This window comes from Passer montanus, unplaced genomic scaffold (assembly GCF_014805655.1).
Source record: "Passer montanus isolate IOZ18808 unplaced genomic scaffold, ASM1480565v1 scaffold10, whole genome shotgun sequence".
Classification (NCBI taxonomy): Eukaryota; Metazoa; Chordata; class Aves; order Passeriformes; family Passeridae; genus Passer; species Passer montanus.
This window is the reverse complement of record NW_024356505.1, coordinates 29,970,578-30,095,498: the sequence shown is the minus strand read 5'-3', so window position 1 is coordinate 30,095,498 and position 124,921 is coordinate 29,970,578. Positions and strand designations below refer to the sequence as shown.

Here is a 124,921-nt window from a genome sequence, read left to right as displayed (position 1 = left end):
TCCCCTGAGCTGCACCCTGGGAGAGGAGATAAGCATCGGGAATACACGCAGCGAGGCGCTGGCAGGGCTTTGACACAGCAGGATGCTCGCTGCTGCTCTGGGTTTCTGCTGGAGCAGGGCACCTCCCTGCCGGGACAGGCCCTTCCTCGCTGCTCCAACACTTCGGAATCCGGGGAGGTGAGGCCAGGAGAAAGCACCAATCTGCCACACAGTTAAGGCTGGGCCCCGTGGGGCTTTGCTTTCTGCTCAGTCAAGTGCATCACTGGGAAGAGTCAGTGCTTTTACATGGTGAGAGAGAACGTGGAAGAATAAAGTAGGCCCATAAGAGTAGAGAAAACCAATGCCTGAAGAGAATTTCAAAGGCAAAATAGCTCATGTGGTTGGGGAAAGTCAAGGGAACTTCTTCAAAAAATGAGTGTGGTGTTGTACTTGAAAGGAATAAAGGGGTACAGATTCTTCCGCTGCCTTGTACTTGAAAGGAATAAAGGGGTACAGAGTGTTTCTTTGCTCGATTTAATTTCTTCCGCTGCTTTTACATTTCCTGAATGCTATCCCAGGAAACACCTTTCACCTAACCCAGAGGTTTTGCTGCATTATCATAGCTGAGGGCCTCTGGCAGGTCAGTGCTGGAAGAGTTTGCCTGGTGCTGCTGCTAGCAGTGGGCAGCATCACTGACAGGATCATCAGCAGAGAATTGAGCACCCACTGGGAAGTTCTGAACTCATACAGACCTGAGATATTTTAGAAAATATTAATGAGGCCAACTTCTGTTTTAATTCCCTTTGAGTCTTTATAGCTGTGCAGATTGCATACCACCCACATCTAAGAGGAGCTTCAGACAAAATCATAACCCAAAATTTAGGTGCATCACAGCAGCCTGCCCTGACCCAGGGGGGTTCTAGTTCTGTTGTCTCCTCCTGTTCCACACTTGCAGACATCAAAGTCCCTGCATGTCTGTCACCTCCTGGGACACCACAGCTGGGGAGAGGGGAGGAGCTGACCCCTGGCACCCAGATTAGGGCTCAGTGTCCCAGAATGTGCTGCAGGCTACTTACAGGTTACTTTATCTGGTATTCAGCATTTTCAGGAGTGAGGATGGGAAAGGGCTTTTCAACATCTGCTGATGAGTGGTGACCTCTAGGCCAGGGACTCACACTGACCAGAAATATTTATGGACTCCATACTGAAGTGGAGAACTTCCACCGGTGGAGCTGAGAGGGCAACAAGAGCTTGCCACTGCCCTTGGGCAGAGGAAGGACCAGACCAGGAGTTCCCATGTCTTGGCTGTTTTAACCACAAAAAACTCCTAAACCAGAGGGTGAGTGTAGCAGCAATGAAAACCAAACCCAGAAGCTAAATGAACTGAAACAGAAAGTCATGACTCATGTATGGTGTATGGGCATGCACAGAATTTCCTACTCTCACTTCCTATATACCCTCAAAGAGCTGTAAAAACCCTCCTCCCTTTTTTTTTTTTTTTTAAGCTGAGTTTAGAAAGAATATTTGCAAAAAACTCTTGCTTAAGCTCTCATGAGGAGCAGGGCTGGGCTCTACCCTCAGCAGCTATTTCAGCTCCTGCCTGGGGCATGCTGCTCTCCCTGCACTGGCTTTTCATCCTGTGGGTACTTCCCTATCTCTTCTGCATCCCCTGAGTGGTTGTGATATTATGAACACTAGTCAAAAATGAAATATCACAGGGTGCTATTGCAGCCTAAATCATCCCCGTGACTCTGGTCTGTGCTTGTAGCTAGTTGTGTGTGATTATTGGAGTACGAATGTTTTCTGGGCTTGGAGCTTGTAAATGCCAGCTGGAGAAGGAGAGCAGGGAAATTAATTTAGCTGAGGCCTTGGGTTTACCTTCTGTACATGTTACTGATATGATCATTTGTGTTTGACTCAGTCAGCCGTCATTTAGTACACAGGCATTAACAAACACTCATTAAAGTCAGGTAGAAGCTGACTGCTGATTAATATACCAAATACCTCAGGCTTCTTGCAGCAGCACTACAAAATGATTGCACTATTTATTCACATATATATGTGTGTGTGTAAATATATATATATATATAGATATATGTATACACCATGTGTATATACACAAAGCTGTGTGTAGATGCATGCATGTGCACGTATGTTTGGAGACTGTTTTGTTCTGCTGATCCTTCAATAGAGACTCATCCCTGTGGGTGCTCTCCAGCTGAAATTACCTCACTCAGTTTACACCACGAGTGTGGGGTGAGGCAGGGCTGTTCTCACTGTCAGTGCAGCCCCAGCCCACGCAGCCTGAAGTCAGCAGCAGCCCCAGCAGTGCCTGTGGCCAGAGTTCCTCCCACTCCAGGGAGCAGAGCAGCTGTGGATGAGCATCCCCCTGGAAGGTGGGAAGGAGCAGCTACTCTGCCCCAGCAGGGCATTGGCTGCATGGACCAGCCTGGGGCAGCCTGGGCTGGGTACTAAGTGCCAGAAGAGCTCACATTTTATTTAGTGTCTGTTTCCAAGGCAGAGCCTGAGCTGGCTGTAGCCCTGCACTGAGAGCTCTTTGCTGCCCACTCCACGGGGCACAGTGAGCCTTCACCAAGGAGCAAAACTGCCCTGAATTTGCAGTGTGGCTCTTCAAAGTGTGGTCACACCACCAGTGCTGGCAGCAGCAACCCACCAGCTGCTCTGCAGGGCAGACCAAGGGGGCACCTGCACTTGGGCAGCAGGGCAGGGGGGTAGGGAGCTGTTTTGTGCCACCTCTCCTCTGCACAAGCACCCCCAGAGCATCAGCAAAGTGGGAGATCTTGTCCTGCACTCTGATTTACTTGGAAAAAGATATGTCACAAAATATTGACTCATTCTGCAAAGAGACTAATACTTTCCAAACAGCTGCAGGTCTCTCCTACCCTCTGAAATATTCTTGTGGGGGAGTGACGTGGAATATGTTCCCCTCTGAAATATTAATTTCATTTGATGTGTGTTCTAATGCGTGTGCAATACTGTCAGTGAGATTACCCCAGACTGTCACGTGTTGAAGTCTCTGTGCAATTTGTTTCTATAATGGCACTTCTTACTGCTGAACATTTTAAACTTTTTTTATAAGCAGACAAATAAGTATTGGGAAAGTCTCTCTTGAAATAGGGAAAACAGCTCCTGGGGGAAAACAATTTTTATTGTTCTTGGTTTATGAAACACTTAGCAGAGGTCAGACTTCTTTTCTGTGTAAAGATTGCACATGTGGGTACAGAATAATTTTTTGAGTCTCGCAGTGTGCCAGTAGCAGCAGTAGAATGCCATTATTAAGCATTAAATAATTAATGTTAATAACTAAGATGCTGATGGAAGGGATGAGGTGGTAGGGCTGTGTTCAGGCTACAGCTCCTTGCTCCTGGTCTGCCTCTCAAGCTGCTCCAAAGCGGGTGCACACAGCATCCATCTTTCCCCTGCCTGTGACTTCAGCTGCCCTGAGCGAGCTCTGCCCTGACCTTCCCTTGCAAAGGGCAGGCTTTTACCCACAGGGAAAGGCGGATTAAATGGAAACAAAACCAAACCAAAGGCAAGCCCCAAACCCCAGGAGAGGGCAGTTGCTTTGAAGGGAAGCAGCCTGCTCCCCCGTGCCCGTGACTCACACCCTCGGTGCTGCCGGAGCCGGGATGAGCTGGGTGCCAGGGGCAGCCATGGACACCTCGGAGGGAATGGCAGGTTCGGGGACACAGGGCCCTTCCTGTCACAGACACAGGCAGGCACAGCCCGGGCTCAGCACAGGCAGGGGCACTGTGTGCTGGAGCCATGCCCTGGCTGGCTGGGTGGCTCAGCAGGGAGGAGCTGGCTGCCCTGAGGCACAGTGACTCCATCCTGCTGCCCCCGGTGCCCTGGAGCTGCCCCAGGCAGGTGTGGGTGCCCCAGCTGCCATGGTCCTTCCTGGAAGGAGCCTCTGCTGCTGCTCCTCCTTAAAAATTAGGAGATTAGCTTGTGTGAAGTATTATTCATGGTCATATTTCACTACATACACCTCCAAGCTGGCTGTGATGCCAGGCAAGACGTGAGGTTAACAAATCAGGGAGTCAAAATCTGCTCTTCCCACTTGGTGAAGGAGTGTATGAATTTCACCCTCACACTGTGACTTGGGAATGTACCTCCAGCTGGCCCTCAGCTTTTGCTGCCACTGCTTGCCTAAGATTCACTGCAATTTTATTATTTTTTAATGGCTGGCTTGAGCAGAGCAAATCTCTGATGTATTCCTACCAGCCCTGTGTATGTGAATAAGATGAAGTATAGAAGCACTCACCAGGACAACAGTAATTAGCTGCAACTCATGAATCAAAATGCATAATTAATGCTGTGTCACATACTGAGTATCAGTCATGCAATGAGGGGGTTGTGATGGCAATTAGAAATTCCTGAGCTTTAGGCCCATTGCTGTGTCAAAACTCCTGCTCCACTCATACAAATTGTCTGGGCAGTATCAAGCCTTTGTGCAGCATCAGGCTGAGGAGCTGCTTCCACCCCACAGGAGCCCTGTTGCAGCTCCATCTCTGAAGAAATGGCAATTTTTCTGTCCTGGAGCACAGCTCTGAGTGATGAGTAATGCTGGGCCCAGGTGAGAGCCAGCTCTCCCCCTGCAAAAGGGGAATATTGAAGGTCCTCCTACTCACTTTCCTTGAAGCCTCCTCTTACACAAACACCAAGAGCTCCCTCCCTCTCACATGAGCTTCTCCCATTCCATGGAGCATGGGGAATGCTCATGCCACAGCCCAGGGCTTCAGCCTGACGTGTGAATAAAACTGGTCTGTGCCTGCCTCAGTGCCCTGGCACAGCAGAGCTGGGCTCTGAAACCAGTGGGTGATGCAGCCTGTCCATGGTGTCCTACCTCCAGTGCTCCACATCCAAAATACCTGTCCAAGAGCTCAGACACCTTGGCAATGACTCAGCTCACGTGTTACCTGTCAATAACATTTGTTGTTTCAAAAGACAACATCCTGGGCTGGTGTCACCGTGTTTGTCCTCTGGCCCTGTCAAATGCTTCCAGCACCACAGAGGCACTGTCAGGTGTGTTTGGTTTGGGGACCCAACTGAGGATTTCCCAGTATTTGGGTTTTCTCAGTCGAGATGAATATTGGGGAATTTTCATGGTCACATCTGGACACATGGAAAGGAAGGACAGGGGGGACAAAGAAGAGGTGTCCCCACTGAGGCTGAAATTTAAAATCAGACTGTTTGTAATATGCTCTTATTGAAAGAGGGAGGTTGGTGCTGGTGCAGACAGCGCAGAGTCCCGTGCCTGCCAGAGGGAGGAGGGAAGGGTGGAAGGGTGATCTCCCCAGCTTCCCCCTTAGCACCACTCCCACTCTTTCTTACTGGTTTTTAGGAAACAAATTTCGTTCTGTATCAAACACCTCTCGCCTCTGTACCCCACACTCCTCATGGCCTGTTACTGTTTTCCCAAAAGCATTTTGAACTGAATGCTGCTTTCAAAGGTGTCCCCAAGCCCTCCTGGTACTGCTGGATCATCTTTTTTAGCCTTCCACCCTTTAATAGCCCTCTTGCAATATTAATGGTTCACAGTTCTTATAATATGAGATTAATCTAACTCTGCATTTTTTACATAGTAATTGTTATTAAATCTCTGTGTCCTGATGAAATATTATGGAGGGGCTTCTACCAGCTGCTACAGTGGGCAGGCTGGATGCACAGATCACTGGTTTCTTTTGTTTTGTGGAAGATGTACAGGACTGAAGAAGGACCACTTATTATTTTTACTGCAGACTTTCCACAGGTCACTAAACTGACACCTACAGTAAGCACACCACCATTATTATTCTGAACAGGGAGGCAGCCCCATCCCAGCATTATGAACTGGTTTGAGAAAATTACTGATTTTTTTTTTCAGTTCAGCAGCTGAACCAAAATGTTAATAAAAGAAACAAAGAAACAATTACCAGAGTGAGCAGTATGTAAAATTTGCAGGTGTTTCTTTTAGCTAAAAAAAAAACCTTGCCCACAAAAACCGTTCTATCTAACCCACATTAAAACATTTTATTTCCTTGCATTTGTAAAAAAAAGAAAAGAAAAAGAAAAAAAGGAGAGGCTCCATACACAGATCAGTTCCTACACATTCAGGATGCCAGCCAGCATCAGCTGAGAAATCCTCCCTCAGAGAGCAGCTGTGCCCCCTGCACTGGGTGAATTACAAGGATCTCACACCGACCCAAAACGCTGCTGCTGTGACCAATCGACCAATAAATAATATTTTAAATAATGTCTTGTTCAGGGACGATCTCCTGAAGAGCCAGGCAATCGCTGCTCCTGGGCTAAGTGCTCCCTGATGGGTGGGGATTCATTGGGAAGGATGTGAGTCCCTGCTGCTTTTGGGTGAGGGGTTTTCAGTGCAAACTGAAACTCTCCAAGGGCGTGGGGCCAGGAGCATCCTGCAGTGTCCTCTCTGTTTAGTGGGGTGAATTGTCACCAACAATTACTCACATTTTTGTTTGCTTGCTTGTTATTTTCCCCCACAAATTTGGGTCAAATTGATGAACAGTTTTGGGATAACTGAATTAGTTTTTAGGGAGAATTTCCTAAAGTAGTTTCCTTCTGAGAAACTGCTGAGTTCTCCCTCAGCAGATTATTACTATTAGCAACTCTGAGAATCCTTTGGGCAGCTGGAGACCATGTAGAAGAGACAGAAGTGAGACTAAACATTTTCCAAGCAAAGATATAATTAGGGATTAGAGAGACTGATCCCACTGCATAGTGTAATTAGGAGATTATGGCGTGGCATTGACTGGGATTAGATTTGACAGAAAAATCTGTGCCTTACTATATAAAACCTTCCAGGTTTTGAAATGGAAACCTATTAACAAAAAAAAAAAAATCTTCACTGTCTTAAATCTATGTTCTGCAGCAGCCTGGCTGTTGAGGAGTGAAGGGAAACTTGTGTGGTCTCCTGGGCAGAGGTAAAGAAACCCCTGACAGGAGCTGACCACAGCTCTGCCCCTTCCCTGCACAGAAACTGGTCCCATCTGAGCCTCCCCTGGTGTCCCCAGCACCCCAAGGAAAGCAAAGCCTTTCTTTGGGCACCTCCTGGGTGGGGCAGAGACTCGAGCACCCCCTGGTTCTCCTCTGGCTTCTGGGCAGATTCCTGCTGGGATCTCCCCTGGGGTGTGGGAAGAGCCTTGAGGTGCCCCTGCCACCTCCCCAGCCCTGGGCACTGCATGGGAGGACAGAACCACTCTGCTACTCAGCAAGAGGGGCCAGTGAAGGCACCCTGAGGGCTGGAGGGCAGGGAGAGAGGGAGGAGCTCAGCTGAGCACAGGCCTGGTGTTGCAGTGCTCTGCATCAGCCAAGCCAGCCCCTAAACCCAATGAGCACCAGGAAAATTGTGAGAACCAGCTACATGGATCACATTCCCTTATCTCCCACCCCAAAGCAGTTCTAAAATCAATAACTCAAAAAAATCCCTAAATTGTACCACTAGATGAACCACCAGCAGCACAGGCTCGGTGTGCTCACAGTAAATTAATTCCTGTTAAAAGTCAATAAAATACTCCAGTGAAGCATCCCCCAAAAGAAGCATTAAGACCAATTCTGCCGTTCTGCTGCAGTATCTTTTGTGTTGCCCAGAGACACAGATTCCCTGGGGAGAAGAGGGAAATTGGGAACTGCAGAGCTCCCCTGCAACTCCCAGAACTTTGCCATGGGTTTCTTTATCACACATTACAGCTGCAGCACCAAGACTCTCCAAATCCCACAGCATTTTCTTCTCTCTTTTATGCAGTATTAATTCTTCAGCACAGGAGACACCTTTTTACTGTGTTATATCTATTACCACTATTCCTGGCAGAGAAGATTGTAAATGTGAACAACGAGTACTCCACTTGCCTCATTATATTCCAACAGGAGTTGGATAATAAAACAACAACTTCATCCTGTGGTCAATTAAGAGGAATAAATCTGGAGATGAAATACATGTGGCAAACCCCCAGTGTGAGAAGGCACTGCAGCCTCTGCAGATACATTTTTTATTTTATCAAAAATCAATGTATTGCAAAGTTTCAACAGCCTTCACAAGAAGATCTTGACCAAATCAAAGGCTTCTTTTACTTTGGGGAGCATTGATTTTAGCAAGGTCAGTTGCCTTTCTCTTGCTGTGCAATCACAGAATGAAAAATTGCAGAATTTACAGAAAATGGAGAGTCATCAGCACATCATCTTGTCAGAGTCTGATTTGTCTGGAGACAAGTGACTGTCAGATTTCCTCAGCCTAGGAAATTAATCTGAGCACTATCTGTCATCTAGTAATTGTGCTAAACTTTCCAGCACTTACATCAAGCCAAACATTTAGGATACTAAAATGAAGATTAAACATGTGATTTAAAATAAAACTTATTCCAGAGCAAGTGCTTGGATTTTCAAATATTTTAAATTACTGTTTTGAATTGTTTTGCAATTTTATCTCTCATGTGAACTAAATCTTCCCATACACTGTAGGCTTGTCTAGTAAATATGGTTGTTTCTCCCCTACATTGTATTTTCCTTGGTCAGGATTATTACCCACTGGAGTACCTTACTTAGCCTTTTTTGCTATCTGACAAGATAATTAAAAAGTTCCTTGAAGTTGCAATTAAAGAAGTAAAAGATTTAGAACTATAAAAAGTAATCTGTATGCTTCTATAAAAGCATGTCTCTGGGGGATATAAAATGACTGCAATGTACAGTCAGGAATAAATGGTAACACAGCAAATCGGAGCTGCAATTTCAGCTCCTATTAAGAGATTAAATAATTTTCCTTTGACAGTGATTGCAGTTGAGCCTCACCATAGCTGAGCTTCACAGCTGAAGGACGGGACGTCACCCAGAGGGACCTGGCCAGGCTCGAGCAGTGGGGCCATGGGAACACCATGGGGGTTGGTAAGAACAAGCACCAGGGGCTGCCCTGGGCTGGGGCAGCCCCAGGTATCAGCACGGGCTGGAGAGATTGAGAGCAGCCCTGCTGAGAAGAGCTTGGGCTGGATGAGAGGCTGGACGTGCCCAGCCATGGGCACCCACAGCCCAGAGAGCCAAACGTGTCCTGGGCTGCATCCAGAGCAGGGGGGGCTCCAGGGGAGGGATCCTGCCTGAGACCCACCTGGAGCACGGCATCGGCTCTGGGTTTCCAGCATGGGAAGGACACTCTTGGAGCAAGTCCAGAGGAGGCCACCAAGATGATTAGAGGCAAGGAGCACCTCTCCTGTGAACAAAGGCTGGGAGAATTTGATTTGTTCAGTCTGGAAAAGTGAAGGCTTTGGAGTGACCCAATTTCAGCTTTTCAGTATCTGAAGGGAGCCCACAAGAAAAATAGAGAGGGACTTTTTACAAGAGCATGTGGTGACAGAACAAGGGGGAATTGATCCAAACCAAAAGAGAATAGATTTAGATTACATATTAGGAAGAAATTCTTTACTGTGAGAGTGGCCAGGCTCTGGCACAGGTTGCCCAGAGAAGCTGTGGATGCCCCATGCCTGGAAGAGTTCCAGGCAAGGCTGGAGGGAGCTCTGAGCAACCTGGTTTAGTGGAAAACATCTGCCCATGGCAGGGGGCTGGAACTAGATGATCTTTAAGGTGCCTTATAAGAACATATACTATGGAAGCATGAGAACTTGTTTTAAAAGTGTGTTGACAAGGTACAGTAGACTTTTCCTCCCACATTTGGCCCAGCAGGACCATTAGGTCATTTGTCAGAAGCTGGAGAAATGTTCAGGAGCTCCTGAAATAGGAATTTCATTCCTTTTTTCCAGACAAGGGTTTTTGTCTTTTGTAAGATCTTGAAGATCTTACTGTTCCTAAAATACCTGCTTACTTAGGGGAATTTTAAATGTGAGTCTTCTCACTTGTGTTTATTTATTGAACCCTTGGGAGAAAGAAGTCTTCTTGTATATCTAACAAAGTACCCTGAAAAGAACTATATTTAAAGCAAGCCTACTCACCTGCCTGACAGCTCACTTCTGTGGAATAATCTCATTGCTTGGGGTTCACCCAGAGCCCTGGGGGCAACTTCTTCCCCCAAAACCCCAAAGATGCCACTTGCACTGCAGTGAACCCCAGGTCACCCACCCGGCTTGGGGCCCTGGTGCTGGGGTGGTTTTCCTGGCACCGGGATGGTTTTCCTGGTGCTGGGATGATTTCCCTGGCAGTGCCCACTGGTTTTCCAGCAGATGGCAATAACCCACAGTGGCTGAGTGGCAGGGTCTGTGCAGCTGGGCCAGGAGTGCCCCAGCAGCCCTGCAGATCCCTGCGGTGTGGGGAGAGGGAAAGGCAGGGAGGAGAGAGCAAGCAATGAATAATAGATGACTAAAATCTAGCCAGCGAGAAAGTGCATACACAGGAGAGGGATAGAGTGCATAATTCATCTATAATTGCTTGGAGGGGGGTTTAAATAAAGAAGAGAGCTGGGTTTTGTTTCCCTTTGTTTCTCTTCTGAGTTTTCCAGCAGTGCAAATGTGTTTTCATTCACCTGTCTTGGCCTTAGGGCTCAAAGGTGACCCAGCTACCATCCTGCCATCTGTCAGGTGATGGGGCTGGTCACACATGAGATGCCAAGGTGTGACTGAAGCATGTCCTAAAAATGAATGTAGCCTATAATACTGCAGGCCCAAAGAGGTGAGCGTTGAGGATACACCTTTAAAAAGAACAGGACAAAATGCTGATACCATCTTGTCAATGGCTATTTCACAGCTCCTGAAAATACCCCGAAGGAATTTCTATCTTGTGATTCATGGTTAATCATCCTGCTCACTTTGCAAGCCATAAAATGTAGTGAGGTTGACTTTTGTCACAGCAAATGAAAACTTGTTTCACTTTCTCGTGTTCCTGCAGAATAAACAAGGGAGCACAGACTGGCTAAATTGGAGTCTGTAAAGGATGTTTCCTTGGGAATTGAGTATGTTTGTGTCTGAAAGTGATGATTCTATGTGATAACTTACACTCTGCAGCTGTAAAGATTAAACACCACTAATTCTTTTTTGCGTTACAGGAAGTCACATAAATATAGACCCATGGTCTCCACTCAGAGTTCTGTTTGTGCCAATATCCTGTCTCTGAAAGTCAAAAAAATTAAGCTCTTCTGGAGGAATAGCAAGTGAGACAACCTGCCCTGGTTTCTTAATCACCGGGGGCAGGGATAGAAGGCTGTGGTTTCTGCTGTAAAACCTGAGCATTTGTGACTGCTGCTGCTCCAGGGCTCCCTGTGTAAAGTGCCTTTTGTTTTCTCATCTTGCTACACTCTTGGCCTTGGTGAAAGGCTTTGGCAGTCAGTTCCATGTTCTAGTTTGTGTGAAAACCTTTATCAGTTTCTGCTTTGTAGCATTTCAGTATCTGGATGTTCCCTTCTTTTTTCTTTTCTTATTATGAATAAATGTACTTCGAAAATTTTGATCTGAGTTGTCCTTACCACGATGACTGAAATCCTTCTTTCAGAGGATTTCAGTCCTCTGAAATTTTTTTCAGAGCTGGATGTTCCCTTCTTTTTTCTTTTCTTATTATGAATAAATGTACTTCGAAACTTTTGATCTGAGTTGTCCTTACCACAATGACTTTTTTTTCAGAGTTTCCTGGTACTGATATTTTCCAAAGAAGAAAGTTTTCAACGTCTTAAAAAAAAAGGCACAATAAGGTGGGAAGAATGGGTAATGCCCACTCAGAAAACATGCAGAAAACTACAGCAGTACTCACATAAGAGAAAGCAACACTTCAGTTTCTATGTTTCCCCTGTCCTCTTTCGAGAAGCAAATGCAAAGGGCTTAGAAAGGTAATGGTTTTGTGGGGATATCTGATTGCAGGAGCAATAGCTGAAGACCTAGAACTGTTAGAAATTAGTAGCTGTTTATTATTTCCTCATTGCTGCATTAGCAGAAGTGTTTTAACTTCTGCTGTCATGGCAGCTTCTCAGCCTCCACAGCAATAACTTGCCTCATGCTTATTGCTGAATTATGGTGTGTCCAGCACCTCACAAAACACTCAATTTGTGGCATGCACAGAGTACCTGCTCCAGCCACCAGCTCTGCCTTTCTGTTGCTATTCTGTTAAGATGGAGCTGATGCAGTGAGTGCCAGATGGACTGGCACAGGAAACTGCACTTCGAGAGATTTGCTCAGAAGTGACTGTCCTGCCCTTTATTTTCTGACCAAGAGATGACTGTAGATACTGTGGTTCTTTTGAGGCTAACTTGTGGTTATTACTGCACAAAACAGTTTCCATTAACAGGACTGGAAACGGGTGATTATATTTCCCAGAGAATAGTAAATTAACAAGAAATTTGGTTTCAGTCATTCAAAAAATTCAGATTTGATCTGAATTCATTTGAACGATGCCGCCTAGGGAGAGCAAAGGAAAGGCGATGCCATTGTATTCCTATCACAGAGCTGGGGGAGGAGAATGCCTCTTTTGAACATTCAGGCTTGGCATGAAAAATGCAGGTTCAGTATCTGCTTGAGGGGATTTAAGCCCCTCTACCACCTATTTCTAGTCCTTCATCACTAACAGCCACACCATTTAGTATTCTGGGGTGCCTGCAATCCTGTTGCTGCTGTTCCACTTAGCATTAATAATTAAATCTTCAATGCAGAGGGACTGAGCTTGAGAAATCTTCCATCCTCGAGGAGTGCTCCAGGCTGAGGAGCATTCATACCCTTTGTTTAAATGACTGCTCAGATATTTTCCATGCACCAAAACTGTGGCAGTCAGAGGGACCAAAGGTGGCCCATTTAGAGTGACTCTTGTGGTTAGCAGGCTAATCTGGAAGAGATTACAACCATTATTTTAAAAGCAGTTTCTGCTTCATTTGAACTAAACTACAAGGTCATTGTTTTGGTATAAGAACTCTAACATTTAAATTTGTTTTGACCCTGGTCAGGACCTGCTTTTAATTTCGTAATTTTTTTCCCCTCCCCCCACCCTCCTTGGTTTTTTTTGTCTCGGCAGGAAGCCCGAGAACTCTCCCTCCCTTTTCATTAATTGCAAACATAATGCTAACAAACTCTGAGCCAGTGAACACTTCTCACTTGGCTTTGGAGTTTATTCATCCCTAAGGTAGAGCTATTATTTCATAATTGGAAGCACCTTCAAGGGACTCTTTTATCAGTAGTTTAATAGATACTTACAGCTCTGCCACTGCTTCCTTGTGAATCTTTCTTGGTGTTAACAGCTTTTATCTTGGCTCAGCTGTTTGCAACTGCTCTGGGCTCCCCCCTTCCAGGACATAGTTTCATCCTGACCGAAACCAGCATCCTACACAGCTTCACTCCGGCGCTGCCGCAGACAGGTGCTCACCATATTCCTTCCCATCCTGCAGGAAGGGATCATGACCTCAGTTATGCAAAACAGCGGATGGACAGAGCATATTATGTACCGGTGAAGTCATGACCTGGTATGCACAAGGCCTCTAGACTTTCTAATTAGGGACTGAGCTAATTAGAACTGGCTAAAATGCCCATGTAGTGCACACGTTTTTATTTCATGGGCTTCAAAAGAGATATAAGCCTCTAAAAGGTTTAGCATTTATTAAATTGAAACCTGAGTTTTCAAATGAAGTCTGTGATTACATGAATCAACAATTTTTATGAGAGTTTGGGGATTGCTTTCATGACTTTGATAAGGGTAAGGCGTTTTCACAAACATTTTAGGGAGTGCCAGCTCAGTGGATGGCTGAGCCTGGGGAAAAGGCATTGGACCACAGCTATGGCAGAGAGGTGCAGTGCAGTGTCACAGCCAACACAGCCTCTGGTTTCTCCCTTTCTTTATCACTGAGCAATTGTAGTGGTCAAACCATGATCTACATGAAACATTCCAGGGGATCCTTCACATCAGCTTGGCATGTAAAACTAGGCTGGCTGAGCCAAAATACAAAAAATTTCCATTCTTTCTAATGAAACTTCTATTTTACTATTTTAAAACCACATGACAAAATAAGAGACCCAGCCAATCCCCTTTTATCACTTTCGCCCATGGTTTCCTCTCTAGTGAAAAGCTGGAATGACTCATTTCTGGCTAGAAGCAGGTGAGACAGCAGCAGCATTGACTGTGTCACCTATGGCATTACTGCTAGGCCAGCCTTCGAGCAATGAAATTCTTTATAAGGGTTTCTGTTCACTTTTAGGTGGAAAGAGGAAGGAAAACCAGCAGAGAAACTTGCAAGAAAGCAAACATAAGACAAAATGTACACTTGGATTCCTTAAGATATCTCTGTTTGAAGGATTAACGGATTGGAAAGCTTTGGGCCCTGAACTCCAGTGACTCCTTGGGAATGGCTATGATATACTGAAATTACTAAGAACTCTGAGCCAGCACATAGTTTCCTTCATACCAGCCCACTCAGGGACTTGAAATAACTTTTTTTTTTTCAGAAGCAAAACTCAGAAATGAAAGATAGAAACACAGCTTGTCATGGAAATGTCGTGACCTTCCACCTGACTCTTTCTGCAGTAGCTATTGGTACAGGAGGATTGGTTTTTTTCTTTCATGAAGCAGAATGAAATTTAGAAGAGTTGGTGAGGGGCTCTGATGGAACAGAGGAAGTGGAGAAGGAAGAATAAAAGGTGGCATCTGTACTAGTCAATTAAACACAGTCACAGGTGCTGGAACTTGATCATCCATACTGTGAAATTGTGAAAGCAGTCCTCCCCATGGCTTTGGTGAGAGGCTAGCTTGCCATCTCCCACACACGTTCAGCAATGGGACCATTCCCAGCCAAGATTCAGACTGTGATTTGCAAGAATGTTTACTCAGTCGAATATCACAATTAGCAGATTAGGTATTTTTCTGAGTCACTGGAATGCACAGAGTGAAATCTCTTCCACCAGGATAGCTCTCTAGTTCAGTTTTCAAGAACAGCCCCATGATGACCAGGCAATACCTTTAAGAGAAAATATCATGCTTATATAACAAAAGAATTTGGAGAACATCTGAAATAAAACATATGTGTCTATTTTTCTTATGATTTCAGGCAGCTGAAAATTAAAGTCTAAGTCACTCATTTTTCTCTCATGAATTTGTCTAATTCTTTATGAGCATGAAAACTTTTGGCATTCACCATTTCCAGTGGCAGTGATTTCCACAAGTACATGAACAGACTGTAGAGTGCAATTGATCTGATCACGTATGGGTGTCTACCTTAAGATGAGATGAATTACTCCCCAGACTCCTTTGATTGTGATAAATAGAAGTCCACTGAGTCTGAAGGGAGATTTGTCATCCATCTTTAATGTAGATACGCACTAAGAGTTCCAAAAACTTGGGCAGGATGAACCTCTCCTCTGACTTTTAGCTCTGTTTGTGAAGCTGAGGGGGAACCTATCCAGGCTGTCAGTTTCTGCTGTTCCTCAGAAAAAACACCCAGTATTGACCAGACAACCTCACATAACTTCACTTTGACCATCCTCTGGGAGCTTTGCTGGACCTTGAGGAGCCTCTGTGGTTGCATGGGACCAGCAATGTGCAGTATGGGTTGGAGCTTCCAGTTTCAGAGTACCCACCAGTGACTGGGTTTTTTTATCAAGTCACACCAGACCCTTGTACTGAAGTAAATCCTGAGCTTCTGTGATTTGAGGAATTAGAAACTCCTCTGTGAATCTTCTCTAAGCCTGAATTTGGTGCAGAATAATAAAATCTACTTCAACATGATTAAAACATTTATCACACTAGGTTTTATTTAATTCTTCTTGCAAAGCCATGTATTATTTAGATTCTGCTTATCAGTGGTTGATAAACAACACTTGCTTTTCATTAGAAAACATACAAGGTGCATAAAAATTGAAGACACTTTTGTGGGGCTATCCTTAATTCTCCAATGTATAAATGGACATTTACTTTGTGCCTTTGAATGTGAGCACTTTTTATCATAGAATAGATATTACTATTAGAAGGATTAATTGCCTGTTAGCTCCAACCATGATGAGATCGAGGCACGACTAGCTGTGCAGAGATGACTAAGATTTAACTTAGGCAGAGATCTTAGGTCAAGGTAGCACAAAGAAGTGTCCGCCTTCATCTACTGTAGGCTTTAGCTATTCAGTCAGAAAATTATTCATTACTTTTCTCCACTTTTAATTCTGTGCTGTGACTCAGAGGTATATTTTAGTGCTCCACACAGAAGTGGCACAGTTTGGAATACTGTGCTCGATAAGAGAAAGGTGATAAACAGTTTAACTACCCAGGTAATAGGGAACCAGCTCTTGGCAAGGGCAGAATCAAAAGATCTGTTCAACCAAAACAAATCTCACTTTGTTCCACAGTTTGGAATACTGTGCTCGATAAGAGAAAGGTGATAAACCTTTAGTAAAGGTTTAGTAAAGCTGACAATCAGATAGCTGCAAAAAAATGTCCTTCACTTGCAAATTGAGGCTGCAAATACAAACAATACCTATGCTTGAATTTTTGTTACAGCCTCCAGTGGATGCTCTGAGAGAGATGTGATTATTGAAGATCACAGTGGTGATGAGGCTAACAAACAGAGCAGAGTGAAAAAGCATGTGTTGGCCACTGTCCACTCTGCCTAATACAATTTGTAAAAACAATCTGCAGGCAAAATGGAAAACATTTTACAAATTCCTTGCTTATTTTTCACAGTAAAACAAATCATCTTCTCTGAACTGTGGATAAAAGTTCCTCCTTAAGGCAGCAAATTCCTTTGTAGTGTCATGGTGAAAGAAGTTCTTTACTGAACTCATGAGAAATCTGGGTTCCTTTTCCTATAGTCTTTACTTTAGTTGTTCCCTCATCAATTGATTTTCCTTATAATGCACAGTTATATAAATAAAAATGGCTCATCTATTAGTTGAGTCAGGAGATGGGGAGTAAATTGACAAGTTCATGCAAAAAGCCCACAGCATCTGCACTTTGTGAAAAAAAGCTTTTGTAGTACAGAGAAAGAACAGAAAGAAGGAATTGATTGTATGTCTATGTGTAGGTGGTAAGAGTATTTTTAGATAGAGGTGAGAGGCTGGAAGCTGTCAAAAAACTGAGAGTAGGAGCAGAGTACACAGTAGATGCCCCAGGTAATGTGTTTTAGATTAGGCAAGCTGAGCCACTGTGTAAAATACATTTGAAAGTAGGATTAAAAATAAAATAAAATATGTTCTATTTGTATAAAAAATATTTGCTGAAATAAGTGCCTTTGTCTAAATTCAGAATGTTTTTTCTAGAGCATATCACTGCTAAGGTTATAAGACCAAAAAGAGAAAAGGTCTCTAAAAGGGAGTGAAAACTTGAGGAAACAACAAAGTGAGCAAGGTGGATATTTGCAGTATCTGCCTGTTAGAAGTGACAAAGCTTTTTGTATTTGCCTTCTTGGTCATTTCCGAAAGAAAGAATCAACAGAGTTCATAATGAGATTGTTTGGTAAGGAGGGGTGGCAAACAATGAATAAACAACCCAGATTTAATACCAATCACGTTTTCAGCAGCACATTTCTGCTGGTTACCTAACACCAGTTCTGGCACTGTGAGTAACAGGATGGCAGCAGCCACTCTCAGATACGCATTTCTAATTAATTAAAACATGACACACTTCTAGAATTACTGTGACTGAGGCATAAAATAATGCACAGCTGAACTTGCAGAGATTTGATATAGACTCAGAAGAAAAAAAATAGAACAGAAAAATATGGCAATTTCACCTTCAAAATTAATAGGCTCAGCTTTTTATACATATAACACTAGTACTTGAGAACTTTGAATCTGGGAAGTGAAAGCAACATTTCAATGTCTAATTCAAACACCTGAAATTGATTTTTTTCAAGACTGGATTTTCAGAACTGTGAAGTTTTTTTCTATGCATATGTGTTTTATCACAGATAGTAACTATCATCTTTTTTTTCCACAGTTGCAGCACTTATAAAGTCACTTTCTTATGTGGATTCTTCTCCACCTCTATATGGCTGACCGCTTCCTCAGACCTTGTGGGAGTTTAACCACCTTTAAGGGAACTCCCTTTTGGCAAACACAGCTAAGTTTGGACAAAGGTTTTGAAGGTTTGGCATAATAAAACAGATAAATGCTTCAAACACTGATGTTTCATAAGGAATCAGTTTACAAAGAGAGAGATTGATGTTGTTGTATGCAAGGTATGACAGAGAATAGCCAGAACACAATAGATACATGAACTGAGTCCTGCACTCTCTACTATAGCTTGCATGTACTACATAAAGCAATTATAGTTGGCAGTTCTTTCAATCCGGGATTTGCGAGGTCAGTACATGTACTGGATGTTTCCAACTAATATACACATGCAGTCCCTTCTGAGGTATGAGTATGGCAGCATTCCTACATCTCTGGGAAAAACAACTCACAGGGAGAAAAGGTTGTGAACTTTAGCTCTTTCTACTCCAGTGAAATAGCAGAGAAATCCTTATAGGCAGAATACGCAACAGATACTAAAATTGGAACTTGGGCTGGACAGTTTATTTGTAATGTGGAATCTTTCATGACTGCACTTGGGCAGGGACTCAAAATTACATATCTTCTGGCACCTTCAGCTCTATTATGCCTGCTGATCTTATGTGGGACCATTGGTTCAACCCTGACTCAGAGGGAAGAGTGCCTCAGACTGAATCACTAATGCCATATCCTGCAGCACTCTAGTGGAGCCTTGGCAGTAAGGAAGGATAATTACAGTGTGGTTACTGTGACTGATTTTTGGGATGCTTTTATATACACCTCAGGCATGTCAGCAGGTAAAAGGCAGTCAGTTTGTTCAGAAGAACCCAAGTGTCCCAAGTACATTATTTTTTACCACAAAACTGGGCATGCAGATAGAATCCTACTGGACAGAAACATACAGGAATTATTCTATATCTTTTTCATGAATGTGTAATTTACAAAAGAGTGAGCATGAATTAAAAAACTACTGTCCTTTTACATATTTCTTTTGCCTTTTAAAGGTAAATAATGGACATCTATGTACAACATGTTGTTTCCCTTACAATAGAAATGCTGGTGCCTAGTCTGTTTTTTCCAGACCCTGTGAATAACTGCTGAATGCATGGGTGTGACAATGTTATCAGTCTTACAACACCAACAGAATTTTAAATAATTATGTTTTGTGAACAGAGATCCCAAAGTCAAATGATCCTTGGTGTCAAGGCAACATTCTCACCAGTATCCAGGTTTGAGAAGGAGAAGCTTGAAGGTGTATGCAGTGTTTTCTACTTGTCTTGCAAGTTTGTTGCATAACACACATGAGATTTCAAGGAACTATCAATATTGAAAGTTCAAGATGGACTGCAATTCCATATGAAAATATGTCCACATGTTCAAGTAAACATATTGATGCTGTTTGCATCTTTTCCTCAGTTAAAGTCTGTTTCTTACTGGCACTTCTCAGGTCTTTTCCTACTGCTTGTCCTTCCCTCAGCAAACCAGTTCTTTCCACCTTTTGATGGTTTTACTGTCTCCTTCCTCCTTCCGTGTGTTAAAATAGTCAAAGAAGAAGCTAGACCAGCATTACCCTTCATTAGATTAATAGAGTGCAGACAGTTTACACATCTCCATGCCATTGTTTCAGGCTGCTTGCAGATTCATTCAGATACCGCCGTATCAGTTACAGTCAGTTCATGTTTTCAAGGTTATCTTTGCAACCAGGAGAACTAGATACTGCTTTTTCAAAGAGAAAGATAAGATTACTTACAATTTGAAAATGCCGTGAAGGCCACCTAAATATTTTCAAACAATGTTTGAAAAGTTTTTTAATATAGTAAGAGACACCAAGCGAGTTAACTCGAAATAAACGTCACGGACTATTCCTTATTATTTCTCTTTGGACAACTATTTAAAAAAAGGGGTTTCTTCAGGTATGGTCTGTTAAGCAGTCAGACCGACCCCTGTTTGCAGCGAGGAAGGTGCGTGGTTTTTGCTTTCCCTCTGTCCGTTTCACGGGGGCAGCAAGGCCAGGGTATTTCACGCAGCGCATCACCCGGGCGCTGCTGGCGCGGCTGCAGCAGCCCCGGAGCGCTCCGGGCGCGCTCCCCGATTCCCCACCGGGGGCCGGGCGGGCCCGGGCGCCGCCCCCGCCCCACCCCCGCCGGGCGGCGGGGCCGGGCCGCCCGCGCTGCCGTGTGCGAGCGGCGCCCGCTCACCTGCGGGAGACAAAGGGAGGCAGCGGCGGCCCCGCCGCCCTTCCCGGGCGCGCCCGCCGGGCCGGGGGGATCCGCCGCCCTTGCGTGAACTTGGGGCGGCTGGGCCGGGCTGGTCGGGCCGTGCCGCGCTATTTATAGGCGGCCCTCGCAGTCAACAACTTAACAAAGCCCGCACCGAGGAGCGAGCGGGGCTGGCAGCGAGCGAGCGAGCGGGGGGAGGGGGGGCGCGGGCTGCAGCGGCGCTGAAAAGTTGTCCTGACACTTGTTTAAAATGCATCGCTTATTCAGTGCTCTGAGTCACGGGCAATTATTAAATGGTTGCTTATTATGCCTCTAGCGTTTAAAGACGGCTGAGCTCCGGGTAGGTAGTTTACTTGCGAGCAGTGCTCGGTTTCGAAGTGTGTTTGAGGAAAGAGTGAAGGGCTAAGGTTGTTTTCATACAGCTTGTGAGTTGTCTGCGTTCTGCTTATATCTGTCATTTCCATTTGCCTCTATTTGTATGCCCCTTTTGCATGCTCTCAATGCGTGCTTTGCAGAGGGTGGCTCTTGCAGGCGCTGGTGAGGGCTGGTCTGCAGGAAAATACTGGCTGAGGAGTCAGGTGTGCTGGACAAGCAGTGGTGCCCCTTGGCAGGAAAGGCATCAATGGGGTTGGAGTCTGAAAAGGGACCGGTGTCCCAGGCAGTGGTCATGCAGACACAGCCTGAACCTCTAAGAAAACTGCTCAGGGAGAAGCAGAATAATGGAGGAATCTCTTGAGGTGTAGCCAGGGTATCTCATCTGGCCTGAACTGTTAAGAATTTATCTTAATTTAGCCTTCATAATTGAGTTTATTTCTGTATCAGCACTGCGGAAGGGTTCATTTCAGTAGTGGGTGAAGTTTGATGCTGAAAATGGAAAAAGATTACACAAGTCAACTGCTGCTGCTTTGTAGGACACTGCGAACAAGGTCACACAAAGAAATTTAAGGCGAACTGTTGGTACTTTGTAGCATTTTTAACAATTTATCATCTGCTTGTATTGGAAAGTAAGTAACAATTCCCTGTACCCAGTAGGGTAGGTTTTTTTTTTTTTTTCCCTCTCTCTAGAGGAAAAGAAAATAAATAGTGAAAAAAGTATTTTAGGTTATTTCCCAAGACTCAGTTATCTGGCTCTGGAAGATGAGAAGCAAATGCTCTGTGTCTGATCATTTCAAAAGAGAGGGTGGGGGTGAGTCTTGAATTCTAGGATAGTGCTGAGGGTAGGGCTGATCATGTCTCGTGATACATGAGCATACTATATGTGCATCACATATGATCATATTTATGATTCTGTGTCTTAGGACCGTGCTTCTTTCAAGTGTTTGCATAGACTTCAGGATCAATGGAGGGAGCATCATTCTGTAGCTAAGGCTGGGCGCTGTAAGGAGGTGAGGGTGCAGCTGCAGGGCTTGGGTTGCTCCGGGAGAGGCTGAGCCCTGAGCGGACCCACAGCTCCCCGAACCCTGCCTGCCTGGGGGTGACTGCAGCTGTCACATCGGGTCTGGATAAAAACGGCCTCGTTTTGTGGGGACGCACATGAAAACATAGCTAGAGGCAAGTGTTGGCATGCCGAACCCCTGGTGCCGCGTGTGCAGCCGCTTGTGGGGAGAGTTCCCTGGAACTGATCGGGCGGTACCGGCTCGGGCAGGGCCGGCCCGGTGGGGCAGGGCCGGACCGATGGGGCAGGGCTGGCCCGGGCAGGGGCGCGCCCGCGGGCGGAGGGGAGGGGGAAGGGAGGAGCTGACCTCTGCGAGCACCCAGGGTTGCCAGCCTTAGTCAGCCTTAGCTGAGTAAGAGATGGGAACGGTTCCATCGCAGCCGGAGTCCGAAGGGATCTCTCTGCCCCGGTGCCCAGTGAAAGCCCTGCTCGCCTCTCTCGCACCGCTGCCGCACCCGGGCTCCGCTCCCGTGGGACAGCGGGAATGCTCCGTGGTTTGTGTGTCCACGTGGGGATGTGACCCACCTTGGATCACTTGCCAGTAGCGATTGAGGTTTTCTTCACCAGGAGAAAAGCGAGGTCTGAGTCTCTTATTTTCACGAACACAGATTTTCTTAGCGAGGCCATTTGTTATTAATCTCTCAATGAGATACTGAGATTTTATTTAAGGTATTAAGGTATGAAAGCTTACAGATGTTTTCTGTGGAAGTAAATGGTTTTTCATACTTATCACCCTCTAACTAGAGTAGTTCAACCTTCTTTACCAACATGGATGCCATCGAGCATGACAGGTAAATGGTAAGGAGTAAAGAATGCTGTGAGGTTACAGGGACTGACCAGCTGTATCCCTTCAGCTGTTGGCTGGTGGCACAGTGAAGTCAGTACTCCAAGGGTCAATGTGGTGCATTCTCACCTGCATTGCTGTGAGCCCCTTACAGCAGAGGTTTGACCAAGGCTCCCGTGGCTCTTTGAACTGTGTTCCACGAGACAGCTTCATGAAAGGGCATTACAGTTATCTGTCCTGCACAGACAGTACATCCAGTCTGCCTTTTGTGACACAAGACCTGCAATAAAAGTATTAAAGCAAAACAAAAATTAATGCATTTGAATCTGTGAAATCAAGGTAGTTGTTTGCTGGTCTTCATGGTTAATTTCCCACCTCTGCCATACATATTTCTTGTTTTTTTGGGTTGAGAAGAAGAATTAGAGCCCTGCTTGTTCCTGATGATGTGATCTGTTTGTAAAACTGTTTTAGTATTCTGGCTGAACACAGCCTGTCTCTCTTTAATCATATGTTCAACATTACCAAATGTTTGCTATTGACTTGATAATTTTGCAGCTTGGATGAAAGACCAAAAATTGTGCTGCTTATTTTTGTTGTTTCTTTTTTGTTGTTATTTTTTGGAGAGGGATTAGGCTGCAAAACTGACTTCAAAAGTGGGTAGAGCTATTTTTGTAGCAGCTCTGTTTTATTTAACTTGTATTATTCAAAATTTTGGGGTTTTTTTTAAACATAACATGCAACCTGTTGAACCTTTCTGTCTTGAAAATACATTAAGCATGCATTCTCAATAAGTAGTCATATGGAACTGGCAAAAAAGGAATGAAAAATCCAAGCTTTTAAACATTTGTTAGTCCTGTGGGAAACCAGAGGCTTATGTTCTCTCTTTGGTTTCTGTGTGCGAGAAAGAGATTTTGAATGGATCTTTGTCCTGTGGTTCAGCTTTTTGAGGTAACAGAGCTTTGAGATAGACTGCAGCTTGGTAAGACTTGCATTTTCCTGGTGTCTGACCTGGAAGCTGTGAAAGGGGTTGATAGCAGCTTTGAAGAGGTGTTGGAAGGAGTCAGGTTTGCTAAGAAGAAAAAAATAGTGTTTGCATGGCAGAGCTTCCAAAACTAGGAAGAGAGTGGGAATGGCTGCAATTTGTTCATGTTTATCTTCTGCTGCTGTTGCTAAACAACTGCAGAGCTGCACTTAAAAACACCTATTTATGTAGAATAGCAGGTAAGCAAGTTGTTTTGTACTGAGGCTGTAAATAGACTTTGAATGTCAACCTACCATTTCATCGTAGAGAGTAAACACCAGAATCCTGACATTCTTTTCTGCTGCTTTGTATTCCTATTATCAGCTCTGTTGAATGTGGTATCATCATTCCTTCTGTCAAGTCTTCAATAAAATTGTAAATCTGACTTTGTGATTCTGTTTGGAGCCTTGAAAATGGTGGTGGCTTCCTGGTTAACTGTAGGAAAACTTCTTGGAAGTAAAAGAGGATGGTCTGTGGGAGACAGACAGATTAAAGATGGGCACTTCTGTGTTGGTGTAATACTTTAGCTTTTTACCTTCTCTGAGTTATGAGCCAAATGTATTTCTTCAAGGCTCAGATCAAATAACAGAAATGGCAAAAGAAAATGGAATGATCCTTAGCGGTTTCTGCTTTAGATCTCCCCAGAAGTTCTTTTCTGTTGTTATTTCTGTCCTTGGTCCCATTTAGCAGCTGAGTTCACTCTGCATGTGTGTGCCTGCATGGAATTGCATTAGTTCCACTCTGTGGCAGGGTGAAGGCTACAAATCTCATCAGAAAGTCTTAACTTGCAGAGCTGCAAGTTTCTGCATAACTTTTCTCATTTGTGAAATGTGCATTTAAAAAGAAAAAATATGTGTTTGTTAATCTTCATAAGATTAAATATGGTGGCATTTTACTTGAATTCTCCTGCTTTGTGTGTGAATGATGGAGATCTTACATGCTTTGATTTTCAAAGTTAAAATTCCTACCATGTTAATTTACAATATTGTGTTCAGTGCAAGTAGACAAGACTAATGCTTACCTACCTATGAATTTGGACATTGATGCTACATGATTAAATAGAGAGAATTTGTTCTTGGGTGTGGATGTAGTGGCAGTTATATGGATTATAAAGATGCTGAAAAGTACCTTTCAGAATTTTCATGTATTATTCATTATTTCATTACCCATTTTGGTTCATAATCCTGTTTGACACTGTTGAGGATTTTGTTTGCATTTAAAGATCTAGCCCTCAAACATTCGGTTAGATCAGGTTTTCTGTGAAGTGAATAAGTCTTCTTTGGAATATTTTGATTAAAACTAGTGTATTAACAGTTTATTTAAGAAATTAAGCCTATGTGTAAGCAAGAGATTGACTCAGATCAGCCCCTCACCAAATCCCCAATGATCAATCAATGTTAATCAGTAATAGAAACAATACTAATTAATTAATGAAGCTAACGAGCCACTTGATAGCAGGAAGCTTGTGTGAATAGGACAGTTCAATCAGTGACCTAAGTTGTTCTACAGATTTTCTATTTCAACACTCAGAAGGATATCTGAAAATACTGCATGTTTCCATCAATTAGTCTAAGTAGGCAGGATTTTTTAAAAATTATTTTTATCCAAAGTGCTCTTAAACAGCCACTTGATTACATATACTTTTTTTTTCTTACAGCTCTGAACATTAACAGGAAGATAACACTGAAACAGAATGTCGCTTACCTTTTGTCTGAAAAGGTGAATTCTTTTCAGATAGAAATGGCTGATAAGGGTGGGAAGATGCTTCCAGGGCAGTGTTACATTCAAGTGGAGTACGACTATGAGTATGAGGCCAAGGACAAGAAAATTGTGATCAAGCAAGGGGAGAAATACATCTTAGTGAAAAAGACTAATGATGATTGGTGGCAAGTCAAAAGAGACGAAAATTCCAAACCCTTTTATGTGCCAGCTCAATATGTGAAGGAAATACCCCGGAAAGCACTGATGCCACCTGTGAAGCAGGCAAGCATGTTGCCAAATAACACCTTGAAGTTGACACATGGATTACAGAGATCAACAGAAAATGTGAATAAGTCACCAGAGCTTTCTAGTTTTGGAAAATCTTCTCCAGTTCAAGTGTCTTGCTTAGTTCGAGATGCCAATCAAAATCTGGGACCGAACAATAGCCCCTGTCAAACTTTTGGTTTGAGTCTGGACCTTACCCAGAACAATGGAAAACTTAACAATGAGTTGCAATCTCCCAAGGTTTCCAATCAGTTTAGAACCATTTCCATGGGTCATTTCCCATGCCCGGAGTTCTTGGAAATAGAGAAGACCAGCTTTTTGCATGAACAATCTTGTGATTCAGCAGGAGAAGGCTCAGAAAAAATTCACCAAGATTCGGAGTCTGGAGATGAGCTCAGTAGTAGTTCTACAGAACAAGTGCAGGTAAGCTAAAAAATGGCCCCCACATCTGGTTTGGTTTTTTTTGTTATTGCCATAATTGTCTGCTACTCTTCTGAGACTTATTTCCAAAAATTTCCAGTTGTTCAAATAAAAATGTCTTCTCTCAGCGTGAAGTTGTTACTAAAATCAAAACAGTTCATGTGCTTAGTTCTTGCAGAATTTCTGTGCTATGGGAATTGATTCCATTTACATTATTCTGTGATTTAAAGTTAAAGAAAGAACAACAGTGTTTCCCTATTAAGATGGGAATTGATTCCATTTACATTATTCTGTGATTTAAAGAAAGAACAGTGTTTCCCTATTAAAATTGTTTTAATATGACATGGGATTTGGGTTGTATTTTCTTTGAGAGGAAGGGAGCCTACTGCTGTAACTCCTCATGACTTGGCCTGTTGAAATGTACAAGTTACTGTCAGTTTTCCCTAAGTGTGTATAGATAACATAAGAACTGTAAATTAATGTCTTAGTGGGTTTAATTACGCTTAAGACTTACATGGAGTTGAATTTCTGGCTTCATCATTTTATTTGTGGACTGTTTTAATGAGTCAGCCCTGCCAATTCTGCTTCTCACAACTTTACTCTGGATTAAAACTCAAAACATGTGAGTTTGTTAATTAGTATGGAAGAATCTCAGGAATTATGTACTCCTACTTCAGTCTAAAACTGAGCATTGACGGCCTTTGTCCTTGGTAAAGCAGTTTCTCTCACTTCTTAATTTTTTTTTAACAGGCATCCCCCACCCCCATCAAAAGATTAGAACTCTGACTTAATCAGGTCACTTCTAGTACGGGTAACCAAGTTAATTAGTGTATTGTAATCCAGGTTTGCTCTTAAACCAGCGGTGTATGTGTGCATACACATAGTTACATATTTATATATGTGTGTATGTAGATAATTCCCCCACCTCACACTCGCCTTCCCCATCTTTCTTTAGGGACCTATTATTTTAAATTCTGTTAAAAACTCCCGACTCTTGAACTTAATCTGTAGTATGAAACCGGTTTTGCTTGGATAAAAACTGATTGTTACCCTAAATCCCACTTAGCAGCATGTGTTTACAGTACCAGAGTATCTCAAATCAAACTTGATGCTAACTTTAGACATGAAAAGTTTTCCTATTGAGAGCTGTGAATCAGTACTTCGCTAATAAGAAACAATGAAGACTAAGCTGCTTAGGAACGAATCAGTATGGGAAGATCTTAAAGATAAAAGATTGATTAGGTGAATTACAGAGTCTTGAACTCTGTGTGTATATATATTTACTGAAATACTCAGAATCTGTAGCTTTTCAATATCCTACTGTATTCTTGGCATCATTCTGGATATTCAGAGTTTCTATGGTTATGAGACATCATGTCTCTAATATGTGCATATTTTATGTTTGTTTTAACTTCATCACCCATCCCCCAAATATTATGGAATGAATAGGATTAGTGAATTTATTTTCTTCAGTGATGTCTTTCTTATGCAGTGTGAGAGTCCACGAGCTTTCTTGCACTTTCTTAGCAGTGCTGCCCTAGCTCAGTGTAGTTGATATGAGCTACTCAGAACTTGGCATGATAAAGTGATTACTAGATATTTATTTTAGAAGTGTGTGTTGGCATGTTACTGCCATATTAATCAATTAGCAAACAAATGATGAAAATACTAAGGAATGTTTAGAAAGTATATCCTACTTTAAATAGTTTGCCACATTAAAATTTATATGACAGGGTAAGACAGTTTCTTCTGTGTTGACTATAATTTGATGCATTTCCTTCTCTAAAGCAGATGGAATTAATATTGCATGGGTGTCTTTTGTCAATAATAAATATATGGCCTGCAGCTCAGTTTCCACTGGACTTTTTGCCTCTTGATGCAGTGACACTTAATCTTTTCACCATTCTCCCCTCTCCTCACTATACTTTATTCAACACTACAACTGATTTATAAATTTGTATTTGAGTGGGGCAGCAATGCCTGTATTGTAGACACTGTGTTATGGGAGGTCTGAAGTGGGGGGTGGTTTTCACAGTGTTTAAGAACAACAAATGCTAAAAATGCTACATTTTGGCTGTGGAAAACACGTGGCAGTTTCACTTGCCATTCTGAGAATCTTGGGCAACAAGAGTGCAGATGCTTGCTATGCTTTGCAGTTTGCCTTATTTTGTAACTTAATCTCATGGTGCATATTTGCAAGCTCTTTAAATACAATGAAAATGTTTGACATTTAGTAGCCGTGGGGATTAAAGCAGTGGTAGAACTGATGTCACCGTTAGCTCAGTCTGGATGTTCAGAGTGCCAGCCTTCTCACTGGAACAGCTTGGCAGTTTTTTTAGAATTCTTTCAATAATGAGCATTGTTTAGTAGAAATCAGCTGTGTAGAAATTAATGGCTCAGAAAGCTGTTTTTATTGCTCTTAGTCTGTAGTGAGAACATCAAGTTCCTGGCTTTCACGCACAAACAGGATTTCACTTCACAAGACTGACTGCTTCTCCCTCCCCTGCCTGCTGTGGAGTTCAGTTTTATGCAGTCTGCATTATAATAAACTCTAAGCTACAGGTGTTTTCTCTTAAATTTGTAAGATTAGAAGCTAGAATTACCTTAATGCCCTCATGTAAGTAATTTTTGGTGGTGCTGAGGTGATAGCATTCATCTTTAGCCCGACCTTCAGTGTATTTTCACTGCCCTTGAGTACAAATATATGAGATACAGAGGAATGCTTCTCTTGTGAGATCTTTCTAAGTGGTTACATTATTCCCTGAAGATTATCCTCCTCCTTCTTTCCAGTAATGAAGTGCTGGTTCTGCAACTGTACAGTCTTGAAGTCATAGGTTTGCTGGCTGTAGAAATACTGGAAGATCCAGAGCCTCCAAAGTAATGCATAAAGGAAGGATTTTTTAGCAGATGAAATATGTGGAGGATAGAGAGTTGGCAGTGTGAGCAGAAGTATTTGCTAATGAAGATGTAGCAAGGGGTTTGGTTGAGAGAAACATCAGGACTGGATAAAGAACATTCTTGACATTTTATGCAAAGAAATGACAACTGTTGGTTGCCACTCTGGTGGATAAGGCATTGTAAGAACCATACATTATTTTATGGACTTGAACTGTGGGAGGCTGGAGGTAATGAGAGGAAGTAGAGCTTGAGAGGAAACAAGCTTCAATTTAACCAGATTTAAATCTCTGGTGTTGACAGTAACTGCAGGTCGAACTGGACCTGAATGAAATGGTTTGAGTGAATGCACAGCTGGGTGTAAGAAACACTGAGACAATGGTGGCACTCAAAGCTGTGAGAATCAATGAAGTTCAATACAATTTTAAGAAAATGGTGTCAGTATCATGTCCTGATCCCAAGGAAAAGGGCAAAAATATTCCTCAGGCAGGCCAAGGATGCGGGGAAGGAGAGTTCTGAAAGAGTGGTTCTTTAACAGATATGGACAGTACTTGAAAGAAGCAGATGGGATGTCTGAGCAGTATGCATTAGAAGCAGAGACCTGGGTAATTGTTTTGAAGTAAAAAAAAGCACTTACACGTTCAGGCATGCCTAAACAGGCAGGAAAAGCTGAAGGAAAAGAAGACATTAAAAGTCTTTAAAAAGCACCCTGGGCAATGCTTGCTTTCCTACCAAGTTTTGAGAGAGAAGATGTGCAGACAGGGAGAGAGTTGGATAAGTTCAGAGATCATGTCAAGAATGTTTAGGTGATATCTCTGAGGATGATGCTTTATGATAAAATTGCAGACAGCAATTAAAATCTGCTTTTGGCAATGCTAATGGGTAACCTATGGGAAATAACTTTGTTTTTGATGCATGTTACCTCTTTTGTCATAGGAGACATAGAATGTATTTAAGAGTAAATACATGGCACTGTCTAAATGTTACTTTTATGCTTATTAAAAGTTACTTTTAGCAACAGGTTGGTTTTAATCATTATAAATATAGACAGTGACCTATTTGCAAAGATTGTTCTGTCTTTCATCCTCTTTAGTAATTGACTATTGCATAAACTGTGAAGCACTAAAGGGGATTATCACTAGGATGGCTGTTTTGCTTTGATTAATTCTGAGTAGTAAATATCTTAAAGAGCTCTTTCTGTCTTGCCTTTGCAATTCCTGTGTGATTGCAGTAACTTTTTAGTCAGGAAAATAAAATATTTTCTGTTTCTGTGGATGTCTGCTTATCTTCTGGAGGTCCTGGCGTTCTTGACTTTGTCACTTAGTTAAAAGACTAGTGGCAGATTTTTAGTGTTAGACTGCCTTGCTAGTCAAACATTAAACCTCTTAAATAAATGGCTATCAGTGTTTTGTGGGGTACAGAATCAGTTTGCTTCTATGATAAGAAATTTCATGCTGTTTTTAAAATTTCATTCATTTGTCCAAAAGATAAGTAATTTGACAATATGAAGGAAGCATGCAAGATATTTTTCTTAATAAAACTGAGCATGTTTGCAGATTCATGGTGATATGTGTAATGTAGTAGTTTGAATTATGTTTTAAGTACCATCCTTTAGTCTCTTACCTTCTCAAAAACAGCATTTGTTATTCTAATGATGTTAAATGCTGAAATAATATGCACATTATAATGAGGTGAATTACTTTCATTGACAAGGAACTAAAAGCTTTATAATTTAAGGAGTTTTATAAAACATTAATTTTTTTCTGTGATTTTGGTAACTGCTGCTAGAGCATTGTAAACAGCTTGAAATGTTTGCTAAATTACATTAATAAGTCAAGGGTTCTGGACAGGTAATATTAGGGAATATTTTTCCTGGATGGTTTTGTGTATGTGGGTTTTTTTTTTCCCTACACAGTGTTGACAGGTCTGGATAGTTTCACTTTACAGTGCTGCTGTTTGTGATCAGCTCGGCCTCTGTAGTTTTAATATGCAAATCAGGTTGCTGATAGTTCTCCTTCTCAGTCCAGGTGAGTAAATCTGGATTTAGGTGCCCTAAAATGAGCAGCCCTTGTGTGCCACTAACGCTGCCTACAGCCCATATCCCATATGCTGCTCTGCCCATCCCTGCTGCAAATCAGATTGAGCTTCCTTAAAAAAAGCAAACAGCAAGCACCAGTGTTATCTGTGTGAGGCAGTTGTCAGAAAATCACGACCTGTGAGACAAGTTGGTTTTAGTTGACTGGCTTGTTCTAATACTGGTGTTGGAATGCTCGGCTGAGTAAGCTGCAGATCTGCTTGGTACATGCAGCTTTGTGTTGTGCTTTCAGACTTGAAACAAACATCCAGTGCACTGTCAAAATTCTGCAAGTGCCAACACAGTCTTTTGACTCTTGCACCCCTATTCACCCTAATTTCATGCAGAAAATGATGAAATGGAACTTTGAAGGCACTGATTTAAATTAATAAACCTTTGGCTTTTATCCTGGTAGAATTACTTCCTAGTTCAAATGAAGCTCAAGCTGCCCTGCGTAAGGAATAATAGTCATAATATGGAATTGATTTTTCTGTTTTTACCTAGAAAAGTGTGAATTCTACTGTGGAACTGTGAGTTTTGGTGCATGCTGCCCCACCTGCCTTTTCTTTTGAATTTGTGCCAAGTGCCAGCCTCAGCAGGGCGATGACAGAGTTTTTAGGGATGGTGGAGTAAATGCTTTAACAGGAATGCAGCCCTAGGAAAAGGAATGGGAGTTTTGTCTCCCTGCTCCCTAAGTTGAAAGCAGCTGGAGATACTGAGGACTTCCTTTTTCTCATTGGCAGTGCTTCTGTCATTTGAAGTAGGGAACCACCAGACACAGAAAGGACTGTAATAGGTAAAATTCTGCTTGAGACTGTTTTGAGAATATTTGGTCGTATCTTGTTCTCTCACGTAGCTCTGGGTACAAACAATTGCTTTTGCTATGTCTTTACCTGGTTACAATCTAGGCAGTTGTTTAATATTGCAGGGCTTGCCTATAGAACAAAGGTGCTGTTATGCTGTAGAATCCTAAAGAAAGTATCATTTGTTTCACAGCAGTGTGACAAAACATCAGGGAACGTGTGACTCTGTAGAATAAAATGCAAAACACTTTTTTCCTTTTTTTTCTGGCAGCTCCCTGGAATAGTAGACATTTGTGCTTAAAAAAAAAAGCAAGCAAAATCTGTGCATATCTAGTACCCAAACAGCTGATCTGTCTCTGACATGCCTTGCCAGGTATGTTTGATTTAAAAATGATAGAGACAAATGGCTTTTGCCGTTATGTGGAGTTTGTTCTAAAGCTAAGGATGATACTTCTGGACAAAACAGTCGTTCATGATCGTAAGAACTGAGGATTTTCAAATGACTTCTGTGATCATGAGTAACTGGACAACATACTGTTAGAATATTTGTATCAATTTTGAATTTTGCCTATCTTAAAAGGTCTTCTGATCTAGTTCTTGGGAAAGACAGATTTCTAGTAGATTGTAGTTCTATTCTGGTAGGTATGAAAGTGCTAGGTTAGTGCAGAGAGGCATTCAAACAAGCACAGAGAATGTCAGTAATAGGAAATGGTGCAGAATGAAAATGCAGAATGCAAATTTCATGGTGTCTCCTTATTCTAAATAACATGCAGTTCCTGGCCTCTCTCATCTTGAAAAAGAGGTAATTTTGGTATATTTTTCCCCCATCTTTTGATAGTTTGTCCTATCTTTGTAAACTCTTTTGACAGAGATTTGAAGCTTGTGTACAATGATGTTATGCAGACTGGCATAGGTGTTTAGAGTCTGTATTTTATTACATTCTAGTTTTCCATCTGATAAGTTTTGTAAATGAAAGCTAGAAGCTGGGGAGCTGTCTGAATGAATTTAGGTTATTGCTTATGTTGAGTTTTGATGTTAAATTATCTGGCTTCACCTTCTGCTTATAATCAAAATCATGATTAGAAACTTGGACTCCTATTTTAAATCTGAAATTACGTATTGCATTTTGAATTTAAATACTGTAGTTTTAATTATTCCCTTTTCAAATAGTTTACCTAAGGCTTCTGGATGATCTTCAGATCATCTAGTTAAATTAAGTAACTTCCTTGTATTTCGTTTAAATGCAGTGCTGAAGAGCAGAGTTTTATGTCTGTTTTCTGCTGATGTGTAGTGTACACAGTTGCCATCTTTTGCTTTTGTGGATTGTTGTTCAGCTGAATCACTTTGCTGCTCTAGTCACCACCTGGCTCTACAAATATTTATTTCCAGGGCTGCAGGGAGGTGGTGGTGCTGGCCTGGGCAGTGTTGTGACGAGTGTGTCACTACCTGTAAGGAGCTCCTTGATGGCAGCCTGGGTAGTCACAGTCTAGTGCAAAGTCAGCAGATGTGAAGGACTCGAGGACACAGTTGCCTTTTTACTGTCACTGATGTGATGGGACTCAGGCAACAAGTGTGCTTATGCAATACTGTAATAAAATGTTATGTCTGATAAAAACAAAAATACAGTTAGCAAACTTTCTGGACTCTCAGCTGGTTGTTCAACAAACATGTCTAGTAATATTGCATGCTCATTTGTTTTCTAGAGAGCTTGAAAGATCACCAGGATATTGTTTGGAAAATGATTAATGGTACAACAGAATGTTACACTGTTGCACATAACTATTGTTTGTCTTTTAAGTATTTAGAAGAAGCTTTATCCTGCACTAAAGTGTTTGAACAGTAAATGAGGTTCTTGAGTGACTTTGATTTGACTGCTTTTCCTACTGAAATTGAATGCAGGTGTTTCCCTCCTTCCCCCAGCCTCCACCACTGAAGATCTATCAACATGCTTGGGCATATCCTTATCAATTCTTGGGTGTCTTCATCCAGCTGGAAAAGCTAATAGGTGTTTGTCATGCATAACTGCGCGGTGCTTTAGGCACGGGGGGCTGTGTGTGTGTATACCTATATACCCATGCTCTCTGTATATATGAGATATATTGCTTTCATTCTTCCTGCCTTTGCCAGCCTGAAGGGTCGTGCTTATGTGGCTGCCTGAGGAGACACAGGGTGAGGGATGCTCAACTTGAGATAGTTTTTCTTTTCATGCTTCAGTCTCAAAGAGAGCCCTGTCTTGGTGTTTCACAGGGTTCCGGGTTGTGTTCCACCAAGGTGTAAATTTTATTTTTAAGTTTTGCTTACTTTTCAGTTAATTATATATGTAAATACTGTACTGCATCCATTTTTGCTAGTTCATAAGTTGCTACTGTAACTATCATTTGAGCAAAACTTAGATATGTACTTAGGCTTGTGGTCTCCAAATCCTCAGTGTTATGCTAAAAATCTAGCTCTAAATTCTTATTCTTCTTTTCTGGTTTTGTAAATCTTTAAAGCCTCAGCAGATTGTGTCCAAACCTAAGAAGTGATGATTCCCTGTGCAGCATTGTGAGGGCTGTAAAACAGCTCTTTCCAGCTGCTGCAGGTCTTTGGTGTGCTGTTCATAAAAACAATTGAAGTGAATGTTGTGCTGAGATGGTGCTACACTGACAAATTCTTTCTTTGCAATCAGTTTTCTGAGGAAAGTAGCTTGAGGGGCTGTATTTAAGTTCTGTGCCCATAGACGGTCTCAGGAATAGTGTGTGCTTATCCTGCTCTCATGTCATTACTGTCTGTCCCTAAACTGCTGCTTTGCTTCTCAAAGTATTGTGTTAAATGGTGATTTGAGCCCCGAGCCAGCCTTCTGTGTTGTCCTTGGTATGGATGGATCTGCTTGAGTGCAGCCTCAGAATTATAAAGTAAATAAATTCCACAAATGCTGAGTCTTTTTAGCTTCTTAACTGCCATCTGAAACAAAAATCGCTGATTTAATATTCATTGAAGTAAAGTGGAAGTTGCAGAGTTATTTTAACATTTTCATGTTGAAACACAAAATTCAATGAAAAAGGTATACTTCTCTTTCTAGATACTGATTTGCAGAAATAGCTGTTATTGGAAATGAAACACATTCTTGCTAGTGTAAGGAAAATAAAGGGGAAGAAAAACTGCAGAAATGCATGGCTGAGTGTTTCATGCTTTCTGTCCTTACACTGGGTGCCAACAAACTGTCTGCAAGTAGAGAGAAACAGACTAAGAAATACAGTCAAACAACAAATACTTCTATTTTCAGTAGTTGTAGAGAGAAAAAAAGATGCAACCTGGTTGAGGTTCCCATGAGAGTTTTATTGCTTTGCTTAATTCTGCTGTAAGCAGCACATATAGTCTATTGCTGAGTATTTTGGGAATTTTAAGAAAAGTCTGTACAGTTGTGTACTTGGCTTTAGCATTTTAAAAAGCCCTCAAAGTTGATATTAAAAAAATCTTTAACTTCTTTAAGTTAGGCACAGAGGGTTGAATATATTCCTAAAAATGGTCTTCCTGCTATTCAGTATACTTTTGCAGAGCAGAATCCCAGTGTTAAAACTGGAGTGATCACAGCCTGTTCTAGCTCAGTTAAAAGCTGAAAATTAAAAATATCTTAGAAACATCATGGCTTAATTAGGTTCAGGCTTCTTTTTGTGTGGTCTTAAACAGCTACTGAGGGAAATATTCCTGCTCTGCTCAAAATTTGAAACACCTCATATAAATATATAAATATGCTAACTGGTAACGCTTATTTTGCTCATCCTATTATGTCTTTTAAGGCAAAATTTTAAACTGAATTCTTGACCTAATGTTCTCTGTATGTCTTCTCTGGCATGAGACTTGGCTTTCTACGTTATCCTTCATTAGCAGAAAGAAATGTTATACGTGATGTAATAGGAGGCGTTCTTTGTCCCAAGTCATTAAAATACATGAGACTGAGGGGGTTCAAGCAGCCCAACAAAACCTCAGAGTTTTGCTTGTGTGCTGCAGCACGTACATTGTCTTGAGAATAGAGGCAGTGTCTTGGGAATTTAGAAGGCCTTGTGACATTTTGTCTTAATTCTTTGTATCTCTCTCCCCTCCAGTATAAGTGACAGATGACAATATATGTGGGATTTTTATGGTTTATTTAGAAACTTCAACATGCAAGCTAAACAGCTGAGTGCTTATGTATACTGGAGGTGACAATATATAAAGAGCTTGTAAAGAGCCCAACTTATAATGGGAATTAATTGTAAAATTTTTCTCTAGTGGAGCTGTGAACTTCATTTCCATAAATGCCAAAATCAGAGGTATTTTTCCTGGTCAGAGGAATTTTAAACACAAAACACATGCAAAGTACTGGAAAAACAAAAAAATATATTCATTTTAATGTTAAGTATTTTTCCCACCTATTGCTTTTTGCCTTAAGGTTTGTTTGCTTCAGGCAAATGGAGCAAATTGCATGTCCCATTCCAATATACTGGGAGACAGGGAGGATTCCAAAGAAATGCAGTGTCCTAAACCACCAAATACTCCTTTGAAAATGGAATTGTAATCTCCTCTCTAAGTCCTTATACAGTGACTTTGTCTTGCACCTTGTAAAAAAAGCCTTGCTGTCTGTCATAGAACCCACTAATTATATTCAGTGTTACACAGTAAACATGTGAGAGGATACTGGGTCTGAATACAGATTTAATAAAGAGACTAGTGGGTTTTAAAGACAAGAAAGTCTAATATGGTGACCATTTTTTGAAATCTGCCAGGTGAAAATTAATTTAGATTTCTAAAATAAGGGAATTTTAGATTATCTATTTTAATAATAAGATAAATGAGTGAGAACATGATGTCTTAATTTTAATTTAACCATTTAAAAGATTGCTTGTTAGCTGAAATTGTTTAAATATGTTAAAAATTTTGAATAGTGTGGGAAAAAAGGCTTTTGTGTAATCTCTAAGCTTCAGTCTGTATTGAAGGAAGGTTTATGTGGAGAAAGAAGCCTATGAAAAGCCATCAAAACGATATCAAGCAGCTTCTTGGTCTGAATCTTCTTCATGTTGAAGGATCTCATATTAATGCATTATGCTAAGCGTATCAATAAAGGCATGATTTATGACAAGTGACTTTTTAAAAAATTGGTACTTGTAACTTCTTGCAGCTACCAGATGCATTTTGTCATGGTATGCCAGCCAGTATGGCCCAAAGCTCTGCACTGCTGTGGCAAAAGGAGGCATAAACCTTCATTTTCTGCTCAAAATACATGAATCTATGTGCTAAAATGGAGAGTATGTGTTCTTAGCAGAGTTTAGCAGTTTAGCATTTCCCTGCATTCCTCTGAGGGGATTTATGGCTGCGAGGCTCATCTTGAGGCTTCACTGGAGGTTTTGTTATGATTGCTGTACTGTTGCTGTGCCAGATCGTTTGCCTGTCCTCTAATCCCCATTTCAGTGGCAATCTGAAATGCACAGCCAAGCTTCCAGTAAGTGTTATTTGGGAGATAGAGCTAATCACCCTCCGTACTCAATTACTGCTCTTGTGAAGACAAAAGCATTTGGAGCAATGTGAGCCTAAAGCCTATTCAGGCTCTTAAATTTTCCCAATAAGCTTTTTATCTTTAATATAGCTGTTGTACTCAATCTGGCTGAACAGCAGAATCTTCAGTCACCCAGCAGAATCAGCTGACCCTTTAATATAGCTGTTGTACTCAATCTGGCTGAACAGCAGAATCTTCAGAGTCATCCAGCAGAATCAGCTGACACTGCCTGCGGTGTTGCAGAAGGCTCTCTGGGCAGTGGACTGGTCAGCTTTCAGCACTGTGACTCTACAGACCCCCGTGGGACCTGGAATCCAGAGCTCCTACAATGCCTGCAGTTGCATAATTCACCTTTTTATGTGAGCTCAGTGGAAATCTCACTGGAAAACAACATAGAAATCAACAGCAAAGTATTGGTGTATCCAGTAATTCAAAATACATTAATTATTAATTAATTGTTCTCTTGAGCCTCCCAGAAAGTTCAGCTTCCATTCCACCTGTGTTTTCTGCAGATGAGCACCAGCTTTCTGTCAGCTCGCAAGAACAGCTTCATGTGTGGAGCATTACTATATACTCAAGCAAACGTACATGTCCTTTAAAGCACTTTTCCCCCCTGACAGCCTGGCAGACAGTGCTGCCATACTTTATTGCACTTGCAGTTTCAATGAGAACGTTCTCTAAAGGATGGTGGCTCCAGCTGATCCGCTGAATGCTGAGCACGGAGTTGTAATTCAGCAGCTCGGGGGAGGGCTGTGCTCGCTGCACAGGGCACCGCTTACTGCCTGTTGCTTAATCAGCATGAAACTATTAGCAAATTCTTGCCATCTCAGCTATAATGGGCTGCTAATAGGTTTGCTTTATTGCATAGGACAGTCAAAAAAGCCTGGAATGTTTTAGTAATTTTGAATAAGCATAACATTCCTCTTAATGAAGTTTGACAAGGTTTTCAGAACTCCCTCACGCTGTATAACAAGAGTACCATTGCACATTCCTGTGTACTGGTAATTTATTTGTGTCTTTTGCAACACAGCTTTTCTTACATGAAAGCTTTTACATTAGAATTTAAAATTATGTTATTTTACAAAATAGATTCCTTGCAACAAAAGCATTTGTATGTTTTTAGTCCGTTTAAACATACTCTCTAAATTTAGTCACGGGTTTACACTTGTCAGAAGATTTTGTAAATCCTACTTCAGTGAAAAAAAAGATCACAGAAATTACTTGGGGTTTTAAAATTTAATTTACATTCTATCTCACCCACCCCTCAGTATTTTGGAACATGCTTTGCAATCTGGAGCACTCACTGCTTAGGGGATATGTGTGTGCTAGTGTGGCCTCTTTCACTTGGATCATCAGGAGTAAGTTTCAGAGAGGGTTAGTGAATAGCTGAATCTGACTTTCTTTTTCCTCCCTGTCTTTGTTTAGGGGCAGGTTTTTTTAGGGCAGTTTAATAAGTCCTTCATTTTACTGATAAATTGGAATGAATTTCTGATACCTAGGGCTTGGATTATTTTCAGTTTTTTCTTGTCAGCATTGAAAAATGGTGTTGCACGGCAGAAGGAATTCAATTATGTCAGTTCATTTTACTTTTAGTAAGTTGTGAATTTGTCTTGCAGTCATGGGAGAAGTGAGAAGGGTCACTGTGTTTCCCCACTCCCAGTGTGGTACCAGACAGCCCAGGCAGTCTGCAGGATGGGCAGGGATGTGACAAAGAACTCTGCTTCCTATTTTTATTCCTGGCTCTGGTTCACTTACGGCTGCTCTCACTCATTTCTCTTACTTCTGAGAGTCTTATCTCATTCCTGGAGCCCAGAATTCAAAAAAGGTTTTTATGGTCTTCATCCAGCAGTGCTGCTCATGGTCAGAATGGCTCTGCTTTGGTTGCAGTGCCATCCCTGGGAAGACCAGACGCAGTCTTTATGATCAGTGCATCTTTAGCAGACCCTCTCTGGATTGGTGTAACTGTGACAGCAGGCTTTGGGAGATGGAGTCTACTTCAAATATCAAAACTCTTGACCCCCTTCCATCACACACCCCCTCCCCCTTTCTGGCAGGCCGTACCTCTTTGTTTCAGCTCTTTATAAGAGGCCTTTCAACCTCAAACTTTGTTGGAGAAGGACCTGCAAACGAGCAGGGGGATTTCTGTTAAACATTTGATTGCAGTAGATGTTGGTACTTGTCTGAGTAAATGAAATCCACCCAGAAAACTAGAGTAAGACTTTTTTTGTGTGTCCTGTTACTTACAGAGTTGGCATCTACAGCAAACACAGCATTTTATCTTGCATAGATAGTACCAAGCCTTTTAATTGCTCAGCAGTGCTTGTAGAACATAAGAGACCATTGGGACGTGTTCTGACACCTGTTTTGCAATGCATACCAATGGACATAATGCAGTGATTTTCTGTGTGGAAGATGTAACTGGGTTACATTTAAGGAATATTGTTGGAAGAGGAGAGATACAGATTTAGTTTTGGCTTTGGAGGGTGGAGCTTCTGGGGGAATTGTTGATGTGCCCATTCACTACTATTTTTTGAGTATTGTGGCATATATTCTTTCTCCCCCCTTTTTTTTAAAAACAAGTTTCTAGACCGTGTGACACTCTGCTTTAGTCCCTTCACCAATTGTTTTGTGTAAGATAGAATAGACATGCTATAGGCACTATGCATTAATGCTGTTTTGTGGTTCTTTCTTGGTTACTGTAGCATACAAGCAACGGAATTTCTTTTATCCTCATGGCCGTGTAGAAGTTATGTTAGTACTGTGAAAATTACAATTAACTGCTTCTGAAAGGATGAATACTGGATTTTAGATTGCACTGCATTTACTCAGAAGCATAAAGAAGTTAAGCAAAAGCCCCAAAGCCCAGTTCATTTAGTTTGCAGGACATCTATTTTGTATTACAAAATGCAGTTTGTTTCATCACTTGTGTATTTGCAACTTCTCAGGGAAGAAAAATGACTTTAAGTTTCCTGTCAGTGCTGCAGCTGTGAAAGCGAACCAGGGGGAAATGGGTCCAGTAAAACTACTCTTAATTAAACATGTGTGGTTTGCCAGCTCATAACATTTTAGGGTTGTTTTTGCAAATTGTACCTGGAATTGACTAAACAGCTGCAGTTCTGAGGATGGTGAAGTTGATAATTCACAGTCAGGGAAGTACCGTTGAAGCACAAGTATTCCCACTTGTTGGCACATTTCAGGGTATTGCCTTGGGTGACTTAAATTCTGTGCTGGTCAGCTTTTTAGAGGGGAGATGATTTTACTGCCTTTTTGATCATCTCTGGACATGGAGGTAGGTTTGTCCATTCTTGAACTTGCTTGTTCTGAAAAAATGCCTATTAATCCCACAAAGTACAGCATTGGGTATATTTTCTTTTCTGGTTTGTTTTGTATCTTACTAATTTTTGGGGGTTAACCACCTCAGTGAACTGTTAATGGCAGTATGTCTCTTTTTTTTTTTTTCCCCTGAAATCTGAAAAACTTAATTGTCCATAACTCATTCCTCATATTTGTGGGAATGTCTGAAATTGGAAGGATGACTAGACCCAGTGGTAGCCTCTTGTTTTGTCCCTGCTAGTTTTGCTACAGGTTGAAGAAAATTGTCCTTAAATTTTTCTTTTTTGGGAAGATGTGCAGAGAGAGGGGAGAGAAAATGTCCTCTCCTTACTGGTATGAATTTATGACACTTCTGGGTATTAACTTATTTTGAGTGTTGAGATACCCTGGTGGTTTGGAGAGGAGAGGAGAATATAGCATCTTCCCTGGCTTAAATTGATTTAAGATATTCCCAACATTCCTGACCCAGGTTTTCCTACTAAAAATTAATATTAGTAATAATTTTTAATTTTTCAAGATGCTGTGAGGAAAATGTTTTATTTTATACTTCATATGTAAAGTATTGAATGTGTTAGATTTAATGTTAAAACAGTTTTTCTCAAAATGCTGACAAAAACCATGTTCTTCAGAATTCAGTTTTTTCATTCCAAGTGTGGGACTTCAGCTAGTAAACAAAATATCTTTTCTTTCCTCACTCTTAGCTTTTATCCTACTGCTGCGTTCTGTACTCTGAAGTGACAGGAAGAGCTGTCCTTAGTTACTTAAAAATATTTGTGATTCTCTGCCTGTTCTACTTGGGGTACTTATTTCCTTCTTTGATGGCATGAGGTCTCTTCAGCTTTATTTTTTGAAAGCTCTGATCACCGTGGTCCTGTATTGCTCTTTCTTACTGCCTGCTGGTTTTTCTTAAGAAAAAACAAGGACTTAAACCCAGAATTTCATTGTGTATACTTGTACCATAAATCAGCTCCTTACTATATACTTCAATATTCATTTGTTTCAGACTTCAGATGTGAATGTGCTGCTTTTCAGGATGAGGGTTAGGGATTTGTAATGTAGCCTTGTTTACAAAGCCTTATGGGAGTAAGGAAAATAGAGAACAACCCCATTGTGGTTCTTTCTCACTGCATAGGGACAAAAATAAGAATACCAGAAGTGCTATTGAAGGTTGTGGGCTAAACTGCACTTAAGCTTTCAAGGAAAGTTCCTTATTTTGTGGATCAGGCTGTTGCAAAATTTAATTGCTTGTTTGCTCCATATGTAACTTTTCCCCCCTTCAATCTAGCCATTTTTTTTTACCTGTCCCTGGGAGAAATAGACAGTTCTTTTATTACTAGTGTTTCTGAAACTGATTCTGTTTTAGATACTTGAAGATAATTCCTTCTCTCAGCCACCTTTGGAATTTAATTAGGCAGCTAAACCTCCTTAAGAGCTAACACAGAGGTTCTGAAGGAGAAGGTCCTGTTCTCCTGTCACCTTAGGCACTTCAGAGGTGTCTCTGGCTGACCTTGCAGTGACCTGCAAACACCTAAGGAGTCTAAATATGGGAGGGCTTTTTGTTTGTTTGTGGGGGTTTTGTTTGTTTTGTTTTTGAAGTCTCAGCGGGGTTAATTTATTGCCATTCTGTTTTTTTCCATCCCTTTGCTACAGGGTCACATCAGCATCAGGGGTGCAGAGGGCAAGGGAGATGGAGTTGCTCCTTTTCAGTAGACCAGCATAGCTGGGTCTTAAAAATGTATCATTAATCTTTGATTTTCTGCAAAAAAAAAAAAGAAAAAAATTTGTGATTTTTCTTGTTTTTTTCCAGCATAGCTGGGTCTTAAAAATGTATCATTAATCTTTGATTTTCTGAAAAAAAAAGAAAAAAAATTGTGATTTTTCTTGTTTTTTAAACTTGGAGTTTTGCCTGAGTCCGTTGAACTATGTGCTTTATTGATTTGGTTACCTGAACTGAATTAGCAAAAGCATTTGCTGAACTTCTGCACAAGCAGAATTGTCAGTGTGACTTCTGCATTTCTGCACGAAGGAAATTCTTTGCTTGTGTGCATGGGTAGTTAGGGTAACTAACTAATTTAAGGTTACTTTGGCAAGCTAGTTTTCTCTTGGCTTCCCTTTTTTCTAAGATTAGCAAACCAATATTTTCAAAAGGAAAAAGTGAAAAAAAGTGGTTTTGGTTTTTTTTTTAATAGTAGACATTCTTATGTGTTGGAAAGGATACCTCTTGTGTGTACAGACTTAAGAACATTCTGAGATTCTTATTTTTCTAATCCAAGTTTGTTTTATATTAGAGTATGAATGCATTACTTGATGAATAGTTTTTATCATAATTTCTCTAGACTTTGGGTGTATAATTTGTGTTTGGTTTGTAACGGTATAGACTTAGTGGGTAAAATGTTCAAATCATGTATTTTGAAATTGTTTAGCCTGTCATGATCCCTAGAACATGCCTTTCCAGGTGTTCATGTGTATAAATTGAGTACTCTTGAAACTTGTTTCCCAAGATTTTAGTACAATGTTTGTGGAAGTCAATGTGAGTAGGTACAGCTGCATCAGCTGTTTCTGAGGTTTATTCCCGAGTGGGCCATCTAATCAAGGAAATTGCCCTCTGGAGTTTTGGGGCACATGAGAGGTGTAGTTGCTTGTGAATGGTAATTGCAGGTAATAAACTCGGGGAATGCTTGGAGAGGCAGATGTGGAGGGTGACAGGGTAAAAAGTGACTGGAGCCTACCAGTTACCCAACAGAATGTATTACTGTTAATATATTAGTGAGGCAAACAAACAGATGCCATTCTAGTATTTGCTTTGATGCTTTGCTTCCTAGGCCAGTTAACTGTGTTCTTCACTGGGGTTTGCCACCTTAATTAATCCTGTAAGATATTTCCAGTATCCCAGTGGTGTGCTCATACATCCGCTTTGTTCATACTCTTTGAATACTGGTGATGTTCTGCAGCTGCATATGTTGTTAAAAACTTCTAAGTGTTGCAGTTCATAAGCTCAAGAAGATATTTTGAAATTACTCTAACACCTAACCAAGAAATACTACCATAAAAAATGCTTGCTGGATTTGCTGCCACGAGCAACATTTGGTGAAACAGTTTCACACGGGTGAAATCTGCTTTTGCAGCAGAGTAAAAGGACAGCAGCTGTAAACTGAGTGGGAGTTCTGCATTTTCTTGTCAAGTGTTTGGAATGAAATACCCTTTCTAAGAGAACACATATTTGATGACTGCTCTGTTTGAGAACTATCTCTTGCAAATTGTTATTTTCCCTATTTTTTTAAGAATCCCCAACTATCTCTTGTGAAGGTGAACCATTATAATACACATACAGAGTTTCTTAATTGTTCTGGACTTTCCCTTCTCTTTCTAATAGGAGAATATTACAGTTTTTGCTCTACTGAATGATGGGGTTTTGGTAACTTGTGTGGTCGTATTTAGACTTCATTCTGTTCATTCAAGTGGTTCTCAAGCTATCATTTAGGTTTTTGGGGTTGCTCAGTACAACTTCAGTAAGTTGGGAATTTTATCAGAGGTGGTGTTTACTTTTCCATCTGCAGTTTCATGGGTTTCTGGATTTACACTGCTTTGTGTAAGCACTGGACCCTCAAAAGTACACTTAAAGGCTATGGGATTTGTACTTTTGAAAATGTAAAGTGTAGAAAAAATTGCTATTCAGTTTGAAGTGACTGTAATGAAAACTTTTCCATGACCTTTAGGCTGTTATGAGTTCAAATAATACCATTGTACACTATTCCCACAATAATATTTCATAGGAGCTAATTTCTTAGACATGCTGTGTTTCTGCAATGGACACAACAAAGAAGTGTTCCATGAAGATTTTAATAATCTGCCTTTAAGAATACTTTCACCTCTCTGAAGCAAATGAGATGTACAGCTATACATTAAACCAGTTAAAACAGTAAATGCTTTGATAAGTGAGGAGTCTCCACTACTTCTGAAACTTCAAGAGATAATTCTGCTGTAACAGTTCTGAAACTATTGAAGTGCTTGTTGTGTTCCTGTGATACCTGCCATCTGAAAAGCAGTACCTATTGGCCTATTACAGGATAATTTTCCACTGGGGAAAGCAAGCTAGGCTTTTCTTGTGCTTTCTTAGTGTACTGTTTTAGTTTTTATAGAATATATCCGTGAGAGAGATCACAGATGATTCCCAACAGCTTTATTATTCACAAATCTGCGTTTGGACATGTACTGTGGGCTACACAGCAATTACACAATACACTGACAGCAATTGAGCTAAAATGCAGAAACAACTTGAAATTACCTTCCCTAAAAGTGGAGGAAAAAATAAATGTGTAAATCTCCTTCTGTATGGCACATCCAGGTTGTTCAAGATGTGGGCTAAATTTCTGAATTAGGTTGCAGATACTTTCAACACACATAATAAAGTTATCAGCATTTGATCTAGTGAACATGAGGAAAAGGAATGAGGGAAATTTGCTGTGTGACTTTTGAATATTGTCAAATTTGGCTCCTCTTTCCTAACAGGGGTAAGCTTGCTGTGTAAGCATGTATGATGTAAAGTGTTTCATATGGTATTGAAATTTTCTGCTATAGGAAAAGCAGCTTTGTCTATATCCTTGGACAAAAGCTTTTTTATGGAAGGGAGAAGCTAGATTGTGCAAGTGGCAAAGTACAAGTACGGTAAACACTGTCATCTTTGTGCATGTTTGACAAAGGATCCCATTGTAAGATCTTATTTCCGTTTTTTAAAATATTTGACATCACTGTTGCTGTCCTTCAGTATACTTTCTTTTATTGCTATAAACTTCCTACGTTCATATGTCATAGTTTGCTCATGCAGTGAGCAACTCAGCAATGTGAATGGGAAGCTTGCAGAGTATGCAGGGAAAAAAAGGATTTTCCATCAATTTTCTTTGATCGGTCACTTATGATGGATGATCCGGGAGTGGTCTCTGGTACTCCAAGACCCAGCCAAGTGCTCCCTCCTGTCACAGGCTGTGTCCTGCTGCTGCAGCCAGTTTCCATTCCTGTTCCCGAGTGCTTGTCAATGTGGCAGGAGAAGCCACCTTTAGCTTCCTGTGCTGCAGGATTTTGCAATACAATTAAATAAAAAATTATCTTGATGAGTATGAAAATAATTTAAGTTAATTCTTTTGGGCTGCAAAGGGAAGGAAATGTATTTAGTTTGAGGGGCTTTTTGCTCTGCACCTAGATATTGGTAGATTACAGTAGCACTAGATAAAGATTTTTATTTTTATCAACTATAGGATTTTTTTTTTTTTTTTTGTATTATGAGAGAGCTAAAACAGAAGGGAGTTTACATGGCTGGAATAACACAAGCACATTCTGGCAACCCTGATGTCCCAAGACTGTTTCATAATCTGGTTTCCTTAAGCAAAATATTAATAGACGTATATATAATAAAATTAATTGTATGCAACTATCTCCAGTAATAGAAAGAATTAATATCTCAGACTGTAGTTCAGTGTAAGTAAAATACAAAATTTCTTGAAAGATAAAATTAGCAAAGGTGAATCATGCTTAATTTAACTGTTTCCAGTCTAATAGGAAGTTACTGACTAGCCATTAAAAAATTATTTTGAATCGATCTGCTTAATTTTTAAATGGGACAATTTTAATCTTTATTAGGCAGATATATTTGAATGATTTGTGTAGGATGATTTTATTTCTGCATTGCTTTGCAATGTCATTTTTTTCCCTACCAATTTATAATGGCAAATCAACCGAACACAAGAACTTCAATGCACTTAAATAATATTTGCATTACTATAGCTTGTCTGAAATTTATTATCAGCTGTTAACAGGCTTATAATATTTACTCTCATTGTTTTATATGTTCCTTAGACTTACAGAGTGAATTATCCAGCCTATGTTGGAGAAGGTTAGAGAATAAAAAATTGTTTCAGTTCCCGTTTAAATTTGGCTTGTTAAATTAGCTTCCTCTGTTCACCTCTGAGGTAGGAGAGGACTCACTGAAAAATCTCCCCTGTGTGTTTTTGGGTATAAGTTGTAAATATGCTTGTATCTGTTGGAAAGAAAACAGAGTCTGGAACATGTTTATAAAAATATAAACCAAAAGCAGAAAGAGGAAGGAAAAGATGAGCTAATTATTCCAGTTGAAGCTGTCACTTTATGAAAATGAAACTGTAGAGTTTTTGAGATTTCTTGTGTATCATTCCTGTTTGAATAAAGCTGGTATTGAAGTCCCAGGCCTTCCTAAAAGGACAGTGGGAATTCCTTGGCAAGAAGCTCAGTTGTTGAGGGAACTGGGATGCTTCATTCCCAGTTTCAGGATGCTGTGGGATTTGCCTGTTCTTTCTTCAGCTTGCTGCTGCAGAGACAGTATTCCCTTGCTTTCCTTCAATATAATGCTCCTCTTTTGCGTGGGTATGGACAATCTGTTGTTTGTAACTTCATAAGGAGTATTGAGATTTGCCTTTCCTTTTTGTTTTTTTTTAAGGTTCTTCATTTTTAACATCTACTTACAGCAGTCTGAATGCTGCTACTGAAATGAAAGCTTTTACATTCAGGTTTATAGCATTAAAAGAAGCTGCAAACAGAGGCACCACAGTGAAAGCAAGTCGATGTGTGGTAGGTCATGTTTTGCAGGTTAGCATTGCAATCATTCTTTAAGCAGTTGTTATGTTCTACAAGTTTTTGTCTTGAATTTAAGTTCTATAAAAGGAAAAAGGTAATCACCAGTTGCAAGCGAACTTTGTTTTCTGGCTTTATGTTGCTGGCATACTCTGACACTTCACAAGGTACTTTTCATTACTGAAATGTCTACGTTTGCTTTCCACTGCACTCAGTTCAGGTTTCCAGAGGCCTGATAGCATATCTGTGGCCTTTGTTAAAAATGTTGACTGTTCATTCATGAATGATTAACAGGTTGGTTTTTTTTTTAAAGGCCCATATCTGCTTCCTACTGTGCCAGTATAAAAACTGTTCTGAAAATGCTGTGTGTGCAGTCTCTGAAGAATGTTGTGTGTTGATCCTGGAAACTTGGTCCTGCTTGCACAAAACTCTCTTCCTTATCAATTAGCGAGGATCTAGTCTGAGCAGACTTTTTGGAGAGACCGAGGTTAAACGTGGCAGATTTTTACAGTATGGTACAGAGCATTACTGGGCTCTGGGAGAGGCTCTTATGTTCTTGAAGTTGCCAGCGTGCTTAATTGGCTGTACAATTTTCATTCATATTGTCATAGAAGTATTTCTGCTTGCTAATTTTCCTACATCACTTTTCTAGCAAGAGTCCTTCACTGTTCTTAGCAGGAGAAAGCAACATGTAAAAGTCTGAAATCAGTTTCAAATAACAAATGAATGTTGAAATGTTTGGAGTATAAGGCATTTAGTGCGTGCATGCACGGGCACGTTGAAGGACGTGTTCTTGCAATTCTGATAGTGAGAAGACAAGGAGTCTCTTTGGAAAGAATTAATTCCATGTTTATGAGCAGTCAGAGTTTGATAGTGAAAAAAAAAGGCCTCAGGGAGGGAAGTTCTCACTGGAAGTCCTGTTTTGTGTTTAGCATATATTTAAATCTCCCTTAACTGTGTATGATTTTGGGCGTACACCCATGAAAATGATCAGGAGCTGTTTTGGTCTAGGTAATGCTTTGTCTATTTGTATTAATATATTGTCAGTGAATAATGATTTTGATAAATGAAAATTAAATTAATCTGCTTTTTGGCTTAAAATTATTCAAGTTTTTTGCAGAACTCAGTTGTGAGCTCACAAAATGATCATTTGAAAGGAAGGGGGAGGTGATACAGTACCTGGGAGCCCTACAGGGATGTGCACTGTGACCTGCCTGCGTGGGACTCCCCAGCCTGAGGGGGGATTGACCTTCCTGCCAACGCTGGCATAGAATGTACACTGATGTTAATTTCAGGAAACTTTGAACTTTCTAAAAGCTGTTTTTCCTATCAATAAATAAGATATTGACAAAATTAGCTTTGGTAAGGTTGAGTGCTGTTGAACTGAGCAAAATCCTAGACAAAACAACATACCTCATTGCGTGGCTTGGGTATGAGGAAGTTTCCTTGTGTGCTGCAAGGTTATTAAAAATAGATCCTGATAACAAAGTCATATCCCTCAAAGACGTACTTATGAGCTAAGCTGCGTGTTATAGTCAGATTGGTGGCTTTGCTTTTTCTTAATGCTTCACTGAAAGCAGTAATTTCCGGACGTCTTTCAGAAATCTTGCAGTTCTCCCTGAAAAATCAGTCAGAAGAGAAAACAACAGGGAATGAAAGTAGCTGGAGGGCTGGCTTGGCAGGATAGCTGGTTGTCTTTGTAGCTCACGAGAAAAGTTCTGTCTTCTTGAAAACCAGAAATTGGTATCTTGAGTTTGGAAGCATTAAGCATTCAGAAGAAAACCCCTCATTTACACTTTCATATAATGTTATTGTTTTAAACAGTTTGTATGCTGCCTGAGTTAGGTGGCAGTACTTTGGCTGTGAGCTCCCAGTACTGGCTGAGCACATCCATGTCCTGCGGTTTCACCTGGAGTTGTGCTGGTTGTAATGCTGGAATGGTTGAAAACCTCTGTGTGAAGCCTCTGAACCATATTACTATGTGTTGCTTTAGAAAATATTCCAATGCAAAAATATACCATTCTGTGTTTCAAGCTATTTGGAAAACACTTTTATTAACACACAGAACTGTTCTTTTAGTGATGACCCTTAACTGTCTTAATTAAAACAAAATAGTATTTGTTAAATGTGGGCCAGACAGAGGAGCTGCATTATTGCTTCGTATGGAAGAGGAGTTTCAGGAGGAGGTGAGGGTTGTGCAAGCCACCAGCCCCCCCTTTGCAGCAGCCAGGGCACTTGGTGGTGCCACTTTTGCCACTTCCTTAAAAGAGAGGAAGGAGCTGGAGGTTGGTGAGTTCTGTGGTGTCATTTCAATGACAAACCCTGTGGTTTAATGGCTGGCTGGTTTACGTGGGAGGTGCAGCTCTGCAGGCTCTTGGACACCAAGGCAGAAATGGTGCTCTTGAAGGAGGAGACATCAAGATTGCTGCCGCAACATCACAGGGAATTGGTTCATCATCCCTCAGGACAGTAGGGTGGTCTTCATTCACAGTAGTGTTGTTTATGCTCTTAGGGCCCTCAAGATCAACTCTCTACCAAAGGCAGCTGCTCCACCCTCCTCACAAACATCCCCAAAACAAATAAAACAAAACAAAACAAAGTCAACATGTGTGACTTGGACAGTAGAAAAATATCCTTTTACTGGTCATCAAGTTTTGTAACAGATTTTTTCCTTTGAATCAGGTATAGGAGTATACTGATTGGTTTTGGCTTTCAGATTTTGCCAGTGCTGCAATTTTTTTTGTTTTCAGCACTTGTGGTTTGCCTTAGATGTAGTGTACTTGCTATATCTGGTAAGCTGCGTTGTCTCTTTTAAAGGCACGCAAAACAAGTCCATGCCCGTTATAATCTCATTAAGTTCCTCTCTGGCTGTTTCCCCCTTTGGTTGTGGATATTGCCCATATTTGGTTCTACCTATGGTGCAATCAGTTTATATCTGATTGTGTGGTATGATACGCTGTCTTGCCTGAGCAAACCCTGATAATTTATGATTAGATGTGGCCTAGATTAGTGTCTTATGATTTTAATGTTTAAAAGTACATTATAAAAGATCTTTTATGCAATGCAGTAGCAACAGGAGGCAGAAGGACTTGCCTACAGCAAAGCTGCTCAATTAAAACCGAGGGGATGGTATAAATTGTATAGTTTTCCTTCACAATATGTAAATATTATGCCCCAAAATACAGAAGTGGCAGTACATTACCAGAAACTCTTTAATTTGGTTTAATAACTAGCTGCTTTCACAATCTCATAATCACAGTTTTTGTGAAGACACATGCTCTTACACTCTGCATGGTGTATTAGACTTTAAAAATAGTACATTTGAAGATTTATTTCTCTCCTAAACACTGTAGGGGCTCATTTGGACATACTTGTGGTTTCATTAAGTTCTTTGGTCTTCTAACCATAATTTCTGCTGTCACATTAGCAAACTATTTATTAATAAGCAATTGTCATTAGTGTTTTCTTTTCTTATAGGTATTTGTTGTTCTACTTTTGTGCATGTATGTGAACAAAATCAGGTGGATAAGAATATCCACTTAATTTCTACAAGAAGAGAGGGGTAATTGAAATACTTGGTGATGTTGCCTAAAGTATTTTCAAATAAGCATGTTTGAAAAGGCTTACAGGTGAACTGTCCAAGTGTTTTTCAGAATTTCTTAGTCACAACATTGTGCTCATCTTTCCAACTGAGCTGTCTGTTTAGACCTTGCTGAGAATGCAAAAGTGCTGCTTAACATTCACCATCGCTGTATCAACAGTGAGGTGGAAAGGTTGGGGAACAATCTTTGCCTAACAAGTGGCTTCTCAGAAATTCTATGTATTGTCTTGAACAAGATCACATTACTTACAGTTTCTGAGCAATACTTGAACTGTAAAGCTGAATTTTTTCAGCAAAACATGGCAAGCATATAATTTTTTGATGATGATTCCAGTGTATTTCAAATCCACTGTAAGACATAATTATCAGCTGTCATCCAGAGAAATGCTGAAAAATTGGTTCAGTATTAAATAAATATAGCTTGTGATATCTACCTTAGAATTAAGAATCTAATGTTCTTACACCCCAGCATTTTATGGCTGTCCTTTGTGCTTTTGTACTTAACGACAAAAAAAAGGAGTTTGTTGGTTTGTTTTACTGCTGTATTCTGATTTGTAAGGGAGCATTCAAAAATTCATTTGCTCGTTAACAGTGCATTTCTTCTCTCAATAGCCAACTACTCCACCAAGCCAAGGGAGGCCTGATTCACCAGTTTATGCTAATTTACAAGAACTGAAAATATCTCAGTCTGCACTTCCACCTCTACCTACAAGTGCTCCAGTCCAAATAAATGGGGAATGGGAAACCCATAAAGATACGACAGGACGCTGTTATTACTACAACAGAGGATCACAGGAGCGAACCTGGAAACCTCCGCGGTGGGCCCGAGATGCAAGCATTAATAAAGGGGATTCCCAGAGCCATGCAGATCATGAGGTAGTTCCTTCTGAGATCAAAAGCAATGAGATTGTAATGCATGTGAATGGTCTTTTGCTGTGGAATTGGTATCTCTTGGTTTCAAGGCATCAAGGAGTGTCTTTCTTTGTCGTTTTGGTTATGTGTCTTGGTATGAAGTAGTCAACAGTTTCACTCTTGAGTTGCTTTTGTGTACAGGAATATGTACGTGCTCTGTGTGGAAGAGTAGCAACTTGTAAAAATGCCTGTAAAAACAGCCCCATAGCAGATACTGCTACTTTTGAGTAGATTACATTCAGACCGTGAACATATTCTTTAGGTATATCAATGGATTTTTTTCATTATGTGAGAGTTCTGCTTTTGCAAAGCCTTTTGGTAAAACTTTGCTGCTGACCTTGCTTGAGATAGTTGAAGCTTACTGTGAAGTTATTTATGTTAAAACATGATTTGGACTAATATCTGAGGAGCCAATTTATTCTGTGCAGCCAGTTGCTAGGGAAAGTCTGATCGTGAAGTGTGTTTATCTGAACTGCAGTGGTTCAGATAAAGCAAAGGAATAGTTGGGAGACGGATATTACTATTTAGATATGTTTAAAATAGTGTTCTTGTGTCCAAACAGTACTGAGGTTAACAAGTTTCCTGATGGAAAGAGAAAGCAAATATTTATCAAAAAATCTTCTACATATTTTACTTCTATATACCCTTTTCAAATATATATATACAGTTTTGGTGGATTTTCTCCTATGCCAACTATATAGAGTGTCTCTCTATATCCTATATATATCTAAGCCATAAAACCAGAGTTTAGTTTTAAAGTTGAATTGTGGACTGATCAAAATTTTGTGATTGCTGGATGCCTGTCATAGAAGTCTACCTCTGTAAAGGTAGTAACAGGAAGAGGCAAGAAAGGGAAATGGAAACCTTTCATTTCCTTTGGCACTGGCCTTCACAGCAACTGTGACATCCACAAACATTTAAATAGCCAAATTTTCTTGCCTCAGGCAATGGGCAGCAACAGGCAAACAGATGGAATGTTTATCTCTATCCCTTCGGTATCTCTGGTGATGGTCTCTTAATTTATCACTGACTGTCCTTTTGCTGGATAAGACTGGTTTTAGTCTGAGTAAGCCGATTGCTTTTTTTGAGTAGTGCTTCTCCTTGTCCTAGTAATGGTTTTCTCATTGTAGTTCCATCCCCTGGTAATGATTTTCTCATTGTTGTAGTTCCATCTCCTGGTAGTGGTTTTCTCATTGCTGTAGTTCCTCCTTGTTTTCATGGAAGGATTGCAAGAGTTCTTTCTCCCTCCCCATCTGCAAGCAATCCCTCTGACTCCTACTCATACATCTGTACCATCACTTCACCACATGGTTGCATCTTTGGAATGCTTGATTTTTAATTTACTTTTTAAAAATTGCCCATAACTTCTTTCATCTCAGTTCTTCTGTTTTTTTGTGATGCTTCAGGTATCACAAGTTGGCCATCAGGCAGTTATGTCTATCAAGTTTTCAGTCTTTGAGAGACCAGTGGACCATACATGTTTTGATTTTTAACTAGACACTTAAGTCTGTATTTCCAGTAGCATAAGCTCCTCAGGTAATTTGTGTCTTGACTGGGTTATCAAAATATGGGTCTAGGGAGAGATACACATTGCATGGTCATGTCAATCCACTTACCAGTTTTGATTTTGAAGCTGCCTTTCCCCCCAAATTTGTGTCTTGACTGGGTTATCAAAATATGGGTCTAGGGAGAGATACACATTGCATGGTCATGTCAATCCACTTACCAGCAGTCATGTTTTGATTTTGAAGCTGCCTTTCCCCCGCCCCTCTTTCCTTTTGTTTCTTTTCTGTTTCTTTTCTGTTCTGCATTTGGGAATACACTTCACATTCCACTGTTAGAGTTCCTTTTTGGAACCTCTGGGTATTTAATCCAATATAAAGTAAAGATTGAGATCCAAGCCTAAGCTACAGGAAAATGTAGGGCATCTCAAATTTTGTCTGATTAGGAAAAGTTAGAGCTAACATATCTTAACAATTACAAGTTGGCTTTTATGCTAGCCTGAGTTACACTCTTTTAATAATAAAAGAGTACATGCAGAAGGATTAAAAGCTAGTTTCTACTGATTTGTGCTCAGAGGAGCTTGTGTTGTATTAGGTAGCAAAATGAAAGGTGATGTAAAAATGAGAGCAGAGAGATCAGATATTCTAATATATGAGTAATATATGAAACGTGACACAGTTTATAGTTGGTCTTTGAACTTTGTGATTAGAAAATCAGCAGAATTGTATCTTATTTGCCAAAGTAGCTAGTCACAGACATGGCAAAAAGAAAACAGTTGTAGGTCATGACAGTTAAATGGATGTTATGTGTTACATGGATGGGTTACGGGGAAGCAGTGAAGTCCTATGGACAGGGCCTGTAAGAAAGTGTATAAGATTTTGGAATTACAGATAAAATGTATTAGAGGCAGTGATTTGTTGATGTATCTGAGGAAGGAGTGCTTAACAGTAGGAGGAATTTGTCAAGTGAAGTGATTTAAGTTGAACTGTAAAAGGAATGAGATGTCAAAATACCAGAGAAGACAAATCCTTAATACCTAGATAGGAAATCATAATGTGAAGTAGACATCCACAAGTTACCCAACAGCTGTAGAAAAGCAATGGGTTTTAATTGCATTTCAAAACTGGATTTAAATCTTGTCCAGAATGCGATTTCCTTCCATGTTTTTTGTTTTAATATAAACAAATAGTAATAAAGGGATGATAGCTTCCTTAATTAGTATTCTTCCTGATTATTTTCACTTTCACAAGTAGTAGCAACGTTAAAAGCTAGAGGGTTAAGTGATAGCAGTGACACAAATAGCTGTTCCTAGTAAATGCATGGAGATGAACTGGTCTCTGTCCCCAGGAACTTTCTATGTAAATAGAAAAAAGCCAAGAATGACAATAGAAGCAATGCTGTGGGGGACCTTTTCTGTAATTCTCTTTAATGTCACAGCCAAGTTATTATAAGGTGTAAGGCTGGGCACCTGTCTGTTTAAGATGGATTTATTTAACTGTGGGATAGTGTAACTGGGGATGAGACTTGAGATAAAGCATAGACAATATGAAAAAACCCAAACATATAGGCAGTTAATGCTGAAAAAGTGTTGAAAGTGAAATTGAAAGCTGTGGAATGTGGTTTAGCCAGTGTTCTCTAAACCCTGTTGATACAGCCTTAGCAGCTGTTCCTGACAGCTGAAAGACTAGGAATACCTTGGCTTGGTAAAATTTGTAATAACTCAGGAATTTTGTTGAAGTTTAGGTCTGCAAATGTACAGGATATGAGTTAAGCCTTGCAGCATCTAAACTATTATTATATGGATGCCATGCAGATAGACACATTAACAGTCATCCTTCCATACAACAGTGTTTTTTCTAGGACAATTTTCATTTTTAGGTCCTCTGTTTAGTTTTACCTGTGTAGGGTGTTTCTTCAGTATCAGGAGTTGCTTGGAAGAGGCAAACACCAATGTATTATATTATTAGGTTATAATCTCTATAGATAGTAATAATAAAAATGTCCAAAGTCTTCTACATTGACTTGCCATATGTCAATGCAATTAATATTTAACTATTAAAACCATGCAAACTTAGGTACATGTATACAATATTGTTATCCTATGAAATAGTAGTTCAAATGGGGACAATAGCACCCTTGGCAACTCTTCAGTATTAATTCTGCAAGTGTAAAAATGGGACTGAAGACTTCCTGCTCCCTCTGCTCTCCTTCCCTCCCCACAGTGGTTAGGAATTGGCAGATGAGAATTTCGCATTGCCCCATGTGCAAGAGAGGTAGCATTGGTTAATCCACAGTTTATACGCTCACATTCTGTAAGCTGTAGAGGACGTTTGCATTTTTTCATGTTCCTTAATTAATGGTCTAAAAATTTCCTGTGGGTTTTCCTGTGCTTGGTAAACTGGGTCATGCCGGATAAAGGAGTGTGTGTCACACAAGTGGTAAGGTACTCAGAAAATTAACACCAAAACCTACATAAAAATCATTTGGATACGTCACTAAACATACAGTCTTTAAACCCACTGACTTTTAAAAACTGGGGAGCTTCTGATAATTGAATATTTTTTGTAAGACTTGATTTTTTTGGGAGAGGTTTTTTCCAATTTAAAATTGAAATTGTGTCTCTCTCCTCCCTTGCAGTTTTTATCAAAACCCTTATGCTAGTGTTACTGAACATTGTATTTTATTCCTGTAGTTTCTGAGTAGCAGGGTGTCTTAAATGTTTTGCCTCCTACTAGCTGAGGATCCAAGACGTTGTGAAAGGAAATCTGCATAGAATTCCTCAGGAGACCACAGCATAGAGATATGTTGTGGGAGATGAAAGAAGGGAGATTTTTTTTTTTTGATGCATGGAGTGGATGCTTAGAATAAGACTGCAGTGTGTTAGCAAGGGGATGAACAAGGTTTATGGGGGAACAGAAATTGTTTGATGTGTGTGTAAAATCTTTTCTCTGCATTACACATCAAACTTGTTCCTAGGATAATAATTGACTTCTACCTTCAGGAAACAATTTTTCACCTCAGCTAGCTGTGCCTTGTGGAAAGCCTTGCTTTTGCAGTGCTCTTTGTCATGTGCATCAGAGTTGGAAAGAGGAGAACAGAAATTCATAATGTTTTAAGATGCAGTGGACAAATACTGTAAAATGCTGCCATCTAAGAAGGTGAAACTGGAGTTTCAAGTTGCCCTTAATCACTCCTGTGTTTTCAGATGTATTTGAGAAAAGGAGAAGGATTTAGGTATGAAATTAAGGATGATGGTAGATGGGATGGTGGTAGAAAACTGAGGTAGCAGGGCAGGTTTTTTTTAAGGCAATGCAGATTACTAAAGCTAACTCTTCATCAATAATGTAAATTTGTAGGACTGAAATTTGGATAGACAAAACCCCTGGAGTTTAAATTTGAGTAGTGAAATCTGATGCAGTGGAAATTAAAAAAAAAAAAGTATCAGTAAAAGCTAGTTCTAAAAATACTTTGAATTGTCTGCACTGTAAAAATGCATCTCATTCTCTCATAAGATATAAAAATGTGAACTCCCTGTTTTCATTACTATTCTCTTTCTAGTCAAATAATCTTTGATCTTTCAGATTTTAAAGCGCTTTCATTCTCAAAACTGCCTTATGTTTCTGACTACTTGTAGCATCTTTCATCAGAAGAAAACGACCACAGTTCTTGTTACAGCCAGTCAGATAGTCAGTATGGTTCTCCTCCAAAGGGTTGGTCAGAAGAGTTGGATGAACATGGTCAAACCTTATATACCAATGACTATACTAATGAAAAGGTACTTTTTCCTTCTTCTCGTCTTGTGTTCTAAATCTTTTCCACTAATTCACTTCTAGAAATGAAACCTGCATTTCCAAAAGTGAAGAGCGTACCTCAGCAGTAGCTCCTTTTGTTTTTTTCTTTTAAATATGCATGAAGCTTTAGCAAGTGAACTGACTTTTTTTCTTATATATGTTTTTGTTATTTAGAAGAAGTTTTATTTCCAGTTGTGTATTAGATTATATTAAATGAACATACCAGGTGTAATTTTTTTAGTTCCTGCCCTCCCCCCTTCATCTTGGTTATATTTCAGGTATGAACTTCATACCAAAAGGTTTTTTTTTACTGTCTTTTAAGAGCTGCTCTTGTCTACATGGACCTTCTAGTTAAGATGTTTTTGAGCTGCTTTATTGCTTTCATAATTTCCTTTATTAAAGATTTTTCACTGCTCCTTTCAGATGTAGACAAACTTCTTAAATAAACTACAGCCATACCAGCAGATTTATGCCCTGTTCTTACTCTTAATTGCTACTGACAACATACTGGGATTCTGGGCATGCCATAAAAATTTCTTCCACTTAGGATAAATTACAGAATTTGTTTATATTTGTAAAGCAGTCCATTTTTCCAATTGTTCATTGAAGTTGCATTTTGAGGTTTTTTTATCTTCTAAAGTTCACTGATACAGTATTATGTTATGGCACCACCTGTTCTTGAGTTGAATTAGGCAAGTCTTATTTGCAAGAATTTTCTAAAGAGTTAGATTTTTTTTGGTCAGTTTTAGAATTTTATTCTCTTTAATCAGTTTCTGACAAACATCTGTTAAGCATATTGCTATGTTTTAGCAAATATGCAGCCTTCTTTTTTAATTGCACTGGGATTGATAAAAACCAGCTTTCCTACCGCAAACAGTTATAGAAAGGCAATCTTGTGAAACCTGCTTGAGCCAAGAGCCTTGCTGTGAGTGTCTCTGTGTTTTTCTGCAATCATCTTGTTGAATTTTGCTCGTTACAATTATTTTCTGTCTGCATGAACAGTCCCAGTTGTCATGGGTTAACTTCTTTGATTGTGGGAGGTGCTTGTAGAGGTTACAGAAATTATACTGTCCTCGTCATGATTTCTCTAGCAACTGCATCTCATATTTCCATTGATGTTTTAAAAAAGTTGTTCAATGAGTGCATAAATCTCTCATATTATCAGCAGTTGCTGGTGGAGCTGCTTTTTTGTAATTTTATGTATAAGATCTTGATGCAGATCTGATGGAAAAATTGTGCCTCCCTAAACTGACAACATAATGTTGATAAGAATGAGATATGGCATCTTAAAAAAAAAATCTGTTTATCACAGTCTCTTGTATATATTGCTGGACTTTTTTTCTGAGGAGTTACAGAAAAAATAAATCAGGATGCTGAAAACTGTTGCTCTTATTGCAATCTAACCTTGGTTAGTTAATGGAGGTTGTGCATTAGACACGGCAAGTGGATGGCACTTAATTAAAAATTAACTTTAAATCTCAGGTCTCAGAGATTTACTCTTGTGACTGTCACTCTGATTACATTTTCTATCATCACATTTCTTTCTGCAGTGGATAAAACATGCAGATGAACAAGGTAGACCATACTACTACAGTGCTGATGGTTCCAGATCAGAGTGGGAGTTACCTAAGGTAAGTGACCTAAAAAGAAACTTCAACAACTTGGGGCTTTCCCCTCTTCCTGAATATGTGTTCTATCAGGACTTTAATGTGAGGTATCAACCACCAAAGGACTCAGATATTGCCCTTTGTTTTTTATTGCATTTTTGTGGAATTTCTGATTATGAAAAGGAAAAAAAAAATGTACTCAAGGACATCAGAAATATATGTATGTAGTTTATTCAGATGTCAAAGGAGATCTGGTGTCTTTGCTGAATAGAGCAAAGGTTTTATGCAGGGCTGCAAAATAGTATCTGTGATTTTGCTGTGATAAAGAAAACCTGTATAGGAAAAAGGAGAAATCTTCACTGAGAAACTGTAGTCTATTTTTAGAACCCTCCAAAGTGCTTATACAAACAAGTGTTGAAAAACAAAAGTTTCAGCAGAGTTTTGTGGTATTTTTGAGGAAGGCACAGTTTCTCCAGAATTGTGTTCTGGTATTTATTAATTTTGTAGTGAAAATAGAAATTCATAGGGAAGTGACAGATCTGGGGACACTTGGTAGTCTGAGGATGTATCTAATACTATTTAATTCTCAAATTCACTTCAAAAAACTGGGCATTTGTCATATGGATGTTGTTATGTATGTCTTCCCTGCTATTTGTTCAGTACTACATAATAAGCTGTGGCCATTAACAAAGTTGTTTCACACAAAACTGTGTGCATAAATATATGAAAAAGCATCTTTCTCCATTATTGTTTTATCAGTACAAAAATCAGTGTCTTGATCACTTCCACTTAGAAAGGAGCATTCTTAATAGGTAGTGCTTTCATAATACTTGTGAGAAAATATTTAAATGAAAATTATGAATGAAGTTATATACTAAGCTGTTTTGTTATGTCAGTAGAAGAATGTGCATCTGAAGCACTGAAGAGTTGAGTTAGCTTTGAGAATTCTCCTATGTCAGTCTGATGTGTTAGATAACTTAAATGTTGTAACATCTCAGTGTAAAAATATAATCTGTACCTATTGGTTTTAAAAGCTGTTTAGCTTTTGATTAGTTACTGGATTTATTAGAAGTCTTAAAATCTGATAGACCAGGTTTTACCAGAAGCAATTATTACTTCTATATGTATAATTGAAATAACTTTGGGGAATAATGTCATGAGTACTTTATTCTATGACTTGTGCTGTGCAGAAAGTTTTGACTTGGAAGAAATTGTGTTTCACAAAAATAGATTGAGTTAGGATTTGAATTAAATAGCAAATTGCTTTTAGTCCAGTTAGAATAAGTCACAATGGTAATCCAGAACCATTACCTGAGGTACATTAGGAGGCATAAATGACTGGGTTCTAGTATTTGTTTAATAATGCATGTTATTCTAGTTATTCTAAACAAAGTCCGAGCTCTATTTTATTAGTAGCTACTTCCAAAATGAAACACAGCCTTTGATTTGTAATTTGTGATCTGAAATTAATCACATATTGATGTTAAAAATTTTCCTTGAAAATTTTTTCTTATGATTCATTTGGATGGAATGTACTTTTTAATTCTTTCTTGAAACTAGTAAATCTTGACTGGCAGCAAATATAAGGTTAAGAGAGAAAATGAGCAATTGATTCTTAGATTCAGAATCCTTGGCTTTTAGCTTTAAATTCTGTGGAATAGATTAAATATTTCAACAAAAAATTAAGCTAATTTAAGTAACTATATATTTGAAGATGTTATGCTTGTGAATAATTAAACATGATTGCAGATTAGTCTCTCAAAGATCTTGCTGAAGCTGGTTATAAAGTACTTAAAACAAATGAATTAAAGAACACTCAGATGACAAAACTGCTCTGAAGAAAAATAATCTATGTTGAAAGTTCTCTTGAGCAGTGAGAGAAAACCATAGAAAGATCTCAGCATTGTAACTTACTTAAATGAAAAGTAAGAAGTAGGAAAAATCCTACTCTTGCTCAGGTTTTTTAGTTGGTGTCGTCCCCCTCCCAGTGTATTTAGCACAAATACTGCTTTCCAAATCTTGTGAAATAAAGTGATGTAATAGCATGGTCATGTAATACTATAAACCAGAAAAAGAATAGAATTTTTTTGTTAGATGGTCCTTAATAACCTGGATAACTAAGAATGTTACAGAGATTTCTGGAAATAGCACACTAGCTGAGCTAATACTGTGACATTAAAAATCTTCAGAGTAATAGAATTAACTCTAAATGTGCACATGCTTGGGAATAACACACTGTTCTTGTATGTGTGTTAAAAATTGTGAGGGTATGTGTTGGGAAGGGAGGACAGTTACAAAACAAATTACTTTAGACAGTCTCACAGAAAGCCCTCCAGTCATGTGGATTTAAATAACATCTAGGAATAGCTGGATGCCTCTGGCTAAAAATGATGTTTCAGATGCAGTAGCTTTGACAACTGCTGAAAAGTCTATTAAGGCTCATGATGAGTGTGACCCAGCTTTCTGCAGTGGAAGAGAAGAACATACTGAATTAATCTTTAAAATGGATAATAATGTTTTAATCATAGTTTCTACTAGATCCTGCAGAGGACTAAGATTTCTCATCTGAAGTATTCTGCTATATTCAGTTTTTGTTTCTTGCCAATTATTAAAAAAAACCAAAAAACAAACCAAACAAAAAAAACCCACCAAAACAATGAAGCAACAAAAAAACCCAATGAACAAGCAATTAAAAGTTAGAAAATAAAATATGTTTATTTCCTGTTTAGTGAAAGAATACTGTCTGAATTCAGTCTAAGAAGGGCTACAACCCTATTCCAGAAACCTAGTTTTCTAATGGCAGTTTTATGACTCAAATGAGAAATCTCTAGTAAGTGTGAGGGGAATTAAACTCATCTCAGGAGTAAGAGCTCCCTAATTTCTAAGTTTCAAAAAAAGTTAACCTATCAAAATGACAAAAAAATAAAAGGTGGGAACTCTAATAAATATCAAAATAAATATCTCAAATGATAGTTAGAGGGGACAACCTAATAAAAAGTAGAGATTAAAAATCTCTCAGATTTTCAAAATGCATTCCTAGGCCAATACCTGGCATAAGAGAATGAAGCTTGGCCTTCCTCTGAGCGAGCTCACTGATCCAAAGTAGCCTTTGGATGAAAATGTGTCTACTCTAAGCCTCTGCAGTGAACTCAGTTTTAGTGTTAATATTTACAGCCTGTGATATTGGAATTGCCTGTGTTCTTCTCACAAATTCCTGCAGCGTAAGTTCTCCTTGCTGTATCCACAGAGGAAGGAGTAGCTGGAGGAGTTTCATTTTTGGCAGTGTTAATGGACCAGCAGTGTGTTAATTCACTCTGTGCACTGCAGCATGGGGGGTGAGCTCAGGGGCCTCAGTTCTGGTACTTGTTGAATGGTTTTCCTGATGGAGACCTGAAAACTGTCAGAGCATGATAGCTGAAAAAATTACAGTAAAACAGGGGGCAGGTAATGTCAGGAACATATCATGTAATTAAATGGTGAAGGAAAATAAATACAAGAACATGTAAGTAAAACTTGGTTGTCTTATGGTAAATTTGTCTTGTCCTGAGCTGTGCTGCTGGATTTGAGATTTACCCTGTGTGCTGGCATTTGAGTCTACTGCAAGTCAATGCACTAGGCAGTTTCATTAGCAGTAGTGACATTCTTGTGTTTAAATTTGGGATTGGCTGGTGCAAGTTGAGACAGCTTCAGCTGATGTGAAGATCCAGGTGGTTTTTACCAGCACAAGTTGTTAAAAAAACAAACCCGAGTTAAGTATGAGAAGGCAGTCAGGGTTTTTTTCCTTTCTCTTTATATTTCTACTCTCAAAACCTGGTCTGATCTTCCTCATTTGTCCTGGGGTTCAGTGGCTCCCACCTCCTCCCAGCCTTTGCTTAGCACACAGTGGGACCTGTGGCAATCAGCAAGGACCTGGGGCTATCATCAGAGATGAGCAGTCTTGGTGATCCTGAGGATTAAAAGGGAAGCAATGGATGTGCAAGACAGCAAAGTGAACAAAGTAGGTTATCCAGAGGTGTCTTTCAGTCACTGGTGCATTTGAGCTGGAGCTGTGAGAATGAGTCCCAGTGGTCTCATTCTGCCTGGGTTCTGTTCCTCCTGTGTGGCTGAGGTCTCCATCTGCTGCCACCCTGACATTCTCTGGCAGAGAAATCTTCATTCCCTAGAGAAAGGAAAGGAATGAAGTCCCTTAAAAGGGCAAAAAGAATCCTTATTTATTTATGGAGGTTTAAGAAAATTGTGTTACTGATTTAGCTGATAAGAAAAGCAAAAGCTGTTACATAGGTGTCACATCTATCACAACAACAAAAAAAGTTTATTCAAAGCCAAGGACAGTAGGAGCACTAGAAAGTAGTTTTGTTCTGAGGCAGCTTTAATTTAAGGAAGGTTCTTCTATTTCAGACAGTCTTTTGGGACAACTGCAAATAACATATATGAGGTGCTAAAGGGTACTAGGATAACACAATGTTTTTAAATGCTGCTGTTTTGAAGTTTGGTTGCAGTAAGGTTGTCTAAAATGCTTCACTTCAGGTCTTTACCAGCTTTCAGTATTGGTTGCTTCCCAGTCTTTTCTGCCTTAGCCCACCCAGTTCCTGTGTCTGGCTGAAGATGTTGCTAACACAAACCAAGAAGAATCTTTTTTCTGTTTCTTAAAACTGACAGATCTGTGCCATCTCTGCAAGAATGGGGACAACTGCTACAAATAACTTGGAGGTGTTAGATTTGTTTCAGTCACAATTAGGCTAGGACAGGGCCTTGAGCCATGCCACGTATCAGCTTAAAATTAAATGGAAATCACTCAGCCAGTTGAGAAGGTTAGAAAATTTTATACGGAGGCAAAGAAAGCCTTGAAGTAGCTGGAGAAGGTATGGAACAAATTCAGCAATGAAAAGAATACTCTGTGACCTAAATGTACACCACTGGTGTTTTTGAGCTACAGCAAGAACTGTTTCAACAAAATCCCTGTTTTGCTTGGTGTGTGCAGTCAGAGAAGGAACAATTTGCTTATATGCCCCTTGTGTGATAAGAGATGATCCCAATGAAATGGGGAACAACCTGGGGTGATGTGCCAGAGGCGTTAGTGTAGTGGGACAAATAGTGGGACAAATTTGAGTGGAGGATTTCCAAGGGGTAGTAGTGTGTATGTACATTTGGAGTTGTGGTCTGCCTTTTAAAAAGCTTTAGCATTGGCAAACAAACACTGCCCCCTAAGAAGATGCTGTTAAGGCACGTGGTGTAGCAGGAGTTGTCCCACCAGGCAGTGTGTAGTCTTGAATGGGTCAGTGTTATTGCAGAGGACAGCCTTGCCTGATCTCTGTCTTCAGGATCACACCAAGTCTTAGGCATAGAAAGCCTCCTTATGATTATGTAAAAACACAATTTTGTTTGAGGGAAGGCAAGCCCAACCTATTTCCTGATAAACAATTGTAAATACTGCAAATGCAGGAGGAGAGAGAGCAGCACCTGTGCAGGTAGGAGTCCTGTGGAGGATCAGGGAACCGACCTGAAGCTGTTCTGCAAGGCTTTTTGAACTGCAGTTGGGTGGGGCAGAGCAAAGGGTAGCAGGGTGGTGTCACCCAGCCAGGCAAGCCTTCCTGCTCTGGCCACCTCTCCCTGGCCAGTGGGCACTGCCTGGTCTAGAGGACGGTGAGTTCTGCTGGACAGTGTGGAGTAGGAAGTGGTGCCTCTGTCTCCCTCTGATTCTCTTTGGGCATCACAGACCAAATCATGTATTTTAAAAATGGAGTCTTGTCTTGAGCCCAGAAACACAAAACGTTTTATTTCCACATCACCCTTCCTCCCAGTGTGTTTTACTATTTATAATGAATAAAACAAACAAAAAACCTCATAGACATCTGAGAAAAAAAGATTTACTTGAAGTTTCTATTGTGAGAAAATGGGGTAAAAATGTCAAATGTTCCCTTTAAAGACATGTCAGTTTACTAACACTGTCTGTATCACCAATGCAAATTATTTAAGCTGCTAAGATGCATAGAGCTCAGTGTTCCTGAGTTATTAGCCATGGTTTGTTGATGAGCTCCATATACTGTTGCTTTGCTTTCTTGTTAAATATATTTAGTAAAATTTGAATTTTGTGTTACAGTTCCTTTCCCCTTCAAGGTGGGGTTGTCTGTTAGAGAAGTTAACTCCTGTGGCTTGTGACAGTATCAAAGGCACCGTTTAAATATCAGGAATCACCTGTGCCTGATTCCTAACTTTTAAAATGTACTTAAAAATTCAAGATAAATTACTTTAAAACACATATTTGTTTATTCAATTCCTTGAGTTACTCAAACGGAAAGTGCATGGAAGATTTCTATAAATAATGTATACCAGTGTCAGTAATGTGTAAATCTATTTCTGAAATAAACAGTTCTGTTTTATAACAAGGAATGTGTTGAAATTGCCCACCTAAATGGGTTAGAGCTGCTGCAAGGAATGCTGTTGTTGCAGCCTTTGTGATTTAGACATACTTTGCTGGAGGTTGTTTAGGTTTTAGTTTTGCTGGCAGGCAGTTTTGCTGCATGTTGCTCAGCGTGCTGCTGTGGTTTGGGTTGCAGGAGCTCTGGCAGAGTGGATATTTCCTTAACAAGAAAGCAAGCCAGCACTAGGGTCCTTTCAGCATGTATCACAGCTCAGCTTTTGATTTAACAAGGAGACAAACAGAGCTGGTTAAACCTCACCGCTGTGGGGAAGCAGTTGTCGTGTGAGTGGAGATGTGCTGAAGCCAGTACAAAGGCAGGCTCAGAAGTGACTTTCTGCAGCGACAGTACTACCAAATTTTATTCTCAGTACTGCAACATCCATTCACTTGGGAGTGTTGTGCATATTAAAATAATGTAATAAATAGTTGTCGTGTGAGTGGAGATGTGCTGAAGCCAGTACAAAGGCAGGCTCACAAGTGACTTTCTGCAGCGACAGTACCACCAAATTTTATTCTCAGTTCTGCAACATCCATTCACTTGGGAGTGTTTTACTACTCTTGTGCATATTAAAATAATGTAATAAACGCTAAAGTTATTTAGATTTTAAGCATCTGTTAGCTTATTGGAGGATTAACTGTCTTCATAGTAAACTACAAAGCAAGCTCAAGCATTGTGAGTGCTATAGCTGTAGCAATGCTGTTCTTTATTTGGGTAATAAATATAGCTGTATTATGCAATTTTGTTTAGATTTCATGTTTATATTGTTTAGGTTAAACCTTTCCATGCTTTTGGTATGTGCAGGTATAGATTAATCTGTCTTTGAACACTTGAGGCTCTGAGCTTATATAAGCAGGAAGCAGTGCAATACTGTAGAACTCAGTGTCCTTACAGAGATTATTGCTATAGGTAAAAGGGGCACTTCACTTTCCTTTGTTATTTCCTGTTTAGTGGATTCTAGTGCTTTATGTCACTCCACAAATGCTGCTTTAAGTTTCTTTCTATATGCAGATTTCAGTCTTTTGATACTGACTAAAAACAATGAGATTTTAGTAAATCACTTAAAAACCCTATGCATTGATGTTGTCTTTTCTTGTTTGTGTTTTCAGTGTAACACTTTGTCTGAAATATTTTTAGAATTTTTATAGTATATTGTGGTGATGTAAAATGGCAACACTATTAATGAAATATATGCTGCAGTTGTGAGATCTAGTTAAATGCTGTGTCCTTCTCATGACCCTCACATTTTCTCTGTGAGTTTGCATGCTCTTGAGTTACTAGAAAACCTATGTTATGATAAATATGGTCTCTCCTTGGTGTTACAGCTCTGCTGAGGCTTAAAAGTATTTCCTGTAAATATTTATCTTCCATGCGTGAGTTTGCATGCTCTTGAGTTACTAGAAAACCTATGTTATGATAAATATGGTCTCTCCTTGGTTGTTACAGCTCTGCTAAGTCTTAAAAGTATTTCCTGCTAAATATTTATCTTCCATGGTTATGGAATGTGTATGTTTGTATGTGATAAGTGCATTCCACACCAGCAAATTATTTTATAAGCAATTTGATGTGTTTATTCTGAAAAAGCAAGTCCTCACCCTCGTGTCTCCTCATCCTAGGCACCCCAGATCTTTAGGTCAGAGTCATACCAGGCAGTCATAACAATCTAAATATCTTACTGCAAGATAATAGGTTTACTTTTTCCTACACAAAAGCTGGTTAGGTGCTGTAGTACTGTCAGTGCAATATGAAGAGTGAATGTTTAAATCTTGTATTTCCTGTAATTCCTTGATTGTTCTCAGTACCTGTTGGGTGGCAAAATCAGCAGTATCTGCTGCAGAAGAAATCAAACATCTCTCTGCCAATTGAGAATATTATCCCAACACACCAGTCTTAGCTACTGCTTCAGAGAGGGCTACAGGAGAAAGGACCATTCTGAAGACTAAATACAGAATAAAACCAAGGCTGTTTTCACACCCTTGGGTGGTGATAACAGGAGTGTGAAAGTTTGCACTATTTAGGCATTTGAAAAGTATGTCCAGGTCTTGTTTGCATGAATTAGATTCTACTTACAATTTCATTTTTCTTTTCTTCAGTATAATGCTTCACCCCAGCAGCAGAGAGATATAATAAAAAGTAGGAGTCTGGACAGGAGGCTACAGGAACCAATAGTTTTAACAAAATGGAGGCACAGCACAATTGTGCTGGACACCAACGACAAGGTAGGAGCAAGTTATCAGCATGCTGAAATGCCACTTGTTTCTGATGTGTGACATATTTAATGTATCAGAAGTTACCATGCCTGAATTTCTGAAGTTTCAGTTTTCTTTTGGTCTCTTGTATCATTTTGTATAACATGCAGCAAAAACAAGGGCTGTTCAATAACTTCACTGCTGTTACTTTGTGAATAGTAGCTCTTTTATTGTCCTTGAAGCGTTTTAACTGGTGTTAGTTCAGGGGAAAAGCTGTGCATGGTTACAACAGGGTTGTAATATTGTTATTGAAGGGCAGAGGACAGTACTGAAAGTGCTGAAACACTTGGCTTTGTTCCTCTTCACAGCTGAGCTGGTGTTTAGTCTGAAAAATGCTGTGGGTCAGTAACAAAAGCTGTTTTCTGCCCATTCTTAGGGCATGTTCTTGATATTTGGGCTGTACAGTAAGAGGTGCTGTTTAGGCCAGCAAGGAGTCAGGGCCTTTCCCTTGCTCTCCCTCTGCTTTGACCTTTTTCCTTCCCATTTCTGCTGGTGCTGGGCGATTCTGCCCGTGGGTCAGGAGAGCTGACGTGAGCTGGGCAGGGAGGAACTGAAATGGGTGTTGTACAGTGGTGACATGCTGGTCTCTGTAACTTCACTGCAGTCCTTCCCAGGATACCTGGAAAATGAAATGACTTGGCAGTGCTGAAATCTTAGCACAAACTTCTCAGGATGAAATACCAAGAAATGGCATTGTGAGCTCCCTTTTCCTAAAATTCCAAGAAAAGAAATGAAATTAATGCAGATTTGAAAATGTAAGGAAAAGCCTATGAGTGGCCTTGTGTAATCACAGATGTCAAAACCAAACTTGAATGGACAAAACTCTGTAGTTGTAATGACAACAGACCTGCTGCCCAGAACGTTGCTTGCTCATCCTGTTGTATCCATTTTGATGGACTTGCTTTCCATGAGTTGACTTAGCTCTTCAGAACAGGATTTATTGGATTTGATCTTGAGCTTTTGAGTTGTCACTTTGGGATATATCATGTGTGGTGCTGAGGAGGCAGTGGGCCGTGCTTGGCTGGAGACTTTGCACCTCTCAGTATTAGTTCAGCTCCAGCAATTCTGAGATCCTGCTGCTGCTCCTTTCCCCTCCCTGCTCCTCCTCTGCCTCATGCATCCTTCTGTACTCAGTGTGTTGTGGCACTCCATGAGACACAGCCTAGATGGAGCCCCTGATAAATCAGAGCTGAGTGGACACTTCTAGCCTCATGTGCAGTTTATGCTCCAAGGTATGAACGATTTTGTTGAAGATAGCTTGAAGATCTGGCTTCACTTTTAAAGGAAGACTTAATTCTTTATTTTTTGGCATAATATATACTGCTGTTTCCATTTTGGAAAGAACTTTATGTAGTGCTGCACTGAATGAAGAAGCTTTTGTAAAACATTGAATAAGTGGAGCTGTTTACGTTTCTTCAAGGCTCAGTGTTCATGTATTGAAAACTTAAACCTAGTGAAGCAAACATGAAAATGCACAAATGTTATGGGTAATAACCAAAAGAAACTCTATTTGACCTGCATTTTTGAACTCTTAAATCGGCAGCCTAAAGCTCCTTTGACAGTTTCCAAACATGTAGGCAGCATGTGATTTTTTTATTGGTAAGAAGAAAATAGTTTATATGGGGCAGAACATTAAGGCTTTGAGAAAATTTCAGACGTGTAGTGGAGCAATAAACTAATGTTTTATGGAAAGATAAATAATTTGTAATTCATTAATGCAGCTGTTTTATTACCACTAGCAGGCACACTGTTAATATATTCTGCTTGAAATTAGTATGTGGAAAGGGAATGTTTCATTACCACAAATACTGGATTTCTTGTTCCAGAGTTGCTTTTGCTGTATGCAAGCTACCTCAAATTCAAATGAAATGGAAAGGAAAGCAACTGGTATTTGTCTGGATGGGCACATGAACCCCAAGCTTTCTTTTTAACTGTCTCCTAGGGAAGCTGTTTTCAGTTTATTTTCCTTATTTGTTTGTTTGGTTTTTGTTTTTTCTTTTTCTGGAAAAACAATGGAACTCAACTGTATGAAAATAGGGCAGTCAAAAGAGTACTTGAAATGTGTCAGAGTGAAAGTATGGGTTGCCAGGGCTCATGAGAATTTGATGATACCAAACATACTGGTTAACAGTTTATTGGCTGTGGCACATATCTGGATATGGCCATCAGCTAAAAAATTTGATAAGCATAGGAAAAAAATACCTTCCTGGGAGGGACAATTAATTTTCTTAATTTGAACTTTTTGGTTTTTTCCCTTCTTTGCAGACATCTGAAAATATGGAACATTTGGGCTGTTCTACTTAGGAGTGCTAAAGTTCTCTGTTATTGTGCTACTGAAAGAACTAGTGGGCCACCTCTCTAGGTAGATTTGCAAGTGAATTTTAAAGCACAAGTGTGCAGAGTGCTATGTAATGCTGCAAAAGCAAAGTGGATTTAGGAGAGCTATCAAGGGATTTAAAAAGAGAGGGGGAGAAATGTGCTAACAGTAACAGAGAACAAGTGATGTTTTTCTTCCCTTTGAAATTCTTTACCAGATTTTCAAGCAGTGTGTTTGTGCAAGGCAATTATTACTAATCATTACTTCAGGGAAAACACACATGCCTTTTTTTTTTGGTTGCTCCAGATGGGAAATTTTTCTAGTTTTCAGAGATTAAGTATTTTATTTTGGTCTGTAGTTAACAGTTCAAAACAAAACCCCAAATCTCTAGAGATTTTCAGTGTTTGATTATAAGGAGATTAATGATCATGAGTCACAAAAATTAATGAAGTTGATATGTGTTTTTCTGCATATATAATTTTTTTAATGCTAATCTTGTATTTACTAACCACACACAAACATATTGTATTCTTTAAAATCTTAGTATTTGTATATGGTACCTTGAAATCAGCCATTATTTTAAATATACATCATAATTTGATAGCAGTGTCATACAAAAATCTACCCGTTATAAGGATGAAGGCTTTGCTTGAAGCTGATGCAGCATGTATTAACATCTTTTTTCAAATGATTATGTACTAATTAACCCAGTTTGAGTGTTGTCTGTAAACCTTGTAAGAACACTGTTTAAGTAAGTTTAGAATGTAATTGTCTGAGAATATTATGAATGCCTAAAATAAGTACTTCTCTAATCTGTGAATGTGTAAAAAGAAAAAGAAAGCATCTTTAGGTTTAAAAAAATATTTGTATGAAAGATGATAACAATATCTGTTGACATTGACTATTTGAATTTTATAGGAATCATCAACTGCTTCTAAGGCCAGTTTTCCAGAAAATGAATCATCTCCTTCTTCACCAAAGCATCAAGCCACAGTCAGTATGCAAAATGTTTAAATAACTAAGTAGATGTTGTAGAAACTGAGCTGTTCATGATTAGAGAATTGAGGGCAAGCCTTCTTGTTCTTGGGAAGAATAATGGGATGAAATTATTTGAAGGCTTTGCATTTTAAAAAGAATGCATTACATCCAGATCTGCTTTTGGGGAAAAAATGTGAACGTCCTTGGTTTAAATGCAACTTAGTGATAGTAGATTAAATTAGGAAAAATTCACTGTGACCATATTGCGCCTAATTATGTAGATCTCACTTTGCTTCCTCTGGCAGTCACATATTACAGAGCATCCAGAAAGGTAAAAACAGAAAATTCCCCCTCTTCACAGAATCCCTCACTGTTAGTCAGTAATAGTTGATATCTCTAACTCTGGCTTGTGTTTCAGTCTTCTTAAAGACACATAAGGGACCTGGCAAAAATAAACTGTGTCCTTTTGATTTAGTAGAAGAATTTCTGGGAGAAAAACCTTAACCTGCTAAACAGCTTTTTAAATTTCAGTTTATATTTTAAATGTGATAATTCCTTTTTAAACAGTGGGAAATGAATAAAAAACTTCATTTTTCTATTTTTTTTTAAAATATTGGAACTGTACTAGAGTAGCACTGAAATAAGTAACTTGGTCAGTTTTACCAGCCCCTTGATAGGAATCTCAGAGCATTAAAGGCACAACTTCTCCTGTTTCTTTCTTACTCTGTGTGCAGGGAAATAGTTCTCTGGATTAGTCATGATAATCCGTTCTCACAACACTTCAAACAGTTTTTCACAATAAAATAAACATTGTTTATTAAGCAAGCATAGCTGATAGCCTTACACAAAAGCAATTAGTGCTGCATGTCATCTGATTTCTTTAAATATGGCTCAGATCTTGAATTTTTGAAACTGTATTTTGCAGAAGAGCTCACTCCTTATTTAGGTAATAGAAAAAGCATCTATATTTTCTTTAGCTGTTCCCTTAGATTTATATATTCCAAAGAAAGCTGGTAAATTTTTGAGAATTTTGATCCTTAACCTGCTTTCCTCTCCTTTTTCCTGATTCCATTAATTTTCCCGTTAGTACCCCCTAGTGTTGCTGCTAAGTAGGGCAGTATGATACTTTCTCTGAATAATTCTCTGGAACATCTCCCCTGGTTCCACTGTGAGTAGTTGACTAAAACCATGATTTATTTTGGGAAGTGAGCACTGGTTGCTCAGTCACTGTGAAAGTTGGCAACAGGCTGTTCTGCTTGTTAAAAGCCAAAGACTGGATAAAAGGGTGCCATGCATGGGACTTGGTCCCTGGTCCACGTGGATCACAAACAGAGTAATCTAGAGAATGCGTTAATTCACTTGTTTGGCCTTTTGGAGAGTGGATGAGGGAAGGGGCTCACTTCTTCTGTTGAAAATATCAGTTTTGGAAAATAATACATCTGTCACTGGCTTGGAAAAGCATTTCAGCCCAGTGAAGATATTAAACTGAGTAAGAGCAGCAGTTACCACTGGACTGAAGGAGCATCTGATCCACCAGCTAAACACCCTTGTCCTTGCTAATGTGTCTTTTCTGTATTTTATGTGCTGGGCTTGAAACATGCAGGTAGAATTTTTAAAGTCTATGAAAAACAGAGCTATGTCTCAGATAAGAGTATTGTCCATGGTATCCTAGCAAAAAAAAAAAAATTCTTCAAAATTTTATTGTGCAGTTATGGTCCATTTAAATTTGAGATTTAGAGGAAAATTCTGAAGAGGATTTATCTTCTGTTTTCATTGGATCTAGGATTGAGGTCATTTTTTTAATGATAAAACTAATTTGGATCCATTCCCTAGTTGATTGTTTCAACTAATGGCTTATTACATATATTAGGAGCTGTTAGAAGCTGTTACTGAAAATGAATTGATGATAAAATAATTTAGCATTCTTCTAGCACCACTGGCTGGTCGGGCAAGGCTGGGGTGTCAGAAGAAAGTGATAGATTTTGATACCTCATCTTAAGATGATGGTTTAAGTGAATCTTTTTATCCTAGAATGCTTTTCCTTCATTGTATTATTTTTAAACAGAGACTATAAATATTCACTTAAAATCTTTGAAACTTGTAGACAGCCTTCTTGTTCAGCAGTGTTCTCCCACCAATCACTGACTGGTGTTCAAATTTTTTTTTTATAGCCATGCTAATATAGATGGTTTTCATAAACAAGACATAACTAAGTAGTTTAAAATTCTACTATTTTCCATGGGGATAGGAAAAAAAGAGGACATCAAAGAAATGCTTCACTCTTCTGTTTTAACATGAATATGTTAATTTTTTATGCACTTCAACCATGTTTTATTTAAAATAAGAAATTATATTAAAATTAATAGGAAGACTTTATATGGGAATCTAGGCTGGTTTTTTGTCAGACACCTCCTTTTTTAGTAAAACACTACTGTGCTATTATTATATTACTATTATGCAAATAATTATAAATTTAACAGTCATAATTTTTACTGTCTATTATCACAAACTATTTAATTTGGCTTGTCCAAAGAACCTTGGTCTTCATGAGGGAAAGCTTTTAACGCTCTGAATGGTAATAAGTACTTTCCCAGAGGAATTTTGATTTTGCTGATCTGTGAATATTTAAATATGCTTAAAGACAGTTTCTTGAAGTTATGGCATGAGCAAAGATGGCTCACTGCCAGAAATGGATTATTTGGAGGATTGAATTCTGTGATGTGATGTTAATAGAAGCAGACTTTCTTTTATATTTCTTATGTCTTACTCTTATCTTACAGGGTCAAGAAAAGTATGGGTTATTAAATGTGACAAAAATCACAGAAAATGGGAAGAAAGTTCGGTAAGTCTTGGGCTTGAAAAGTGCATGTGCTTAGGGTTTATGAAAGGTCTTTTGTATTAGGACCGCATACTGGGGTTTGCAACTTCTTACTTTTTGTCTGAATTTGCCTTAGAGGTTTTCCTGTATGATACCCCATGTTTGTCCCAGTGAGCTAAAGATAATGGATGCAGAGAGCCAGAGGCTCTTGGATCAGGGCTTCACACAGGCCAGCGGTTTCCTGGAGGTGTATTGATGAGAGACAGCTTTTTAAAATGGGATTGATTGATTGATTTCCTGAAGAACAAATCTGTATAGCTTATAGTGTGTTTTGTTGCTTGGACAAAATCAGTGTAAGAGGTGCTTTCAGACTTTCACTTGCTGTCCTTTAATGTTGAAGGAGTGTACATCCATGTGCTCCCTAATTCTTCCTTCACTGTGCTTGTGAAGGGTTTGAAGCAGTGTATTGCCCAATGTCAGTCTCCTGTAGGTGATGATTGACCTCATTTCTAACTTTCCTCTGTGTCCCAGGCAGCAATTTGCACTATAAATCATAATGTGTAATCAGGTGATGCTGTCTAACTACATTTCTGGTGTTTTGAATCAATAGCAAATACTGCAGAGGTGTGGCACATCCTCAGAGTTAATTTAGATTTGCTTCATGTCTTTTTTCCCCTTTTTATTGTTTTTGGTTAATTTAATCTTTTAGATCTAACAATGTGTTATACCTAGTTCAGTGTTTCCCAGAGCTGTGATACATGAAGCTTGTTCTGAGGATTAAGTAGCCAACACCCAGCTGTTATTGTAGACCCACCCTGACCTAGTCCAGTCTGTCTGGGCAGCACATCTGACCTCCAGTCTGGTTCTCAGAGTTCTTCTAAGAGTCTGCTAGGGCTGGGTAGGCAGCAGCATGTGTGAGCTGCTGCTGGTACAATGTGCTGTCATCATTTACATTGCATCTGCTGGAATCATTGATCTGGATTGTTGCACTGCTGAACAGAAAGATGCATCGTGGCCATCCTGTCACTTTGAAAGCTGTTAAGTAATAATTCATGTTGGGCAATGGGAATAGATATTCAGGGCTTGTCAAGATTTTTTTTTAATAATCTCAGGAGGACGGGTCTGCTGGCATAAAATCAAATAGTCAGACAACTGAAACAACTTGTTCTTTCTCTTAATTTTTTAGATGTGTAGGAAGTGCTTTTTTTTGCCAATATAAATGAGCTTATTACATAAAAATGGGACAGTTGCATCTCAGATGAATGAATTTCAGAATTATGCAGTAGTTTGGCATGATCTGTTAAGTACACAGTGAGCTGAGCATTCCAGATTAGCCCCTTTGAAATTATAATTGCATGGTGTTTCTCTTGGTGTACTGCTTCTACTACTAATTAGCTTTGTTTGATTTAGACTTTGATGGTCAGGCTGGGATTGTTAACATATGTTTCCTTCTACAAATATGATAGCAATTAAGACTTACTGATGCCACTAATGACTGTATATGTGCTTAACTATATTAACTTCCAGGTCAGCTGAGCAACAATGATCGATGGTTTGAATATCTGCTTTCAGAGTCAATTTATTTGATGTTTGTTTACAATTATTTACAGAAAGAATTGGATGTCATCGTGGGCAGTGTTACAGGGGTCATCGCTGCTGTTCACTAAAACCCAAGGAAGTGGAACTGGCTGGGTAAGCCCAGGAACACCCCCACCCTCACTGAAGTGTTAGTCATATAAAGCTCAATAAATGAAAGCCCTCTTATTTGCAAGGTCTAAATACCTATATGGATACACCCAATACAGAAAAAAACACCTGTGTAGAAGTTGGCATAAAATAGTTTAACATAACCATAATATAATTATGATGTAGAGTAAGAAGAAAACCAGTTGTATGTATGTATTTTTGACAGGCAAGGAACTGATAACATTTAGGTGCTCCTTAGGCTTGAAGTTATTTCTCCATGCCAAATACTTTTGTGTTCTTTACTAATGTGTTTGTCTAAAGTGTTTGTATGTTTTACCATTCTTGGATATTTTTTAGGAAAACAGTCCAGGTAATTTTGGATGTGATACATATAATACAGAAAATAGTCTGACACATGGCTTCTTGCCATGGCCTATTAGAGCAATGCAGTGTTGTTGTCTTATGATTTAGTCTTTGTCTTGCTGGATTCCACATTTTGTTTTAGTCTTCATGGTGCATGACAAGTGCTTGTATTATTTTCTTGTCTGATGAAGACCAAAAGAGAAACATCACACTGAAGATGATGATTATTCAATTTTTTATCTCCTCTAGTGCAGTAGTACTATCTAAATTTGCTATGTTTATCCAGCTGCATTCCTGCATTAATAGGTATAGAAATGGCTCTTTATCTATGGCTTTCACAGCCTTTTTTGGAGGTCTGACATTAAACTGTGTGGATCTCCTGTAATAAGTAAAGACAGGCCAGAGCCAGTGTTCATTATTTCCATGTATTGTCATGTGAATTCCAGCAAAATTGCCTCTTACAGATCTGTGCTATCTTGCTGTGCTTTACTGGTCTTTCTACTTGACTCACTTTCTCCTGCTGCTTCATTATGGATAATGAATTGGAATTGACAATTCCTTTCTATAGTATTGAGTTTTTTCAGACCTGTAAATATATTTTTCCCCCCTTCTACACAAGGGATGGTTGGAAAAAAATAGGTGAGGATGGATAAATAAAGTCTGGAGTAGAAGAGAATGAAAAAGGTGAAGTTGGGCAAGATGGTCAAGCAGAGGGAGGAAAGAAAACAATAAAGGTGAAAGGCATGAAAGAGAGTAAATTCCATTGTATGGCAGGAGGTGGATTTTGGTGACTTCTGTGATTGACTTTTTCAGCCAAAGATCCAAAAAGTGTTTCAGTTTTACAGATATTAATAGGCATATTGCAAAGTAAAAGTTTTGCCTGTGTAACTAGTCAAGTTCCAAAATCTCAATTACAGCCACTAATACTCTTAATTCAGGTGTGGCTGTAAATCAAAAGAACTGTCTTTTCCAGCTGCACGTTGATATCACTAAAACACACAATGCTGAACTGTTCATGAATATATGATAATGTTATAAATGATGTGTGCCCAAATTAATTACCCATAACAGATAAGCTTTAAGCAGAGTTGCATGATTTATGGGCACTAGTGTAAGTCATGTTATGCCAGATAGAATAATTTAAAAATAAATAAAAATCTTAACAAATAAATTTAAAAATAAAAATGTGTAAATTCTTTTGATAATTTAAGTGGAGCAGGAGTCAGTCTCACAGGAATATTCAGTCAGAATATTTCTGTGAGACACTATCAATTGTGTATACTGTAAAGCACTAGAGTAGGGTCAGCAAAATAAATATCAACAGTACAAATAGAATGAAATGAAGCTGGAAATATTAAAAGAGAATCTCTCAAGGACCTGTTTTACACCTGCATAATCACAGCTGACTTTGTAGATATATAACTGAGTGTTCAGCACACACTCTTCTTGGTCTCTGTAGGCAATTTTTATTTTTTAGGTATTCAGAATTCCACCTCACCTCTCAAACTTTGTTCTGTGTCCATATTTTGATAGGTTGAAGTCAAGTCTAAGAATTTGACACATGATAAGAATTACATTTCTTCTTCACCTTATGAGAATATTTAGCATTCATCTAGTGATTGATATAACCATATCTTCTTTTTTTGTGCATTGTTTTTTGACTTCATCACTTTTCTTCCTTTTTCTCATCAAGTCATTTTGCCAAGGGGGCTCAATTCCTGAGCTCTTGCTCTCGCTGCTTTCTTCTTGGAAAAATGCTCTCAGTCATCGACCTGCTGTCACCTATGTAAACTCTGCCCAAGTTTCAGCTATCACTGTATGTGTTCTTGTTGCATGCCTCTTGTCACTGTAAGGCTATTTGCCACTAATCCTGAAAGTAAACTCAAATTTTTCCAAGATTTAGTTTTGACACTTCATATAACAGCTCACGTATCTTGTTTGCTGTTTTTGAAAGTCATCCAAGGTGCAAATTAACACAAGTTTATTGCAATAATCCTGTAACTGTTCCACTGGAACAAAGTAGAAAGCGTATCTGGTTCATTGGTGCTAGAATTATAATCCCAGATTTGCCTACTATATGAACCACTAGTGCCTCGACTAATAAGCAGCATGATATTCTGAGGTTTTTAACAGATATTTTGTCTGATTTATTCTAACAAAACTAATTTGGAATCTTTATATGGTGCCTATGATACCTTTGATACAATGGTGTACGTGTTGTTTGATAATTCTAGCTGTAACTGGAATACCCAAAAAATGTAAATGTTATGCATGAAGAGGTGAAAGGAAAAGAGCACAAGGATGTTCTGGCTATATTCCACATACAGAAAGCTGATGTAAATTTGTAGGATTTTTATATGTAATTTAAGCATCTGTAGTTCTGTTTTGAAAATGCCAAGCACAGAAGAGCTGCCTATCAACAATTCATAAATTAACCTTGTGTCTAAAATGATGCAACTGTCTTTTTCTTGTTTGTGAAATTAATTGTTCTGTATGTGGAAGCCTGGAACAGATAACTTGTGAACAGTTTGGTAGCCTTGTAAAAGGCTACTTATTATAAGAAGATCTGGATGTTTTTTAAAAGTATTTTTCTCTCAGTTCTTGGTGTAAATGTATTATTGTCAAAGTGACAGGGCTTCATAAACCAAAGAAAATGGTAACTGCTAAGAAGGATTTATCTGTCAGCTTTCTGTAATAGGGCCATGTCCTCAGTGACAAGAACAGTGGTGGCAAACCAAGCCTGTAAACATCCCAAACATCAAGGCAATAGATCCTCTTCAAGATTCATCTGAGCAAACTCTTGTTGATGTTACACAACTGTGATTTTAGCCAAGGATGTTATGTGTACATTACAACAGTTCATCAGTATTGCACTGCTCATTATGCAGGAGCTCAGATGCTTTTGTGTAAACTTTTTGGAATGCAAATGCTCCTATCAGTCTGGTTTAAAAACAATCCATCATTTTGCTGTGATGATAAAGAATATATTTAGAATATAGGAATGCAAATGCTCCTATCAGTCTGGTTTGCTGTGATGATAAAGGATATATTTAGAATATATTTTCTTTTTTTTTTCTTTTTTCTTTTTTTCAGTTTTTTTTCCCTGAAGCTGTAGTTTTGAAACTCCCCTGCCAGCCAAAAAGGTGCATCTGTCTCCACAGCTTTCTTTCCATAGTCCATCCATGGATGAGGAGAACTTGAAATTAAAGCATCCTACCAAATCTAATTAGAAACAGAATTGTAAGAATGTCAGGTGTCATTTGTACATCCAAAGTCTTCCCATAAATAATTTCCAGTTCTGTTTCCAAAGAATGCTGGAATGTGTGGTTTGTCCCTGTGCAGGCTTCCAGGACTTGGAGAAAATCCTGAAAAGATTGAAAAGGCCTTCTATTTATTGATGTCAGTACACATCTTCAAGGCTGCCCTTAAGCTGCACAGCATCCTCTCTATCTAAAGCAATGAAAGCACCCTATTCTTTCCAAAAAGTTACCTCTCCCATACAAACAGCATAAGTACATCCCATGACTATGTTTTTTGTCTAAAAAAAGGTGTGAGAAGTGACTGTAGGACAGCTTCATATCTAGGACAGATGACAGCACCACATACGGACCTCTCCCTCTTTCTGTCTTACACTGCTGCCCTTTCCAAAATTCCCAGGCAGTTCAAAAGAGGAATCCAGTAAGAGTGGTCCAGTGCAGGTGTCTGCTCAATTAGAGCTGGATTTCTCTTGACTGGTGCTGGCTAGGTAGCACTGTTTTGTGAAAGCAGCCTTAATATCTCTGTGGCAGCAGATGCAAAAGGAAAGGCTTTTTTTTTTTTGAGTTCTGTCAGCAGAATCTGCTGGCTTCACGAGGGTTCAATTGCCTTCAGCAACCTTTGTGTGCAGGTTGTGTGTGCAGCCCTGTGCTCCTGAAAGCTTTAAGGAGGGAAATGGCTGCTGGCATCTCATTTTCATAGATGTGGGAGCAGAAAAGAACCTTGACAGGAAAGCTCAAAGGAGAGCCTGCATGGTAAACTTAAAATGTCCTTGAATAAAAAGGTTGTGACAAGTATGTAATATGTTGGTGTTTCAGAAGACCTTTGCAGGGTAGCTGGATTATTTGCCTGGGTTTCCCTGTCCTTGGCTCTCACACAGCAGTTTGGCCAACATTTGAGTGAAGGAGTGGTAAAAGTATTTTTTCCTTTTTGGCTTTAGTTTTTGCTTTTTCTGTGCTTCTTTGAAATGCTCAGGGAAGTCAGACCAAAAAGATGGGTACAGTGTAAATCTCTAGGAGGTAGTGCTGTAATCTGTCAGGTGTGGATTCAGCAAGCTAATGTAGTGGAGGGCTTTTCTTTTGGTCAGAACAGCACTGGCAGGTAACATTTTTTTCTTGTTATGTGCTGATGTCACCTGTAGCAAGTCATGTCCTGTGATTCTCAGATTCATGTGGGCCATGGTTTTAACTAATCACCCTCCTGCCCCAATCCTGTAGAGGACTTTGGCACTAGTTTCCCATTCTCTCCAGTGCCAAACTCTATAAATTGATTTAATTTTTTTTCCAACACGCAGCAAGATTGATCTAGACTGCCAGGAAGTGCGTCTGGGACACTTTGGATGTGTGTGCAGCAGTTATGGGACTTTCTCTTGAACGGGCAGCTGCTGCCAGAGCCAAAATGGCCCAGAAATTGTTCCTGTGGACTCTGCTGCTGAGCTGGGCTTCTCTCAAAAGCTCTACTATAATTAATAAAAAATGTTCTTGGATGAGATATCTGAGAATGAAGTTAGAAAGTGAAAGGTGATGGGGATTTTTTTTCCCCAAGTGCTAATTGGCATTGGGTAAATGAGAAGTACAGCCCTATTCTGATGTTTCATGGGTAAAAGAAAGAAGTTAAGATGCTGCTTTCTATTCAAGACTTCATTGCCCTTAGGACTCTAGATGTGGAGATTTTCCAGTGGTAAACAGCCTTTCTGAAACATAATTAGCATTAATTAACATCCATGCTGGGAGTTTAATCAGAAGCAGCAGATTAGTCCTGTTTTCTGAACCATCTTTTCTCCCCTTGGGTATGGCTGTTGTTGCACAGGCTGGAAACTTGTGTTTGCAGCAAGGAGCTTGTCCTGTCCCCCAGAGCTGTCACAGGAACTGCACTCACACATCAAAGGCTTCAAGAAGAAAAAAGAACATTTCTGGGGGAGCAGATGCTACAAGCTTTCCCTGGAACTACAGCAGGAAATTTCTGTGCTATCACTGAGGGACTTCCAGTTTTCCATATTTTACTCGTGTCACTTGCAATTAGAGCTCTTTGTTTGTGTGGGCCACTGAACTGGTTTCCTTGAGGAATTACATTTCAAAGCTATGTGGTGTATGTTGAAATCATAGTAAAAGTACTTTATTTAAAAAAAATTCTAATACCTCGTATGGATGTGAAAGTAGGAGGTAAGAATAGATCCCTGAAGTTTTCCTCCAAATTGTTTGAAGGGTTACTTGTGGGTTATTTGCTCTTTAGAAGACAGACAGTGAGTTCTGTTTACTTGCTAGGACATGCTCCAGTATTGCAATAGAAGCACTACAGAAAAGTGTAAAAGTGTTGGGGGGGGGTAAATGTTTTTAAAAAATTATAAATAGAGAAATCGAGAGTTCTCTTTGAGTGTGGAGGGATGTGATTCTTGTCCAGCAAGCCTACTGTTTCTGGTTTGATTTTTGGTTTTATATGCAACCATTGATTAAGTGGCAGAATGTTTGGGGATGTTTTGTTCAGTTACTTATTAGCTGGTTTTGTTTAAAGCTTGGGACTATCTTGGCTAAAACCAAGCTACAGTCAAATGTTGTATGGATTTCTGCCATTTGTGATAGGAAAAAAATTCCTGTTGGAATCTGATTGGCATTTAGATTTGTGGAATTTTGAGGGCTTTAAGCTGAGCAGCTTGTAACAGATGTGCTTAAAGGTTGTTCTGTGGAAGGGTTTTTGTTTTCCTGGTGACATACCTGTTGGTTGGTGGCAAAGTACTGTATCTGGTCTAAGCTGTATAGACTATAAATAATACATATTATATTTAAAAGATTGCAAGACTGTAAAGAATTTCCTCAAGTTTAATTTTACCATCACTGTTTGTAATTTTTTTCAGAAGTTTGGTGTTAATCAGTCTAAGCCAGAATTTACAGTGGATCTCAAAGGGGCTTTGATTGACTGGGCCTCGAAGGACAAATCCAGCAAAAAGAATGTTATTGAGGTAAATTATCTTATTTAAATACAGAATTATATGCACTTCAATTAGCAATGTATGACATTTTCTTTAAGCTTAAAATCAAAAACTCATAAAACTGAATTTAATCTATTTCTACCTGCTTAAATGTAACTGTTAGTACCTGCAAGAAATGTCCATTTTCAGTATGTCTGTATGGGATGTTCTTTGCAATTTTATGCAGACTGTTAATGGCTGTTCTCTCTGGTAAATGTTCTTGAGTGTCGGTGTATTAGCTAACAATTTTGCCAGTGAGAAGTTTTAAGTGATTTTACTTTTGAACTGTGGTGTGTTTATCAGTTCTGATGATATCTGGTTTTATTTCTTTAAAGCTAAAAACCCGCCAAGGCACTGAGCTCTTAATTCAATCAGATAATGACAGCTTTATTAATGAATGGTATAAAGTTCTTAACTACACCATCAATAATCAGGTATGTATTTATATCATTAATGTTCTATTTTCATGGTAATAATATTTAGTAAACTAATTGATATAACAACTTCTAAAGTTTCATGTGCATCTTCATTTACTGATTTTCTTGAGAGCAGGCAGGTGTTTGAGGATATGGCAGTTCCTGGTGGTGGTGAGTGAAATATAATTAGTAGTGGCAAAGGGAAAAAGATGGTCTATTGGTTTAGGATGCAGGAGGTGAGGGCTGACAGCCATCTCAGAAATGAACCTACTTCTGCATCCAAATACTTGTTCTCTCTCAGTGACCTGAAAGGTTCTGACAGAGAGGGAATGAAAGGGGGAGGATGGCCAAGGAACAACTTATTGACATACATTTATTAGCATTTAATACTGCTCTTCACTTACTATGGCTGCACTGAAGTGCAGATTAAAAGTTTGGCAAAATACTGTATTATCTCTTCTTATCTGACAGCATAATGCCAAGTATTTAATTATCAGAGAAGGGCTCAAGCATTTGCTTTTGATATTGCCAAATAGGATTAACAGTTTTTTAATTCAGAAGTTGAGAAGATCTTGGAGAAAATAATCTTGGAGAAGATCTTGGAGAAAATATCAAGTTTACTTCTTGTGTATTCTTACTTTTTAATAGTTCCAGGCTTGGCTGCTGTCCATAAGTTTTGTTGCTTTCAATGCTAGTCAGTGGTTTTCATTTCTCTGAGGTCTGTTAGTGCTTTTCACATATGGGTATTTTTCTGTCAAAACACAGCAGGCTAATATGAATGGTTGAGTTACTTTCTGAGCACTTGTAGTTTTGGTTCCTAATGTGCTCTCTCCTGGTATGGAAATGTAATGGCCCTTAATAACCAGGCAAGGCAGTGTCACCCAGTCACTCAGTGACCCCTTCTCCTGTCTATCCTGTGTTACACATCTGAGGCCACTCCTTCCCTGCTTAAAAAGAGTGAAGATGGAAAGGCTGAGATATGCTGAGATGTGAGGTATTACATGTTAGGTTGAGGAATGGTGGAATAAGGAGGGTTTTATCAGCACTCTGGAGGAAGTGGTGATGTATAGTGCTAGGAGCTGGTAGCCAAGAGACCCAAGACTACAAGGCATAAATCAAGAAAGTGCATTAGACTACCTGATAATTTGAAGCACTTAAGCTTTGGGTACAAAATACATCAGGTCTAAGGCCCAACTTTTAATTTTGGAAAGTTTATGGTAATAGTAGCTGTGATCTCTTTCCCATGGCCAAGGTACTATTGCTAGCATAACAAGATCTTCCTCAAAAGAAAGGGCAGATCAGATTCTGTTCTCTTTGCTCCCTCAGGCTGCTGTTGTGACAATATCCTGTACTAGAGGAATAGCTACCTGCAAAGGATGTGGCTGCTCTTTTTTTTAAACACAGAAATTTCCACGTTATTACTTACTTATCTATAAACTAGATCCCAGGTGACTTTTTCTCGGGATTAAAAAAAGCATTTAATAGTTTAAAAATATTCCAATCCTAAAAAGCTTTGAGGGCACTTGAAGAGGGGCAGAGGATCCTTAATGGGGACATTATTTGGGCAGTTGAATATATTGATCTGTGATGTGTAAAAAGGCTATCCAAGGCTTTTGAAAAGGAACAGCAATGAAGGTGTTTGAAAGTAACACTGCCCTACAGGTTAAAGTACATCTTAGTTCTGGAAGTCATGCTGCTGCTCAGTGCTCTGGAATGCACAACCCTGCCTCATTTTAGGGTTTCCTTCCTTGTAAGAGAAGGCACCCTGCAGTCAGATTTTGGCAACTGCGTGGCAGTCCAGTTCATTTCAGTTGAAGTGAAGTAGGACACACAGTTTGGGAAGGGAATGTGTTGTACTGAAGCTGAGGAAGTTTCTTTCCCCGTTTCCTGGTATGTCTGCAGTCACGCACGTAGCCTGGGCTGCAGGTAAGATCAGCAGACTCTGGTATCTGCCTCCACACTTCAACATGATCTGTGTTTTCACTTGTCAGTGTTTGATGAGAATGTGCTGAGATAGCAGGAACACTGGGAAAGAATTTTAGACACTGGTACACTTATTTTTCAGTGTCAGAGTGAATTCAGTGTATGTTTTGACAGTAGTGAGATTTTCCAGCTAATAGTTCAATTTTCTATTAAGAAAATTGTACTTATAGAGAAAACCAATTGGATAAATGCTTTAGAAATTTTTTCTGCTCTTTCAGTCAGGAATTTCTGTGGCAGATCATTAAATAGCTGATGTTTGTCTCTTGGATTTGGAAAATAAGCCCAACCAAAAATAATTTTTGTTGTTTATTGGTTGATGTAATGAAGTGTTATCATAAAAGACTAGTTGCACTTTGTTCAGTGTCCAGCAACATTTTCTTTATTGAGTCTTATGATGAAATAGTGTTTCTCAAAGTTACTCACTCTGCAAATCAGAGTGGTGTTGTCCCTGAAGATGTTTAACATCTAGAGTTCAGGAGAGAACAAACTGAATGTCATTTTAGGGAGAAAAATTGTGTATTGTAGAACTGTCTGCAGGAAATGTGTGTGTTAATGCTGTATTTTCTGAACTGGCAAACTCAGCACTGCATAACTTCTTAAATCCAACAGGTAATAGAGTCTGATGAAGCATTAGATGATGAGGTACCAGATTCCCCTGGAGTGGAAAAACAAGACAAAGAGAAAGAAAATAAAGACTCTAAGAAACTTCGTTGTGAGTTGAAAATTTTCCATTAATTGATTCTAGCAAATGGCAGTTTTCATTTTCTGCATCTTCAGTATTATGTGTAAATAGGGAAGAATTCAAAAGGACTGCTAAAAATGAAACCACTGAAGTTTGGAAACAATCTTAATATAGTTCATTCTACTTCTTGATGCCACTTGGTAAATTTTCTTCCATGTTTTATTAATCATACTTCAAAAAAGGAAGAAGAAGAAAAGAAGTGTGAAATGTATTTAGCTCCTGTTGTATGACACATTTAAAACGGGGGAAAATAAGCAGTGGTGAAATTAATTCTTTTCAAAGTGTTGTCAAATGTACAGAAATAGTATCTGACTTACCAGGCAAACTGTTTTCTCTCCTTTCCTTCCAGGCTCTATATGTAATTTTCAAAAATGTACTTATTTCTTTCAAGATAGTTAACCTAACGAGAGGCAGGACTGGTTTTGAAACATAGCTGCATTTTTAAATTTCCACATCAATTCCATGTGTAAGCTACTGTTTAGTTGGCTTTGCAAGTTTTTGGTGACAGGGTTGTCTCTTGGTAGTTTGAGAAATGGATGGTATTTACAAGAAGTTCCAGGAAGTTAAGGAAAAAATTAGGGATGAGTTGCAAATTTGAGTAGGTTTTTTGCGTGTTGGAACATAAATTTTTTTTCTTTTAATGTTGGTTCCTTGGCTGATAAATGCAGTGTTGGTTCTGTGGGTAGTAATGGTAAATATGTTTCTCTTTTCAGCAGTGAAAGCACCCAGCAATATAGACTCCACAGATCAGAAAAAGACCAAAACGAAGCTCAAGAAGTTTCTTACACGGCGCCCTACATTACAAGCTGTCCGTGAAAAAGGCTACATTAAGGGTAAATGAACCTTTTTAACAAAGGACATAATTTGAAAAGCTGAATTTAGTAGTTCATGTGTAAAATGGGGTTAAAATGGTCTAGTTTCAGAGTAAAATACATGTGTATAGTTGGTTTAACAAAAGTCTTGGATGTATAGTGGAACTGGTGATTGCTGTACTTCTGAGTGCTGTTACTAGCCATTAAACTGCTCGGAGGATGCCTCTCCTTCGGCTCAGTGCTGGCCGAACTGCAGTGAAAACTGGGGGCCCAGGAGCCCGTTTGGACTTGGACTCTCTAGCTAAGAAGCACTGCATTCCACCCTTCCGAGCTGGAAATCCAGATATCTGACCCTCATTTGTGCAAACAGGGGAAAGAACAACCCGTTGGGTACAAAGCTGAGTGCGTGTGCTCACCCGTTTCAAAGGGTGTTGTAGTCCGTGTGGAACCAGACAATCATGTGCCATATCATAAGAAATGAAATATTTGGGAAAACCAGGATGAGGTTACACGAGTCTTTACTTAAACATCTTTTTCCCATAACCTTTTTTGAATGTTTACATTGTTTTAATTGTTTCACAAAGAGTGTTACATATACTCTTGAATCAAAGTTATGAAAGATTTCTTTTTGTCACACTTGTAGAAATTTGAGAGAACAGTATTTGCACAGGTTTAAGTTAATGTGTTTGTGTAAACTATTGACTTGGTACTCACTGTAAAACTTCATTTATTTATTTATTTGTATGCTTTAGCAGGACTTGTAGGTGGTGTTCTACTAGGGTCAAAATAGCATTTGGGTAGGCAAATACCAGACCAAATCCTACTGTGATTTGCCTCACCGCATACTTTTACAGGTGTGCTTCTGTTGCATGTGGCATTTGATATATTTGTGTATCTGCAAATATAATTTACTTGTAAATGATGGAAATTTTGTTTGGAATAAGGGAGCATTATTCCCAGACTTTGACATTTTGCTCTGCTTTACAACTTAGTATTCATGTCATGGCTCAGTGACGTAACTTCTGACCTTGGCAACAGTGAACACTAAGCCAAGTTTAATTTGTACATGTGCGTGCTAATGATTGGATTTTTAATAAAGGCATTAAGGAATGAGGAGTTTGTTTTTTATTTAAAAGCATGGTGTAAGTTTTAAAAGTTCGTTGGGCACTGTACAGCTTTACATTTAATGTATGAATGAAGAATACAGAAGTCTTCATTTAAAAGCCCAGTCTACTTTTGTGGCTGCTGCAGAACAAGCTTAGTAAATGGAAAGCTTGGCAAATCCAGTATGAGCAGAAAAACTAGTGAAAAGTTCTGGAAGAAAAAATCCACTTGAAGCAGCATGCACTAAGTGGAGAAGGAACTGTGTTAAAGTTTTGTTACACAGAAAATCAAAAGTACAGACATTACTTTTTAAGATGTGAAGAAAAAATACTCCTTCTGTATATGCTGAAATTATTGAAGTTGAAGGCAATTGTAGCAAATTACTTTGTTACATGCTACTATTTTCTTCTGCTACCTAATCTGCATTGCTTTACCTGCCACAGCTGCATGCTAGCCTGGCTTTCTGCTGCGTGGGCTTTTTCAATCCTTTGCTACTGATTCTGCTTATAAAGCTCGCTGCGTGAGTAGCTGCCACAGCACCGAGGTGGTGTGGACCACTGACCTTTATCACATCTAGCTAATAATGCCATTAAATGCCCATTTCCATACTATAAAATTGGTTTGGTGTGCTGTTTGGGTTTCCCAAAGCACTAGTCAAGATGCAAGAGTTGTTATCTACTGAAATTATTGAACATGAAAAATGGGCTACATGCTGTGCATGATGCAAATGCAAGAGCAGTCTCTCTTTTGCAGAAGCTCTGAAGTAAGATACAACAGATTCTGTGAAGATGGCCACTTATGTACCTAATTTAACAGAGTAAACAACAAACAACCCTTTCCTTTAAGAGTGGAATCTTTGCTTCTCTGTCACAAGACCCCATGTCACTCTCATGCATCTGAACAGAAGAGGCCATCTATTATTTGGGCAACTTTGGTGAAAGCCATAGAAATGGATCTATCAAATATTTTGGTGATAACAATCTGAGCAAGAAGAATTGACAAGCTGCTAAAATTCACTCAGACATCGCAAGATTCTCCTCTCTGTCCAAGCTAATTTTCATTTTTGCTCCACTTTATGATGGAAAATACTCCCCCTGGATTGTGCAGTTTTGAAAATAAGATTCAGATTTACCATTGCCCATAAATATCTGTATTTAGATTCTGACCTTGCAGCCAGGTTGCTAATGCATGGTCAGACTTGCATCCATTCAGAGCCCTGAGGTTGAAGTCGATAATTTACAGATTTGTGTCAGAACTTAAAAATGTCAGAAGACTCTACAATAAAGTAAATTAATATATAATGCTGTGTTAAACAGTGGGTGCAGTGAAAGATGACATTTTGCAGGGTTTTTTCCCAAGCAATGCCAAAAGCTTTCACTCCGGTTAAAGTTCATTATCTCTTTGAATTTTTAACAAAGATTGCAATAAATGCATGTTGAACTTGGGACAGGAATGGAGTGTAACAGGATGCATTTGAATCCATTGCATTTCTTATAACATTATTCATGAAATGACTCTTAGAAGTATCACCTGATGGATAAAGGATTTCAGTAGCAAAACTTCCTTTCTTGGAGGCTCACATTTGTGTAGCTGCTGACTCTCTTCTTACTGGGAGCTTTTCTCGCTGGGAGCTGCTGAGAACTCTTTTCAAAACTTTCCTATTTCCTCTCCAACGCTGCGACAATTGTATCCTGTAGACTTTGCCCTTTGTAGAGGTTTGTTTTAACCTGAACTAGTTCTGTCACTCGTGTCCTGTTCCACTGTAAATCAGTCTCTTTACTTGGTTCCAGATCAAGTTTTTGGTTCAAATCTCACCAGCTTGTGTCAAAGAGAAAACAGCACGGTGCCAAAGTTCGTGAAGCTGTGCATTGAGCATGTTGAGGAACATGGTATGGTTGAATTTTTTGTTTACAAATCTCTGTAGCTCATGATTCTTAATGTTTAACATTTTAATTTTAAAATGCTGTTGGTTTATTTGGGGAAGATAATCTGAAACTTGTATCTGGAGTTAGTATTGGGTTTTCAAGAGCGAGGACATAGGTGGGATCCAAAGTGGGGAGAGGGGAGGAAATTGTATGTCGGAGAAACTAATCTGCTTCAGTATATTTCAAACTGAGGAAAGGACAGGACAGCCTCCTGGCAGCAAGGCTCCTAAGGAAGAGGGATTACAAGAAGTAGTAGAAGAGCTCAGCTCATCAAGTTTTTTTTTTCAGATTAAAAGTGAGAGTATTGAAATGCAACTATTCATTTTTGGAAGGTTTAAGCATGCTAACAGTCACTTCTGTTAAAACTTCCTTGAAATGAACTTTTAGGAAAAAGTTCTGTTCCTGCTCTGTGTATGCACTGACTGCCAGAAGACCAGCCTGTTGGTTTGATGCCCTTCAGCCAGTTACATGAATTGCTATATTTTATGCAATTCTGGAGATTATCAGTATCCACATTGACTCAGTTTTTGTTTGCTTTGATTGAAAATATGTATTTCCTACCTAACAACTGAGAACACTTTGTTTGAAAGCTACATGTGACATTCTGGGTTTTCTGCTGTAAAGCACACCTTCACATTTTTGCTGAAAATTTGTTGGTTGTGACTCCAAACTTGGCTGTAGTCTCTGTGGGTTTTCTTGCCTGTTTCTTGCTGTTGTCTTTGCCTTATCTCTTGGAAAAGATGACTGAGAGGGGATTATGGAATCTCCATAATCATCATTCAGATATTTACCAGTCTGTTAATCTGAGAACAGTCCCTTGAGTATCAGGGTAAGTGTTACAGGGGAATACATGTGAATTCTAAGGCATCTTCCATGGGAACTTCATTTAGCCTGTAGTCCTCTTTGTCAATGCTTCTATCTTATGGCCTGGGAGGGGAGAAAAACTGCTTCTGTTGCATTACTCCAGTTTGACAAACTGCCACCTTGCTTGTGGCTGCAGGCTTCATTCCATTTGTGATCTGAAGACTGTGAGAAAGGGGTTATTTTTCTTTCTTCCTTTTTTTTTTTAAATTTTTTTTTATTTTAAAGGCAGGACTGCAGTGAAGATAGTGAAGTTTTCCTTTTTTAAATACCTGAGGGGAAGCTGACAGAAATGAACAGCTTTTTTTTCCTACCTCTCCAACTCTTCTTCCTTCTACCAATACACTTCAAATCAGTTCTTTCTGTAAAGGAATTTGGGGAAAAGGGATATGTCAGATGGTGCTGGTAACTGTGCTGTGTTGCATCAGACAAATCCTTGAGGAGCTACAGGGACTTGCAGGTATTCTGGCAACACGCACCCTGTCAGTGGCACTGACTCACCTGCTGCATCCAAGTGGCTTTGCAGATAAATTCTGTACTTCCTAATCACTGCTGAGTAACTGCAGTAGCAACTACAGAGACACAGTTTTCTTCTTTTCTGGTTGAGTGTGCAATCCTGTAAAGCCCTATAGGGCCAGCCCATTTTAGTTCTGTAGGCTGTTGGGTAACTCTGAGTGTGCATGTGCATCATTCCTTCTCCATGTGAACCTGGTCGCTTGACAACTTTGAGATGCTCTCTATGCATGACTTGATTGGGTTTTTCTTAACCATACATTAAAAATTGAACATTGTATCCACAAAATACCTGGTTAGTGCATGTTGGACTCCCATGTATTCCCTGCCCACCCACCAAAAGCATCTTAAACAAGACATCTGATCTCATTTGGGAAACTTGGAGCTGTTGCCTCATTACTACTTGAATAGGAAGTTTTAGAGATTACTTTGAGCTCGATGCTGCCAAACTTGTGTCAGCAAATTAAACCCCCTCTATTTCATATGCCCTGTCCATCAAAACAAGCTAGTTTAACTTTTTATTTCCTTGTTACAAGGTGGGTTTCCTTTGCTTCAGTTTTGCTGAGTAGATTTATACATATATAAGTTGTTAAAATGGATTTATCCCTTTGTTTCAGGATTAGATATTGATGGTTTATACAGAGTTAGTGGCAATCTTGCAGTGATACAGAAGCTGAGATTTGCAGTCAATCATGGTAAGCTTCCTCTAGTTATATTACAATGGCATATATTTTCAGATTGTTGAAGTCCATAGAAAGCTAAGGAAAAAGATTTCTCTGTAACTGTAGTATATCAGGATAAATGACTGTCATCCTCAAAGTAAAGTTACTTCAGAATTACAGAAGTGACTAAGTAACATACATTACATGAAAAACCCAATATTGTGGAGGTTTAGTTTCATGTGGACCATAGAGGCATTGCTAGAACAGAATTCTAAAAAAATATGGCAATGGAATTTGAGGAAGGGGAATTATTTCAAACGAAATAACTCACCACCTTATGGAAAAACAGTTAACATGTTAAGCTTTCATTAGCATGAAAATTGTAAGTTTATGGGTTTTTTTAGTGAGATTTGCTACTGCCTTTTAGTGGGGGGAGGGCTTAGCTCCTCTTCACTGTACTCTGTGTGTAAAACCCTTTCTTCTGGCAGTATCTTAGTGTAGCCCCTCCAGAATCTGACCTCTCATTTCCTGATTGACAGGATCTAACAGTAAATTTTGTGTTATGTCAGCAGCTCCTGTTCCCTTCTGGAAAATGCCCTAGGAGTAGGGGAACTGTATGTAGTGCAGTAGGCAGAGTTTAGCATCTCCATCTGCTGCTGCAGCTCTGTATCCCAGATTGGGATACGGAATGTGCTGAAGTAGAGCAAGTCTTCACTGCTTTGAAATCAATAAATACCGAAGAATGGTTGAGTTTATTAAACAAAAAAGAGCTTTTATAGTCGAAGTATTATTATTAATTATTTCTTTTTCTCTCTCAGATGAGAAGCTGGACTTGAATGACAGTAAATGGGAAGATATACATGTGATTACAGGAGCTCTAAAAATGTTCTTCAGAGAATTGCCAGAGCCACTGTTCACTTACAACCACTTCAATGACTTTGTCAATGCAATTAGTAAGTCTGTAGAACTTGTATATGGTGTTTGGATAAGTCCTGTGCAATTCTAAAAATTATTTTGGACATAAGAAGGATGATTTGGTTGTGAACAGGGTGACTTGTCTGGAATTTCCTGTCCGTGCTGCCGGGGCCGGCCGGGAGGTGGCAGTGTCCTATCTCGGATTAGCACTGCAAACCATGGCTTTCCTTCCCAGCCTCTTAAATCTTATGCTCAAGTTTTAAACAAAAATACTGAACTTTCGTTTCTCAACCTCACCCTTTTGCAGAGCAAGAACCAAGGCAGCGCGTCCCTGCTGTTAAAGATTTAATCAAACAGTTGCCAAAACCAAACCAGGACACGATGCAGGTACTCTTTAGGCACCTGAAAAGGTAAGTAACAGACAGAAGGAAGGGCTTTGTGTTGCTTATCCTTCCTTAGAGATAAAGAATCCAATTTAAAGTACCAAGTGAATGTTCTTACTGCATTTTTTTATATTGGACTTGATAACAGCATGCATCAGTCTGTTTGGATATGAGCTTGCAGAGCACCAGACTTGAGACAGTATGTTGCATAGTTGTGATGTTTGCTGCCAAGTCCTTTAGAGGGACTGTGAGAGGACCAAGAATGACATTTCAAAACAAAACTTTTTTCATAGAGAGGGGAATTACAGCAACAGTATGTCCTAATAGCAAGACTGCTCATTAAATAAATACTCTGAATAGCCATTTGCTTTGGGATGTGTCTTTTTCTGTCATCTTGTTGTCCTAACACTGATTAATCTCTTCTTGTGTACTGTTTTCTCTTTCAGAGTTGTAGAAAATGGAGAAAAGAACCGAATGACCTATCAAAGTATAGCAATAGTTTTTGGTCCAACCCTATTAAAACCAGAGAAAGAGACTGGTAACATAGCAGTCCACACAGTATACCAGAATCAGATTGTAGAGCTAATTCTGCTGGAATTGAATTCCATCTTTGGACGCTGACATTTTTCTTGGAGAAGAAACTGGAAGTGATGAGTTGGCAGCAGTACTCTATCAGAAGGAAAAGCTCTTGCTGTATATGATGTTTTATGTTTGTGGACCAAGCAGCAACTTGTTTTTTGCACTTTTAGGAAGGGGAGAAACAGGAGAAATGTTTGACCACTTTAATGCAAATTAAAGACCACACTTCAGATTTTTTTGAAAAGTTCAATATAAAAAATTAATTGAAAAGTTTGTAGTTTGCCTTTTTAAAGTATCATTGGAAAAATTTAATATAGGTTCATACACTGGATTTCTTGGAGAGTAAAACTAATAATCTCAGACTGGATAATCTGGAATTTAATCTCAAAATTCTTCCATATGATGGGAAAAGTCTACCATTTTTTCTGGTATGGAAAAATTCAGTGAAGTTACATCTTAAGCTTGTTTATTACAACCTACATAGATCTGTATGACACTTTTCCAAGGGGTTTCTGCATGCTGTGACTGTCCTAGACTTCTTGTGCTAACAGTTTGGTTTAGTTGTTCAAATCTAATTCTTCCCTTGATGTCTGCTGCCCTCTGTCCTTCTTTTTCTCCTGTTTTTCTGCTGTTGGGTTTTGTTTTGTTTGTTTCTTTTTTTGTTCTGTCTTTTTTTTTTTGTGGCGCTTTTTTGTTCGTTTGTTTTTTTTTGTTTGTTTGGTATTGGATTTTTTTTTTTACTTCTTTCTTTCTTCCTTTTTTTTTTCCTCAGCAGCCTCTCTGGAAGTTCTTTGCTGCTTCATAGAGCAGCACACTATTACACTATTTCAAACACTGAACTTGTAAGAATATCCAGCAGTGGTTATTTGTCGTGGGGCATAATAGAAGTGATATTTAATAAACATGTTCATTTTTTTCAGGGTATGTTCTGAGCTAAGTTTTGTGTTATACTGATCTGAAGCTAAAGTCCTAAGTAAATACCGACTGTAACACTGTATTGAGTTCTTGGTATGATGCTGTGGTAGTGGAAGTTCATTCTTGATGTAAATACAGGCTGTCCTTTTGATTCCTGTACATAAGTCAGTTCCTGTATAGTTTAGAACACTTTAGTCACACATTTCTAATCATGGGTAGATTAGCTACAGTAGCATAATGTTTCCAGTGGATGTCTGGGTTTCAGCAGGGAAACAGGTTATGGGGAGGGAGGGAGATCTAACTGTGTGCACTTTTAGATGTTAATTACATTTGCGGGCAAATAACTGTAATGCAAATGGTACTGGAGAAATACTGAGTGTGCTTGCTAAATTGTTAATGCACTACAAGAAGAGCCTTTTAGATTATTTAATATGTACAGGATACATTAGAAAAATGTATTATGAATTCTAACATCTGCAGATAGTGAAAGTCATGTTTTGATAGATAGATGTTTGATGGAATCCACTATGCTAAATTTAAGATTTTCTTTTTACATTAATGTAGAATAATTTGTAAAATTGGTTTTGAAAGATTTTGTTACAGGGAGCATGGTCTGCTGAAGATTTTTTTAAATGTATTTTTCTAGACTAACTGCTGTATCTGACATATTTGTTATGTCTAACCTGAATAAAGAAAACCAATAGTTCTTTTAGAGTTTACCATACCCACTTCAGACAACATGAGCCCCTTTTAAACAAAACCAATGTGTGTTACCCCTTAGCATGGATGGATACCACTTGTGACAAAGAGCTGTCACACTGGACTGAACTATGAATGCCTGCTTTATAACCTGACAGTTTTAGGAACTTCCCAGTCCCCTTCTTTAACAACTTGAATTCTAACATAAGCTTCAGAGAGGGCAGAAGTAATTTATGGATATAAATTTGCAGTCTTTAAAACACATCCCAGCTTGGAGCCCGCCGTACAGGAAACAGTTACGTTGAGGAGGGGATTGTGTCAGTAGCCTTGGGTCTGCTGTGTCCCTGTCACACACAGCCCTGGCTGGCAGCAGAGGGGACGTGCGGTGACACACTGAGCTGTAACCAGACTGATGGTACGAGAATTTCATGAGCATAGGGCTTGCATGAAAAGTTTTTGGAGATGAGCGAGACGATTAGTAACCTTGTGGCTTTCTCAGTGTCTTCTTGTGGTAATGGTGAAGTCTTGTGGTTTGTTGCAAAGCAACCTGGGTGAGAACTGTGAAAGCCCTGTCTCAGAGGTGTGTTGTCAGCCTCCCTCTGGGCTGTCACACTGAGCAGTGCTGAGCCTGTGCCCTAACCTACTGGAAAATATCGATTGAGTTGGAATCTGTGGCTGTACATTATTCAAACCCTGCCTTTGGCTGTAAGGGAGGAATTCCTGCTGCTACATGAGAGGGCTTGTTCACTGGTCACCTTTTGTTGTGAGTGTTACCTTTTTCAAAGGAAGAATGCCTTTTTAAAGCAATTTGATTATGAGGATGTCACACCTTTCCTTGTATTCCCAAAAAATAAAGCATTTTGTTATTACAATATCTAGTATGGTTTTGTGCAGTGAAGTTGTCTTAATATTCTATTTATTAGTTTGGAGAGGGGAGAGGATCCTTTTTAATTGGAAGAAGTGTAAGCAAACACTTGAGACATTCAGGAAGTCCAAGCTAATGGTACATTTGTTGTGACCAACATGAAACTGTGTATGTCACCACATTGGGTTTCTTCGGTGCTTGAAAGATCTTGTCTGGTTCCTGCAGTTAGCTTTCTTTTAAGTAATCAAGATGAGGGATCTGCACAAACACATCAGGGGAAAGCTATGTGTATCAGATGAAATAGTTAATTTTTTATATTCCTCAGTTCAGGCTCTATATCAGATTTGGTTCTGGTTTAAAATCAGTTTAAAGCCTGAATTTAATTTTTTTAGGACCATGACCACTCAAAGGATACTGAAGGGCCAACATTATGTATTGGTGCCAGCTGAAATTTTTGTTGCAGCGCTAGAGCTGTGTTCAGCTACACAGCAGTAGCACCAAGCAACTTTCAGCCATGCTTGATCTGTGCTGGTTACAGGTTTCTTCACTTTGAAGCTGGAAAGGGAAGTGGACACAAAAAGACAAGGTAAATATGCACAGTCATTTCACATAAACTAATTTTTTAAGTCGGAGTTGCATGCAGGAAGCTTTATTTACTTGCAAGTGGATAGTCCAGGCTCAGGAAAGCCTCCCTGTTTTCACAGAAATCCATGATAAATTCCCTTTGTACTGAACTCCCTGTATCCTGGCAAGCGAATCCTCGCCTTGCAGCATGAGAGAGAAGGGAGTTTATGGTTATAGGTAACACAGTATCAGTTTATTCCTCGGCTGAGCCCTGCCTTTTTTCCCCTTGAAGGGAACAGCTTTATTTAGCCCTAAAGTAGTGATATTTTCAGAATCAATTGGTTAATTCATAAGGCATAACGTAAGCCAGGCACAGCAGGGCATTCTGCCGGGCCCAGGGGGAGGGACAGCATGTCTGATGAGGCTGCCTGCAGCCGCTGGGGAGAGGAGAGCTCCTCTGAGGAATCTTAATTAGCCTCCACAATTGGGAAGTTTTGTGGGCAAGCAGCTGGTAGGACTGGATCAGGCCTTTACAAAAGTAGCCCTATGTGAATGTGGGGCTTAAATGAACATTCCCCCCCCTCTCCAGCTCCCCCAGCATTCTTGTAAACAGAGCACTTGTAAAACAAGCTCACACTGTGTAACAAACCTGCATGAAAGACATTCAGAGGGACTTGGCCTCTCAGTCCATTTTATTGCCTTGAGAATTAAATGGCAGCTCTAATATTAGTTTCCTACAACTTCCCCAAACAGATTCTAGTTTCTTAAGGTAGTCAGCTGCTACTTTAAAAAAATAAAAAATCTGTGTTGTGTTCAGCAAACTCAGAACGCAAAGTGGAACAAACTGGTATAGCATCTCTTTTATTTTTCATAAGATCTCATTTTATAGCTTATTACACTAAAATATAGTGGGCTGGGGAAGGGGAGAGAGACTCTGAGTGTGGGAATAAATAAATGCAGAACACTGAAGGCAACAAAGCAGGTGTGATGGACAAGCAAGATAGCAAAGAAACATTCACTCAGAACTGCAGGAATCCAGGCCAGAGACCTGGGAGAGAGCCAGGCTGCCAAGATTGTGGGATGGAGTTGCTTTTTATTTTTTCTTTTTCTTCCTTTGCGTGTCTTAAAATACAGATTAAGGCCTAGCTATGTTTTTTAATAATTTGTTCTGCAAACAGGTGGAGTTAAGTAACATTGCAAAGCAGCAATTCTCTGCCTTTCTCCATCTTTTCTGGAGTGGCTTCTATGTGTCAGCTCCTCAGGGATGCACTTGTGTCTGACTTCCCTGGACACAAGACCTGAGTGCTAATGGGAGTCAAGAACTATGTCCCTTCAACCAGCATCTGTGCAATACAAAAATAAACTTGTTCTCAGTTAGGCAATGTTGCTCTGGTGGCACTGGAGGGCCCCATCCAAGATCCAACCCTTGTGGCACCAGATCCTGAGAAACACAGGTGGTCCTGTCTGCTACAACCTCAGCACACCAGAAGAAACAAATGCATGAAGCTCAAAAGTGGGAGTATGCCAAAAAAATAAAGCTCCAAGCTAAACTATCTTCACAGCTAGTTTAGATCTGTTTGCACAGTACAAATCTGCTCAGAATAGCTTGTTAATTCATAATGTGAAAGAAACAGCTGTCCTCTAAAGAATTAAGTACTGTAATTAAAAGCTGTCATTTCTTATATCAGGCATTGGAAAATACATGTTAAACACTGGTCAGCCTGTCTAGTTCATCAAATGCTGCAGCCAAATGACTGGAATCAAAGCACTGGCAGTGTTTCCTGGCCACTGATGTGCCAGTGCTCTCTGCCTTTACCAAGAGGGTGATGCTGAGCTGGTGGTGGCTTGGTGGCTTCCTGCATGCAAGCGTCCAACTAGGTAGTTGTTCCAGTAAAGGAAGTAACTTACCTAGAAACAGAACTGAAAAATCACCTCTTTACAAGAAAACCTCTCCTGTCAGCCGGGGCTGGGCGGTGCTTGGGCTGCAGGGGCTTGGCCTGCGCAGTGCTCTCCTGCTGCTGCAGGGATGTTCTCCCCTGCACTGGGTGACTGAGTGCATCTTCTGTGGGTGCTGGCCTTGCCAGGCCTCTGCCAACACACACGTGTGAGCTGCTCACCTTCACGGCTTTCTTCTGTGAGGAAAAACTGAGACGTGGTTGTGCAAAAGGTGGTGCCCCTCCTCTGGCAGGTTGAAGGATGCCACTGCATTTCCTGCTATGACAAAGCTGTTTCAGAGCTGCAGTGCTGCTCTCACTGATACAGAGTCCTGCTCGGATCCAGCTCAGACCTTTTGCTTCCTTATTTGTACAAGTCTGGAGCCCTGGAATGTGCTGGGCTGTGCCCAGAGCGCTGCTTCCCTGGCGCAGCCTGAGGCACGGGCCACTCAGCCATAGACACTTCATCACAAAGCAGTGTAAAACCATGGGCTAGAGAATTAGAAAAATGTTCCTTTGCAGGTAATAGTTCCAGCAGGCTGTGTGCTGCTCCGTGTCGCAGAGTGCCTCTTCTGTGGTACTGCAGAAATGTACGTGAGCTGAGCAATCAGGTATTACATTTGGCACAGGACTGGAAGAAAGCAATGTGTTTCCATGCAACCTTTGAATCCCCGTCTGCATTGCTTGTGCAGGCTGAGCTGTCAGCCAGCTGCCAAGAGCACAGCACAATCTTCAGGTTTGCATTAAAACACTGCAGTTCTAGGCCAGGATCATTCTTGTTGCTTTCTTTTGCCCAAGCTTCCCAGCCTGCCCCATTCAAATGCATGAAAATTAATAACTTTCTGTCCACCTTTCCTATTTATGGAGTACAGCAGCTCTGTGCAGCAAGCCAAGTGCTCAGGGCCCTCGGGTACAGCTTCTTACCCTGTATATACACAATTTAGTTAAGAGGGGGAGAAGACAGCTTATTATAAACATTGAACAGTGGGCGGCATCATTAGCTTTTAAAAATCATAACTAACTCCCCAGGTGGTTGTCCTAATGTGTTCTGGGCTTTCTTTGCATCCCTGAGATTAAAGAAAGCCTGAGCACGTGAGGGCAGGATGCAGCACAGCCAAATGTTGAGTGCTGCTGTTGGTGGCACAGCAAATCCTGCTCTGCCAGCATCAGTCTCAGAGGGCAGAAGTGCTGCCCAGGTTGTACAAGGCAGAGGCTGGGGACTAGAGCCTTTCCTTCCTTCCTGCTGCCTTTCTCATTTGCTTGGTTGTGATCTAAGGCTCTTGGCATGTTGCAGGCCAGACATCATCATTGTAGCAGTCCTCCCGGGTTTTGGAGAATCTGTGAATGGAATTGGCAGTACCCTCCTGTTTAGCCATGGGCTTCCTTGTTCCTACTTGGCCATTCATGGTCTCTAGCAAATGAAAGCACTTCTTCTGGCCAAAGGCTTCCTTCCCATTTTTGTCCTAGAGGAACTCTGCTCAGTTGAGCAAACCTGTCTCATCCCCCATGGCAGCACTCACAGCCCTGCTGGTGTGCAAATCACTCTGCTTGACGTCTCCAGGGACATATCCTCGGCAGGAGAAAAGCTCACATTAACAGCTGATATATCAAAGTGCTCCAAAATGTACAAATCTACTCAGAAGTGTTGGCAAGGAGAACTGGCATTAATTATCAGGGAGCAAAGTGAAAACCATCATGGGCAGCTGCAGTGGGTCTGGGCAGAGGAGCTGTTTACTCTGACTCCTTTCCAGAACAACAAGTTTAGGTGATGTCAACACTCAGGTTGGTAACTGCAACTCTTGTTATCCTTGTGAACCAAAGCTTTTCTGAAGTGCCAGGGACCAGAGCACTGGCAGAGCACTGCTCTATAGGCTGGGCTGTGTGCAAGGGTAAGGGAGCCTGAAGCAGCACTGGCAAACCAGGGCACTGCAGGGGGACTGCACTAACCCCCAAAACCAGACTTTGGACAGGGAAGAAGAAGAAGAATGGCTTTCAGGAGCTGTCACCAAAGCAGCAGCCCTGGCTCACCCTGCTGTTGTCTCCCTAGAACACCCTGCAAAGCCTTGCAAACATCCTGGATGGGGCCAGGGCCACAAAATGGGAAAACCCTGGGGTTCCCCTTCCCTCCTCTTGTCAGTACCCTCCCCTCTGTGTCTCCCACAGTGGTCACCATGACAGCTGCCACGCTGTCCTGCCCTGCTCTGTAGCTTCCACAGGTCAGGTCACCTGGGCAGGAGCTGCCCCACCAGCCGTGCACTGGACAGACAAGGAAAAGCTGGAATTACCTTTCTGCTCATGGCATGAAGGTCAGCATTGAAGAACCATGTTGTTAGCTACCTTGTGGCAGCTGGAAGAGGTTTTGGACACAGAAACACCAAACACATCTAGCTTGGTTATTATTTTGAAGACAAAGCTTGTTGTGACAATGAACTATTTAACTTTGTAGCGGGTCTCAGCATCTTGCAATTATGTACGAAATTTAAGGCTCTGAACATTCAGAACCTTGATTAAAATAAAAATAAGGTACTAGCATATTTGGATTAGTTCAGCAGATTCGGCTGACAAATTAAAAGAATGAACAGAGGTGCTATTTATTACTATTTTATGTGAGCTAGTGATCAGCACTACACCTGCAACAGCAGGAAGAGCATGACAAAGCTGAACTTCCTGTCATTTACAGGAACCCATGAAAAGCCTTTAATTCAAACCCTGTAAAGCCATTCAGTGGTAGTTTGGGGTCTAGCAATGATTACCCCACAGTGCATTGCTGTGTGGAAGATACGGCCAATCCCCTTCCTGACAGAAATTCAAGGTCTGCAAAACAGAGCCTCCATTTCCCTTTTTATTCACAAAAAGTGGTCCCCAAACAAGTCACCAAACCCTGGGTGAACTTGAAAGAGCTGGAAATTATAACCCAGGGCAGAGCAGATGGTGCAGTCAAAGTGAGTGAGTTACTGCTCCTTTGATCCCACCATCTGGGCCCCCTCCCACCTGCCCTGCAAACAAACCCTGGGCAAAGTTGTTGCCCACCCCCAAAGCTCTGCTCCCACCAAGCTGCCCAGCATCTCAGAGTCTTGCACAAACACATTTTATAATTAAAGCACTGAAAAGAGAGGGAAGACACAATTAGGAGGACTCTGGTCCTCTTTTTGCAACCTTAACCCTGCTCCTGTTCAATCTGGCAGAACAGCACTGTCACCTTTCCCCAGGATAATGAACCTGGCTCTGCCAGACCCTTTGCTAGGGAGGTGAAATATCTAACAAATTCTGGCCCCTGTTACCCATTAAGCACAAATTGCTTCAGAATTGCCTTGACCTGATCACATTGGTCATCCTTGGTCCTGGGCATCATCCTCATTACATCTCCTCTGCAGAGCACACTTATGAATGCTGCCAGGCTGCAAAAAATTCCCTCTTCTCATCCTGTTTCTGGAGTCAGACACTGGATGCAGCTTCCCATGGGCAGGAGAGCTCCAGGCACAACAACCAGGGCAAAGTTTGGGTTGCCCTTACCATGATGGGCACAAGCAGGAGGCACGTCCTGGGCCAGGGTGGGCTGGATCCTCTGACCGAAGAGTCCCTGGAGAGGACAGGCAGTGCTTACAAGCACAGGGGCAAGTGGGTATTCCAGGAAAATTCCCAGGCCAAGTTCTTTCCTTGCCTGAGACCTCACACTCATTTCCTGTTTGTTTTGCTGTCCAATGGTTTGCTACAAGTAGAATGAAGGTCCCAGCTCAGTTTGTTAAAAATACCCACCCAGTTATCTGTTGGATCATATTTATCCTGTATTTTCCTGGTTGTAAGCAGTCCTGGAAGGTGCAGGACCACTCACCTCAGTGAAGGCAGCCAGTCTGGGAGTATGGTGTTTTATGGTCGCCTGCTTTCTCCCAAAAACTGCCATGTGAGGGCTCTGGTCTCCCTTTTAAGGGGTTTCATAGTCTTCCCTTAAAGCGTGCTGCGAGGTCTCTGGCACAGAGCAATCTGTTCACAGCATAATTATTCTCTGCTGAGGCCTCAGAGACCATGAGGCTCCTGACATTTTTCACTGCCTGGAGAGGGGTAATTTTTCATTGCTTTCCTGAGGACTCTTGTACTTTGCAACAGTAATGGAGCATCCAGCTACACCGAGCTGCAGCCCACAGTTTATTTTTATCTCTTGATGGGCATGAGCTGAAGGACTTCCAGCTAAGATCAGGAAAATGGGGAGGTATAAGCAAAGCTAGTAAGTACATAGAAGAAGCCCCTAGCAAACCACAGATTCTATCATGGTACATGGAACATGTTTTTGAAATTGTGTAGTAACAAGATATGCTTTACTAAATACCAAGTAAAAAGTAACAGGAGAGACTGGATGTTGAGTTACATTAAAATAAATAAACTCTGAAATACAATCAGCAGTATCATACATGCTTCTAACTTCATCTGTCCCCAGCAGAGATCCAGAGGCCAGGCCCAGCTGCAGCTGGTATGGGACTGTGTCAGCTGAGCTGCTGGTTGGGAAAGACATCACTTCATCTCTGGGATACACACTAAGGAAAAAAGAGCCCAGAAAAAGTTCTTTGGCAGGATCTGCACATCTCCAGCTAGTTATTGCATTTTTTCACATTGTATGTTTAAAAGAAAGCAACTGTAACATAAACCACTCTTGCAAGCAACTGGTAAAAAAACAACAAACCAAACAAAAAAAACCAAAAAAACCCAAAATAAAACAAAAAACCACAGAGCAGAAAAGGATTGAAATTATAGCTTCTATTTGAAGGGCCATTGCATGAAAGAAGTGTTTTCAAAACTTCTGAAATCTAACATCTAATTTAACTTAACAAAACAGATAAGCAACAATCTGCAAGTCTGAGAAATAAAAACATCTGAGTTTTGCCAAACCTTTGCAGTGGTTTTAATTTCAAGCTCTAAAAATGGAATTATTTCTGAGAGTGAAAATTTAAAGCAAAAATCAAACTCTCTTTACATTTTTTTTTTTTCGGTCATTCCCAGTGCTGCTGCTGAAGGGCAGCAGGCTGGGCTGCCTGCTCTGCCTTACAAAGAGTGTGGGGAGAGGGAGGAGGTACAAACAGGGCTGAGGACACTGCCCTGGGCAGGGCAAGTCCCTGCTCCTGAGACAACTGAAAGCCTTCGTGCCCTGCAATTACTTCTCTCTTGTATTAGACAGTCTGCACTTAGGTGACAGAGTAAAAGTCAGTTGAATTTCTTTGGCACAGTCCAGGGCAAAAATTAGGTTGATGCTGTTTGCTCCAGACAGGGTGGGTTTTTTCTTTTCTTTTCTATTCTTTTTAACCCAACCCTAAAATTCAAATTAGGCTCCAGCTCAAAGCCTTTACCACCAGGGCATGAATGCTAAATAGCCTGTTCCCAGTCCAATCTGTTCACTGCTTGGCTAATGATTATTCTCCATAGAAACCTCACCAGAGTCAGTTATTATTCTCTCCTCATGCACTTGTATCTCTCTTGTATTTATATAAGATTAAGTAGCCCTGTTAAGTTTTTACCTCTCTGATTGGAGCTTATTTTAACCTCAATTAAGCCATCAGCCCGGGTTTCTGAAGGCAGAGCAATAGCATAGCCATTATCATTCTCTCCACCTTTTGTATGAAAATGATGCTGAGGATTGGTTGCTTTGGGGGTTGCTCTGTGGCAGGTAACCAACGCCGAGAGTCGGGAGGATAAATGGTGCCAGACTCCCAGAGGTGCCGTGGCACTGTGTAATTATTGTTCCAGACAGCTGAAAGCAGCAGGGTTTCTGGTTCCCCTGCTTAGTTTCAGTCTGCCATGATTGCTGGCACAGAAAGATGCTGATTGTAAGTAAACATCAATTATGCCCTGCTACCCCACTGCTAACATTTCTGGGCTTGCAAGAAACAGAAGCACAGGGCTGTGCTTGGCTCCTCCTACCAAAAAAAACATCTATATGGATTTCAACTTCCAGATTTTTGTCTTGCTTGGTCAAGGGACATTGCTCCTAAATTCCATCTTCATGAATAACAAGAGTTATGGTGCTCTTTGTATCACTACTTATGTGCTGTACTTCAATGCTGTTGCTAATATAACGACTAAAGTACTTAGTCTTTGAAGAAGGCATACTCAGATGATGCAGCAAGCAATTCTGTTATCTGCTCTGGAGCAGAGGAAGCATTTTAGAGTCTTTAAAAGAAAAGGAAAAAAAAGCAACCCAGCAACAAGGCAAATATAACTTATCAATCATCCTATATGTCAAGGTAATTTTTTTCAGATGATGTGTTTTTTTAAATGTCAGCCTATTCCTTACCCTTTTTTATGCGGCTTTGGGATTTCTTTTTTCCTTTGCTGAAGGAGGCTTAAAAATACAGAGCCCCCAGTGTGGCAGATGACAAGCCCTGCTCCTCGGGTTGTGTGGACAGTTACAAAGCGATTTCCGTGGCACTCGAGATGCAGCCCCGACGCTGATGGAATTTCACTGTGCTGTGATTGCACCGCACTGCAGTGAAATGGGTTCAATTTGATTATCTGGCTATTCCATTTCGCCTATATTTACAACCTGCCTGACCTCTGGGGGAAGGGGAGGACAGGCAGCCAGTCATGCTGGAGACATTTCAAAAGGTCAAAGCAATACAGCGTTTACCACTATAATTCACAGCCTCTACAATTCGGAGATAGTGCTCTCACGACAAAAATTGGCAGACGAACATAGTTAATGTGAAATATTTATCTATTCCCAGAGCAAACACAGAAAGAAGAGAATGTTTTAAAAATTCTCCCCTTTCTCCTTTTGGCACATGATGATGTATAAGTGCATAAAAGCAGTGTGCAGACAATACCTTCTTTTTGAGAAGTTGCCCTTGGCTGGTTTGCGTTGGACTGGCTACCTTGTTCACAGCCTTGGTGCTGATGTTAACACATCTACAGCCCCACAGGGATGATTTTGAGTGTGGTGTTGCTGCTGATGCTGCTCCCAGATGGGTGCTACCCTGTGCATCTCCACCATCTGTGCTCAGCAGTGAGGTCTCAACCTCCCTGCAGTGTTGTACCAGCAGCTTGGGGGTGGGTGAGAGTAGAAAGTCCTCTGCAAATCTTAATTAAACTTCACATGCAGTCCTCCTGCCTTGAGGTACAGACTCATTAAGGTTGTAAACAATCACCACTCATCCCAGCTGGTTAACTGATAAAATGGTGTGTTGACTCCAAAGCACTATTTAAAAATTCTTGTGTACTTTATAGGCCCCAACAGTCAGAAAGTAGGAGAAGCATCTTCATGCTCATGAAGTCTGTGCAGCTGCCTGTTTCTGAGATTTCCATCCCTCCCAAGCCTGGACCCCAGGCCTGGGTGGCCATGAAGTCTGGATCTATATTTTGCACCTCTAATCTCTTTGTTTTTAAACACTGCTTGTTCCTAAATGTCCCACAAAGTTAGGCCTTCTGGTAATGGGGACAGAAGCACTGTGAGTTATATTAGTTTAGTTTTATTTTGAAAGCTGGACTGGTGTTTTATTTTTTTTTTTTTAAGGAATGCTTTGTCTGACATTTCTGAGAGCTGCTATCATTTTACATGTTATTGGATTAATATATAAGAGAGAGTGGAGTCTGAGAGGCAGCTATAGGACTCACTTCTTAGCATCTTTCATCTTTGCAGGAAAGATATTTGAAAGTCAGCCCAAGAGTGCAGAGCACCTTGAAATAAGGTGCATCCTCAGCTCTGTGAGTCAGCACAGATCAGCACTGTGAAGAGGTTCACACAGGGAAGCATCTCAGTCAGATGCTGCATCACATCCCCAAAGGATCACTCAAGGCTCACTCTGTCTCTCCCTGCAGCTGCCAGGAGCTCTTGGTCCTCTTAATCCCTAACAGAGGTCTCTGGTGACCCCCAGACCCTGCACAGAGCCAAGCAGAGTTTTCTCTGTGGGACAGGGACAAGCACTGCCTTCAGTAGTGCTGGCCAGACTCTTTCAGAGAGAAAATATTTTGTTTGTGTGTCTCCCTCTGCCCCAGTCAGCACCACATCACCATCTTCCACCAGTCCCCACCTGGGAATTGGATGACTCACCGAAGGAACAGCAGCTTGCAGGGAGGGGAAGAAGAGGAAATGAGACCTGTGTGCTGTTGGAGATGATAAACCAAGTGAGCAAGGAAGAAAAAGGAGCGTGCCAGGGGCACAGGCCATGATTATGAAGTGTGTTCAGTTCCCACCCACAGAGCATCTCCTCTGCAGCCCAGCTCACCCTCACAGAGCAGGACTCCAGCTTGGGCCAAAGAGCAGCTGTCTGGTTAGAAGGTGGTTGAAAGAAGCTTCTGCTTAGACACAGGACTTAAAGAAAAGCTTTGCACCAGAGGAAGTAATGCTGCTTTAAGGTCACAGCACCTGGCACTAGCTGTGAGTTTCCATGACCTGGGAGCAGGACATGATGAAGCAAAGTGCTTTGGGGTGTCTCATCCCAGCTCAACCACTGGCACACTTTTGGGGTTTTCTCCCACATTGTAAAGGCTGCAATATGCCTTTACCTCTAGATCCTTTTAATAATTCTTTCTTTTCTCTGTTTCCTTCCATTTCTTTTTCCTCACCTTGCATTTTATGTTTCCCATCATTCAGCAAGAATCACTCACCTCCCTCCACCCCTTTCCCAAGGCATTTCAGCATTTATAATTATGAATACTGTGGGCAGTCCAAAGTTCTTTAATACAAGACCATTTTCCAGTGGATTATAAACCCATAAAGAGCAGAAAAGTTTGACAAGGTTGGCTGTGTGGGATTTCTACTTTGGTTTGTAATGTTTGAGAGGGACTGTCACAAAACCTGCTCAGAGAAACCTCAGAAGGAGCTCAGGGGAAGACCCTGTGGTGACAGGCCTTCACTGGGGAGCATTAACACATCTATTGTTCAAGGCAGAAATTCAGAAACTTGCTGAGAGGTCTCATGTTAGTGATGGGATTTTGTCATTTCCATGCAGCTTGACCAAATTTGGCCAATTTTTGAGTCTGTGAAAACTTTCAGACTGCACATGGGCAATAAATTCCAGCTGGAGTTTGCCAGCTAAAATATCTTTGCACTGAACATGCAGTGCCCATTGAGGGGCCATGAGATGCCAGATGAGCTTTCCACACCTCCCCTAGTGGAGCAAAAGCACTGAGGGGGGGCAAAGGACCAAATTAACGTTATTTCAGAAACCTTAATTTTAGAGGTCACTTTAATTCATTTCTTGGCTCAATGACCCTACTCAAAGCTGTGCAGACAAACAAGATGAAGATGCAAACTGTAACAGAGCTTGGAGTTATTAATATTTGGAGAAATTAATATTTGCTGTATTAAAAGTATGCAAAATAAAGCTTTTACAAGAAACATGTTCATATAAGCAAAAATGTCAAGGGTATGTCTTTATTGTTTGTCAAAAGAATTGTTTAATTATTTATTGCTCCACACTGCATTGCCAAGATTTACGCACTAGTTCAAATAAAGGAGTTGCTTAAAAGAGCAAGATGATGTCTTTACAGAAAAAGCCTGTGCAATTGTCATAAGCTCATCTTGGCTGGGCTCTGTCATGGGTTGTCTATAATATTACATTGCCAGGACACAGGGTAGAAAGGAGATAAACCCATCAGGCTAAAGCTCGGGGTGAGGAATGCTGAGAAGGGTGAGAAACAGCATCTGCAGGAGTTTCTCCCCTCTGGAAACCAGGATCAGCAAAAGCCTTCATAAAATGAAGTAAGTAGTAAAAATAACAAGGCAATAAAGAAAATGAAAACAAGACAAAAATATCCACACCAAGAAACAAATGCATCTCAAAGGCAGGATGAGAGAGCAACTTAGGGCATTTTTCTGCAGATAAGAGAACTTGATAAAAACTCTTCAGACTGTCCACCGTGCAAGTCATGCCCTGGTGAAGGGAGGATGGAGGATTGCACAGACTGTGAGCGCAGCCGCAGCTCACCCTCGTGGGGAGGACACTGTGTGCTTAGAGCTCACTGAGACCACGGCTGCTGCAGGAACTGGCATGCAACAAGGGGTCAGAAGGTACAAATCTCTGCCAAAGCCACTGCCTGAACTGTCAGGCATGTGCACACTGAGCAGAGCCAGTGGGAGGTGGGTGGTGGAGCCACAGTCTCCAGGTGTGAGGTGGCCAGAGGGGGCCATTTGGGCCAGGTGAAGGAATGAGCAACAGGAAGAAATGTCATACAATTGACAAAAAGTTGCTTATAAAAAGTCTACAAAGGAAAAAAAAATTCCCTGTGGTGCTTCTTATTAATAAAGTTCCTTTCTTATTTTTCTTTATTTAATTCCAGCTGTGAGCAGAAGGAAAAGCTTTAAAAAGGAGGCAAGCAAACCTCTAACCCTGCATAGATTCCTCCAGGCTGTTAACAGCTCTCCAAACAACTACAGCTACAGAGCCTTGACATTCCTGATCTTTTACAACAAACTGGGCTTTGACACAAGATTTTCCATGTTTGCTTCTTCATGTTACAAAAATTAGAAAGGAACAAAAAATTACAGGCTGCACCAAAACACATGGACCCAGAGGGACATTCCTGAGCAGCCGCCCTGTGTCTGACCCTGGTCTGGCACATGTAACTCGAGCTGCTCTGGAAATGCCAGCCGTGTCAGTGGCCATCATGAGTTTTCCTGCCAGGGCTGTAACTCCAGCACCAGGTTGCTGAAGAGCCACAGAAGAACTACAGGAACTTTGTGGTACAAATGGGCAGTCAGTGCCACCATTCCTGTCATCCACAGCTGCAGGCTCTCTGGACCTTTGCCCTGATGGGAGCAGTCAGCACCAGATACCACTGCAGAGACAAAGCTGGAGAGGACTTCTGCAGGTCAGCCAGGGATGCCTAGAGGAGCTGCCTTTTAAATATCTCCAATGATGGAGACTCCACCACACCCATGGGCACCTTGTGCCAGTGCTTGGTCACTTTCACAGTGAAAAAGTGTTTCCCCACTTTCAGAGGAAGCCTTGCACTACCAAAAAATGTTTTGAGCACTTAGGCTTTAGGTTCTTGTGAAGAAGAAGGAGCAGAAGGGAGTAAAACCTACTCTGCCACTGCTTCTTTGGCAGCTGGCAGGCAATGAGTCTCCAGCCTCCTCCTTTCCTATCATGATTTTATTGACTACTGGAATAGTGGTGTGCCCATTGACAAAACAAAAATGAACATTCATGCCCAAATAGTTAACAGAGATCTCAGAAAACACATGAAGCCCTAAAATAGTCTTTCACTGAGATTAATATTAAAATGTCATCCCGGCATGGTGCAGTTCACAGCAATCTGCCAAGACAAAGAAAGCCATTTAAAAAGTTAAGGCCGTGCTGTAAATCCAAATAAGGGAAGAGAAGAAAGGAAGTTTACCCTAAGCTATCCTTAGCTCACCTTACTATGTCTGGAAGTGGCAGGTTGTCAGAGAACTCTCCAAGAGCCTTGGGAGCAGGTATGCAGCAGATCAAGTTTTTCAGCTCCCAGCTGAGCAAGACGTCACTGGTGCTTGCAGGCTGGAGCTCACTGGGAACCTCAGCTTAGCCTGGCTGGATTTTAAGCCTGTGTTTTTCAGTCTCCTGACATATTTAGGCATGGTGTGAATTTGCAAAAACCCCAGCACCACAAGTTTTATACAGAGAGCCATGGGACTTTTGTTACTCTCTTGCTGTCCCTTCCAGGTGTTTCAGAAGAGTCTGAAGAATGCCTCACTAAAGAGACCCCACAGAGCATCCTACCACTTGTTAGCTGATTTGCAAAAGGAGCACAGTTAAGAATCAGCTTAAGGGCAATACAAAAATCATGAAAATTTGCACTGACTATGATTGGACACCACAAGCTGCCTACTACACAAAACCCTTACTTGGGAAGGAATATTACATTGGGCAAGAGTGAGAATGTGTATAATAGGGTTGTGGATTCAATGACTTCAAAAGAAAATGGACATGTTCAAAGAAAAGGGGTGTTTGAAGAAAAATTTAGTCTTCTCCTACACTTTGGTGCTTTTTGAAACTATCCTGGTGTAAAAGAATTCTCTTCAGGCACAGATTGTTAAAGAAAGGTTTTGAGAGGTTTTGCCTTAGAAATTAGTACTTATGATGCAGCAGTAAAAAGAGATCATGATGGGCAAAAGCTGATTACAAAGAAGGAAAAATATAGAAGCCAAAGGGAGCTGGGAAAGGTCAAAAAGCACAAGTTGAGCACAAAGCAGACTACAGGAATTACAGCATCATTCTGCTCTTATGCCAGTACTGTACTTTGTTAAAAACATGGTGCTTTTCTGTTCCCTGCAGCTAACCCACAAACTCACGGGATTGCTGTGCCAAAAACCTTCAAGTCAACATGCTGTGTATTTATACCATTAAAGAAATAAGAGGCCACTTCATTCATGGTATTTAAGCTGGTGTATTCAAGACATAAACATGTTTTGAGTGACAAAGCCTAGTAAAGTTATTCCATGGTTACCTGCTATGAAATTTCTCCAGAACTTCTGACCGACTGTTGCTACAGGTGCATATGGGTACAGCTGGAATACTCACTACAGCAAACTTGTGCTCCTGCAAGTCTCCATATTTGCACACATCCCTGTGCTCCCCACATCCCTGTGAGATCAAAGATACCACCGTGTCCTGGTTCACAACACAGCAGGAGCTGAAACTGGAAGTGACACGTTTAGAGAGCGGTCCTTCGGTGCTAGCACAGGTGCCATGAGTTGCCACTCATCTTGATATTAAACAGGTGTTAAACAGTAGGCACTTTTATAAGTTTTCTTTTAACTGGAAAGTGTCTGGAAAGCAATGAAAACCTCACAGAGAAGTTTTTGTCAGAGCAATGTCAGAGGGAAACATCTGTTATTTGAAAACCTAATAGGAGGGGAGCGCTGCAGTGAGAACTTTCTCTTTGGCGCATTTTTCCCGTGCTGGGAAGTGCTCCTCTGGGACTCTCACCCTTGCCAGCTGCAACACTGCTGGCTGAAGGTTTTGCCTTCAAGAGCTGTGGAATCTAAAACTGCCAGAGGTCCAGGCAGGACCTGGGCCACCAGAGAGCAGATGGGGTGAGGTAGCTCAGCCTTCCTAGGAACACAAGGCCACACAACTTAGCACCACTTTGCCTTTAACTTGTTGCATTTCCAGGAAAACCTGACCTTTAAGCACTACTGCTGTACATTAAATTATGTCACTTGGAAGGAAAAAAAGTTATTTCAAGGTCTGCCACTTAAGTTTACTGAGGGCATCAAGGAAGATTCCAAACATAGAGAATAACAGGTAGAAATGAATCAGGAGCACTTACAGTATAGTCAGATCCAACACATTCCTCCTCTCAGCATTCACTACTGACCACCACCCATAGGTCACTGGGCAACTCAGACACAGCTTATCCTAAGGGATAAATTTGAGATGGCTCCTGAAAAGCTGTTGCTTCTGTTGCAGGTGCAGCCCTGGCTGCTTTGCTGGGGCTCAGGGAGGGAAAATGACACTTTTAGAGGATCATGCAGCTGGTGTTTCAGCCTGCCCCAACATCCTCTGTTGCCCCAGCCCCAGGCACAAAGATGCTGTGGGTCCCCACTTTGTCACAGCTCTTGACAAGAGCAGTTTAACTGGTGATGCAATGTGTCTTAGGAGAGAGAAAAGGGGTTGCTTTTCCATTTAGACCTAAAGCTTAAGCTATATCCTGAGTCTGGTGTATACCTCAATATTATTTATTTACAAACCCAGGAGGTCTGAATTAGATCAAGACAAGCAAGACAAGTCAGACTCTGTCAGATTCTCATTTCTCCAGTAATTTATTTATTTTTCAACTCAGTCTGAGGGTAGCAAGGGCTGGTATCCTCTCACATCAGGGGAGAGAGGTTAGCAGGAGGAACTGCAAAATTTTTCTCTCTATCCTATGAACAGGTGATGAACAAAGCAGAAAACAAACCCAGTCTTGGAAGACTTCTATTAACTCTGTTCAGCTTAAAGCAAACTCTCAAAGCCCAAGAAAGTGGTTGTTTACTGTTGTGCTGTCAGCTTTTGACTGCTTGGTGTGACTGTTTTGGGTAGAAGAAACAGCTTTTGTTCCATTCCTCTGCTGTACTTGGCTCCTGCATGTACTTGTTTATTGAATTAAAATGTATAGATTGAGGGGGCAAACTAGCCAACAACAGGCATGGAGCTGCACTAGGCTGGGGCAGAGGGTGGTGCAGTGCAGGCTGCCAGCATAGAAGCATCACTCCTCCCTCGGCATCTCTGTTGGGGCACCACACCATGGGCAGCACCACAGCTCACACCTGGGTGAGGAGTCACATCCATGCCTCTTCTCCTGGACTCTTCTTCTGGGTTTGTGTGGGTCCATTTGTTCTGTGTCTGCACCTGCCTAGAGATCTCCTGGCATAATTTTAGACCCTGACCAAGAACTTGCAAGTCTGTCCTGGAAAAAGCCTCAGGTGAACTCAGTCCAGGGCCCATGACACAAAGCCCTATAAGTGGGACATGCAGGCATTGGTTAGTCACACATTTTCATGGTCCTATGTAGCCAAAACAAGATGATTGGCACAGGATGGAGTTAATGTAGGAGGCAAACCTTCACCAGACACCCCTGCACTGATTTTCCCTGGGCACAAAGGCCATGTGCTGGTGTGCAGGCTGCTGGCAGTATTGAGCCACTAGCTGACACTGTTTTTTGTAACCTTCCAACCTTTAAACAAGGAAAGCAAAAAACCCTGACAAAAAATCCCCCCTTGATTTTGGGGGGTTGTGACCTGTGCACACACGCACTTTCCTGCTCAGGCAGGGGCTCAGCCAGGTATGTTGCTTTTCCTCTGACTCATCTCCAGGGACACCACACTTGAGTTGTGCCAGCTCTTTGCACAGGCTGCTTGCTGCTGTGTTATATCCCCACGGTATTTGCCATAATCCAGGCTCCTAAAAGGCTTAGCATGAAGTCCCTTACAGCAAAGCTATTTGGCATTCATCTGCTGCTCATTTCCAAGGTATTTACCTCTGAAAGGCTGCAAAATCATGATGAAATACCTACAGCTTTACATTACAGAGCTAGCTCAGCTCCTCCCATCTCAGAGCCTGCAGGAGAAAGGCATCAAGTGCCTCCACAAGCCTCCTGCGAAGTGCTCTGCCCTCCCTGGCAGCAGAAAGGCTGCTGTGCTCACAGAATCACAGAATGTTGAGTTGGAGGGGATCACCAAGTCCAACCCTCAAGCAATAGCCCCTGCTGGGATTGAATTTGTGATACACAGCCATCAGCTCACAAGGCGGGCAGTGTCCTTGAGCACAGAGGATTAACTTCATGAGTGACAAATTAAGAATAACTGTCCCATCTTCATTATTATTCTAAACAATTCAGAATGCAGCAGGAAATCTGAACTCTGTAATTGCCTTTTTCTCCAAGGCAGAAATCACCTGAAATAAAAAAGGCTCCAGCTTCTCACCCAAAGGCATGCTTTTAGCCTCCTGCAAATACACAAAGATGATGCAAAATGCCCATATTTTATCTGCAAATGTTATGTTGGGCTAACAGCCCAGGCTGAAACAGATAGGCATAGGTTCTAAAAGCAAATAATGTGTGCTGAAACTCTATTTCAGCATGTGTTCCTTTTAGAAATATGGCCTAAAGAGAAATTCAGGATGCACTGATGGACAACTGCTTCACCTCTGAGCAGAGTCAAGCCTGTGCTTTCCAGAGCCACAGCCTCTGCTGCACAGACTAGAAAGCCCGACCCTTTCCTACCTGTGCTGTGCAAGCCACTTTCTCCAGCCTCTGCCCCTTTTGTCTCCTCTCAGGTGTTTTGATTTTGAGGACTGAAGCATTTGGACACTTTCTGTAGGAGCCTTTTCCCTTGCAGAACCCCAAGCCCTAAGCGAGGTCACGAGCTTTGCATGAATGGCTTGGCCTCCACTAATTAGGAGCCCCTTTTTTAAACTATATATTTTTTAGGCTATACTGACATCTGCAGGTGCACCATAATGGATTTTGGAAATTAGACATGCTATCGTTGAAGAATCAGCCTCCAGGTTTGCAATGAAAGGGATGATTGCATTGCTGGGAGTGAAGGGGAGGAGGAGCAGAGCCAGCCCCACGAGAGGGTGCTGCACACTGCAGTGCCCAACCCTGCTACCAAACCCTCCCTGGTGCTAAGGGCAGCCTCACTCCTTGCTCATGGAATTGTTCTCAGGTCAGTAGATCACAGCAGGCCAGCTTTATAAAGAACCTGCAAGGTGCAGCTGCTCAGAATTAGCAGAGTTGCATTTAGTGGTATTTTGGCTGGTGTTCAAACTTGTGTTGATCAATGTTGGCCGAAGTTTAAACAATGGCTATAAAAACCTACATTTGGAAAAATGCAGGATATTGTAGATGAGAATGAGGGTCAAATTAACTTAGGTCATTGTTACTTGAATTTATAAATACCCATTGAAATTGTATTCAGCCAGAGCATAATGTGCTTTGCAAATATTCTCAACTTTCTACAGTTCTGATCTTAAAGAGAACAAGTGAACATCTCTGATTCTGGAGATGTCACTGCAGCAAAATGTCACATGTTCTTCAAAATCAAGTGGGGTTCAGAGTGCCTTGCCTTTAATGAAGCTGTAAACAAAAAATCCATGAGAGATGCCACTTGAAATAGTGAAGGACAGGTGCCAGGACAGGTGGGAACTTCTGCCACCAACGCGTGCCTGCAAGCTGCAGAACTGAAAGAAATTGGCTGAAGCCTAACTACCCACAACATTGGTATATCATAACAGTTTTGTAAAGGTGAGTTTTTCTTAGATTCGTTGTTTGTGAAGTATACAAACACACAGAATTATCCTCATTTACCTTCCAAAGATTTTTCTGGCTTCTAAAAATATTCTATTACCAATACAAGACTTTCTGTAGTATCTCAATCTGAAAGTATTTCAAGGCATAAGGATTTGGACAGTCATTTTGTTGCTTCTAGGCATTATTACACTATGAAAAAGAATAAATAAATTAACAAGATGGAGTCCTTTTTGTTTAAACAGAGAAACTTCCAGTATCTAAGTTGTGATTTGTTTGTCTCACATCAAATGAAAACTTGGGCTGTTTGCCCACTGTTTAGAGGATCTCACCAGACACCCAGGCCTGCCTGACCACAGGGAAGCCTGGAGCAGGGCTCTTCAGGGACACAATTCCCACTTTATCCTGCAAACTGTGCTTGTGCAGTCCCAGGACCAGCACCTGTGAGCCCTCCAGACACCTGGCCACTCATGAGAGGGGCAGCAGGGACTGATCCTGGGTGCTGTTACTTTTTAAAATGAGATTGCCATGGTTGGGTACCAGGAATTAGGTGACATACAGAAGAACACAGTAAAGCAGAAGAAAGCCTGGGATGAAGAAACTACACTCTTCTATGTCAAAGGTCAGGCTCTGCTCACTTTGGCTTTCCAAGTAGTCCTACTGAGGGTAAAGCAGATCCTGGAGGAGCTAAAAAGAAGGAAATTGGACAGTGAGTGTGCTAATGTTAGAAAGCCTTTCCCCCTCCCAACCAAGGCACTACATCTGAGTGCTGCTTCAGTGCTCCTGCAGAGCTGCATTTGTACCATTTCTGGGGGCTGATTGAGCTGGTGGGTGCCTGGAGAAGGAGCTGAGGTGCCGTTTCCACTGTGAGCTGGACAGGTAAGGGGCTCGGGCACCTCCTCTTCTGCTGAGGTTTAAGTGCCCCAAACACAGCATACAAGAGGAGGCGAGTCAGCCAACACAGCTGCACAGTGCCTGAGAGTCACGACCCAGAGTCAGAGTGAAGCCTTTGAGCAACTCTCAGAAAATTGCTGCAGATCTTAAAAATGAGCCCAGCATGTGCTGGTACAGAGTGCCAGCCAGCCATGGGTCAGGGGCCTGAGAGCATGGGAAGTGACCCTCTACTAACACCACACTCGCAGTGCACATCTCTCAGGGCAAGATACACAAAGTAGGTTTTTAGGACCTTATCTGCCAACTAGAAGTCATGGCCCTGAGTTATGTCCCAAAGCTCTCTGCACACCATATGACTGCAGGAAATCAAGCCCCTCTGAGTCTTCATCACACAAGGAGTGATGAAAACCAAGCTGCAGGGTAAGAAATAACCCTGCACAGCAATTAGGAAACACTCAGATCTGTCTTGTGCACTGGCCCATGTACCCAGCAAACACAGAGTTCCTACAGCAAGAGCAGTGGATTATCTCTATCTGAGGTTGACACCCTTGGAACTACAGAGCCTATATGCCTCAGGCAGAGCTGTCTGCAGCCTTTTATAAATCCTGCAATGGCACATTGCCTGATGAGGTAGGAGGCAGAGGTACAGCTCTCCCTGGCTGTGGTAGCTTCAGGCATGCCCCTGCCAGCCCCAGGTGCTCTTGCAGTAAGGGTCTGAGCTGAGGGCAAGGTGGCTCTTCCAGTCCCTATAGAAGAAGCCACTTCTTTTGCCTCACAATACAGGACAAGGCTGGAGAGTTGGAGCCTGGGTGGATCAAAGAGGCAGAAAACTCACTCCAAAAGTCAGGTACAGCAGCTCTGAGGAAGATTGCACTGAGTGTGAGCTTCTCTCTTCCATCCATTTAACCACCACCATGGAGTGCCTCAAATGGAGAAAAGCTGATCCTTCTGACTTGGCTGCACTGGGGAGAGAGGCTTTCAAACATTCTATGGAGACAATGAAGGATAAAACCACTTGAATATCAGCAAATCTTTAGTGTCTTCGCTCAGTTTATACTGGGCATCTGGACAGAGATCTTGCCTTACATGGGAGCTGTGGAGCAGCTAACAGCCCACCAGGCACATCCCAGAATTCCTGGTAGCATGGAATCTCCCAGGAGTTCATCACTTAGCCACAGTTTTGCCATGTTGTTGTTTGCATCCTTGTTCTCAAATTCAACAGTGTGACAAACACAACCTCAAACCAAGCAGAGTGCCCATGGACCCACCATTCCCATCACAGCTTTAAACACATGTGGAGAGAAAACAAACCTCCTGTCTCTTGGATTCCACAAGAAACACATCATACATTGTGTGCAGCATGGCTGACAGCCATGGACATGAGGCAATCAAGAAACAGAGGAGGAGAGGAGAGGATGGGTGCTGTTCTCACGTCCCAGCAGTGGTGGAGACCTCGGGAGGTGGTGCCCAGGAAGACACAAGTGCCAACTTCTTGCTTCTCAGTGCCAAAAGGGTTGTAGTACAAATCACCTAACAGACAGAAGTATAAAAGCCATGGCCCTAAAGGCCGGGGCAATCCTTCCTATTCTTCTGTTATGAATATTAGACATTTAATAAAGCCAGGAAAATTGATTACATGCAAGACCTGTGGAAGGCCCTGAGTTGAGGACCTGGCTCACTTGCTGACATGACACAGATTTAGTTCAGCGAAGAGGAACCTGAGGGCAGGAAAAATCCTCACCAAACTCTACTTGGTGAAAGTGATGGGGAGAAAAGAAAGAAAAAAACTGAGTCAGTAGCTAGAATGTATATTTTGGTTTGTGTTTTGTGATAGTCTAAACCTGAAGTTTGATCTGAAAACATCTGAAATGCAAGGAATTTAAATTCAGGTATGAGTTCATATTTGGATCCACTCCAAGCAAAACAAAGAAGGACTGTCTTCTGCTGTTTGAAGATGAAACACCTTTTTTCTGCCAAACTGTCTATTACCAAGCACGAATTTAGCACAATTTAAAAAAATTTAAATGGGTGTGGGGGGGAGCGGAATACATTTACTTGAGTTTTAAACAGATATTAAATAGTCTAGATATGAAGGTGCCACCTATGGAGACATCAGACACTAGCCCAGCTCCAAAACTGGGAGTTTTCCAATCTTTTAAAAAAACATTTTACACATTGTCAAAACAAACCACAGATAAACAAGCATACAACAGGTGAAAAATGTGACTGCAAGGGCTGTGATGACAGTTTTGTTTGCACAATACATTCATTTCAAGGTACTTGAGCATCTGTTACATATTTAGTTATTTCCTGCTAAAGACAATAAAGCAGGTGAGCATCACTTACACCTAAGAGACCATATGTTTGTGAGATGCTGGGAGGTTCACTCAGCAGAGAAAGAAATGTATTCCCTTCAGGGGAGAGCAAAGCAGATCAAATTTCTTCTTTGCACTTTATTATAATGACATTATTAATGCAAGTTATATAAAATAATGTACAGAGAATACAGCATCTGGGTGAAATGCTTCCTCTTCCTTGCTGCCAAGACATTAGAAAAGAGTCTTGCTTTGGGTTTTGTGGACAAATAAAGTAGAGAAATGAAAGTTAAGAGCAGCTGATTTCCTCTACCCTTTGTAATGGATCCACTTGTGAATTATTAGAAGGAGACATTGGGCATGAAAAAGTGGCTTCCATGTAAGTGTCTCCTTCTGAAGAGAAACTCCCAGATGCTCAGCTTAAAGCCTTAGCTGAAGACAGGAAAAGAAGAGGTTGTTTTGATTTGAAAATTCTTGTCTATGATGCCCCCATTCCCAGAAACACAGCAATGGCTGCTTTTGCTACCACGGTTTGAGGCAGTTTTTCATGTTTTGAGGAAAGCCGTGATTAACCTTTATTCAGAATTATGTACACTGGGAGTACCATGTCCACTTTTGGACTGCCCAGAACAAGACAGACCTTGATATTCTGAATTGTGCCCAGTGGAGGCCACCAAGATTGTTGGAGGCTGGTGCATGTGGACGAGGAGAGGCTGAGAGGGGCCTGGCCAGCCTGGGGAAGGATGGCTGTCAGGGCTCCTGCTGCTGTCTACAGCTACTGGGGGGCAGGGAAGAAGGACGAGGAGCCAGACTCTTTTAACAGGTGCACAACAAAAGGCACAGAACACAATCTGGAAGGTGGAAAATTCCACCTAGCTACTAAGTTGGATGTTGTCTGCTGTAAAGAGAGTGAGATCTCCCAAGGTTACTTCTGAATTACATCATTCTGCAATGCTAGAACTGGAGGAACAATCCACCCTCTTTACACCTCAGTTGTGATGGGAAATGCAAAAGCAAAGGAGAGGAATCATATGAAAACAAAGATGTGTTTTTCATTTGACTATATGGTGTCCAGGACAATTCAGCCAGAAGGGCACAAGCAAAGAAAATCTCCAATTTCTAACTTCTAACAAAGTTCACCCAACTAAAAACCTTACCAGGTGAATGCGTCTCCTCTTCATTGCCTACAGCTCTGCTGAGACAGACAGGGGTCGCAGCCTGGAGAGAGGTTGTAAATGTAGAAATTAAATTTAGGTCTGTGCACTAATTGGCCAAAAGAGTTTGTGTTAGTGTAGGTGCAAAAGCAGAACTCCAGGGGAGTCTCACTGCAGCTGAAGATGCTGGTCAAGTCATAACAGGAAAATATTGTTGGCTGTGAAGATACCCAGGTTGCTTGCTGAAGGGGTTTTGAAGTGTTTAGGTAACAAATAAGATGATACTCTTCTTTTCCAGCTCTAAGAAATTCAGGTCTAGACTGCAAATTGCAGTTGTGCTAAGACAGGAAAATTACCCCTGAAAGACATTTGGAGAAGACTGTGTTTCTTTGTGCATACTGAAGTACAGAAGTGCAAGTGCTGTAATGTGACCTTTTACTACAAGTATGTGTAGTGGTAACAAAGAGGAAATTTTGTATGAGAAAAGCCAATGGATTTACTGCTTGAATGGGTTTTGTTTAAAACTAAAGCACTGGTATTCTAAATAGTACTTACTGCGGGGTTTTTAACAATATATTAAATGTTTGTTTGGCAAGGAACTGAATGGTATTTCCTCATTGGTGCTAACAGGAACTCCTGACACCTTCAGTCAAAAACAGATCTGTGTATTGCTCTCTGGAAGGACAGAAGTGATGCTGACGTTTCAGGAAAGGGTTAAACAGAGATCCTCAGTAAAGGAGAGCTGGATGGCTACAGTAGGACTGGCAGTGAAATGGGATTGCACAGGCATGCAAATGGGAGGACAATTACTACAGCTGAGCACTCTCTCACTGCTCCCCTCTTACCAAATGTTATCCAAGACATGCCAGCTCCTTGCTGGACAGGAGATCTCCAGCCCACCAGAAAAGGACCCTGAAAGCTGCAGCAGTCAGGCAGGACAGAAATGCTCCCATGAGGAGCCAGCTGGCACAGGATGAGAAGTGGAAACCACCACCCATCTCATGTCTCATTCCATGAGAAGCAATGGTGTAAACAGATCACAAAGACTCCTCTTTCTGCATGGGCTTTACCAACTGGGGGGTTCCCACTGACAGAAAGAGCAGAGGAAAAATCTCTGGGAGCTATGCAAGCCACCAGCGTTGTAGAGCTGGCAATTTAGGATGCACTGTTAGCCTCCCCAGCTCCTGGGGACAAGAGACAGGCAGGTCTGAAAGGTGTTTTACTGGGCCAAAGGGGTGGTGCCTGGGCTCCTGCCTCCCCCCACACCAGTGCTCCCAGCAAGGCAGGGGTGGCAGAGGGGAAGCAGAGCTGCTGGGCTGCTCTGCTCAGGCACACTCTGGACTAAAGCATTTGTCACCCTGGAGCATTTAGTGGGGAACAACCCAGCTGTGTGAACTCCCCAGGGAAAGCCAGAGCCAACCTTCACTGTGCCCTCTCGCTCACCTGCCACCTCCTCCTCCAGGCCCAGAGCCCACCGAGCCCTCTGCCTGCTACTTATTTATTTATCTTCTAAAGATGAGCCTGGGGCGTTTCATATTTCAGCCTTTTGTGCCCTTCAGGGAGGAGATAATGGAAGACCTGGCAGGAGATGCACAAACTCATCAGCCCAGGGGTCCCCAAACCACCCTTGCAGGAATTCCTGGGAGGGGACCACTGCTGATAAATATTTATCAGCAATGCACCATTAATCCATATACTTTTTAAAACAAAGAATGAACATAAATAAAGCTGGGCTAAAGCACATATATAAAATTTGCAGGAAACACTTGAGACTTGGAGAAGCATCTTTCCTGTTCCTTCTGCAAAAACACAACAATAAATAAGAAGTACTTCAGCTAACAGCTATAAATAGCATCTTGTGTGCACACTCAGATGATTTACATGCTTGTCTTGGAGTGATTGGGCTGGAATGAGTTGCAGCCTGTTCCTCTTCCTACATGGCAGGAGTTCTCCCATTACCTAAGCTTCATTGTTTTTGCACTTTTTATTCCAGGCCTTCACGCATGGCTTGTTTGCTGCTCAGTTCCTTCCCGTGTCCAGCTTCCCTCCTTGTCAGCATTTCCAGCCATGGAGATGACACCTGATGGTGACCTGATCAATGGCTGGTTTCCTTCCTCTGAACTCACCCAGTCCCACACACACCACAGTCTGTCGGCTTTGCAGATGTTCCCACTTGTTTTCACGGGATATTTGAAAACATTTCAAATCCACCAGTGACTGAATGAAAATAATTCATGCCTGAAGCAAATGTGCTGATTTTAATGGTATGAATCTTGTTGCAGAGAGGGACACACACACATGCATATACATTTCACACTCTTTTCAAACATGTGCACGTGGACATGTTTTCTTATGCAGATAATATAAGCAATGTGTTTTTTCTATTGGTTTCTCTTGGTATGAAGCAGTACCTTTAGAGACAGGAAGAATTGTATAACACCAACATGAAGTTTCTACTATTTGAATTTTTATGGCAAAGGCACTAGTGGAAATTTCCCTTGGGAAAATACACGGCATCCAAGATTTCTCCCTCCATTAAAGAACATATAAAAATGAGTCTTGATTGTATGAATTGCTAATTGAGAAGATACAATGTAACTCTCCTTGCTATCATAGCTGTAGAATTGCATTTGTCTTCTTTAAAACTTTTGTGCTGCCTCAAGTAAATAAAGGCCAGAGAACATGAAGTACCTCAGCAAAACACACCATTGTCCCAGAACAGGAGTTCACAGGCTTTTAAATCTGCTGTGCCAACTCTCAGCCTTTTGAACTGCAGCTTCACAGACGAGTGCCATCTCCTCTGCAGCCCACATGTTGCTGGAGGTGGTTCAAAGGCATATGGGGAGTGAGAGCCTGCTACAAGCAGCAGACAGCACAGCTTCTGCTGAAGGCCAGACGCAATCCAACTGAGAGCCTGGGCTGTGCAGATGAAGTCAAGGCTGTGCCTGCTTAGCCCTGTGCTCTGTCAGCCTTGGCAACTCCCACAGGCCAGCACAGAGTCACAACCATCAACTGGGAGCTGTGGAGGCTGAGGAGAAGTCACCCATTGCTTCATCATTTCTTGTAGGAGCACATGGAGACAGACCTCCCAGTTTATCCCTGTGGAGCCCTGTGGAGATTCCTGCTCCTCAAGCAGCAGGAACAGCTGCCAGAGGATGTGCTTGTGCTGAGGCTCCACACAGCTGCAGGGCTCTGCAGAAGGCTGGAGGCACTCCTACTCACAATGGTTGTTTGCCTGCAGCTGGATTATGCACATGGCTGCTTCCAATGTCCACAAAAGGTTGAAGAATGCAGAGAAAACATCTCAGACAATTGTTCATTTGTTTTCGAAAAAGGAAAAGAAGGAGACTCTCTCAGTGGAGAACATTAATTCATAGCCAAGTACCCGTCTTTGAGAGAATGAAAGGTGTCTCCACCAAAGGAGATGAATGCTGGTATCTCCTGCCAGGCTGGGCCATGACACCACCTCTTGCTTTTGCCTCACGACGAGTGGCAGGACAGCCTCTCCCCGAGTGAAGATCAGCAGAATTAGGGTCTCAACCTCTTTGGGCATCTGTCAGTAGAGGGCAATGTAGTTACAAACATCCGACCTGCTCCAGGTCCCCACCCAGCAGAAGGCATAGACCTTACCTAGTATTTTATATTGCCATGTGTGACCTAATAGTGTATCCTGCTGTTATGTGCCGTGTTTAACATACCAGCAACACTATGTCATGCAGCTGATACTAGAATTAAGGTCTAGGGTATTTGTTTATGAAGGCAGGTTCCCTTGTGATCACTGCTATTTGTGGCAGGGGAAAGGAGGGGACACAGCCCTGGAATGGGTTTCCAGTGGGCGTTTGTTTACTGTACTTTCGATGCACTGGTTTATCAGCCCAGGGAATAAGTTATAGTTTCCCAACCCGCCTGTCTGGTTACAAATTCCAGTCTGTTCCTCCAGGCTGAATATAGAGAGCAGCTGGCTGAAGCTAAATGAATAATACTGCCTCACAAAACAATAGTGCTGGGCTCAACATGTTGCACAGACATCTATTTTGAGTTTGGATATTTAAAGACTAAGGAGGCATGACAGGCACATTTATGGGGCAGCAATTACCCGCAGTCTGCAGACTGTGCCTTGGATGTGAGCAGATTAACACCTTCTTCTTTGCGTGTGTCAAATACTCCGGTAAAGAGTTCACCTTCACAAAGAAAGTGTCTCTGAAGAGTTGACAAGTCCTTCCACTTCCTGTACATCCAGCACTTTCCTGTTGGATAACCTTAAGCAGGAACTTTCTGTGCTACTATCAATCCAATCTAAAATAAAGAGGTGAAATGTGCTGCTGTTATTTTACTCCATTCTGTAACTTTTATTGGTGGGAAATGGTAGAAAGATCTAACAGATGTTTTTGGTTATTAATTTTCTAATTTCATTCTGGTTTAATGAAAGCACTAATAACCTCCTTATCTCATAAGGTACCTCAATGCTCAAAAGCAATCCCTGCTGTTTGAAAGCCAATGGAAAAGGGAGGTAATTTTCTGCTTTTCAAGACAATCAGAGCTAGGACATAACCAGATACATAGGTTGCTTTTGGAGATACTTCACCTCTTTCAGTTTCATCATCTCACTACAGCTATGAGTCTCTGCATATACCAATAATCCAGAACGTGGCTGGATTCCCATTTTTGGGTACAACCTGATAGCCTCTATTCATTTCAGACCAAGCTGAATGTGTGCAGAAAAGGGATTTGTATGGCTTTGTGGCCTGAGCTTGCAAGTATGTACTGAAAAGCACAGCTTCAGGACACTGTCATGACAGATTGAGACACTCTCATGCAGGGCAGTGCAAGGATGGGGCTTTAAAATTGATTTCTTTTACAGTTCATGCCATAAAATCATATTCAAGCAGTTATAGGAACTTGCCTGAGGTTTTATAAGCTCATAGTATCTTCAGGTACTCGGAAGTTCTAAACTTGGACTATTCTCTCCAGCAGGAAGGAAAACTACTCTCAATTAAATGGTGCTTAAGGGAAAAATTGAGTCTTTCTTAAGAAGTTCACTGGCCAGTGACTCTGGGGTTAGAGAAAACTCTAGATCACAGTGGGAGGTCACTCAATAACCCAGGTTTAGGGGCTCAAATATAAATTAACATAGGATAAGAAAGCTCCTGGCCTAATCTCCAGCTAAATTAGCAGTGTGGACTGGCCTGCAGATAGCTTATGCACTGATGGATTAATAGCTTCATGTCAAGTAACTAAAAATACCTAGGAGAAGATATTGAGATGGTTTGATAAAAGAATGCTAGGAAATGCTAAACTGCAATTCATGCCAGAATTTTTTCTGCAGTTTTAAAACCAGCACTGTTCTCTCATCTCATCTCATCATGTAGTTCTGCATACAGCAAATGACTGGGACAGTGAAAACAAGCAAAACAGAAAATCCCATTGAGAAATACAGTATATCACACTTTTGTCTGAAGATATGGTGTGATACAAGTGCTTTGGTCTAACTAATAATGTCTGTAATCATTAAGCTGTGCATGTGTTTAAATGCTTTACAATACTAATAGAATTCATCTGAGGTTTTTGGCAAGCTGAAAAATAAGTATATAATATTTCTTTAAGAAACAAAAAGATTCAGAAATCAGGTTGTGATTTCCAGAAAAAGGAGGATCTAGCAATTTCAGTAGAATTAAGCATTTGCACCTGTATTTGTGTCATCAGGTTTACAGATAATTAAGGAGCATATTCCCACAACCAGTACTGCACACCTATTTATCCATATAATCTCACTAAGGTCTCAATAAAGAGTAAAAGGTTTCTTAGTGGTCAGTTCAAAGAACCTAACCTGAAACTGTGCTCTGGGACACACGCTTGAAGAGACCAACTCAGCAGTGAGCCTGGACAGTGCCTTAGAACCACAGAGTCATTTAGCTTGGAAGGGATGTCTGGAGACCACCTTGTCACCCTGCTGCTCAGAAGGGGTCAACTGCAGCACGCTGCTCAGGGTTTGGATGAGCTGGGCTTTGCACATCTCCAAGGATGGAGACTCTACAACCTCCCTGGGAAAGTTGTTGCAGGGTCAGGACCTTCCTCTGCCCCGCTGATGAATCAGGTTTCCCCACTGCCTAATTTGAATTTCCCATGTTCCAGCTGGTCTGCTGCCCATCACTGTGTACCACTGAGGAGTATGACTCCATCTGTCCTTTTTTGGATGCCCTTCCTGAAGCTTTCCCTTCTCCATTCTGAATAAATGAGTTCTCAGCCTCTCCCCATACATCACCTGCTCCAACCCCCTCACCATCTCTGTGGACTCAATCCTTTTTGTTGATGTACTGTGGAGCCCAAAAGTGGACAGAGTGCTCCAGATACACTCTCATATCTCCCCGCCTGCTGCCTCTGCTTCCTGCTCCCCCAGCTCAGCGTGGAGCTGGCTGCCTTTGGTACGAGGGCACACTGCAGCCTCATGTCCCACATTTGGGCCACAAGGACTCCCAGATCCTTTTCTGCCAAAACAGTGTCTGTTTGCTTCACCCCCACCCCGTCCTGCCATGTGGGGTTGTTTCATCCTAGGTACAGGACTCTGT

The 124,921-nt window shown here is 40.7% G+C and overlaps 1 protein-coding gene across 10 annotated transcripts; it reads left to right on the top strand.

Moving 5' to 3' along the window:
- The first annotated feature begins 24,995 nt into the window (after nucleotides 1-24,995).
- Nucleotides 24,996-94,809, top strand: ARHGAP12 (Rho GTPase activating protein 12). 10 transcript variants are annotated; one of them, XM_039707634.1, is made up of 18 exons: nucleotides 24,996-25,747; nucleotides 51,175-51,438; nucleotides 56,612-56,752; nucleotides 58,319-58,399; nucleotides 66,888-67,013; nucleotides 70,279-70,353; nucleotides 73,119-73,180; nucleotides 74,767-74,848; nucleotides 76,899-77,021; nucleotides 81,312-81,416; nucleotides 81,761-81,859; nucleotides 84,434-84,536; nucleotides 85,283-85,399; nucleotides 88,273-88,371; nucleotides 90,399-90,476; nucleotides 91,262-91,396; nucleotides 91,666-91,768; nucleotides 92,188-94,809. In XM_039707634.1, exons 1-18 carry the CDS (start codon nucleotides 25,079-25,081, stop codon nucleotides 92,360-92,362), a joined length of 2,637 nt encoding a protein of 878 aa, XP_039563568.1. In that variant the 5' UTR covers nucleotides 24,996-25,078; the 3' UTR covers nucleotides 92,363-94,809. The 10 variants fall into 10 exon arrangements, 9 of the variants coding, with proteins under 9 accessions (XP_039563568.1, XP_039563558.1, XP_039563612.1 ...); XM_039707624.1 differs by having other exon boundaries at nucleotides 85,280-85,399; XR_005627288.1 differs by lacking the exons at nucleotides 91,666-91,768; nucleotides 92,188-94,809 and adding an exon at nucleotides 89,497-89,728 and having other exon boundaries at nucleotides 85,280-85,399; nucleotides 91,262-91,322.
- Nucleotides 94,810-124,921: the final 30,112 nt, after the last annotated feature.

What these genes read in the sequence shown, in the direction of transcription:
- ARHGAP12 (XM_039707624.1), top strand. Translation starts at nt 25,079, where the DNA reads ATGGCTGATAAGGGTGGGAAGATGCTTCCAGGGCAGTGTTACATTCAA. An exon ending in CCCAAGTTTCAGCTATCACT is followed by an intron (nt 77,022 to 81,311) that starts GTATGTGTTCTT and finishes AATTTTTTTCAG; the next exon opens with AAGTTTGGTGTTAATCAGTC. An exon ending in TGACTTTGTCAATGCAATTA is followed by an intron (nt 91,397 to 91,665) that starts GTAAGTCTGTAG and finishes ACCCTTTTGCAG; the next exon opens with AGCAAGAACCAAGGCAGCGC.